Raw genomic sequence first — 126589 nt, forward strand, 5'->3', positions numbered from 1 at the left:
GAAAATGTGAATGCAACAACAGACCTGCACACAGCCCAGGCACTCCACTGAACACAGCCCCAGCCTCAGCCACTCACCCTGGGAATGTGATGTGCTCAGGTGGGAGGAGAAGGAGAGCAATGGGGAGAAATGAAGCAGACCAAAAGCACCATTTTAGTAGGAGAAACAAGTGGGGTGTTGCCTTTGGCTTTCTCCCCAGCGTGGCAGACTCCAAGGGAAGCAGGGCTGGGTTCCTCTGCAGTAACCCTGCTTGGCTGCTGAAGGATTCTGGGCTTTGCTGCTGCCCCTGGGCACAGTTCCTGGGGCAGAGGGAGGCAGGGAGCTGGTGGCTCTGCTGGCAGAAGGGCTGGATGGCAAACTGAAGGGAGATTGCACCCCTGGGATGTTGGGAAGGATGAAAGTTTGGCAATAAAGTCTCACAGATATGTGTGCTTGGCAGAAAGATTTTTAAATATAGAGTCTGATGAAGGAATAGAGATGGAAGCAGGTTTTGATATAGAAGAAAAGAATTGCTGAGCCAGTCTGACTGGATAACCAAGGAGGCAAAGGGTGTGTTAGTTAGAAGGGTTTTTTATGGCTTAGAGCAAAGGATAAACCCACCCCAAACAAGAAGATGTTTTTCCAAGCAGAAAGATAGCACAGGCAAACAAGTCAGCAAAGCTGCAAGCAGAAAAAAGGTCTCAGAATTTTCCACTGCAAGAAAACTGAAAAACAACTTCTAGCTTAAACTGTAATGTACTGACTTGTAGTGATTGGAGAACAGTAACATGAATATGGTAATTACAGTAGCTATGGTAGGCTATAGATAAAAGTTAAGGTATAGATTGGTTCTGCTGTATGAAGATGCTCAGCAAAGAAAAGTAAATAATGCATTGTAACCAAAACCAAAGGGTCTCCAGGCCTGCCTGCAGCTGGAGCTGACAGCTGTGGGCACAGCTCTGTCACCCACCACCCTGGGCTGCTGTAACCTCTTGGATGGAATAAACTGCATTTTGGAGAGTGCCTGGAGTCCTGCATCCCTCATTATGGCTCTTACACTGGGATGAAGAGGGGCAGGGGAAGAGTGTGGAGCCCCTTGAGCCAGGCAGGGAGTGGGGAGCAGAGCACTGGCCAGAGGAGATGATGATGATGAAACAGCAGCAGGGAAAAACAAATGAGTAAAAGTGCAGGAAAAAAGGTGTGGGGCTGGAGAAAAGAGCAGGCACAACGTTGTGCCCTGTTTAGTGGAGGGCTCCTGGGTTTTCAGCTTATTTCTGTGTGTTTATTTCTGTACGTCATTGATCTCAGTTCCTTGATCTCAGTTTCTGGTTCCTGATCTCAGTTTCTTGTCTGGAAACTTCCTTCCTGTCTATTAGAATCTTTTAGGCAGGGGCTGAGATCCAAGCAGAGGAAAGCCTTCACATCCAGTGTCCAGCTTGTCTGCGTGAAACTGAAGGTGAGAGGATAACATTTAGGGGGGAAAAAATGATTTTGTGTGAATCCAGTGAAATCCACTCCAAGACGAAGGAAAAGGAGAAAGAGGAGGATGAAGGAGCAGGAAGGAGTCATGGCTTCAGCTGTGTTGTGACTGGAGAGGGTCCAGCCTCTGACAAAGCCCCTCTGGAAGAAGCTTCTCACTAAAAGGTTTGCCTGGGGCCACCTCTAAGAAAAGGAGGTGCAGGAGGGAAGGGGAGGCATGGGCTGAAACCCAGCACTGGGGTGAAAACCTGGGCTGTGTCCAGTGAAATGGAAGCTGCAGAAAGCAGAGTGAAAAGTAATCCAAAAATTACACAAAATTCAAGTTCTATATGAGGCACTCCCTCCCCCCATAAGCTACTTCCCTTTCATTTTCTGCATTACTTCAGCACTGCCCTCTCTCCTGACCACACCATTAATCTATGATGTTTGCTGTTTCCTCAGGAAATTGGATTGTCTTATTGCATGAAAGTCTCAGTTCAATTTTCCTCAGTGAGAGTTTCTGGCTCTCAAAGTTCCAGAGGGAATCTGATGTACCTGACATGGATGAACAGTCAGGTTCAGTGAAGAGGAGCCAACCAAAAGGAAGAGCCACAAATATGTTATTTGAAGGCAGACAGTAATGATTTGTCATCCAATCTTTTGAGTTCCTTTGGTGGTAACCTGTGATTTTTGGAGGTGGTAGAAATGCTCTGGAGAGTTGTGAGACTCCCAGGAAAAGTCACACTCAAGTGCTCATAATTTTGGGAATTAGTTAAAAATGTCCCCATTTCATGTTGGCTTCAAATGTTCTGGCACGGCAGATCAGACAGTTTCAGTGCTGCTGGAGGCTTTTGTCATCTTTTTCACATGGATTCTGTGACGGTTTTTTGGCCTCCCTCCCTAAAAGCTGAGAGACTCTTTCATCTCTTCTACTGAGAAAATGTTCTGGCCCTTAATGGAAACAGCCCTGCACAAAGGAACAAAAATGAGAAAACACCTACATCACAGAAAAAAAAAAATCTCATATATCAGAGAGATTATCTTAGCTATTTATGAAGACTGGTACTTTGAAAATGTTAACATGAAAAGTCTAATTTTCAATGCACTGCAAAGAATTGTGCAAAGTCTGCTTGACCCTGCAGGAATTCCACATGGCTGGCTCTGAAGTGGTGCAGCTGAGGGACAATCTCCCACCCAGCAGCCCTGTCTTGGTTTGGAAGACAGAAGTCTGCTAAGGAAGGCAGGAGCCTCCCCTGAAATGGAGAATGTAAACCCTCCCCACCCCTCCCAACTGCTGTAAATTTTAAATTAAGGAGCTCTCAGGCAAAAATATGGAAGCAGGAAATAACAGTTCTTTAATAGGGAAAGGAAAAAAATAAAAGGATAAAATAAACAATGCAGTACACTAGAACAACACTGACAGAGTCAGAACACAACCTGACACCCTGTGGGTCAGGGTGTTGGTGGCAGTCCCGTTGGAATTGTGGCTCAGCCCTCCTGCAGTGTCAGGGGTGGCTCTGTTGGAGCAAGGGGATCCTATAGAGAAGGATGTATTCTTCCTCTGAAGATCCAGTGGGAAAGAGGCAGCTGCTGTTCCTGTGGGGAATCCAGTGGAGAAAGCCGTGCTGGTGTCTCAAAACCTCTGGATTATATCTGGGTAGGAATGCTTGGCTCCTCCCTCTGGGCTCACATCTCCCAATGGGATGCTGTAGTTCCTATCAGCCATGCAGTGACATTCAATAGCTGTTATCAGCAATGTCCCCTCCCAAGGGAAGAGTGAATGTGGTCACTCAAAGAGAGAGATAAGGCAAACTGCCCACTTGACAAAGGTAATCTGCCATATAGATGGTTATGGAAAACATCTTGCTTTGCAATCTTCAACACAGCCCCAAGGAGTGAAACCCTTTGCAGACATTGCTGCTGCTGTGCTGATGTTGCAGGGGGTGATCAGCAGAGCAGGAGGCTCCAGGGATGAGCCACGAATGATCCCCTCATGCTCTGCCCGTGCCAGGTCTGTGTCACTGTCACTGTCACCACTGTCACCCTGTCCCCAGCTCTGTGACCTGAGGGACAGATGGCACCAGGCTGGCAGCAGGATCAGCAGCCCTCAGCCTCTGGGTTAATCTTTGCCTTGCCAGGATTTGGGGATGTCTGAGTTCTGCTTGTCAGGGAGATGGAGGAGCTGATTTGCAGTGAGTCACTGCACAGCTCCGAGCTGCTCACATGGCAGCCTCCCAAACCAGGCATCTGAGGGAACTTCACTCTCCTGCACCACAGAAAATGCCAGGCAGCTTCCTTCAAGTGGAGCCATCTATCCCTTCTGTCACAGACATCTTTTATGAAAAATCCTTTCCTTGGGATTTTTCCTCCTGAGAAGCTGAGAAGCCTCAGGAACAAAATGTAAACAATGATTATCTGCTGCTGTGGAATGCAACAGGTGCATCTGGGATTGGTCTGATGTGGTTGTTTCTAATTAATGGCCAATCACAGTCAGCTGGCTTGGACAGAGAGTCCGAGCCACAAAAATTTTGTAATCATTTTTTGCTATTCTATTCTTAGCTAGCCTTCTGATGAAATCCTTCCTTCTATTCTTTTAGTATAGTTTTAATACAATATATGTAATAAAATAACAAATCAAGCCTTCTGAAACATGGAGTCAAATCCTCATCTCTTCTCTCAACCTCAGACCCCTGTGAACACCATCACACCCTTCCCTCCAGTCTGGGACCATGGGCTGCAGGCCCTGCTCAGACCTTGCTGCCAGGAGCATGAGCCAGCCTTGCCCAGTGGAGGGAATCGATTTTTCCACTTCTTGGCCATCACCCCTCTAAATGATCTACTGGGTGACTCCAGGCACACTTCATTTCAGTTCTTTTTTTTTCTCATCAGCTCTTGAAAGTTCCAGTTGGGTCTCTTTAATTTCTTCCATAACCTTGCGAAAACACAGCTCTGGGAGCTGGGCTTTCCCAGCAGCTCTGCTCCAGGGATGCAGCAGGGCCATTCCAGCCAGCTGTGTGTGTGTTTGTGTGCCCTGCGAGCTCCACGTCCTGCAGAGGTGCTGGGACAGGATTCCTGGCTCTCTAATACCTGAAATGAAAGCCCAGGAGCAGAGAGCTGGATTGAGGAGATGGCAGTGGGACACCGAGGCAGGAAATGGAAAGCAGAGAGGAAATGGAGAAAATCAGGCAGGGAGGCTGCAATGGAAAGGAGGGCAGCCAAGGCTCTCTGCATGGCACAGGGGTGGAGATTCCTGGGGTCCTGTGGCTTCTGGAGGTGAAATTGGAATTGAATTCCACTGGAAAGGAATCAGGATGGAGGGTGGGCTGTGCCATGTTTCAATAGTGAAAGGAAATGCTTGTGGGGAATGTGACAGTGCTTACAGGGGTCTGAGGATGAGGGAAGAGACGAGGATCTGACTCCATGTTTCAGAAGGCTGATTTATTATTTTATGATATACATTACATTAAAACTATACTAAAAGAATAGAAGAAAGGATTTCATCAGAAGGCTAGCTAAGAATAGAAAAAGAAGGAATGATAACAAAGACTTGTGGCTTGGACAGGACTGTGATTGGCCATTAATTAGAAACAACCAACATGGGCCAATCACAGATGCACCTGTTGCATTCCACAGCAGCAGATAATCATTGTTTACATTTTGTTCCTGAGGCTTCTCAGCTTCTCAGGAGGAAAAATCCTAAGAAAAGGATGTTTCATGAAAGATGTCTGCGACAGGAGAGTGAGCTCCTTCCACAGCCAACAGGGAAAGGCAGTGGGTCTGTCCCACTGGGAAACCTTCAGGAAACCAGCCTAGCACCTGCCAGGCACTGCAAGTGCTGTAGAAAACAGATCACTGAAAAAATGCTAACATAGAGCAGAAGAAAAAAGGTTTATTCCCTCAATAGATAAAAGAGGAAAGCCAAAAAATGCCAGATGTTATCTGGACAAGTGCTTTAAATGTGCTTTATGGCTTGGGTCTGCTCTTCTCCAAGCCAGCACTGCATATAGGGATATTTGTGAGGTACCAGGGATGGCTGCTCTCACTTCCACAAGACCTGAGCCTATTAACTGGCTCTGAGTGTTGAGACACAGCAAGAATTCCTGGTAAGCACCAGAATTTTCCCTACAGCTGTAAAGAGCAAGAAGGCAGCGTTGTCACCAGGGTGGCCAGGGCTGCTGCAGTGAGGAGCAGAGCCGGTTCCTGGGTGAGTAATCCCACATCTCCCACATCTCCCACCCACAGAGCCCTGCTGCTGCACCCAGTGCCCCAGAGCAGCCACGTCAGATGCCACAGCTCCCCTCCAGCCCACGCTCCTGGGGCTTTGCCATGGAAACCAGGCTGGAGGACAGCGAGGGCGGCTGCACTGCATGGGCTGGGCATGGGCATGGGGATGGGGAGGGCAACAGGACCCAAAAACGGGGCTGGAGCCAGGAGTGAGGTGCAGAGCTGTGCTGCTCACTGGGCAGGGGCCAAACATCACTTTCAGGGTGCTCAGGGCCTGTGTGGACACATCTGTAAAGGTTCTTGTGACGGTGTTCACAGGGGTCTTATGCTGAGGGAGGAGATGAGGATTTGACTCCATGTTTCAGAAGGCTGATTTATTATTTTATGATATATATTACATTAAAACTATACTAAAAGAATAGAAGAAAAAGTGTCATCAGAAGGCTGGCTAAGCTAAGAATAGAATAGAAAGAATGATAACAAAGGCTCTGTCTCAGACCCTCTGTCCGAGCCAGCTGACTGTGATTGGCCATTAATTAGAAACAACCACACGAGACCAATCACAGATGCACCTGTTGCATTCCACAGCAGCAGATAATCAATGTTTACATTTTGTTCCTGAGGCTTCTCAGATTCTCAGGAGGAAAAATCCCAAGGAAAGGATTTTTTCATGGAAAGATGTCTGCGACAGGTTCTAATATTAACAATCAGTCATTCTCTAATTAACATTCAGTATGATCACTTCCAGGACTGGGCCTGTGGAAATCTGGCCCAGAGTGTAAAAGAAAAGTGCAAAGAAATGAGGTGAAATTTCCATGTGCAGCACATCGTGATCTTTCTGTGGGTTTAGGGAGAGGAGGGAGAGCTGGGCTGGAAAGGTCATTGGGGCTCCCATTGCCACAGCCACCATTTGGCTGTTAAATCAGGAAGTTTTTTCCAATCAGAAAGTTAATTCCTGCATCAATCAGAAAGTTAATTCCTGCAGAAAGCCTGCATGACTTCAGGTCTGTGGGGGAAAAAATAAAAAACCTAGAAGCAAAAATGGCAAAACACCAAAGAGGGTGAAAAGAGGGAGGGACGACTGAGTGAAGTAGGGAGAAGAGGAGCTGTGGGAGGGAAAGGAAAACCTCCCCAGCTCCAGGGGCAATCTGGCATTTTGGCAGGTTGGAGCATGGAGAGGTAAAGCAGCAGGTCAGGGCCCTGTGGGGACATGGAGACAGACACAAGGGACCTGCAGCAGGAGGGATGAATGGGCAGAGAAAGCACTCGAAGATATGGAACTGGTAAGGAAGAAAGTTGATTTCATGTTTTTAATTCTGTTTTCTTGTCGCAGACATCTTTCATGAAAAATCCTTTCCTTAGGATTTTTTCCCCTGAGAAGCTGTGAGGCCTCAGGAACAAAATGTAAACATTGATTATCTGCTGCTATGGAATGCAACAGGTGCATCTGTGATTTGGCTCATGTGGTTGTTTCTAATTAATGGCCAATCACAGCCCAGCTGTCCAGACTGTCTCAGTCAGTCACAAACCTTTGTTATCATTCCTTTTCTATTCTTAGCTGGCCTTCTGATGAAATCCTTTCTTCTATTCTTTTAGTATAGTTTTAATGTAATATATATCATAAAATAATAAATCCTTCTGACACATGGAGTCAGATCTCCATCTCTTCCCCAATCCGAAAACCCCTGTGAACACTGTCACATTTTCTATTCCCTGTTTTTAATTCTAGGCAAACTTCTTTCAAAGTACAAAATCTTTCACTGTAAGTTTTGCATTTTCTGGCTCTTTTCCCCTCATTTCAGTCCCTCTGAAGACCCTTGATGTGCAGTGCCCAGGTCTGGATGGGCACACAGTGGGTTGCAAGGGGCACTGAATTTGTTGACTGTAGCAAGAAAATCAGGTTTGAGAGAGGCTGAGGGCTGTGTCAGTGACCCCAGGGCTGGGGAAAGACTCAGATGGGAGTGGACAGGAGTGGTGCCACCCCAGGCCTGCATGGAGAGTGACTTGCGCAGCCCCTTCATCCTTACAGCTTCTCCCTCTCCCTCTGAGCAGGGTTTGCAGCAGGGGGAGATCTCAGCCCATGCAAACCAGCCTGGCTGAGCTGTGCCTCAATCAGCACAATCCCAGGGCAATGTGGGATCTGAGCACCCCTAAAAATCTGCCTCTACACCACCCACAGGGAGCTGACACCAAGGCTGGGAGACGGAATTGCTTTTGTCACCCCTTGGGAGCACCCCTGGGGTAAGGGACACCTGGCTGGGGCACTGCCACATCCCTGGGATTGACCCTGAGCTCTCCAAAAGGAACATTCCAGGCTTGGAGTGTACAGAGGGAAGAGTGTTGGCCTCAGTAAAAATCCCAGGGGAGGCAAAGCAGAGCTGTGAAACACCTGATGGGGTCAGGGGCACAGGAGCCTGGCACTGCCCTGAGCTGGGCAGAACATTCCTTTAAGGCAGACGATGGAAAATCACTGTCTGGCACTCTACTGCTTGGATTTGGTCTTGGATTGGAAGGATTTGATGAGACAGGATAATGCTTCCCAATAATTTTTTGCCCCACATTGCCCAGTGTATACTGAAATAAGGAGACTTTGGAAGGTTAAAGCAGCTGAAGGCAGTGATCTGCTGGAGCTGCACACTCTCTTTTATTAATATTATCTTTTGTCTTCTTTCAGGCTTGGTCTTAAACTGGGCCTTTGATTGCATCAGGCTTTTGTCATCGTTTCTGAGTGCTCAGCTTTTGAAGATTCACTTCTGCATGAAGTTCTTGAAAAGAGCAATAGTCAGCAGCTGTACAGAAAAGCAGTTTTTCCAACAAGCATTACTGTAATTAGGGAGAGGGGGATGGAGCTTAAGAAACACAATTTTAAATACACAGGGAGAGTAGACAGGACAAGGACAGTGGAGAGGCAGACTGGGATCATCATCTGGATTTCAGAGCTTGTCCTTTTGCTCTTGGTCACATTTAAAAAAAAATTAAAAATAATCAAAAAGTAGGTTCTCATCAGTGTGAGACTGATCATTAGATATCTCAGTGATGTGTGATCAAATCCTGAAATGCCCCAGTGATGTCTGACCACTCCTGGAGTGGGTGATGACAGTGGGAGAGCTCAGCATCCTCCTCTCCCGCCCCAAATGCCCCATGTGCATCCCCAGAGGGAGTGCAGGGAGTGCTCTTGCTGTCTCCTTCCCAATGGCTGCATTTTTGTCATCGTGGTCACCTTCCCCAGGAGCCTGCTGGGTCAGTCAGGTCACTGAGGGCTGAGCCACGGCAAAGCAGGGTTAAGGCAGTGCTCAGCAGAGCAGGGTGTGGAGTGGGGGGGTCCCAGGGGTCCTGACTGGGGTGCAGAGCAGTGGGGCTGGTGTGGAAGGGCTGTGGAAGTGGGAGAAGCTCAGAACAGCCACAGGGATCACCTGTGGGGCAATGTGAGGGATCAGCCTCTGGGAGAGTTTCCAGGATAATCTGTGGGATGGACAGAGTGCAATGCAGCCCAGAGGAGAATCGAGTGGGTAGTGGGGTGTGGGACAGGCTGTGGCACAGCTGAGGGGACAGGACAAGCCACAGGACACCCCTGCAGTGCCCAGGGCTCTCTCCTGAGACACTCCCAGAGCCTGCTCCAGGCTGCCAGAGGAACGATGTGAAGCAAAACTCGCACTTCCAATAAAACCACCTTGCTGCTGCCTCTGAGAGCTTTGGAAGCACCACTGCCTTCACCCTGAAGGGCCAGCCCAGCTCTGACTGCCAGGCAGCTCTGGGACCCAGGCAGCCCTCCAGCCCTACAAATGCCCTTTGTGGAGCAGCAGAGCCCTGCCTGCCTGCTGCCTTCCCTGGGGCAGCAACCCACAGCCAAGGAGAGGGCACAGCCAAGGACAAAACAGAGCCAAGGAGAAGGCACAGCCAAGGAGAAGGCACAGCCAAGCCCCTTGGCCTCTGCTGGGGTCAGTTTTGTCTCTCTCTGGCTGCACAGACGGCTCAGGGTGGGCAGGGTGATCATCCCCGACTGCGCTGCCCCAGCCAGCACAGCACAGAAGAGGCCAGGAAATGCTTTTGCAGCCCCTCCATGAAAATCCCCATAAAACCCAGAGTTCATGCTGTCAGGACAGGCTGTGTGCTGCCTGAGCAGCCTCCCTGCTGCCTGTACATCCTCTCTGCTGCCTCCCAGCTCCATGCCCGAGCCGTGCCCGGCTCCGCTGCCCCGGGCACAGCAGAGGGCACCCGGCATCTCCGGGAGCATCGCTGGGGCTGCGCTCCCTCCTGCCCTCCTCGGGGGTGATGCCTCTGCCAGGAGGCTCCACATTCCCCTAAATAACAAATCCCTTCGCTCCGGGGGTGGCACGGATGGCGGTGGGCGAGAGGATGGGGTTTGTGGTCTCTTCGTGCTGCTGGAGCTTACAGAGGGGGAAAAAAGCTCCTTCTGTCCTGGCGATGGTAACGGGAGAGATGTGGAGATGGAGCTGCTGAGTTTGGAGTGAGACGGTGCAAGCCTCGGCTGGGTGTCTGAAAGGACACTTCCAACACAGGGCACGTCCAGACGGGAGCGTGTCACTGTGCAAGCAGCTCAGGAGGGGCACTAACTAATAATTGCGGTCCTATTTCAGCGTAAAATTAAATTATATCTCTCAGCACCCCGATGAAGGGGTGTTTCCTCCTCTGCGGCCCCCTTGGGGGATAAATGCCGCTTGATCTCGAGCTGGCGAGTCCCGGGGTCAGAGCCCGAACGCGGATGCCCAGGCTCAGAGCCACGAGGGGCTGTTGCTATGGGGATGCAGAGGGGGCTCGCCGGCAGCATCTGGAGCCTGTGCCTCTCCCCGTCCGAGGCAGCTGGAGCCGGAGCGAGGCAAAACTAAAAGGAGGTGGCAGGGAGAGACGGAGGCACAGCAAAATGCATGCACGTTAGAGGAGGGACCTTCCCAGAATGAGAGTACGGCGGGATACAGCGGAGCGGGGACACCGAACTGTCGGGCAGCGCTGGCTCGGCCGGCTGGGACAGAGCTGATTTTCTGCTCTGATTGACGCCGGGAACGAGCCCAGCCGCGGCAAGATGGGATCGGCCTCCTCCACTTACCGGCCCAAATGCATTTATTTGGACATTGACGGAAGGATCCAAAAGGTACTTTCGCTGTTTTTGCGGCCGCTCCCGGACGGGCTCCGCATCCCTTTTCCATGGGAAGGGGGGGATCCTGCCAGCCCGCTGCATCGTGCACGGGTGTTTATTTAAAGGGGAAGGGGAGGCTGGCACAGGGGAGGGCTGGGCGCTGCCAACACCGAATCGCTGCCAGCTCTCCCTGCCGCCGTGGGGATGCTCGCTTTCGGTTTCCCCTCCCGGAGCAGCATCGCGCTGTGTTTACAAAGTTCAGCCCGGGGCGAGGTGTCCCCCCCAGGCAGTGGGAGCAGGGATTGAGCCTTTCGAGCTCCTGGAGGTTGGTTCTGCCCCCGGGCACCTCTCTCGGCCCGGCAGTGCCGGGGGTGCGAGACCCTCTGCCGCCCCTGCCCAAGTTAATGCTCGGTAACGCCGATAATTCAAACTTTCCCTGCCTTGCTTGGTTCAGCACGGGTCACAGCGCAGGGAGAAACGTGTCCTGGCTCTCTCTAAATGTGTCCTGGCTAAAAGGGAGGGCTCGCACGCTGTCGGGCTGACAGCCCGCTGCTTTTAAACGCAAACAATGCCGGCGCCTTTCTGCAAGGCTTTTTTATTTCCCCCCTTCTCTTTGTCAGCGGTTCTTTGGCCGCAAACCAAGCGCCTTTTCTGTAACAGAGAGCTCCGGAGCAAGTAAACTCTGATTTGCAAAATTCACATCACTCTCGCCTCCCTGCTCTAAATTTTCTGTTCACCCAATGTCGCCTTTTGTTTTTGATTTTGTAAAGAAGCAGCAGCGATGCCGCGTCCCTTTCTGTCCCCTGTGGTGTGTGAGTGAATGGAGAGCTGCTGCTCACAGTCCCATCCCACCACACGCCTCCACACTGCCCTGGAAATTCACTACCACGGCTCAAAGTCACATCCTTTGTGACTTTGGAGAGCAAGAGAGAGAACAAGACCTTGGAGAATCCAGATCCGTGCCGGGTTCCCCAGAGAAAGCTGCTCCCCTTGATCCATCTCAGACGTAGCTTAGTGGTGATGCTGGTCCCTGTGCTGCCGTGAGATCGTCCCTGCCGGCTCTGCTGAGATGAGTGAGGGCTCTGATTCTCTTTTTTCCAGCGTTTAATAAATTGGTTGTTTAATAAGTTGTGGGCCCCCAGAAACACGGATTGAATGGAGGCTACTGGTACCTGTACAGTGCAGTACAAAAATTGTACTGAAATAATTTTTGTACTGAAATAATTTTTCTACTGAAATTTCGGAAGGGTGGTGAGTGTCTCCATCTCATAGATGTCGGTAACGCACAGTGTTTGTCATCTATGCTGGATTAAAAAAAAAAAAATAATACAGCATTTCTCCAACCAGCCTCTGGAGAGTACTTTTAGCACTAAAGGAAGGCACGGGAGAGGCGCAGTCACATGAGCAAGGAAATGCAAACCCAGGCAGCATTAAAGGGGGTTTAATCTCGGTCAATGTTAACTGTTTCTTTTGTCAGATGTGAAATCCCGCCCGTGTAATGTTTGGAAGGATTCCTGAAGTAAAAAAGCCGTGTAAATGGGGTTCACCCAGCGGTAAGCAGGGCACAGCTCAGATTCTCCTGCCTGCTCAGTAACATCATTAGAACGAAGCAGAAGGGAGGGGGGATAAAAAGCAGCAGCCCTTAATCTTCCAAGGAATGCAGCAGTGGAGGCTTCTGAAGGGAACTCATTAAATCAATGCTAAGCTTCTTGTCCACCAATAACGAGGAACAGCTTCATTACAGCAGCACTTGTTGAGTTTGGAAGGGCTCATGAGGCTCCAGCCCCAGCTGGCATTGGGGACCGAGCATCCTTCCCCAGCTCTGCTTGTGGCTGCAGCTGCTCAGCGCCAATTTTTGCGTTTCCATGGCCTCATCCTGAGTTTCCAGCCGTGCTGCCGCAGGGCGTGCTGCTGTCTTTGGGAGGAGGAGGAGGAGCTGTTTCACCTCGGTGCGGGGTAAAGGAAGGGACAAACCCGGCTGCCTCCCCCGGGACCCTGTGCCCTGCACCAGGAGAGTGCAGCTAAACTAAGTAGGTTTGTGTGCTGGCAGCTCCAGAGGGGCTCAGCAGCGAGGGCAGAAGGACCTGGTTACAAAAGAAGAGCTGGCTGGCTTTGAAATCCTTCCCAGGAGTTATTAAAATAAAGGAGGCACCATCAGCCTGCTCTAAAGCAGGACGGTGCCAGCATGTCCCAGAGGAAGGGCTGAAGGCCACGTCTGTCTGTCACAATGTCCTTCTGGGCAAAATGTGCAGCCCAAAATGTCCAGCCCACAGCTGGATAACTCTGTGGAATGGTGGGTGAGCAGCTGGCTCACAGGTCAGGCACAAAGGGTTGGAGTGAAGGGGTGACATCAGGCTGGTGTCCCATCACTGGTGGGGTCCTGGAGGGCTCCTGGGCCTTTCAGCACCCTCATCAACAACCTAGGCACAGGACTGTAATGAATACTAAATAAATGTGCTGATCACACTGAACTGGGAGGAGCTGTTGGCTCCCTCAAGGCCAGGGAGGCCCTGCAGAGAGACCTTGACAAGTTTGAGGGCTGGGCAATCACCAGCTGGATGAAGTTCAACAAGGGAAAATGAAAATGCACCTGGGATGGGATAACCCTGGCTGTGTGCATCAACTGGAGAGTGAGATGATGAGGACCAGCACAAGGAAAGGGACCTGGGAGTCCTGGTTGAGAGAAATTGAATGTGAATCAGCAGTGCCCTGGCCAGGAGGGACATCCCAGTCCCAGGGCCACCAGGCCCAGCATGGCCAGCCAGGCAAGGGAAGGGATTTTCCTGCTCTGCTCCGCTCTGGGGCAGCCTCACATCGACTGATGGGGGCAGTTTTGGGCACCATAATATAAAAAAGTCATTGGACAATTAGAGAGTGTCCCAAGGAGGGCCATGAGATGGTGAAGGCCTTGAGGGGAAGCTGTATGAGGAGCTGCTGATGTCACTTGGTCTATTCACCCTGGAGAAGAGGGCACTGAGCTAAACTGACCTTCAGAGGCACAGCCAGGCACAAAAATTGCCTTCACCAAAGCTGACCACAGCCTTAGGCTCTCCTCCAGAGCTGGCTGAACACCTCTCCAAGCTGGAGCAGCTTTAGGAGGGACCTGAGGTGGCCCAGCCCAGCAGATTCCACCCGTGAGACCCCAAGCTGGCAGAGGTATGGACATGCAGGAGAGGAAGATGAAAGGCTGTGGGTTTACAGCCATGCTCCAGATCCAGGGCTCTGCACAAAACAGCTTCAAAGAGGTCACTTGTTCTGGAGCTGGGTGAAAAATGAAACTCCAGTGTAACCCTTTTCCTATCCAGCACCCACGTCAAGGGATGCACACCCAGGGGAAACAAGGGATGCACACCCAGGGGAAACAAGTGCTGCTCAGTTTATTTATTTGTAAAGTATCTCTCGGGATCTCTAACTGCTCAGAATGACTCCAAGATGCATTATGAAGTCTCTTTTCCCAGCCCAGTGGTCAAAGAAGGAGTCAGGGCTCTTCATTTCTCAGTCTCAAGGTTGTTTGTTGTATCTTATCTATAAAATTCTTTCTCCTGACCTGCCGAGGTCAGCTCAGCAAGACAGTCCAGGCACTCTGCCTGCCCCTGGGGCAGTGTTATTTCTTTATACTAAAAACTACATGTACAATGTTTACAATTACTTTCCAATACCTATCACCTATGTTAGACAGTGAGCTTCTACTCTAAACCAATCTGAAAGTGCCAACATCACAGCAGAAGATGGAGGCCAAGAAGAAGAAGGAGAAAGGCTGGACATGCCCAGATCCCTCCATCTTGCCCCCTGAACTCCCATTCTAAAAACCCCAAAAATCTATTTTTCACCCCGTGATAAATTCACTATTATTCTACTTAAACTGTTGTGGCTTGCAATTCTTCATCTAAGGTTGGTAATTGTCTCCATGGGTTGCAATCAAACCCACAGGCACCTTGGGCTCTGTGCCAGGGTGTCTGAGCCCCTGGCAGGGGTCCTGGCAGTCCAGGACAGCCAGAGGGATGTCCTGAATTCCAGCAAGGATCTTCTCAGCCAGCAGTCCATCACCCACTTGCTTGGACACACAGCTCCCTCTGCACTTCTCAGTTGCACCTGGGGCTGAGCACACAGGGAATCAATGACCTCCATGTGCCAGCCCAGCCTTGCTCTGCTGCCAGGCCCAGGAGAGCACAGCAGGGCAAGGGGAAGAAGCCCTGGCTATGTCCCATGTGGGATAAGGTGATCTCAGCAAACCCCCATGGACTGGGGTTTCTCCCAGTTCCTGGAGTGCCACTAGATGGGGTCAAGCACCCAAACCCCCAATATCAGTGGAGAAGTGCCAAATTTAAGCCAGATATTTAAGGCAGATCTGGAGTCTTATTTTCCTTCATACTGTTATTAACCCTTTGGCTGCGTTTTGAAGAAAAACTCCTATTGAGTCTGTTTTGAATTAAAAAATCCACCAGGAAAAAAAAAAAAACAAAAAAAAGAACATTCCCCAGCTCATGCCCAATCGTTTTTTCCATGGAGAAACTACTGGGAACATTTTCTTTTGACCTTTGAGATTTAAATGGTAGCAGAGCAGAACCAGCCAGTGGCCTTATTCCCAGCAGGATGGCTCCATGGCTCTCCTTTTTAAATGTCACAGGCTAGTGGCTTTGCTTGAAGAGTTTTAAGGAGTTCATCTGAGAAAAATGCTTCTTTCAAGAGGATTTCTGTTTCCAGTGTCTTAATCAACATCACATTTGCAACAAATATGGAAAATCAGAGAGCTACAGAGCCTGAAGTAACTGGAAAAAAAGAAGATGACTGTTGTCTTTGTCTATGAAATCACTCAATGGTATTTTCCTCAGAAAGCAAGTAAAGAATTTTGGAGTCATTTTGCTGGTTTATTGAGTCATTCTGGATATTAAGCAGAAAATTTGCTTCTTCTTTTTTTTTCTTTTCCTCAAAGAAATGCATTGAGTTCAAGATTTCTGGGTATCTACTGACCTGACTTGTGTTGCAGGACACTGAGCCATCCACAGCCATTGTCCCTCTTGGCCTGAGGTCCCCAAAGAAGAGGACAAGGCTCAGGCTGAGCTTTGGTGCCAGAGTGTGATGGTGTTCACAGGAGTCTTATGCTGAGGGAAGAGACGAGGATCTGACTCCATGCTTCAGAAGGCTGATTCATTATTTTATTATATATATTACATTAAAACTATACTGAAAGAATAGAATAAAGGATTTCATCAGAAGGCTGGCTAAGAATAGAATAGCAAAGAATGATAACAAAGGCTTGTGTCTCAGACTCTCTGTCCAAGCCAGCTGACTGTGATTGGCCATTAATTAGAAACAACCACATGGGCCAATCACAGATGCACCTGTTGCATTTCACAGCAGCAGATAATCAATGTTTACATTTTGTTCCTGAGGCTTCTCAGCTTCTCAGGAGGAAAAATCCTAAGGAAAGGATTTTCCATAAAAGATGTCAGCAACACCAGGGTTGTTGCATCGAAACATCAGCGCGCAGGAACCGCTTCTGTCACGTGAGATTTTCCTTTCAATTACAGCAGCAGCATCTGTGCTATGAATGCCCAGATTCTAGCAAAGCCAACAGATTTTTCCAAGGCTCACCAGGCTATTTTTAACCTGCAAAACTGGATTCAGATGAAAAACAAAACACGGCAGAAGAAATAATGGCGCGATGATCCCTTCGAGGCGATGAAGCGTTTTTGCATCCCCACAAATCCTTCAGCACAGCAAGGCGAGCCCATGGAGCCCATGCTGTGTCTGTTTGCTCTGAGGGTTTAGGGGAACACTATTTCAGCTGCCAAATACCAAAGGGGTGCACAGGGCGGGTGTTGGTGGCACTCAGGACATGGGCACCTCTGGGGGATGCTCCGTGCTACATCCTGCCTGAGCACGGTGAGCCATAGGAATGTTTGTGTGGGATCAAGGCCACTTTCCTAATGCTGGCAGAGCTCTGTGGGTGTGGGAGGGAAAGGTGGAACAGCCTGAGTCTGGCCAGGTCTTGGCTGGCCTTGGCATCCTCACTGCAGCTGGCCCTGGTGAGCTCCAACTTTACTTGGTGTAGAGCAGCACGAAATGAGCAGCAGGTTCCTTGAACTCTGTCACATTGCAGCACATAAACATTTTAAGGAGTAAAAATGGCTTCAGCTCATGCTTTTAAAAACATGAAAGATAATGTCACACATGGGCCTCTCCCTCCTCTACTCTCCCTTCTCCTTCCTCCCCAGTGAGGGCTCCCCAGAGCATTTAGGGGAGCAAACCATAATCCCAGCACAGCTCCAAAATTCTTCCACACCCATCACCCAGCAAGGCTTGTTTACTGCTGTTTATCTTTGTGAAGTCACACTCAGTATATTGTATTTATTGCAGTTTATGTTCACACTAGTCCAGACAAAGTGTAAGTTTAACACTCTCAGTCTAACACTTTTCTCATAGGTAACTCTGGTGTTACCTATGGGTTCAGAGCAGCCAAATATAGCTCATTCTCCTCATAAACAACTCTTCTGGCTCCTCACAAACAGGACAAAATCATTCTGTTTCTAGAACTGATGCCTTAAGTTTTAGCTTTCATATTTTCCAGATTCTGTAGTGCATTAGCACAGAGCTCTGAACTTCATATAAAGTGTTAGCAAGTTCTCTTTGCAGTTTAATTAGATAAAACAATCCTTTTACAGCTGGAGAACCAAGGACACCATTGCAGCCTCAGGCTCAAAAGGTGCAAACAACAAAAAGGCCCAAAAAGTGCAAACAGCAGGGAATTGAGGAGAGTAATCTGGGAGGATGGGACTGCATAACCTGAAGCTGTAATTGGACAATTAACCCCAATATGGAAATGGACCAAAACTTATAAAAGTGTGAAAACTCGTGACCATCTTGGGAGTAGCCTTAGCCAGGCTCTTGTGCTGCCCAAGGTGCATCCTTTGAAGGCTTTTTAATAAATCCCTACTTTATTCCTTTAACACTGTCCAGCCTCTGTTCCAGGCAGCCTCTCAAAGCATCAGAACCTTACTCAAGAACTTGCTTATACAGATTCCAGCCAGCCTTTTGCTGGTCTCTCCTCAAACCTGCTTTTCCTCACTCCATTAATTACCATTTTCCTTCTAACAGTCCCCTATTACCAAGCCAGTGCCAATGTCAGGCTTTAATTGTGTGAGCAGCTTGGAAACAAGAACTTTCACTCACAGCCACTGAGAACATTTGGTGCTGAAGCATCCCTATTATCCAGTTTACAAAACATTTCAAGCCTCGTGTCTTCGTGTGCTGCAGGGTTAATTGCACTTAGAGAACTCCATTAGCAGCAAATGTGTGCCCTTCTTGTGTTAAGAAAAGCCAGAATATAGACATTTGTTAAAGGTTGAAAGAAATAATTGTATGAAATGTTTTTATTTTTGGTGCAGAAGATAGGAAACTTTCAGCCTGACCCCTCACAATCAGCCTTGCTGGTTCCTGCTTGTGTTCTGCCATTAATAATTAGCACTGACAGATGCAATAATTGCAATATGTCCCTTATTATAGTCAGTAGGTTGCACAAGTCTCTCCTGAATGTAATCTCCCTTTTTCTATGAGCCCTGATTACTCTAAAAATCACAGAGAGCCTTCTTTGCTCACAGTGGAAGAGCCAACCTCTGCCATGCTGTCCCTCTCAGTGACAGTCTGCAGGGCTGTCCTGGGAGTGCATCACGAACATTTTTCTTTCCTAAAAAGAGGAAAATCCCTTTTCCCACAGTTCTCTTTTCAGGGATGTTAAGGGGTTGGGATTGTGCCTTACCACATGCCTTGGGATCCTGGTACATCAGCTCTGTCTGGCAGCTGCTGTTCCCTAATTTAGGGCAATGCATAGGGGAAGGGATGGGATTGACCCCAGTTAAGCACAAGGGAGGGATGGCTGCTCCAGGAGAGCCCTGCAGCCATTGAGGGGCCAGGTGGCATCTCCAGGGATGATTCATCCCACCCCAGAGGGGCTTTTGGAGATTTGGGCTGATTTGGAATTGTCCTCCTTTCCTGCTGGCACCAGAGGGCACCTGGCAGAGGGGCACTCTGAGTCTGGGGAGGGTTAAAATCACATCAAACAAACATTTAGTGGTGAAATGAACATTCTAAGCCATGTCCCTGCCCAAAACTGTGTGAATCAGCAGCATTACAGAGCTGTGGCTTTTTGGGATAAAATATCTGCCACACTTCTCATTTTTTATCAGAGTCAGTGTTTGAAGAGCTCGGGGGAGTTTTCATTTCTGCTCAGACCCTCAGCTGAGGCTCTCGTGTTCTCTCCCCCACACATGGACATGCACACATGCTCTGGTTTTCTGCTCTTCTCCCAGAGCAGCTCCCACTGCATCAAACAGATGGCAAATCTGGCAGCCTATTTTTAATGCTCCTAACACTCCAAGCTCAGATAAATGAGTGGTTTTCTGAATATCAGCTGTTAATTAGTGCCAGAAATAAAAAAAAAAGGAGACTGAGAGTTTGGGTATAGTTGGGCTGATGCTGTGTTTGTATCTGAGTTTAAAGAATGAGAAAGCTGGAATGTTTTTAAATATGGGATTTTAGGTAAAGCTTCTTTTGGATATTGGGGACTATGACAGAGAGGACATTTATGGGTATTTTTTAAAGAAGATCTATTTGCTTATGGGTTGAGAAATATGAATTCCTTCCAGTGATTCCTACAGAGGGATACCTGGATTGTTCTGGATTGTTTTTCATTTTATTATGGATGACAAACAACTCTGAAAAGACAGGGAAAATCACAATGAAAAATTTCACATGAACCTTCTGCCTTAATAGTTCAGAAATCCTCCACGAAAGCTGCTCGTGCAGAAACAGCAGCAATTTTCACAGTCCATGCAAGATACATCACTGAGTTTTACTAGAATCTTTTCTGACACAGTATCCTCCATTCTCATTAGTGAAAGACTGCAATTTAGATTGTTTAAAGCCTGCAATTTCAGCTCTGACTCTGAACATTGCTCACTGAGCTGAATGAAAGACATGACCAAGTGCTAAAGTATTGAAGACAGCAGGTTGACCAGGAGAAATGAAGTAGAACTGGAAACTGAGGGTACCTTGGCTTAAAAATATTTTTACATTATCTATTTAGGAATTTTACTAGGGTAAAATAAAAATAATCAAACAGAAATTAAATTCTTGAAAGAATACCCAATTACAGAGAGCAGATCAGAACATGATAATGTTCTGGACAGAGTTTACTGTTTACAGAGAGGATTAGCTGTTCTGAGGATCAAATATAGAACAGAAACTGGATTTGTAAGCTGTGGTTTTACCTATCCTATCTGAAAGCAAAGTATAATGTGATTATTTGTAAACTTGTAGGCTGCAGAGCCTGTGCACAATGGTCCTTTAGCAAAATCTCCATCACAGTCCTTAATCTGAGCTCCTCTCCAAGTGGGGAAGCCAGCCCAGAGCACCAGGGCTCTTATCCCTGCTCTTCCCAAGAGAAGTTTTTAAATCCTTGTCCTAGACCAGAGGTGGATGCTGTGCATTAAGAGACAATGGCTCCTTATTTCAGAAAAAATGTTTAAAAAAAAAAAAGCAGAATTGTTTCCAGGAAAGAAACCAGTCCCACAGAACTGAGGGCCAGGCTAGGAACCAGGCATCCCATCAAACTGTGCTGTCCTACTTTGCAGTCCCTGCATGCCTCATCAAAATGTTATTTCCACTCCAAAAAGCCTCAGCCATTATTCATTCTGCTTTTCCCCCAGTTGCATCACGTTGCTTTCCAAGGCACACAGAATATTGCCCTCCTAAATGGAATGGCTGCTCCTTGATCTTGATGGAATCTCCTTGGCACAAACAGGTTAAACATTCAGAGAAGGCAGCTTTTCCTGTCTTTTTGTTTTTTATACACGGGGTAGAATCATAGAATTGGGTTGGAAGGGACACTTAAGGGTCTAGTTCAACCCCCTGCAATGAGCAGGGACATTTTCAAATTGATCAGGTTCCTCAGAGACCCTCCCAACCTGGCCTTGAATGTTCCCAGGGATGGGATATCCACATCTCAGAGGTTTGGATAACAGCAGCAAGGACAGAAATATGAAATCATGTTAACTCTCAGGGGGAAATAAAAAACCCTGTTTGCAGATGCCGCATGACTTTCCAGGAATCCAGCCTTTTCCTCCTGGCACAAACCCAAGGGAAATGCAGTTAGCAGGGCTTATGTGTGGCTGATTTTCTTCTTGGCAATTAGCCATCAATCTGCAAGCTGAAGCAGAGGCCTCTGTTTCCCTTCCCCACGTGGTTTGTCACTGCTCAGACCTGATTTCAGTTCTGCCTTTGCTTTCAGCAGCTGAGTGTCTTGTGTGTTGACTTGCAGGAAACCTTTGTGCCACCAGGCAATATCGGAGTCCCTGTATCTTCTTTTTCTTCATTCCTGGATTTTTTTGGCTGACTTGCATGACTATGCACTTTTAAAATGTGTACTATGAGGAAACCTGGAATTTCATTGCAGGAAACCCTACACATGCATGATCTTAGCCCATTACCAGAGCTGGAGGAGCTGCTGTGCTCTCCCAATTTTGGCCTCTGCTAAGCAAGATCTCAAACTTCTCCTGAGCAAGGAGATCTTCCAGCACCAGGCATTAATGCAGGGAATGAGGTCCTGTGACATATCCCAGAAGTTCCTGTCACCCACAGGGACCTGAGCAAGATGTGGGTCAGAGAGAGCTGAGACAGGTCTGAAGGGAGATGAAATTTGGGGATCAGACCCTCAGACAGTGCCAGAAATGTATGATCATGGAGACTCAGGCTGAGCAGCAAGGTTTGGGGACACCTGCCCAAGCAGGGACATGTCTGTGGTGGTGTTTTCAGGGTTCTCAGGATGAGGGAAGAGATGAGAATGTTGACTCCATGTTTCCGAAGGCTGGTTTATTATTTTATTATATATATTATATTAAAATAAAATGATATATTAAAACTGCTAAAAGAATAGAAGAAAGGATTTCATCAGAAGGCTTGAAAGGAAAGGAATGGAAAGATAATAAAATCTTGTGACTGAACAGAGAGCCTGAGCCAGCTGACTGTGATTGGCCATTAATTAGAAACAACCACATGAGACCAATCACAAATGCACCTGTTGCATCCCACAGCAGCAGATAATCATTGTTTGCATTTCGTTCCTGAGACTTCTCAGATTCTCAGGAGAAAACATCCTAGCAAAAGGATTTTCGATGAAACATGTCTGTGACACATCTGCACAGGGCTGGGTGAGTGTTCTCTCTGTCCCCCAGTGCCAGGGCTGCTGTCCTCAGAGCTGCAGGTCACAGGACAGCCCACGTGTCACACACGGGTGCCACCAAAGTGTGGCCACCAGCCAAGTGTCCCCACATTGCCTTCCTGCCGCTGATGTCCCCCCAGGGATAATGGACTGCAGGCACACAGGAGTCCTGTTCTGTGCTGGAGCCATCAATAGCACCCAGGGCTGGCCTCCCATCCTCCAAACCGCATTATTCCAATTGTGTTCCATCAGCACAACTGGCATCGACTCTGCTGGGAGCACAGACCGGGGGACAATCACGGGAACAATTGCACATTCCCACAGAACATCTGAGGCTGGCTGCTGTGCTTCAGAGCACAAGGGAGGTGCTCAGAACAGCTCAGCAGGCTGCAAAAGAAGGAAGTTTTAATAGCATGTGCTTTTTGATTAAAAAAACCCAACCAGCTGAGAACAAGCATCCTGAGATGAGTATGAAACTGCAATGGGTGATTCACAAATCCAGTTTTAGCAAACCTAAGTAAAAATGCCAAGTATGGAAAACTGAAAAGCATGTATGGAGATGGCTCATGATCTAGTATCACAGGCTTTGTTTCCTTCCCACTCTTTCACTATTGCATGGAGTAAAAGGAAACATTAAAACTCATCCTCAGTGTGTTGAAAGCTCCTACTGCTTTCTATGAGTCAGGCCAACTTTCTCACCTTTAATGTTCCCTAATAATTTTTTTATCTTTTCCTCTCTTGTCTGTCCTGGTCAATAATAATTGATTTCCAGAATAAGAAACCTCAATACCTGAAATAGCACTCCTGGCACATCACAAGCCTTTGGCCTCTGTTCAGCCACAATTAACATCATCTGCCCAGTTACTGCATGTACCAGTTGTACTCCAATATTCTGCCAGTCAATTTCAGCAGCTATCACTCTGTCAGGATGCTGGGTTCTGCTAGGAGCAGGATTTCAGCCCTATGTGAACTCCACTGGCTATGTTTTATTGCTTTGATTGCTTCTCTGCTTTAACAACCAAGGGTCAGTCTTGACTTTTGAGACACACCCATTTCCCCAGCAGCAGTCACTCCCTGCCTCAGCAATCAGGTGCCTGAAGGTGTTGTGTTTGCATGGAGTGTCCCAATGAAGCCAGGAATGATGCATCTGGCTCCATGTTCAGAAGGCTAATTTAATACTATATATTATATTACATTACATTACATTACATTATATTGTAGAATACTATACTAAACTATACTAAAGAACACAGAAAGGATACTTACTGAATGCTAAAAAGATAATAATGAAAACTCGTGACTCTCCAGAGTCCTGACACAGCTTGGCCCTGATTGGCCAATGAGTCAAAACAACTCACACCAGAATCCAATGAAGCAATCACCTGTGGGTAAACATTCCACATGAGCAAGACACAGGAGAAGCAAATGAGATAAGAATTGCTTTCCTTTTCTCTGAGGCATCTCAGCTTCCCAGGAGAAAAATCCTGGGCAAAGGGATTTTTTCAGAGAATGTGAATGCCACATGAAGGCTTTGTGAAGACATTGCCTGGAGTAATTTCACCTGGGGCAGAACACAGGGAAGGTGGGTGTGAGTGTAGGTGTGGGTCACACCCACCCCTAGAAGTGACCACCATCATCCTCCTTTGTGCCACAAAACCCTGATGCTTTGCTCAGGAGTGAGAATACTCCTCACCACCAGTGAAAACTGAAAGCTGGAGCTTTGCTGAAGTCTCTGTGCACCACCAGGGCAAGCCAGGCCTGTTATGCTGTCCAGGCTGTCCTGGTACTTCAGGCTCGCATGCCCTGAGCCCTGAGCAGGCATTAGCTGCACAGCACACCCTGGATCTCCCAAAATTTTCCCATTTCCAGTGGAAGAGCTCTGATTGTCACCCTGTGACACCTCCAGGTGAGGGATTTCCCCTGCAGCCTGAAGGGCATCTTGGAGGAGCAGGGGAACCATGTCACACCAGTGCTGTGACAATTTAGGAATTAAAGCACCTGAAAATCAAGGCTGACAAAGTGAAGCTGCGGGCTTAATTACCTCCTGGCACCCACACCTTTCAGAGGAGGTTTTAATTAGATGATGACTTGTTATTTTTTAGTGTGGTCCTCACCTCACTGAACACACAGGGCCTGCTCAATCTGAGAGGGCAGCTGCAGCCCCCCTGTCTCCTCCCAGCTGTCATCCCAGGTGACACATTCCTTATTTCCTGTGTCACCAGCCTCCAGGCTGCTCTGTGGACATGCACACCCCTCATGCCTGTGGTGGGTGGCACCAGAAGCTGTGCATGAGAATGTGGGGTGGTTATAGGGGGCGGAAAAATCACATTTCCAACACTCACAAGGAGAGAACTTTGATCTTGACGTCCCTGTTCATCTGCAAAATGCAAATTTCTTGTTCCTCCTGAGATTTGCCATTTTGTCAATCTCCACAAGTGCCTTTGAGCTGCTGCATCCTGAGCCCAGAGGCTCTGGGGCTTTTTCCTGTGGGATGTGAGAGGAGAGGGCTGCAGTGCTGGGCAGGGAAGCTGCCCCTCTCCACACCCCTGCTCCCCCCTGCCAGCCCCTGCAGCTATCCCATCAACACCAGCAGCCTCTGGACAAACTATTCCCACTGGATAAACCATCCCCACTGAATAAACCATCCCCATTGGATAAACCTCACCCACTGGATAAACCATCCTCACTGGACAAACCACCCCCTACTGGATAAACCATCCCAATGGGATAAACCACCTCCACTGAATAAACCATCCCAATGGGATAAACCACCTCCACTGGATAAACCATCCCCACGGGGTAAACCACCCCTACTGGACAAACCATCCCCACTGGATAAACCATCCCCACGGGATAAACCACCCCTACTGGACAAACCATCCCCACTGGACAAACCATCCCCACTGGATAAACCACCCCCACTGCTTGTTGCTGTTCCTGGCTTTAAGGAGAGTCTGGCTACAATGAGATATTTAATTTCTGCCTCCACCAGTCACTCAGAGGAGCTCAGAGTTGCTCTGAGGAAAGGGGCACAACACTGGCAGAAGCATTCAAGCCCCATCCTTCATTCCCATGTCTGCAATTTCTTTTTATTCCACCCACACTTGGCTGTTTTCACTGTCAGCAGAGATCCTTTTCAATGGCTGTTTTCCTCAATAAGTCCACTAGGAACAAGATTTTGATTTAGAGCAATGGAAGATTCAATAGTGCAACGTGCAGCCAACAGAGAAGTGAGTTTGGATTGGGAGCAACCTCAGGGACCTCAGTCACAAGGACAGACATCCTATAAACACACAATTATTGAAATGGGACACTCCTCATGCAGAGTGCTGCTGTTGAATTCCTGAGTATTTTTCTTTCAGAGGCAGTGTGCTGTCTCTTAATCCAACAAGACATCAAATTAGGACTCCTGGGTTCTGTTTCTGGCCTGCCACTCACCCATGATAAGATCCAGGGCAAGTAATTTAACAAGCTTTAGATTACAGAGTTTAAATATTGCACTGGGGCGTAGTGAGACTGATGGGAAGTGCTGTAATGGTATCATTAAAGTGTTTTCTGACTGCAGGAAAAGCTGGGAGGACCATGACCTGCAAGTCCTGACGGACACAGGAGTCTTGGGGAAAATTGTGGCTGGGATTGTGTCACTGAATGGAAAAATGGGACTGGGGATGTGCTGCTCAGTCTTTGCACTGGGTCTGCCTGGTGTGTGTGGAAGGGTGGGAGGATGAAGAGGTGTTTGGGGACATGGGAAGGTAACAGTGGCAAATTTTGTGATTCCAGGTCTGGCTTCTGACCTAGCAACAGGAACATCTGACAGTCAGTAGGAATTTTGGCACAAGCTCAGCTCACTTTCAACCTAGTATAAGCTGGTGTGGTCCAAAAAGCAGTGCCCTTTTATACCATCCCATGACCTGCTCAAATCTGGGCAGTTTTCTTCCTAAATCTAGGCTCTTACACTCTTTAATTTACAGCTGTTTTCATCCCACAGCTGCACTGCATTTTAAGGAAGCCCCCTGCTCTCAGCTCACACAGGTTATTGCTCCACTTCTGAACAGCACTTGGGTCTCCAGAGCTTGTTTGTTTTATTGTAACACACAGGGATTACACAGGAGCAGAGAAATATTCCAGCTCACAAACCAAACCAGATAACTGAAATCACAGACTGTGCCTTGAAATTAGCCCAGTGCATGCCTGAACAGGATTCATATCTCTGTGGGAACTAACCATCCTTTCTCTTTTTCTTCTTTTTTATCCCCCTCTGCTGCTGTTTCCTCTGGAAGGTGATCTTCAGTAAATACTGCAATTCCAAAGATATTATGGACCTTTGCTGCATTGCAACAGGGCTACCAAGGTGGGTCTGTCATTTGTGACATTCATTTCACTTTTATTTCTTTCCTTTGGGAACAATTTAAAGACAGGCCCCAAATTATTTATTTAGCTGCTATTCAGACTTGTCTCTTGTTTCTGGAAGAAGAAACTGGGGCAATCAAGAGCTGGAAAATGTGGAGGTAGGGAATTGAGCCACCTCAGTGTTGGCTGCACACGAGGAACAGAGTAGAACAGAGGAGAAATAATCTAAAATAAAAGCAAGGGAAGAAGCCCAGCTCTGAGTACACACAGGCTGGGCACACCTACCACTTATATCTCAGTGCTACATTTTTGCCCATATTGTGTGAAATGCAGGAACATTTTTAGAACCTGTTTTTTAGGGGGAAAAATGGGGCTAACAAGAAGTATTGCCACCAGGTAATAAGCTTTCTCTTTAGGGGTTTTAAAATCTAATCCCATGTATGGGATAGTCAAACACAAAGCACCTCAGCTGAACCATTTTATAGAGCATAAATATCTCCAAATCCATTACCCAGGCCATGTATTTCCTAATTTATGTTGTCTCACAAAGTCTCTGTATCTCTCCTGTTGTAATTTTCCATTTGGGGAAAATCCAAATAGGATTTGTTCCCTTCAACCTCAAGAGCAGTATCCAGCTGAAACCTCAGTGCTGAGAGGGGTCCAGGGTCATGGGAGGGTATCTGGGAAGGGCTGGGATGTGGTGGATGGTGTAACATCCATCCATCCATCCATCCATCCATCCATCCATCCATCCATCCATCCATCCATCCATCCATCCATCCATCCTCATCCATCCGTCCATCCATCCATCCATCCATCCATCCATCCTCATCCATCCATCCATCCATCCATCCATCCATCCATCCATCCTGATCCATCCATCCACCATCCATCCATCCATCCATCCATCCATCCATCCTGATCCATCCATCCACCATCCATCCATCCATCCATCCATCCATCCTGATCCATCCATCCATCCATCCATCCATCCATCCATCCATCCATCCATCCATCCATCCATCCATCCATCCATCCATCATCTCTGGAAACCCAGGGCACTGGGAATATTTCTCTGTCTGCTCTGGGGTGCCCTGACCCCCAGGGCAGCGCTGACTCTGACCCTCATTCATGGAGAAAGTCTCCCAGACTTCAAGATACACTAGAATCCACAAAAGTGTGAAATAGATTATAGAGAGCAGTGTAGGTGTATCACTTGGTGAGAAATTGAGGTTTCGGGATTTTTAGTGTGTTGTGGATGGAAGCAAGGTGGAGGGCACAGGGTGTTGTCCTGGGTTTCTTCCTCATGCTTCTTCTTCCTTCTTTTCCATGGGTTTGGGTGGCATTTTGTAATTGGGCAGAAAAGTCCCCATTGCAGCTCTGTGGGATCAGTTATTGGGGTAAAAGGGAAAATAATCCAGGTGTCAGTTCTTAACTGGATAGTTTAGTCTTAAAAGACCTTGAACAAGAGATTGTTGGCCATTTTGTGCCTTCTAATGAAAAGCTGCAGAACTCACAGTAGTGAGACTGTTTTACTGATAAGAAATAATAAACACCTGAGTGTGAACATGAAACACCATCTCACGTGCCTTCAATCCTGACCCAGAGAAACCCACAACTGGTACTACCACAATCATCCATCCATCCATCCATCCATCCATCCATCCATCCATCCATCCGTCCATCCATCCATCCATCCATCCATCCATCCATCATCCATCCATCCATCCATCCATCCATCCATCCATCCATCCATCCATCCATCCATCCATCCATCCATCCATCACCTCCAGTCAATGGAGCAGGGGAGGGAAGCCCCTCAGTCATTTCCAGAACCCTTAATCACCTCCAGAAGGGGGAATCTGCTGTTTCAATAAGGGCCTGGAGCAGCCCAGGCAGGATGCAACAAGGCAAAGTCTTTATCTCTGGACACACAACTTTACAGTACAGGAAAAGTGCAGGAGAAAAATAAGCCAGTCTTCTAATCATGGTTTTACTGCATGATTCCAGCTCTGAGGATTGAAAGATAAAATTGAATTTGCATAAGCTGCTGGACAGAATTAATGCCCTTTGCTGTTTGTTCTATTTCCTCCTATTTGACATTAGAGAGGTTAATAACTCTCATTTTCCTGTGATGTCAAAGACTTCCACTCCATCACCCAGGAAACTTTGTTCAGCAGTTTTAATCACTCACAGTCAGGGTGTTCATATTTGGCATTTTATTTTCATCAGAAGATTTTGAAAGGAAAATTGCATTTCAACCAGGATCCCGGAGCCAAAGTAAACCTCCAAGGTTTACATCTGAGCCTATGAGATCACCCTTAGCACAGTAATTAAAAAAGAGAAAGACCCTATATTCAGCAAGATATTTGTTTTGTTTGTTTTGGTAAATGAATAACTAAATAACTTCAAGATATTCATAGCACCAAAAGTCATTTGTATGGGATGAGTCAATACGTAACTGCTGAGTCAATCTATCACAAAATACAGCTTTTTAACAGAAATTATTATTCAGTGAGTCAAGAGAATAAATGAATTAGCAGGGAGCAAGGTCTGCTCTGAGATCAAAAATGATCACACTTCACATTTTTCATGGGTGAAGCACTGAGCCTTCCCTGCCCTGGGCTTTGACTCTTTCTGCTCTGAGGTAACAGAGGTTACCTTCCAGGCCAGAAGCAAGGAGAAAAGAAGCATCTGCAGGAGGGAGGATGGCTCTGCATCCCATGCAGCAGCAGCACAGAATTCCAGCTGGCATTTCCAGGTCACATAACCCTCTTTGGAACTTGCTTTTCAGGAACACCACCATCTCCCTGCTGACAGCGGACAACTGCATGGTGTCCATTGACCCCACGATGCCTGCCAACACTGAGAGGTGAGCCCTGCTGCCACCTGCTCCCCCAGGACAGGCTCAGCCCCAAGGCAAGGCAGGGGCAGCCTGCAGAAGGTTTTTGTGTGCAGTGGGAGGGGATGGAAGAAGAAATGTGTGCTGGCCTGTAGCACGAGTGATGGTTGGGAAGATTTTTTGGTTTATTACAAAACTTTTACTTGTTAAAGCAAGAGTAATTGTCTTAGGGGAAAAAAAAATCCTGCTTTTAGGTGTTTAATGTAAAATATCTATTCCCATCTCTCCCTGTTTGCTGTCAAAGGTCTGTTGTTCCCCCACTCCTGATTGCTCTGCAGGGCACAACCAGCAGATTACTTAAAAAGCAAACTCAAAATCTGTGATCAGTGATGAGTTCAGGTCTCTTCATTGCTGGCTTTGGCCCATATTTCATGATGACTCTTCAATGCCTTTATTGCACTGTGTGGTGCAGCCCCAGCAGCTGGGAGGGAGCTCCTGCACAGGACAGGGCACAAACACAGAGCAGAGGTTGTGGCTGCCCCATCCCTGGGAGTGTCCAAGGGCAGGCTGGACAGGGCTCTGAGCAGCCTGGGATGCTGAAGGGTGTCCCTGTCCATGGCAAGGGGCTGGGACTGGATGATTTTTAAAGTCCCTTCCAACCCAAATTCTATGGTTCTATGATTCTGTTTCTAAATCAGAGAATGTAATAATTCTGTTTCTAAATTCTCTGTAAATCAGAGGGTTGTGTGTTCAGAAAAAGTGCCCATTGCTTACTCAAACTCACAGGTTGCAAGAGAGCTTGGGATATCTTCAGATACTTCTTTGTACTTCTCAGGGAGCACAGATGTGAAATACAAACTGCATTTTGAGTGTTGCTAACATCAACCCTCTGTGGCTCTTCCAGGTCTCCATACAAAGTGATCCCAGTTATGACTGAGCAGCTCTCAGGTAAAATGACCCTTTGGAGCTGAATCTACTAAAGCTGAATTAAGTAAAGCTGAATTTTCAAACATTTGCATGTGGAAATTATGTGGCCATGAGGCAAAAACCCAAAGATGTCAGTGTCATGGTTGTAGCTGCAGCAGAATAAGAAGTGTTTGATCACAGTGTTCTGCAGGAAAGCTTAAAAAATGTGCCTGGATTTCAATGAATGTGAGGATCAGGTGAATGGTCGAGTTCAGGGAACTTGCTCTGGTCTGACTCAGCACTCCTGATGCCCTGGGGGAATCCTTGCATGGACCAGTGGGGGTTTTTCAGGCAAGAAAAATGAAAGTCTGTTCTACAATGTTTTGTTAAACCTGCCCATTCCTCTGCTGGAAAGCTGAGCACAACATTTGAGGCTCGTGTTATTTCCAAACGGCTGAGGAGAGAACATAATTTCTGCTGTGGGCATGGTAGCTGTAAGTGTGATAAATATTTAAATTCACCTGACAAGATTAAAGAGGGCCTGGGTGAAAGAAAACATTTGGAGCACATTCCCCAGCCCCAGGCAGGGCTGGAATGCCTCTTCTCCCACTCCTCTTTGCTGTCAGTACCATGCTCTCAGACTCTGGAGCAGAACTTTGGCTTGGGGCAATCCCTGTGAGCATCTGGCTCGTGGTTTCTCTCATCTGTGCAGCTGCACAGTCTCCTGCCACTCTCACCAGGACACTCTGGAGCCACAGGGAGAGGCTGGCAGGGCTGCAGCAGGACAGGGGACATCAGCTGGGGACACTCCTTGGAGCAGTCAAGTGGGAAGATAAGAGAGACAAAGGGCACGAGGTTGTGATTGTCCTGGAAACACAGAACAGCAGTGAGACAAAGCCTGGGGCTGGAAAAAGTGGTGTGCAGGAGTGGGTGAGCTTGTTGGGGTGGGAGAGGTGATGTTTTGGTGGTCCCACCTCATCTTCTGGCTTAGGGTTCTGTATTATGGATGGAAACTGACACTCTGACACTCTGAAAATATTCATTTCATTAAAATCACTGTGTCTTCTTCAAGGACAGGCACAGGGAACTGAGGCTGCTCCCTGAGGCATCTGCCTTGGCAGAAATATCTGGAAAGGAGGATGTGGGGAGGACACAGAGGCAGCAGCAGGGAGATTGTGCAGGGAGCAAAGGTGAGCAGAGAGCACAGAGGGTAGGGAACAGGGAAGAGCCACCGTGAGATTTGTGAGAAGCCATAAACAAATCCCATGTCAGTGATTGCCAGTCACACGTGTGACTGCAAAGGGGAAGGAGCTGTCTGCCAAAGTGTTTCCTTATTGTGACAAGCCCTGCAGCAGCAGCAGCATCACTCTGCTGCTCTGGGAGCACAGTCTGCTTTATCACAGGAGAAAAGGTGGGGTGAGCACGTGGCTCTGTGTCCCAGCTGCTGTGAGTAACCCCATGGCAGAGAAAAGGAGACAGCATGGCTCCAGCAGGGAATGCCACTGAGTTACACCAGCTGGGAAGCTGATTGAGGGGATTTCTAGCAAACACACTCCTTTTTGAATGTATTTTTGTTATTCCCCTAACATGGAGCTAGCAGTGTATTTTTATAGGACCGTGGATGACTTTTCACACTGTCCCAAGGCCCTCATTTTTCATCCCCAGCTGACAGCACACGGCTCTGCTTTGTGCAGAGCACAGCTCACTGTGTCAGCAAGACCTCTCTTCACTCCCTGCATTTCATAAAAAAAGGATTTCCAAAGATCTTGAGCTGAAAAGGGCAAGAAAAATCCTGGCCATAGATTGTCAAAACATAAGACAGAGTCTGCTGTGGAAAGAGGGAGAAAGTTGAGCTGAGTGTGATGGAACTAATGTTCCTTGGTGCCTTTTTTTTTCTTTCACATGGCTTGTCATTAATCTTAAGCATTCCTGACATTTTGCTGACAGTAGGAAGAATAAACAGAGTGGGAAATTGTTCCTTTTCATTAAAAGAAAAAAAAAAAATGAAACAACCCAGCTCTGTTCTGTTCTTCACTTCTCACACAACTCTGCCTGATTCCCAAAGCAGCTGATCCAAACGGGTGCCAAAAAGGGGGTCACCCCAATTTTCACAGCGGTGGGAGGTAATGCACCTCTCCCAGCAGACTCCCAAGCAGCTGCAGGAGAATGGCACAGGGAACAGAGGCTGTAAAAGGTGGGATTGGGAAATATAATCCTTGGGGAAGAAAAACATGAGCAGTGGCTGCTGTCCAGCAGAGGAGATCTCCACTGGAGTCCTGCTAAGGAACAGTTCTTCATTTCCTGGCCATGGTCATGGGACAGGGTTGGAAATAAAAGCATCATTATTATTCCAGAGAGTGTGGGATGCAGCAGCCATGGATGTGGCAGGGGTCAGCTGTCTGCAAGTGTTGGGATCAGAGTCAGGATTAGAGTTAGGGTCAGGGTTAGGGTTAGGATTAGGGTTAGGGTTAGGGTTTGGATTAGGGTTACGATTAGGGTTAGGGTTAGGGTCAGGATTAGGGTTAGGGTTAAGTTTAGGGTTAGGGTTAGGATTGGGGTTAGGGTTAGGGTTTGGATTAGGGTTAGGATTAGGGTTAGGGTTACCGTTAGGATTAGGGTTAGGATTAGGGTTAGGGTTAGGGTCAGGATTACGGTTAGGGTTAATTTTACAGTTAGGATTAGGGTCAGGATTAGGGTTAGGGTCAGGTTTAGGTTTAGGTTTAGTGTTAGGGTCAGGATTATGGTTAGGGTTAGGGTTAGGGTTAGGGTCCGGGTTAATGTTAGGGTTAGGGTTAGGGTTATGATTAGACTTCGGTTTAGGTTTAGGCTTAGGTTTAGGTTTAGGCTTAGGATCCGGGTTAGGGTTACGGTTATGTTTATGGTCAGGGTCTAGGTTAGGAACAGGTTTAGGTTTAGGGTTGGGATCAGGATTAGGCTTAGAGGACAGTTACGGTTAGGTTTAGGTTTTGTGTCAGGATTAGTGTCAGGAACAGGGTCAGGATCAGGTTTAATGTCAGGATTCCGGTCAGGTTCAGGGTTAGGGTTAGAGCGGCCTGAGCTGGCTGGCTCTGAGCCCATGAAGCTCCTGGATCTCACCCTGTCCCTCCTCCTATGGCCCTGGAGCAGAAGATTCTTGGCTATCCAAGCAGAGCATCAAAACCCCTGTGGCAAAACCTTTTCTCTGTGGTATTTTAATTTCCAAGCCCATTGAATGAGCATCCTGTCCCTCCCCCCAGCAGAAGGGCTCTGGTCTGTGTCCTCCTGGTGGAACTGGCTCACAGCTCACAAATTGATGGCTGTGTTGTTGCTTCAATTAGTAAGATTCATGCACTTCTAGATTTGACAGGGGTGACAATTAAATGAACAAACCCTATTAGCAGCACCCTCTTGAGGGATAAAATTGAAATCTGTTTAATTTCTGATTGTGCAGAAGAAGGAGCTGTTATGGAGTCAAAAGTGCTCCTGACAGGACAGGAAAACATTCTCAGGGAATTTCTGACTGCTCCAAAGTTAGGGCAGCAAAGCCCAGCATTGCTGCACTGGGATGATTTTCCCCATGGATGATTCAATACCTGAGATCTTGTGTGGTTTGGTGTTGGTAAAACGACAGAAATTTGTCACTGGGTCTAAATCTTATTCTGGCACCTCTCCCTTCTCCTTTTGGAGTCTTGTTCATGCTCTCAGCTCAGGCAAGACTGAGGAGGCAGAGACTGGGAGAGAAAAATCCTCCTCCCACTGCTGCTCCGTGCACTGGGATGTGGCCAACTCCTTTGGGATTGCTCACCTGATGGGGAATTTGCATGCAACAGCCCGAATTAACCTGAGCTGTGAATTACATCCATCTGGGGCTCCATGTGACAGATTCATGGATGTGGGCTCGGGCTTAAAATTCACCCCTTCCTGAGGCTTTTGTCCACCTGGCTCCTTGTGGGTTTTTTTAATTCCTCTGACTGCCCTGATCCAAGCAAACCACAGAAAGTGAAATGCAGAGAGCAGCCTGAGCCAGATGATACAGGGCAGGGATTCACCAGCCTGACGCTGGCAAGGAAAGGGAGATGCCCGTGCCCTCCCAGCCTTGCTTGGCCAAAGCAGAAGAACCAGGGGGAATCCAAGCCATTCCCCCAGCCCCAGGGACTCCCTGCCCACAGCCTGTGTGGCTGGCAGGGTGGCAGGGTGGCAGGGGCTGGCAGGGTGGCAGGGGCTGGTTTGCAGGGTGGCAGGGGCTGGCAGGGGCTGGCAGGGGCTGGCAGGGGCTGGCAGGGGCTGGCAGGGTGGCAGGGGCTGGCAAGGGCTGGCAGGGGCTGGCAGGGTGGCAGAAGCTGGCAGGGTGGCAGGGTGGCAGAAGCTGGCAGGGGCTGGTTTGCAGGGTGGCAGGGGCTGGCAGGGTGGCAGGGGCTGGTTTGCAGGGTGGCAGGGGCTGGCAGGGTGGCAGGATGGCAGGGTGGCAGGGTGGCAGGGGCTGGTTTGCAGGGTGGCAGAGGCTGGCAGGGTGGCAGAGGCTTGCAGGGTGGCAGGGGCTGGCAGGGTGACAAAGGGAGTCACGAGAGGATGGAGGCATCTCCCTGGCCGCGATCCCAGAGGGTGAGAGGCTGCAGGAAGAGGCTCTGTGAGCAGGGTGGTGGAGGCAGAGCGTGCCTGCCAGTGGGTAATAACCCATCTGTGCCAGGGCAGCTCAGCTGAGCTGCTCAGAGTGCCCCTGGTGCCAGGCTGGCAGGGAATTTGGGCTCTCCCTGCCAGCCTCCCACCCAGCCACGGCAGGGGCACAGGAACAAACGCTGCTGCCAAATCCCCCACACCTGCTCCGCTCCCAGGACCTGCTGGGGACGAGGCAGAACAGCTCCTTTCTCCACCGTGTCCTGGCCAAGCTCCCTGCTGAGCTTGGCACAGGCCATAGGGCAAAGAGCAGGAGTGGCACAGAGCCCTGGGCAGCCTGAGCTCTGCCCAGCATTAACCATTGCAGCATCTTCTGGGGGGTTCTGGTTGTCTTTTGTCAGCTGCAAAACACCCAGGGTGTTGTGCAAAAAGCTGGCTTGCTGAACACCTGCATCTGTAAATATTGCTGGTTTGAAGTGAGGGGGGAAGAAAGGGGATGTTTTGGGGGGGATGCTGCAACAGGACCCTCAGTAAAGCACCCAGGGCTGCTGCCAGGGCTGCTTGCAGCAGGATTTCCTTTTCAGAGAGGGAATTGCAGCAAAACAAAGGAAGCAATCTGAGGGAAAAGGTATCTGTGTGAATCTGGGGCTTTAGCCCTGCCCAGGGGTATAAAAAAATGAGACAGACGGTAATGAAGGGAGCAAAAGCACCCTTAGCCCTCCTGTTTTACAAAGGAGGGGACAAACAAGAGTAAATTATGTCAGATCAATGTCTCATTTTCTTCAGAACCCGGGGTTACCAGAGGTCTTCCCTTTGGAAAGGAACAGGGCAGAGAAATGGATCTTTGTCTCTTTAAGATGAGGCGAGCTGCCACTCTTAGTCATATATCTTTACTGCACCCTAGGGTTATAAAAACATACATCTTCATTTTGAAAGTCTTTTATTACATCCATAAACATCAGATTGCAGCTGACTGTTCCCTGGATGGGAATTTCTTAGTCCTCTGAGTTTTGACAGGGGGAGGGAGTGAAAGTAAGATTGTTGGGGTTTGGTTTTTATTTTTTTTTTTTGCTGGAACAGTGTTTATAGGGAACTTGTCAGTCTCTGGCACGCTCCAGCCACTGTCAGAGGGCTGAGCAGCCTCGAAGGGAGAGGACAGGGGTTGGTTTCTCTGCTTTCCCTGCTTGTTTCCCCTGTTGGACTCTGTGCCATCCCAGGTGCTGCCCACGGTAAGTTTTCCTCCTCTCTTAAATAGGCGTTTGCTTTGTTTCAGCGCTTGGGTTTTGTGAGAAAAAATGGAAAATGGGTCTTTGTGAGAAGAAGCAATTTCTGTTTTCTCTGCTGGGAGCTGGGGGGGGGGGGCGGGGGGGGCAAAAGGGAAAAAAAAAAAGAGGGAATTAGATCTGAGACCTTCAGAGCGCAGAATGCTTGCTCCAGTTTCCAGGCACAGGGGTAACAGGCAAATTGTTTTGACCTGTGATGTGAATGCTCCTGACAAGTATTGCTGATGTCTCTAATACCCGAGGAATTGCAAATCCTTTCAACAGGTACAAGAGCTGTTATTTGGAAATAAATGGTAAATGCTGGGCTGTATTTCTGTCTCATGTGTTTTGCCTGGGTGATTGCACTTGTGAGGTGCTGTGTTCCCTCGGGGAAGGACAAAAAGTATCTGCAGAAATGCCATGGAGTGTTTCTGTGTGGGGTATAAATAAATAGGTGTTCTGAGATCTGCAGTGTGTTTCTGAGTGCACTCAGTGCTTCCTTCCCTTGAGCACACCCCCAGTGCAGGAATCTCTGCAGCACTTTGGGGCAGTTTGCTTTAGCTGCTGGGGGAAAGAGGGAACAATCCCAAAACAGCATCTCAGGGCTCAGCAAAGGTGATTTGGGCTTCCCCTTTTTGTGTGGACATGCTAAAAGATGGGAAAACATTGCTGTCATACTTCTTCCTTCCTAAAGTGTGCTGTCCCTTGAAATCTAGGGTCCTGCTCTGAGGGGTTGTTTGCTTTTCCTTGTGCTGGGAATTACAATCCTGTGATTTTCTTGGGAAGAAGCTGGGGCTTCATCAGCCTGACTTTCCTGAGGCAGCAGGAGATCCTGAGAGCCCACAGGGCTCCCAGTGTGGAGGAACTCAGGGAACAATGGGATCTTGACAGGATCCCTGTGGCAGCTCCGTCCAGGCTGTGCTCTCAAGGGAAAAGGTGCTGGAAAGTTGTACCCTGCTGTGTCCATCCCACAAACCGGGAAGGGCAGAGCTCATTCTGCAGGGAGAGCACTTTGTCATCTCGTGTTTGCCTGGAGTTTGTGCAAGGCAGCACAATCCTCAGGCACTTGCACCAGGAAAATAAATAAATGGTTCTCCAGGATAAGACTGAAAGGCAGGCTGGGTTTTATTTAGTGTTTATGGGCTATGGGGCTGTTCATGGGCTATGGGGTTGTTCATGAGCTGTGGGGCTGTTCGTGGGCTGTGGGATTGTTCATGTGGGGTTGTTAATGAGCTCTGAGGTTCTTCATGGGCAGTGGTGCTGTTCATGAGCTGTGGGGCTGTTCATGGGCTGTGGGGTTGTTCATGGGCTGTGGGGTTGTTCATGTGGGGTTGTACATGGGCTGTGGGGTTGTTCATGAGCTGTAGGGTTGTTCATGGGCTGTGGGGTTGTTCATGAGCTGTGGGGCTGTTCATGGACTGTGGGATTGTTCATGGGCTGTGGGGTCGTTCATGGGCTGTGGGGCTGTTCATGGGCTGTGGGGTTGTTCATGAGCTGTGGGGTTGTTTATGGGCTGTGGGGTTGTTCATAGCTGTGGGGCTGTTCATGGGCTGTGGGGTTGTTCATGTGGGGTTGTTCATGGGCTGTGGGGTTGTTCATGGGCTGTGGTGCTGTTCATGAGCTGTGGGGCTGTTCATGGGCTGTGGGATTGTTCATGTGGGGTTGTACATGGGCTGTGGGGTTGTTCATGGGCTGTGGGATTGTTCATGTGGGATTGTTCATGTGGGGTTGTTCATGGGCTGTGGGGTTGCTCATGGGCTGTGGTGCTGTTCATGAGCTGTGGGGCTGTTCATGGGCTGTGGGATTGTTCATGTGGGGTTGTACATGGGCTGTGGGGTTGTTCATGGGCTGTGGGATTGTTCATGTGGGATTGTTCATGTGGGGTTGTTCATGGGCTGTGGGGTTGCTCATGGGCTGTGGTGCTGTTCCTGAGCTGTGGGGCTGTTCATGGGCTGTGGGATTGTTCATGTGGGATTGTTCATGTGGGGTTGTTCCTGAGCTGTGGGGTTGTTCATGGGCTGTGGGATTGTTCATGTGGGATTGTTCATGTGGGGTTGTTCATGAGCTGTGGGGCTGTTCATGGGCTGTGGGATTGTTCATGTGGGATTGTTCATGTGGGGTTGTTCATGGGCTGTGGGGTTGCTCATGGGCACTCTGTCACAGAGTGCTGGTGGTGTAGAGACACCGACTGTGAGCAGGAAATTTCAAAAGCCAGGTGGGGTTCTTAGTGTCCCACCCAAGGTCTGTGAAAGGGTCTGTTCTCCAGAAAGTGCTGCCTTAAAACAAGCCACCTCTCAGACACTCAGCCTCCCAAAAATAAAACTTCTGGGAAACCTGTCTGTAATCTGCAGGAAAAGAAAGGCAGGTGAGACAAGGAGCCATTTCCAAACCCTGTCACTCTTCAAAGCACCTAAACAATTTTTTGGCCTCCCCATCAGAACTGGAAGCCCACTTTGCAGAAGGGCTGAGGGTATCTTTCCTTTCTTTTTTTTTTTTTTTTTTCTATCATGTCTTCTTTCTATTTTTTTTTCAGAGAAAGAAGAATTGTTCCAGAATTTATTGGGACAGATTGCTGAGCAGTTCTCGAGGTAAGAAACTGAACGTCATTATTAATTTAAAATGCTGTTTCTTCTATCTACCTGAAGTGAAATTTTCACAGGAGGCAGAGGGGCATTTAAGACATCTTTCAAATCCCACTCTGCCTGCCAAATTTAGGTCTGGGACACATTATTTCCTGCTGACAGCAATACAGTAGCTCAAACCAAAAGCAATTTCAGTGATTATCTTTGATCTAAAAAGGAGATCAAGTAGTAAATGCTCCTTCCCTCTTAGGAAGCAAAAGAAACACTGGTTTGTTGAGCAGTCAAATCATCAGATTTGTTTCGTTTTTCCCTTTATCACCCAAAAATGTCTCTCCTCAGAGAGGATTTCTCCACATCTGTGTAGCTGCTTATTTAATCCCAGCTGGTTTCAATAAGGCAGATCAGTCCCAGAAATCAGCAGCGTAACTTGGCAGGAGGGGAGGAGGTTTCAGAGCCTGCAGACACCAAGACGCTGCTCTTGGACAATCATGAATTACCAATTGAACAATCATGAATTACCAATTGAACAATTAGGAATTACCAATTTAACTTTGCTTCCCTGGGGGGGTACAGTAGCAAGGCACTGCTGAGAGAGGGGCAGATGAAGTGTTGTAGAGCCACAGGACATTCCCAGGGCCATAAAAAAAAATATCTCCTGTTAATTTTTCTGAAAATTAAACCCAGGTGTATTTTCTGCCCCAGTGTTAGCATTTCCATGGAAAATTTGCTTTTCCTTATGGCAAATGTGAGCTGGGCAGATCAATCACAGAGATACAAATATGGACATTTCTAGCAGAAGTCCATAGCATCTAGGGTAGGTAGAGCATGAAATGGATGCCATTAATAAATGAGGGTTTTCTTTCCAGGGTTTTTAAAATCAATGAACTGAAAACGGAAGTAGCTAATCACTTGGCAATGCTGGAGAAAAAGGTTGAATGTGAGTGTCCCTTTATTCCTATCACAGTGGGAACTGGTGCCTTGTGACCTCTGACCTGTCCTGCTCCTCCACTTTCTCTAACCCCTTGTAATTTGGCCAACTCTGAGCCCCCAAGGCCACAGGTCAGCCCGTGGGGATGGTGGCGATGTGGGGACCAGGGTGGGCTGGCTGGTGCTGCCAGCATCCAGAGCTCTTCCTGTCCCCCCTCTGAGGGGCTGCTGAGCCCTCCACTGAGCTTTGGGGCTGGGGCCACGTCCTGCTGTTCCCATGTCCCTGTGGCACAGGGTCTCCACCAACCCCTGTCCATCTCCACCTCCCAGCCCCTGGCCAGCCCTCCCATGTCCCCCATGGCCCAGTGGTCTGTCACCTCCTGCACCCAGCAGTGACCTCCCCATCCCTCTGCACCCCCTGATCCTCTGACTCTGAGGAGCTGATCCCACCCTCACTGGGGCTGTTTGGTCTGTAACACCCTCCTGCTGCTCTCAGTCCCATCCCTCACAGAATTCACAGAATCACTGGGTTGGAAGAGACCTTCAAGACCATCGAGTCCAGCTCAGCCCCAACAGCTCAACTGAACCCTGGCCCCCAGTGCCACATCCAGGCTTTGTTAAACACACCCAGGGATGGGGACTCCACCACCTCCCCGGGCAGCCATTCCAGAACTTTCTCGCTCTTTCCATAAAAACCTTTTCCCTGCTCTCCAACCTGTATTTCCCTTGGTGCAGCTCGAGGCTCTGTGCTCTGGGTGTGTCAGTGCTGCTGGAGCAAGAGCCCAGCCCCAGGTGAGCACAGGCACCTTTCAGGAGCTGTGCAGAGTGATGGGGGCACCCCTGAGTCTCCTTTTCTCCAGGCTGAGCACCCCCTGTTCCCTCAGTAATTCCTTGCACTGTAACACAACCATATTTTTACAGTGCAACAGCCAAATTCAATTCACCCGCTCAATGAGCTCCTTTCCTGGGTTTTTTGGTGGTTTTGTTTCCCCTTGTGCAGTTTCTGAGTTGTTTCAGTACATCAGGCAGAACACAGGTCCCAGAGAGGCAGGGGAAGGGTGTGAATAAAGTGCTGCCATCCAATTTTGACTTCAAACCCCCTGTGTCCTTGAGGATGCTCAGGGGCATGGGAGAGCCTTTCCCAGCACTACAGCTGCAGAAACAACTTTCCCACTAGGGTTGTCTGGGAAAAAAAAGAGTTTCTGGTTCTTGAAACTTCCCCTGACCAGAAGCTACCTTGACCCTGCAGCTGCTCAGGGAGACTGATCCCCCTGTCAGCAGAGGGAGGAAGAAATGTCCTGATTTGAGGAGCAGCTGCAGGGAAGGCTCTCCCTGTGGCCACCCCATCCCTCAGGCTCCTGGTGCTGCGGGATGTCCATGGAGGGGGCAGCCTGCAGCTTTCCTACCCCCAGAAATGAACCCAGGTATGGATTCCTCCCTGTTTGGCTGCTGCTCCTCCCAAGGCTCTGCTGGTTTATTCTTTGACACCCCCCCAACAAAAGAGAAAAGAAAAATGAGCTCAGCCTCTCTGCATTTTCAAACTTCTGCCCAGCTCCATTCCTCAGGGCTAAATGCCATGGGTTAGAGCACATGAGGTAAACTGTGGGTCTCTGTGTCCCCTTGGCAGCCCAAGAAAGGAACAATCCCAGCCAGCCAGGGGCTGCTTTGGGGATTCCTGGCACAGCTCTGCCTCTCAGCACTGGCACAGGGGGGAGATAACCATGGCATCCATGCCATTCCTGGCAGGAAAAACTGAGCACCTGCCCAGTGCAGCACTTTATTCAGTGCTGGTTTAGGGAAGGCAGCATGCCCAGAGCCATGCAGGTGGATGAATTCCCTGCTCCCCAAAGGAGGATTCTCTCCCTGGGTGGGTCCCACTGCTGATGGAACCAGCAGCTGATGGAGCAATCCATGGGAAGGAACTCCCTGGGCTGCCCCTCTGCTCCACACCAGACTTCCAGAGTTTGCAACAGAGCCCATTCTGCAGCATTCTGAAATAACTCCCTGGGCTGTCATGTGTGAGAAGCAAAACCGTGGGAGAGAGGGAGTGTCCAACCTCCCTGCCTGAGCTGGGCTCCCAGAGGCTGCTCTGAGCCATGTTTCACTGCTGGATTCAGCCCAAGGATCTCTTTAGACAGCACAGGGTCTTTTCAGAAGGTATGTCTCACTGCAGAATAATGTATTGAGCCCTTAATCAGTGCACATGACATGGCCATTTATCATTTGCAAGCCAAATGTGGAAAGAATTGTGCTTTTTATTTTGCCTTTTCTCCTGCCTCCTTCAGAGATCCCTTTTCCACCACTTCCACATGTGCTCTCCAGGATTTCTTCCCCAGAGGGGACGTGTGTGTGTGTGTGTGTGTGTGTGTGTGTGGATAAGTGCTCATGACAGCACCACATCTGCACCTCCCATGAAATGTTCTCAGCTTCCTTCCCATTCCTAGAGGCCTCACCAGAGATGTGTTTTCAGGGAGCCAAATCTTTTAGTTGATTTTTAAATCCCAGCTAAAGCTTGTCAGTTCCCCTTGGAAAATGAGCCCATGCAGAGCAAGCACTGGGAAAGTTTTGTCCCATGGCTTGACTTTGCACAGCAGCCCACACAAGAACAAGGAAGCTGCCAAAAAACCCTTTGCAATTTGTCAGCACTTCACATCTACCTTAAGAAAATAATTATGTAAAATTCTCTGCTTCCCCAGAGAGATTTGGGATGAAAACCAATGAGAAAAATGCTCAGGGCTGCCCATTTTGCACCAGAACTCCTCTTCTCCCAGCACTTGCCTGCCCCATTTCCCTGTCACTGATAACTCTGCTTGGCTCCTACTGCTTCAAATAAGCACTGGCCACCAATTAGACACCTTGGAAAATGGAATTTCTCCCAGGTGAATGCGCCGGTGTGGTACAGAGCAGCACAGGGCCTGCAGGTCAGCTAGAGATGACTATCAGCAGTTGAACAAAGCACCCAAAAAATGCAGGTATCCAGAACTAAGATATCCAATGAGCAGCTTGTCTGCATCACCACGTTGTGATCACCCAAAGAAATTGACTGTAACAATGACAGATGAAAAAATATAAATGCCTAAATGGGATTTTTAGGAGAGCATCCCTGTAAACAAAAATAAACTAACACCCTTTTCCCTTTCCTCTCCTAATATAATAATTTATATCAGGATAATAATATAAAATATTATCATATTATAATATATATAACAATATATAATATATAATATATAATATATAATACATAATATATAATATATAATATATAATATATAATATATTATATTATATATTATATATTATATATGTTATATGTTATATGTTATATGTTATATGTTATATGTTATATGTTATATGTTATATATAATATATATTATAATATATTGTATATTGTATATTATATATTATATATAATATTATATATTATATAATATATAGTGTATATATATATATAATAATATATATAATAATCAGACACATCTCTTTCCCTTTTCCCAGCTGCAATCTTTGTTGTTACTCTCCTAAAGGTAAACAAAACTGAGGTCTCTGCTTATCTCCAGAGCTGTGCCCTTCAAGGCAGGGCTTTATCACTTGCTCTCCAGATAAGTGAGATCCAGACTGTGATTTTCTAAGAAAGTTGCTGAATACTGATTTTCCTCCATGCAAACAAGGAGTTCAGTAAACAAATGAGCTGTGAAATGATTGCATGTGAATGACATGCAGTGATAAATGGAGCTGTGTCCTTGATCACACTGACAGTGCAACGAGGGGGAAAGAAAAGGGAGAATTATTCTCACACCCTCATTGGGCTCTCTCAGCTATGGGGAATAAAGTGCCCTACTGCATAAAAAGGCAATCAAACTTTTTGCCTCATGGCTCTCACAATTACATGCAGAAGGGAAATATAGGATTTTCTGTGCTTCATGTAGAAATAACCTTTGATTACAGAATTGATTGGCAAAAAGAAGTGACAGGATTTCAATAGCTTAAAAAAAAATCTATCATTAGAGCCAAATTTTCAACATTTTTCTCTCCCCTCTGCATTCTCACTTCGGTTTTTCTGTATCCAGCAATGCCTCCCAGAGCTCCTTAATGCTCTGCATGAACTTCCGAATTAAAACCTTTTATCTTAATGGGAATTCTAATCCTGTCGGGACGTGTTTGCATAGCCCTGCTTATCATCCCATCAGGGGAGTGGGGCTTTTTCCTGCTCAGGATTTCCTCTGATTCCTGCTCTGCAGCCCAGGAGTGAAGGCACCAGAGGAGCAGCCTGCTGCTGCGCAGAAGCTGAGATGTTTTAGCCATCGAGTGAATCCAAGCTCTGTGGGTGTTATCTGCGTTGGCAGCAGAGAATCCCTGTGGGTTTCCAGGGTCTCCTCTTGCTTTGGCAGTACCTCTCACCTGTGGGAGAGCCCAGGCAGCCTGTGGGAGCTGGATAACTCCACTGGCAGAGCTCCCTGAAGTTTTGCACCATTGTGAAACCAGACCCTGCGACTTCTGGCCATGGTGACAGCCCTGTTGTTTCCCTTTGTTGGCAGTGGAAGGCCTGAAGGTGGTGGAGATTGAGAAATGCAAGCGTGACATTAAAAAGATGAGGGAGGAAATGGCAGCAAGGAGCAGCAGGTAAGTTCTGCTTGGCACCCAACCACAGGAGTGTCTGGTTTCAAACCCTCATGCAACATTTCCACTCAGAATTATCTCCTGGGCTTAGAAGTAAAAGAGCAGGGAAACCAATAACCATCAATGACAGAGGTTTTAATTTACTATTTGAAGATTTATAGCCATTCACCAGTTAATTTAGCTTGGGCCATGGGAATAGAGAAAAAGGTCCTGGGAGTTATTTGTCACCATACAGAATGGGAATTCTTCATCCAGATTTACTGGGGGAGAGAGAGAGAGAATGGGAAAAGAACTTCTGCACACTGCAGCTTTTGGTTGGGAACCAGTTAGCACTCGAATCAGCTCCAATATATTCTGGGAGATTACCAAATAAATATGTAGCAGCTCCTCTAATTATGATCTCATGCTATTATAAATCACCCGTTTCAAATTCAACGAGAAATTGGGAATTTGCATTCTAATGCAAGGGCTCATTGTGATGGTGGAGCTGGGTTTTGCTGTAATTAAAACAGCAGCAGAAAAAATTGCATTTCCTACGGTGCGTGGTCTCAGCTGGAAAACAGCCCCTGTGTCACTGAAGTGCCCCACTAGGACAAACAAATCACTCTGAGATTGGGAATACTCCTGGGAAAGATGCTGGAGAGGAATGTACCCTGCTGCTCAAAATGGGGGTGAAGGGGATTTTTCAAATGTAACTTTGCTGTCTTGACAGCCTCGGGGTCAAATTGTCTGACCCTTAATCAAAACTGTTTCCTGCTGAGGGCAGTGGAAATGTGCTAAAAGATTCAGGCTTTATAATCACTCGTTTTTGTAAATGTTGCCATGCAGATATGTCAGGAGGCACAATGATAATTCATTGCCATGAAGTCCAAGGCCAAACTCAGCTGTCATATTAGCATAAAAGCAGAGTAACATTATTAACCTCAGATTTGTGTGCCTCAGCAGGGTGGAATGCAGTCTGCCCTGTGACTTGCATCATTTCTTTTTGGGGTGTGTGGAGAAATCTCATTAGAAAAATCCAAGCCCAGGCTGGCAGCCAATGCAGGAGCATGTGTGCTGGTTTGTGCTGGGTGTGATGTGAGGAACGTGTGTGCCCATGTGTCTCTGCCTCAGCTGTGGCAGGGAGCTGGCAGAGCTGAACTGTGATGCGCAGTGATGATGATGAGCAGTGATGCACAGGTGGACAGGGAATTAGCTCCAAAAAAAGAAGTTATGGCAAGTTCACGTTCACTCAGTCACCACCACAGCACATCAGGGAGTATGAGACTGTCCCAGCAGCCATGACTAATTCCCATCCCAGATCCTGTCCCCTTCCAATCTATATTTTGTGGTCTAAACAGCAACCTGTTAACAGGAAAAGCTGGAATGGGGGGTGTTCCATCTGCTCAGTGCCAGCTGGGGTGTCACCTTCACAGAGGGCTGGTGGTGAGATGTGACAGGCTCCAAAAGGAGGGACCAGCACAGGGTGTGAGGCTGGAAAGCTGTGCTAAAGATGGGAGTGGGCTCAGCTGGGCACAGACACCCACCCTGGCTTGCTCTGGGCTCACACCCACAGCTGCTGTCTCTGGAGCAGGAGCAGGGCTTGCTCTGCTCAGCATCACCTTGGTGCTGTGTCCACATGGTTCTGTCACAGCATCCCTTTGGTGCTGTGTCCATATGGCTCTGTCACAGCTCCTCCTGGTTACCCTGAGCTGCCTCTCCCTCCTCCCAGCTGCTCAAAGGCTCTTCCTGCTCATGCAGAACTCTGCCCATGATTATCTTCACCCTGTGAGTGTGGGAGCCAAAGCAGCTGGACGTGGATACCAGTCTGAGGAGATGATGATGCTCCTTGGTGGCTCCCATCAGGAGCTGAAGTTCCTTATTCCCAAGCCCCAGAGCAGCCAGGTCACCAGCCTGTGGTGACCCCAGCCTAGGGATGCTTCACCCACCTCAGGAAGCTGAAGTCTGAAACCTTCTCCTGCTGGCATGGGATGTATGTGGGAACGGAGGCATCCCAGAGAAGGGGAAATGTTATTTGCTCTCATTTGGACCTGTCATCCCTTGTGCAGTGTCATTTGCTAGATAATGCATTGTGGTTGCAATTAGGGATCCCGTGTAAATTTAATTGATGTACATAAATATTTGTGAGTGCCTGTATTCCTTCAATAAGATCTCAGTGTACACAGCTGTATGGGTGTTTACCTTTTCTTATATTTGCTGTTACATTATCAAATGAGAGAGTAAGGCAGGGCAGCCAGGTTTATAAAAGCTCAGTGAATTGTGCAGCTCTCTGCTCAGAAGAGCAAAGCAGCTCCATTTGCATCCTCCTCAAATTGCTTTATTTTTTTGCTTGTCTGCTTTTTGCACTCACCACTGGCAGATGCTAATAGCATTATGGTGTCATTTAAAATCATGATCATTTGCAGATCCAGTTTTGCATTTGTGAAGGTCTGATGCATCCTGGCTCTGGTGTGTTCCCCAGTGTGCTGGGATGAAGGCTTCAATATCCTGCTACAGCTGGGAATTAGAGATAGCTGGCTGACCCTCAGCTAACCCTGGCAGTCAGCTCCAATTAGGGCAAGGAATGCCCCAATCTCACTATTTTTATCCTACTAATACCCCACACAGTGGAGTTTTGAGGAAAGGGCTTTAGGAATGATTAAGACAGCTTTTCATCAAGTGAGAACCTCCTTAAACAGGGCAGGAAAAGGCAGCTGGCTGATGTCAGCTGACCACCATGAGCTGTGAAATGACATAACTTTCACAGGATTCTGACACTGCCACCAGAAATGACAGCAGACATCAATGTTAAGAGGAGAAAAGAGACCTGGACTAATTCCCAACAGAGAAGAGAATCACTCAGAAGAAATACAATGCAAAATGTAATAATCAAAAATGCCCAAACCGAGTTAATGGAATTCTTTGCTTGGCTTCTTTTGGGAGGTTTATTTCTGCTTCCTTTGGCAGGAGGCTTGAAAACTGAGAGAGGATAATCCAAATGTTAGGACTCCAGGGATAAATCCCTGGAAGTGCTCAAGGCCAGATTGGATGGGGCCCTGAGCAACCTGACCCAGTGAGCAGCATCCCTGCCCACAGCAGGGTGGGTGCAGCTGGATTTTTCCAACCCAAACCATTCCATGGCTCTACAAATGCAAAATGCAAGAAGATCAGCCTCACACAAGAGTTAACAAAGTCCATGTGGACAGCTAGCTGGGAAAAGCCCTGCAAGGCCGTCTTGGCCAAGCTGGGCCTGGTCCCCACCTTGTCCCCAGCCCAGAGCTCTGAGTGCCACGTCCAGGCCTTCATTGGACATCTCCGTGGATGGGGACTCCAAACCTCCCTGGGCAGCCCCTTCCAGTGCTTGACCAGCTTTTCAATGAAGGAATTCTCCCTGATGTCCAGTCTGTCCCTGCCCTGGCACAGTTTGAGGCCATTTGGGAGAAGAGCCCAACCCTCCCCTGGCTGCAGCCTCACCAGGGAATGGCAGAGTGATGAGGTCCCTCCTGGGCCTCTGCTCAGATGGGAAAGCATCAGCTTGGCTTTTCCATGTGCAGAGGAAAGAAGAGTAGATAACTGGCAGTGTTAATAACCAGGCAAGTGTTAATTACCCATAATTACTGGCAGTGGCTCCCTTTCTCCAGGATCAGGGAGCCAGGCAGAGGCGTCTGCCAAATCTGTGCCTCTCTGCTGTTGTCCCACACAAGGGGCAGCAGCCAAGGAGGTCACAGCATCAAAGTGGAAGTTCTCATGGGCTGCAGCAAGGCTCAGTGGGTGCCCTCAGCAGTGAATGAGCATAGATTTATAGAATAAAATCACCATAGCCAATGTGGTGCCGCCCTGGAGAAGGATGCCTGCCATGGACATCAAGCTGCTCACTGGAAGTCTAAGGAGAAGTGGTTGGGTATTGTCTTGGTTTGGAAAGCCAGGTGTCTGCTAAGGAAGGCAGGAGCCTCCCCTGAAACGGAAAATGTAAACCCTCCCTCAGAATTGCTATAAATTTAAAATTAAGGGGCTCTCAGGCAACAAATATGGCAGCAGGAAATAACAGTTCTTTAATAGGGAAGAAAATAAAAGGATAAAATAAACAGTGCGGTAAACTAAACCAACACTGACAGTCAGAACACAACCTGACATCCTGTGGGTCAGGGTGTTGGCAGCAGTCCCATTGGAATTGTGGCTGCAGCCCTCCTGGAGTGTCAGGGGTGGTTCTGCTGGAGCAGGGATCCTGTAGAGAAGGATGTATTCTTCCTCTGAAGATCCAGTGGAAAAAGAGGCAGCTGTTGTTCCTCTGGGAATCCAGTGGAGAAGCTGTGCTGGTGTTCCAGAATCTCCAGATTATATCCAGTTAGGAGTGCTTGGCTCCTCCCTCTGGGCTCACATCTCCCAGTGGGATGCTGTAGTTCTTATCAGTCATGCAGGGACATTCAATAGTCTCTTATCAGCATGTGTCTCCTCCCGAGGGAGGATTGGGTGTGGAAGAGATAAGGCATAGTGCCCACTTGACCAAAGACAACTGCCATACAGATGGCAAATAGAATATGTCTTGCCTTGCAATCTGGGACAGGTATCCATGGATACATGCCTGAACTTGGATCCGGATCCTTCTCTCTTGAATGCAAACAGACCAAGAAAGGGCAACAGGGGTGTTGCACAAGGGGAGAAAATCCTGAGGAGGATCACACTTCCAAAGCATTTTGGACAACACTGCATTAGAAAGGAAGAGGTGTCGGAGCAGGATGGTTCTCTGAGGGGTGGCCACTGAGGCACTGTGCTTGTGTTCCCTCGATGTTAAGAGATGAATATTTCATTTCAGGACTAACTGTCCCTGCAAGTACAGCTTTTTGGAGGAAAACAAGAGGCCAGCTCCACGGAGGGATGTACCATCCTACCCAAAGGTACCACACAATTTTCTCTTCCCATATTCCTGCCATCCTGACGAGTGCTGCCTTACAACGTGTGACTCCTTAGCCATTAATTCCCTGTTATTCTAAATCCAAGATCTGATCCAAAATGCCAATGGAAAAAGCCATCAGTTGCCCATGGTGACTTAAAGTTTAATTCTCAGTAGTCTTTAATACTTGCAAGCTCGTTAGTGCTTGAAATGTTAATGAACATTGTGCATTCATCAACATTTAACACTCTTTTGTCTAGTTATATTTGTTTATTCTCCACGCTCATAGCAACAATCAAAAACACCCTGTTATGCTGTGTTCTGATTGAAAGTAGTGCTGCTGCCTGTTTTCTCCTAATAGATTATTTTTTAATTTAAAAAGTAATTTATGGGGATGCTTCACCTAGGGAAACAAAGAGAAAATGCGACATTGGATTCTCTCCAAAATGATTCATTGTCCCTGTGAAAATGAGTTAGTGTATTTGCTAGAGAAAACAGTAATGCTGGAAGAAAAATGTCTTCTGGGCAAGCACAACTACAGATCCACAGTGATGAATGAGGCTGAAACCATGAAGAGCACAGGGTCTTGAATGCCAGAACCTGCAGTCTTTGCCCACAAGAATTATTTAAAGCTGCCTGGTTATGCCTGCCCAGTGACCAGCCCAGACTTTGACAAAACACCAGCTCACCCATTTGCAAATGATGGTTTAACCATGAGCATCACCTCACACACACCAAAGCTGAATCCTCACAGTCCTGTGTGATGCAGATCCATGACATGGACATGGGTCTGTGCACATTTTTCCTCAGAGCCCAGCAGAGCAATAAATTCTGCTCTTTGTTCTGCTCTGCCTCGCTGAAGTGACCTCCACTGAAGCACAGACTCTGGCACTTCTATTTCTTTTGGTTAACTTTTGCCCAGGAGGCTTGTGCTCCTGACACTAACACATGATTTCAGAGAACACATCATTTCTAAGCCAGTTTTTTTTTCCCTTGATAATATATATGTCAGATTAAACTTTGATGGACTGCTGCATTAGGATCTTGAATTAAGAATAAGGAGTTGCACTGAACCACTGCAGAGTAAACTTTTGTATTTCTGCATTATTCCTAGAGCAAAACTCATGGGAGTTTGGGGTTTTGGAGATTTGCAAAATTTGTTATCAGTTGTCAGGTGCTGGATTTGTCCAATGTCAGTGAGGCTGAAGGAAGATGTCATTGCAACACCAAATCTGTACTGCTAAATTGCAGTTTTCTTGCAGAAAGTCACACTAAATGTGCATTGTGTGGGCAAATGCAAAACTCCTTGCCTTCTGAAGAAGAAAAATTAATCTTCTGTGTTGTTCCTCCTTGGATTAAATATCAATTTGATGGCTCAGAAATTGTCATTCACTTGCTCAGGAGAGTAAACCCAAACTAGAGACAGCCATGGTAAATGGGCCAATTGAAGCCACAAAGGTTTTGAGTCCCAAAACCACTGATGAATAGGATCCTGAAAAGATGAATCTGTAGAGTCCTGATATCCCCATGTCTTTTAACCCTGCACATTCCTTTTCTTTTCATTTTCTATACAGCCATAACTGGTGAATGAGCTTGATTTTGTTTTAGGCTTTGAGCGTAATGATAAAAAATCACTTGAATCTTGCAGGCTGACAACCAATTTGAAACTGTGGGCTCTCTTGAAAAAACACTCAAAATGAGAGCATAAATCATCTGAAAATAAACATATCATCCCCACCAGCTAATTTAGCACTGTAAGCAGAGACACTTCACACCACCCTCCCCAACTGGCAGCTTCGAGTGCTGCTGATGCTCTGCAGGCAGCAGAACCAGTGCAAGGATGGGTCTGTGCCCTGTGCCTTTGATTTTCTGTGCTGGATTTAGCCATGACCCTCTCCTAAACACCTCCACTCTCCCTTTTCTCCCAAGTTCTGCCCCACAAGGATCTGCCCCAATGAGCAGCTGCCAGCTGGTGAGAAGGGTGAGGAGGGTTGGGTGGCCAGAGGGAGAGATCATTTGCTCTCTCCTTGGGAAATGTGGCTAAATCCCTCATGAATGGAGCCCTGGGAGCCCCAAGGACGTGCCAGCAGCATTCCCATGGCAGGGACACCCTTGTTTAATTACCCTCCTGCCTTTCTGTTTGCAGTACATGCTGTCCCAGGAGACCATCGAGGCTCTGCGGAAACCGACTTTTGACGTGTGGCTGTGGGAGCCCAACGAGGTGAGGATGCCAGGTTGGCAGGGTTGGCACATTCTGAGAGCCAAAAAGGTCAGAAGAACCCTTTGAGACAGACTGCAGGGTTTTCCCCCCTTTCCTGCCCCTTACTCTCAATATTTTTCCATTTCTATGCCACACCAGAAATGCAGTGCTTCTTCGTAGCAGATGGCAGGTAGATGATGCTGCTTATCATTTCCTGGCTTCTCTTTATTTGCTCTTTAATCTCTTCCTAGTAAAGTCCCTCAACTGGTGCACTGTCATTACTGCCACATGAGTTCTCCCATGCCATTTTATCTGAACAAATCAATCCCCAGTGAAGTGTGTGCTTAAGCACATCATCAATAACTCCACTCAGATCAATAAAGCAGCAGGCAGAGGTGCAGGCATTGATTCACACCCCTTCAGCTGAGGGTTTTTTCTGCAGCTTGTTCTGAAGAGGTTGCAGGGCTGCATTCAAAGCCAATTAATATCTCCTTATTGCTTCATTTTCTTCCTTTTTTTTACTGCTATTAGTGTTACTCGTGGTTGACCATTTGTACTGCAGAAGGTTCTGGAAGGTTCTTTGTGTAAACCTCCAGAACCGTGAAGGAGAAGAATTTTAAGAGTGGACAGCTTATAATATAAAGTAAAACCAGATATATATAATATAAAGTGTAAAATCAGCTTATAATAGAATATAAAACCACGTATATATTATATAATGTATAGAACCAGTTTATAATATAATGTAAACTCAGACATATATAATATAATGTATAAAACCAGCTTATAATATAATGTAAAACCAGATTTAGTAAGGACTAGCAAATCTCACTCAATAAAAACATCATGGAGGACAGGACTAAATTTTTTAAACCAGGGAAAGGCTTGGGTAGCTCTGGAAGCATGCCCAGCAGCAATCATACAAATTACTCAATTTTCTTCTTTTTTTAACTGCTATTAGTGTTATTCATGGTTCATCATTTGTACTGCAGAAGATTCTGGAAGGTTCTATGTGTAAACCTGCAGAAGCCTGAAAGAGAAGGATGTTAAGAGTGGACAGCTTATAATATAATGTAAAACCAGATATATATAATATCATGTACAAAACCAGTTTATCATATAATGTAAAACCAGATTTAGCAAGTAGTAGCAAATCTCACTCAAGACAAACATCTCAGCAAACACAGCCTTGCAGCAAGCCTGGCTCCTCCTTCTCAAATGCCTTCTCACTTTTCAAGCCTTACAAGAGTCCCATTTTCACCCTTTTGCTGCTGACCAAGAAAGCTGCACATGAAAACTGAGATTCCCCTGTGTTCAGGGGAGTTTTGGGACTGAGAGTCTCCTCCTCACTCACCCAAAGCTCTCTTGGCAACAGCTGCATTTCTAATTCAGCACTTCTGGGTAAAGTTTCTTGTCTTGGAAAGTCTTTTATTGCAAAACATATATTCTACCAGGACAAGGGGATTTTCAGCAAAATGCTGTCCCTGTGATCTGAGCAGCATTCAGCTCATGGCATTGTCCCTCAGGTCTTGCAGGAAAGTCTCCTCCTGTTTGGATTACTCAAAATCAGCCCTGTTGTTACTCCATGACTTACATTTGTATTTCCCTGGATAAATATAAAGTTTCATTAGATTAAATAATTTTTTCTGGTGAGTTTCTAAGAGCCTAAATAACAGAAAACTAACTCAAAATGCCTTCAAGGCTGTATTTGTGATATTTTACCTCTCATGCTGAAACCCCTGGATTAATTTAGAGTCTAAAAACTACATTTTCTAAAACAATGGTCACATTCCATCCCCTGCAGATTGGGCCTTCAGAAATGGGAATGCATTTACACATAAACTCCTGAACTCCAGGAAACCTGTTCATGTCTGACTGGTGGAAGCTGTTAGATTGAGACTATCAATATATTTTGCTTCAATTCTTTGAGATTATCAATATATTTTGTTTTTAATTCTTTGAGATTATCAATATCTTTTGTTTTCAATTCTTTGAGATTATAATTATTTTTTTCAATTCTTTCAGATTATCAATATCCTTTGTTTTCAGTTCTTTGAGATTATCAATATCTTTTGTTTTCAATTCTTTCAGATTATCAATATCCTTTGTTTTCAATTCTTTGAGATTATCAATATCTAGAGATTATCAATATCTTTTGTTTTCAATTCTTTAAGATTATCAGTATTTTTTGTTTTCAATTCTTTGAGATTATCAATATTTTTTGCCTTCAATTCTTTGAGATTATCAATATTTTGAGATTATCAATATTGTTTCAATTATTTGAGATTATCAATATATTCTGTTTTCAATTCTTTCAAGCCCAGATGATTAAACGTGAGGGGTGGTGCTAAATTACCTGAATCCCCCTTGCTGCTGCAGAGCAGATGTTGTCTCAGAAGAGCTGCCTGTGCCTGCATTTCAGCTGTAGGGATTCATAGTTACAGTCTCCATGAGGGGATAATCACAAAACTGCTGCAATTTTGTGGGGTTATAATGGGAAATCTTTTAAACAAGAAATGTGAGGTAAGATAGTGGAGTTAGGAACTCACAAGAAGTCATAAAGAAAGAAGGTATTGACAAATGTCTGAATTAAATGTTTCTTCAGGGATCTCTTATTTTCTGCTGTCGTTTTCTGTTCTGCTGAAGCCTGATCCATTTCTGCGCAGCCAGGGAGAAGCTCCCACTGGTTTCACTGAGCAATAGCTCACATCCCAGCTGAACTGGGAAAATGGCAATGCTTTATTTGTGAACAGGAATTGCTGTGATACACACAAATCACAGTCTCTGAAGAGGGCTGGTGTGACATTCAAAGCCCTGCACAAAACCTGTGAAGTCAACAGCAGCCTGTCTGCTTCAAAAAGCTTCCATCCCTCTCTGCCTCCCCTCTTGCACTTTAATCATGCAGCCTTTGAACATCTTTCTTTCATCTAAAGAGGGCTCTGCAATTATTTGATGCTGGCAAGGGGGAATTCACTTCACAGGGTGTCCTCCAGGGGTGTTTACAGAGCCAACCATAACCTGCCTGTTCCTGGCTGCAGATGCTGAGCTGCTTGGAGCACATGTACCACGACCTTGGGCTGGTGAAAGACTTCAACATCAATCCCATCACCCTGAAGAGGTGGCTGGTGAGTATTTCTAGTTACTGGTGTTTGCAGTTTTTCACATTCAAGAATCAATAAACAAGGCATTGAGTCATGGAATTAACATGCCTGGGACGAGCAATCCCAATGAAAGCAGTCTATACAAATTCTTAAAATTTAAGTACTTCAGAAAATATTTGCATTCTTCTGGTCACAAATGAGTCTTTTTTTAACTCATTGCATTTTTGCATGCATTTGCTGAGGTTTCTGTTACTGAAAGCAGTACATTTCTGCTGAATGGTCTCGATACCTACTGTAAATGGAGGCAAGACAAGTGCCTTCAGATATAGCTAGAAAGTGCAATAATCATTCAAAGGACTAAATCACAGGGAGCAGAGGAAAGAGCAAGTCAGGAAGGAAAAGGAATTGCTGAGAAGGTAACTTTCTGTGCTTCAGTCTTTGATGTGAGAATGTTGCAGAGATGCAAAATGTGAGAAAGATGAGATCATACCAAAAGTGAGATGGCTGAGGGAGAAACACTGGAATATTTAAAAAGCAATGAGTTTTCAGGTCCAAGGGAGAGCAAAAGAAAGTGTTTGCTGAAAAGCTGAAGAATATATTTGCTTTCTTAGGAAAAAACCCATCATGTTCCCAGAGAACTGCAAACCAGTAAATATTTTAACCATTGTTTAAAAAGCATCCAGGGATAGCCTGAGGAATTATAACTAGTAAAAACTTTCCTCTGTGTCTCACAAACGGATTGAGACAATAATTAAAAACATCATGGTGTGAATTCATCATACAGATGTTTTATAAAATAAAGACTTACACCTCATTAATCTCATCTAATTCCCTGAGCAGCTTGCAGAGAGCAGAGGGCACTGTTTCAGATGGATGTAGACTCCTAAAAAATTCACAAAATCAGGATGTAGACTCCTAAAAAATTCACAAAATCATCCTTTCCAATTTGGAAAGGACAAAGAAAAGGCTGGGTCTGGGTGTTACAGCACAACAGGAGGCACATGGGGCTGTCACTGCTGGGTGTCCTGCTGCAGGAGGGACACAACCAGGCACGAGGCTGAACAGAGCCTGGAATAAAGGATAAAATGTCACCACACAAGGCAGGAGGCTCACCTGAAATTAATTCCCAGCACTGGTGAAGGCTTTTTAGATAAACAATATTGACTACATTAAAGGAGACACCAAAAATTATCAAAATCTGGTAAATCTCTCCCTCTGAAGAAGGCAAAGGAAAAGCTGGGTGGTGTTGACCCTATAAAACAGCTGAAGACAAGGGGTGGGATGAATCCCAACACAAACAAGGGTAACATAGAGTAGATAAAGCAGAAGATCTCCTCCTCCTCCTGTTTCACAGCCCAAAAACATGGGAAGCAAGGTGATATGTCAACACACACCAACAGCCCACCCACACCCTGCTGCAGGCAGCTTCCCCAGCTCTGTCTCCAGGCAATTTGTCACCACTAACATTTCAGACAGCCTCACTCTGAGCAACAAAAAGGGAATTTGTTGTGTTTTTTCTACAATGGTAAGGCATGGTAAGGTCTCCCATCTTCTTGAAGAAGGAAAACTTATTTTTAAAAGCCTCAAGGGCTCTGCTCCAAAGTGGCCCAGTGTGGGCATCACTTTGTGTCACCACATTTCTCTTCACAGAAAAAAGCAAAGCACAGCTTCCCAAAAAAATTCTAAAATTCATATTGTCTAAACCTCAAAAAAAAATTCTTATCTCACTTGCTGCACCTGTGTTTGTTCACAAGTAAAATACATTATAAAAATTATTTCGTTAAAAAAATTAATAATTAAATTAATTAGTAATTAAATTCTAGTGTATTTTACTTCACTAACCAATTAAATACATATATATGTATATCAAAACTGTCAACAATCACATAATAATATACAATAAAATACAATTAAATATTTAACAAATTCAATTAATAGAATAGAATAGAATAGAATATATAATATCACATATAGTAATTAACCTTGTAATAAAATAAAATCCTCTTCATCATTCCTCCCAAACATCAAACAAAAATAACTTTGAACTCGAGTGGGAGAGAAAAAGCCATCTCATGCTTCTCCCACATCCACTGGCTACAGAAGTCTTCCAGAAAGAGGAGGAAGGAGTGATTAATGCAACCCAGTCACTCCATCCCTCCTGAGTCAGGAGTCCCTTGGGATGCTCTGGGCTCCAGAGCTGGGTGTGCACATTACACCCATGCAGCTTTGGGCAGTGCCATGTGTAGGCTGTGGGATAGCTGACAACCATTTCATGCCATTCTTAAGTCACTTTAAAAAAATGAAATGTGTTTCTAAAATCCTTGCTGCAGAATGATCTGTGCAGCTTTTGCAATGGAACACACAAATATTGAATAAGCACTGAAACACCGCACTTCTCTTGACCTCATCCAGAGCTTTGAGGTCTTCTGGAAGTCAGGTGATGGGTTGAGGTGTTTGATCCTGATGGGGTGTGAGGACTCCTGAAGTAAATTCCTGATTTAGCTGGAGAAGGAGGCAGGAATTCTGTCCATGTCATGAATTCAGGCTCAGTAACTGAAGCATGAGGGCTCTCCAGGCTTTGGAGGAGGATTCAGCAGAGGGGTCCAGCAGTGCTGCTTTGTGAGGGACAGAAAAGCAGAGCAGCATTGGAATAATGACCATGGCACGTGTCAATGACCAGCTGTGCCAGCCTCCCTCTGCCAGCCTGGCACCAGCCAGGACGCAGGGACAGACAGGCTTTATCCTGCTGAGGAATGAGGGCAACTGAGCCAGGACCTGTAGAAAGTCAAACCACACTAGAATGGCTCCTGTGAGCCCGTGACAGCTCAATCCCTCCCAGGCTGACAGAAAAGAAAACTCACCATAGAAACATAGAAACCCAACATAGAAAACCCACCCAGGTGTGCTCCAGCCTGCTGTGCACTCACATCCTCCCTGTGCCAAGCAACACGTCCCAAAGTGCCACCTCTGAGCACTGGGAAATGACGTGACAGCCACATTTCAGCCCTCAAGGTATCAGAGCTGCAGTTTGTATTCAGCAGGAGAGGGGGACAGGGGTGGGCTCTGACCACTTTACAGTCCCCCTTTAGCCACTGCAAGGTTTGAAATACAAATTCAGGGTGAGAGCAGAGGACAGAGATGCAGCTGTGCTGGGATGTTTGCCCATTGCTGGCTGGCATGAGAGGGGATTTTCTGTGAGCTGTACCTGCTGGTGAATTCTTGGAACACACAAATGTGAAAAACACCTTCGCTCTCCTGTGAAAATAAAGAATTTAATAAAGAACAATAGGAGACAAAGACCACAGACCAAAGTTTATTATGGGTGCATTTTGGCACTCAGCTAAGAGCACATTGTTATCTTGGGGATACCCCTTAAATACCTTTTAATTACATCAGCTATTTGCATATTCATGAATCCTTATGCATAGTAAACATTCTCCCAAACTAGTTTACATGTTCCAAGAATTGTTTAGCACATCTCCTCCTTGGGATCCACCTTTTGTGAGCATGCACATTCCTTGGCTGTGGTTTTAGTCCTTTTTTATCACCTCCAGTTTTGGGCCTTGGTCCACACTGTCTTCAGACAGTGAGTGCTGATAATTGGAATATCTGTACAGGTGTCCTCATCCTGTGTTCATTGGGTGTTATCCCATCCAAGCAGGCATTTTAACACAAGCATACTTACATCTCTATTTCACTATTTCATCACTATTTCATACTTACATCAGCTATTTCACTACTATGTCTAATCTTAATTGACAACAGAAATAAAAGATATATTTTTATAACTAAGTTACTTTAACACCACACATATAGAATCTATTTTAATATTTTCAAAAAGCCAATATAATAGTATGTATTATAACACAAATGGCACCCAGGAAGGCAGAAAGTGTCAGAGGCCCTGTGCTGTTACTCTGTCCTAGCAGAGAATAATCCTGGGCCCCATAGTATAGGAATGTGCCCCTTCTTGATGAGTGACAAAACTATCCTTTGTCTCCTCAGAAAGGAAAAGAGCCCAGAAGTTTCTTTCCTCAATTAGATAAAAAGACACCTCATAGGACTTGGGGGACTTCACCTCAAACTTAAGGAGAGCCAATTGGACAGGAGCCAAAAAGTCTGACCCTAGCAATTTACTAGAAAAAGAAGAGAACAAAGAAACTGATGGCTTTTGTGAGGTGTTTTACCAGGAGCAAGAGCTTCTTCCACCTGGCTCGGTTTTACTCTGTAAAGAGCTTTGCTATTTTGCCTTTTATTAAAACTTTTCTGTTTCCAACACTGCCACAGAAGCCATCCTGCTGATTTTATGCCATCTGAGGTAGCTGAGCTATCTCGGGTGTGATATAGATCTCCAAGAGCTCATAAGACCTGGCTTGAGGAGACCCCTATTTCACTATAGGACTCCTTTAAGGATTTCCCATGCTTGGCAAAGAGCTCTGCCACCTCTGACAGCTCCATTCCCTCTCTCTGCAGCTGTGCATCCACGACAATTACAGGAACAACCCCTTCCACAATTTCCGGCACTGCTTCTGCGTCACCCAGATGATGTACAGCATGATCTCGCTCTGCAGCCTCCAGGTACAGCCCCTCCGTGGCTTTATGAGGGCTCTGGTGTTGAGATGACCCCGAGGTGTTAGAAAGTCTCTTTTTCCCAGCCCTGAGATCAAAGAAGGCAGAATTCCTTGGCTCTGGTTCTCAAGGTTGTTTATTTTTTGTTGTCTATCACATTCTTTCTCCAACCTGCTGAGATCTGTCCAGCAGGTTGGTTCATGGCACACTGACTGCCTTGGGGTGATGTTGTCTTTTTATACTAAGAACTACATGTACTTTATTTACAATAGCTTCCCAGTACCTATCACCTATGTTAGACAGTGAGCTTCTACCTGAAACCAATCCAAAAGTGCCAACATCACAGTAGATGATGGAGGCCAAGAAAAAGGAGGAGGACAGGACATGCCCAGATTCCTCCATCTTGCCTCCTGAACCCCTATTCTAAAAACCTCAAAAAAAAAATATTTTTCATCCCGTGACAAACTATTATTTGACTTAGACTTTAATGGCTTGCAGATCCTCATATAAGGTTGGTAATTTTTTCCATGGGTTGTAATCACAGTTACAGGTGTCTTGAGCTCTGTGCCAAGGTCTCTGAGCCCCCTGGCAGGGGTTCAAGCAATTCAGGACAGCCAGAGGGATGTCCTGAATCCCGACATCTTTTTATACTAAAAACTACATGTACTTTATTTACAATAACTTTACAATACCTGTCACCTATGTTAGACAGTCTGTCTCTACTCTAAACCAATCCAACAGTGTCACCATCACAGCAGAAGATGGAGGACAAGATGGTGATGGTGATGCTGTGAATTATAACATCTGTATTGTTTCACTCATATGAGACTGAAGAGAGAATAAAAGTTTTTAAACACTTCTCAGGTACCCCAACTCTAGGGGTAACCTTTACTTAATCTGACACCCAGGCACACAAGGAGAGGTGTTGCATTTCCATTCCTGACCCGCAGCACCTGCACAGCTTTCTGAGGTTGCTGGGGAGGTAACTTCACCTCCTGGATGTCCACAGTTTGTACTCAGATGGAGTGAAACATTTAGGAATGACAGACAAACCCTTACTGAGTTATGGTCTGTGGGTTTGTTCTTTGGGGCACAAAATGTTCCCACAAAAGGTTTCCTCCAAATGTGTGATTTTATCTGTGCTTGTCCTGCAGCCTGGCACGTATTATATGCAGGATGCACATTTGACCTTTATTTTGTCCAAAACTATATGAATCAATTAATTTCACTGTCTGGATAACCTGCACTTATATATTCATTTCATTTCTTTACAAAACTGGTTTTTTTCACTTAAAAAACCTCCTTTTTCTCTATAGTTACACAAATCAGTTACTGGCCTCATTCTGTTTTCTTGCCATTAGCAGTGTGAAGCAAAATGTGCTTTAACGTAAGTCCATGCTGTTCAAAAGCTGTGGGAACACACTATTTAATTTTTCTTGCTCTTTTCCTAACTTTATTTAATGCAGAATGCAGTGGCAACAGAGCCATCTTCCAGCCCTCCCTTTACCTAATCAGGGTGCTCAAATGACTTCTAAGAGACTGTACTGATGTCTCAGAGCTTTTATATCATCTCTGCAGTAATAGCAAGTTTCAAGGAAATTGCCTCCTCTGAGCTGCTGTTATTTCATGCAACAAAGGCAAATCTGAGTCACTTTTACTGGAAGGGAAGGCAGATTTCTCTCTCTTGACTGAAGTAAACTCATCTAAGGAAAAATGCTTCGTTTTGCTCAGATTTGCATTTCTCTAAAAAGTAAACATGTCTGGTTTCTTTATTTCTTTTGATTTACAGAGATAGGGGAAGTAGAAATCATAATACTACATTCATGTTTTGTATTTTACAGGAGAAATTTTCCCAAATTGACATTTTGATTCTCATGACTGCAGCAGTGTGCCATGATTTGGACCATCCAGGCTATAACAACACGTGAGTCTGGTCTCTTGCTTTATCTTCAATTAAAATCCCTTGGAAGGTAACAATTTTTGGTAGATCACCTTTTCATTCTCACAGCCTGACCTTTTTCCCAAGACCCTGCCGGTCACTCACATGAGCCAAAACAGAGCTCAGGTCTGTTTGGGATTTGCCAGCTGGTTCTGGAAGAAAAATGTTTCTTTTTTCAGATTTCTATTCAAGTACTTTCCCCCCTAACTCCTGAGAAAACAAGATGAAATATTTTACAGCTCGTAACAGAGCTATAAATTATAATGGAATAATTACACTAAAATTCAAAGGGGGATTTAGCTTACACTTTATTTCATCATTATAAATCACAAAGTGTACTTTACTCTGTTTATTTTCATGTGAGGAAATTATTGCTATTGACCCACAGACACTTCTGTGTGCATGTGAAAGAGAGAGAATCTGATTTATTTGTAACCACTCAATAAATAAAGGCAGAACCCAGTTCTGATTGGGATCAGTGAGAATCTCTTCATCTGCCATTAGTAGGGGTTGAATTAAACAGCTCAATTCTGGTTTTGTTCTACGTCAAAACAAAAAAAAACAGTTTAGATGGTTTTTTAGAGGGGGAAAAATGTCAAAACAGTTTTTGATTTGTTCAAAATCAAAAAAACCAAAACCAGTTCCTTCTGGATTTGTTCTACATCATTTTAAACCAGAAATGTGGCAAAATATTAAACTAGAAATTTAAACTAGACATTTAAAACTAGAAATGTGGCAAAATTTTAAAAAGGAATAAAAACTTTTTGGTTTTTTTTTTAATTGGTATTTTGGCATTTTATATATTATTTTATATATTATATTTATATTATATATATTTTAAATATAATATAATATATAATATATAATATATAATATATAATATATAATATATAATATATAATATATAATATATAATATATAATATATTACATATTATATATTATACATTATACATTACATATTATATACTACATATTACATATTACATATAATATATTATATATTATATATTATATATCATATATTATATTATATTATATATATTATATATTATACATTATACATTACATATTATATACTACATATTACATATTACATATAATATATTATATATTATATATTATATATCATATATTATATTATATTATATATATTATATATTATATTATATATATTATATAATATATATTATATATTATATATATAATATTATATATTATATATTTATAATTTTGTTTTATAATATATTTTATATATTGTAATCTTTATTGGTATTCACCCACTGAAGCGAATCAATGCCTGAGATTATATTAAATATCTATTTTCTGTGAAAATCTGACTTCATACTAACAACCCAAAAACCCCCAAATCTGCAGCTCATTGAATAAGCACAGAAAAGAGTGCAAGCAGGTGGTTTGGAGCAGCTGGGGGTGTCTGGGAGGTTTTGCTCAGGGTGTCCCTGCCCTCAGCTACCAGATCAACGCGCGGACGGAGCTGGCCGTGCGCTACAACGACATCTCCCCTCTGGAGAACCACCACTGCGCCGTGGCCTTCCAGATCATCTCCCAGCCCGAGTTCAACATCTTCTCCAACGTGGACCAGGACCAGTTCAAGCAGATAAGACAGGTAGGAATGCTGGACACGCCTTTCCTGAGGTTATAAACACGCACAGAATTCCCTGCTCTGCAATGGGAGGGATTTGTCCTCCCTGGAGGGCAGGGCTGAAAAAGCCCCTCACACCTGGGAGGTTCTTGTTGTGGGGTTTTGAGGGTCCCCAGGATGAGGTGAGAAGTAAGAATCTGAGTCCAAGTTCTTAGATGGTTGATATATTATATTATATTATATTATATTATATTATATTATATTATATTATATTATATTATATTATATTATATTATATTATATTATATTATATTATATTATATTATATTATATTATATTATATTATATTATATTATATTATATTATATTATATTATATTATATTATATTATATTACATTTACATTACATTACATTTACATTACATTACATTATATATATTACATTATATTGATATTATATTATATTTATATAATATTTTATAATATTAATAATATTTATATTTTTATATAATTTTTACTATTTATATATTATTTATTTATATATTATATAACTATTATTTTTCTATTAATTTCTAATTTTATATATTTATATTATATGATTATTTATTATTATATTATATTATATTATATTATATTATATTATATTATATTATATCATTTATATATTATCTTATTATATTCTATTATGTATACTATCTTTATAATATTTTTATTTTATTATTTATATATTATTTATTTATATCTATTTATATAATATTATTTATTTATATTATATATTATATACGTATAGTATTTTTATATTATTTTATATATTTTTATATATTTATATTTTACAAATTTATATTTATATTTATTATATATTATATTATATTATATTATATTATATTATATTATATTATATTATATTATATTATATTATATTATATTATATTATATTATTTTTATATATTATCTATATTTATTTATATAATGTTATTTCTTTCTATTTATTTATATAATACTATTTATTTATATTGCATATTGTATGATTATATTATTTTAGATATATTTATATTATTTTATATATATTAATATTTTATAAATTTCTATTCTATTCTATTCTATGAAAATTATATACTAAAACTATTCTAAAGAAAGAGAAAGGATACATCAGAAGGCTAGCAAAGTATGAATAACAGAAACTCGTGACAGACTCAGAGTCTGACACAGTTGGCTGTGATTGGCCATTAATTAAAAACAATTCACATGGTGGGTAAACAATTTTCCAAAACACATTCCAGAGGAGCAAAACTTGGAGAAGCTGAGGCTTCTTATCTTGTCAGGAGAAGAAATCCTGGTGGAGGGATTTTTCATAAAACATCACAGTGACAGGATCCGAGAGGGATTTTTGGAAAATTTCCACAGCAGCACTCCCTGGAATGAGTTGCTGAGGAATAATGAGTGCATCCTGACTATTAAAGCCTAAGACATTTTGAGGGTAGATGTTTAGATTGTTGGAGGAGCCAATTAGCTCTGACTGGGGAAGGATTAAGCTCTCAGGGCAGAAGTTTGTGCTTTACAGGCACACTGTATTAATTTTAAGAGGGGCTTCAAAAGGGGAAAAGATTTGCAGCAGCAGAGCACTTGTACTGTTGGAAGAGGCCCTGGTGCACTGAGAGTCATCACAGTTATCTCTGAGGCACTGAACAATGTTACAATTCCCATCAGGGCTCTAAGGGCCAAAATTCAGTCTTAATTTCCACACCTTCCTTACACCCCCAGTGAAGAAGCAGAATAAAGGCTGGTTGGACTTCCTGATTCTGCCAGTGTGTGGGAAACTGGCACGGGCCCAAAATGGACTGTTCTGTATGAAAACCCACAACTTTAAATTAACCACATGTTTTCCCTTCATAAACTGCACAGAAGGAGGATACAGAGCTCCTTGTCCTCATCCAAATGTTTCAAAGCCCTTAATCCAAAGAGAATGGGCACAGCTGGCATCCACATCCTGATTTCTGTCTCAGGGCCTCGACGAGTCAGCAGCAAAACCCACAGTGCCTTCCAAGGAGAGGAAAGTGGATCCTGGCAGCCACAGTGTGGCTTTCAACATCCTGCTGTACAGTTTACTTTTCTACAATTAGTCAATGAGAAAGGAAAAACCTCAGTGTCTCTGGAATATCCCATAAAACCATGATCCTCATGTACCACGAGCTCCTTATAACCCTCTTCCTATTTCCTTGGCAGTTCCAAGTCAGAAACTTCCCCTTCCAGCATGAGCAATTCAGTGCATCTGAGGCATTTTGTGTGCAAGACAGGCCCTGCTTGGCTTTAGCAGACCTTGTAAGGAATGTCAAGTTAATATGTGACCATGTTTTCTTTGCTAGGGGATAATTACGTTAATCCTGGCTACAGACATGGCGAGACATGCAGAAATACTGGACTCTTTCAAGGAAAAAATGGAAAACTTTGATTACACAAATGAAGAACACATGACCTGTGTAAGGAGGTTTTGTGGATTGTTATTTTTCTGTGCATGGAGTGAAAGCTCGTAGATTAACTTTTGTCTGTTGAAAAACTGATATTCAATATGTATTATAAAAAAAAAATCCATCCCACACCAAAAAATAATTACAATTTGGAAGTGCTCTATATTAAATAGATTTTTCCAGCTTTAGGAATCCTGGAGTCTCATCAGGAAAATAAAAAAAAATTTACTCTATTAGGCCACAAATTTTTACCATCCTTTACAAAAAAATCCATGAGTAAAACCTTTAGTCTCCTCTATTCCCCAGTGCAGCTGTGTTTGATTTCCAGAGAAATCTTTTCCCAGCTGCCTCTGAGTCTTCCACAAAAACCTTAATGGTCACTTGTGACTGAATCTCTTCCTGCAGCAGATAAATGCACATCCCACTGTGACACATCCCAGAGAGGGGATAAAATATTTACACAGAGCAGCTGAGAGAGGGAAAATGGATCCAGATCATTTAAGACCTCTGGTTAAGTCCTGAAATTGTCCTTTCTGGTTGAAAGCTTTGGCTCCCAGTGCATTGCAAGGACAGGGGTTGTGGAAAGGGGGGAAAGGGCTGGCTTTAGGAGTGCAGCATTGAATTGTTTTCCTCTTTCAGCTGAAGATGGTGCTGATAAAATGCTGTGACATCTCCAACGAAGTCCGCCCAATGGAGGTGGCAGAGCCCTGGGTAGATTGCTTGCTGGAGGAGTATTTTATGCAGGTAAGAGAGAGGGAGAGATGCAACTGCAAAATTTCACAATTTTCTGCTATTTCCAAACCCCACAGGTGCTTCACTGTTTGACAGCCCAGTCTGGCTCTACCTCTGAACTCTCTGGTTTAGTGGAAGTTTCCCTGCCCATGGCAGGGGGTTAGAACTGGATGATCTTTAAGATTTTTCCAATCCAAACCATTCTGTGATTCCATGCGAAGCTTCTATTACACAAAGTCAGAGAAGGATGCCAGCAAAAGAACCTGCTCAGTAAGCAAGTGAATGCAACTGATTTTCTCTTTTAATCATTAGTAAAGAATGAGATATAATTTCTCTTTGAATACCTGAAAATAATCACTCTCTGGAGAACAATGAGGAAATCACAGAACTATTCCATCTCTTTCAGAGCAGCAAGGGCCATTACCAGCTTTCTGAATGCTCTGAAATATTTTACCTCACAAGTCCAGTGGGTTTGCAAAAGGAGCCAGCCACCCTGCAAGCCTGGAGGTGAACACTTTGATGCTGGTGCTGAGCAGAAATAACTGAACAGAGTTCATTCAGATGCTGCTCCACACAAAGCAGAGACATTGCCCTGAGGGCAGCACATCCCTGTTCTGTGCTGCCTACACCTCTGTGATCAGCATCTGAGGGCTGCTCATCTGCTTGCTGCATTGCTCTCCTCACAGCCTGCTAGGCAGGATTAATATTTGTTATCTCTGGGTTTTTTATCTCTGGGTTTGTTATCTCTGGGTTGTTTCTCTGATTGCTCCAGAGCGACCGAGAAAAGTCCGAGGGGCTCCCGGTGGCGCCGTTCATGGACCGCGACAAAGTGACCAAACCCACAGCACAGATCGGATTCCTCAAGTTTGTCCTCATCCCCATGTTCGAGACAGTGACCAAGGTAAAGTCACCCAGGGCCAGAAACCAGACAGGGGGAGAGCAGAGCTGCAGTGTTTGCCCCACCAGGGGTTTGGTTACCCAGGGAAGTGGGGATGTACCTTCCACACCCCGTTTCCAACATGTACGGTTAAATGATGCTGCAGCAAGTTGAGGAATGCAAAAGGAAATGCTGATACAAGTCTTTCTCTTGTTCCCACCTAGCTGTTCCCAGAAGTGGAGGAGGTGATGCTCCAGCCTCTGTGGGAATCCAGGGACCACTATGAGGGGTTAAAACAGATAGATGATGCTATGAAAGAGGTAATCTCCAATTAGGTCCTTGATACTGCAAACATTATGATTGAATAAACCAAACATTATAATTAAGCTGCAGCTCAATTCTGAAACAGTGGGATTGCTCATGGCATAATCATTATCCTGAGAAACACATTCACTACACCTGCCTGGAGAGAGGTGTGTGCCACAAGTCCTTGCAGAGTTCACCAGGAACCACACAAGTATGGACACAGGACAAGAGCTGCTTGCAAAGCACAGAACCCAGGGATAACCCCTGAAGGGAGCACAGATCTCCCTGGAGGGATCTGCCCTCCCTTGGGAAGGAGTTTGCTTGGGTTACACTGCAGTAAAATGCTCTAGGATTGGGCAGCTCAAGTTTGCAGCACCAGTGCATGAGTTTATTTTCTGGGAAGGAACTTCCAGTCACCTGTATGTCATCAAGGATGTGCTTGGTGTTTTATGAGGAATCACTCAGTCATGCAAAGCCAGGAGGATTAAACACACAACCAGGGAAGCCCTTTAATCACCCATTGGGGACTTCAATGTACAGAGCATCTCTCATTTTGTAGGGCTCAGGGGAGGTGGGAATTCCAGGTAACCACATTTGCTGCCTCTCAGCAGGTCTGCATTGCCTCAGGAGCCTGGCAGGGCAGAGAGCAGTGCCCAGGGCAGCAGCCAGAGTGCTGGTCCAGCTCCCTGCAGCCTGTGACAATGGCCCTGCACTCCTTCCTTGCACACTTCTTCCAGTGCCTCTTTTCCCTGCCAACATCCACTATAAAACCTGCCCTAATGGCATTACAGAGTAGCGAGTTTCTGACATGAAAAAATTCACCATGTAGGCAGGCTACTCTCAGCCACTCCATCATTAAAATAAGGTGGGAAGTGCCCTGGAGCAGCAGTTGTGCTGATTGTTTGATATGTGGGTAATGAAGGTTCCTCCACTTGATCATCCATGAGTGGAACTGAGGCTTTGCTGTAGCTCCCATCTCCTCCCAAGTGCTCTGGTGAAAAAGCCCCTCAGCACTTCAAGTACTGAGGCTGGTTGATCAAAGAGCACAGGCTCTGAGGGCACTAAATTTTAAAGGAGAACAAAGCCTTTTGGGCACTTTTCCATTTAGACAGGAGCATTTGTCAAACTAGGGCAAAAGAACTCAAATACAACTGCCAGACTTTCTGAGTTTTATTCATCTTTCAAGTTGAGCTGAGATTTTACTTCTGGTTTACAGAATCTGTCAAAACAGCATTTTTATACAAACTGATGGAGCTTTTATTGCAGTGTATTGGCACTGTAAGAGGCCTTAAAAAATAGGAGCTGCTTGAATCCAGAAATATTCTGAAACAAGAGGACCTAATTAATAATCTGAGAGCCTGGTACAATAGCTGATGAGAAAGACTGAGTTCTGCTTGCCCAGGACATTCATCCAGAGCTGTTTGCATAAAACTCCAATATTCCAAGCTGCTGCCTATTATTTCCCGGGAAATGTTGCAGATGCCTTGTGGGAAGCTCAGTGTGGGACTCACAGCAGCACTGTGAGTGTGAGTCAGGGGGATTAATCCTGCTCTGCTCTTCATTCCAGCTGCAGAAACAGAAAAGTGAAGGTTTGACCACGGGCAGTACCGAAAAGTGAGAGGAAACAGCCTTTGAACAAATAAACCACGAGCCGTGAGGCTGCCCTGCTTTGAGAAATGCTCCATTAGCCAAGCAGAGGTGGTGGCTACATCAAAATCCAAGTGGGACCATGCAGGGAGAGATGGACCCACAGCCTGCAGCCTCCTCACAGAGATGCTGCTGCCGTCGGACACCGCGGGCTCCCAGACTCCTGAATTCCCTCTACAGGCTCTGAATTCCCACCACAACCTCCTGGCAGGATTCCCCAGGCTCTGAATTCCCACCACAGCCTCCTGGCAGGATTCTCCTCGTGGACACTGCTCAGGCTGCAGCACAGCTCCATCCTTCAGCAGATCTGTCTTCCTGGTGACCCAGCTGCCCACAGTCTGTAGAGACAAATCAGAGTTTAGCCAAGGAGCCTTTTCTGGGACATGGTCCCCTGGCACCAGGGGTTGTTTTAGTCAAGATACTCTCTGTATGTGTACAGCAGGATGCTAATTACAGCATAGCTCACCAGATGCTTATACACTGACAAGGGTCCAGGCATGCATTTTTGTTTGCTTGGTAGGCCCTGATGACACATTTCTCCTCATTATTCTCTGAATTTTATAGTGTTCACAGTACATTCAGAAGCCCAACATAGTGGATGCAATTTTCTTTTTGGTTTTTTTTCTACATTAGAAGAAATCAGAAGAAACCTTAGTGAGTTTGCAGGGTGGCTTTGTGGCCTGGTACAGCTGGACACCATGGGATCCTTCAGCATGGGCAAAGAAGGGAGCACAAAGCTGAAAAAACCTCGGTGCAAACACATTTTTATCCTTGTTGATGCAAAAAAAAAACCAACAAGAGACACCTTCAAAGATGTACAGATTTTTTTTTTTTAACTTTTAAACCGATCTGCTAAATAATATATTCTTCTACAGAAATGGGTGTTATTGTTTCATTTTGTGTATGTGTTCACATGAGAAGAGTCCATGAGAGACCACCAATAATGAGTACAAGGGAAGGGGCTTGGGGAGGGGAGGGATGGTTTTCCTTGGAGGAGAAGCCTTGCGATTATTCCTGTGCTACATTATGGAAAGCTGCAGTTCCATGGATGGTTTAGTGCTGGTTGGGAGCCAAGCTGTGCCCAGGTGTTGCGGCAGTGAGAGCAGACAGTGCTGGGATTGATTCCTGGGCACCACCTCACCAAAGGGAAGGCTGGAATAAATCCCACAGGAATCAAGCCACAGCCATGCTGCTCACCTGGTCTCTCCTAGCTGGAAAAAGTGGTTTTTTCTGAGGGTTTCAGGCCCTAAAATGGTGTGGGAGCAGGGATCTCCCACACTGGCAGTCTGTCCTGGTTCAGAGCAAATTTGGGAGAGAACCCCCAAAGGGGCTCTTTTATTAAAGTAGATTCAATCGGCTCCTCCCCCAACTGGTCCGGGAGAAAATACCGCCTTGGAGAAAAGTGGAAAAAACCTGTTTATTAAACAATAAAACCTAAACAATATTAAACAATAAAACCCCTTGCTGCTCCAAAAGAGATGACAAACTCAGAAAGTCCCTCCATGGGCTGTAGCTCAGCTCACTCAGTCTCTGATCAGTGCTGGAAATGTCGCAGGCCCGGCCCGGCCTGGTGGCCTCAGGTGCAGCTGCCGGTGCTCCCCTGGGTGTTCAGGCCAGAGCAGGTTTAAACAACACAAAGAAAAGGGAAAAAACCCCACAGTCCAGGGAACTTCTTTGCCTCAGCTAGCTAAACTAACTAAAAGCAAAGGGGAGCTCTGTCCTGCTGTCTGTCCATCTGCAGACAGCACAGTCAGGAGCAGGAATGTGGAGGAGTAAGAGCAGTGTCTGAAAACAAACTGCTGCTTCTTCTCTCCCCCCACTTCACTCTCTGGAACACATCTTAAAGGTGCAAAACTTATTATTCAGCATAACAGAGCGAGACAATTGGAGATAAAAGCATCATGTAGTCAACCCAGGACACAGTCACAGGCATGGACATTGCTCAGGTTCCCCTTGTTCCCCCAGCTCTGTAAATCCCAAAGCTGCAGCTGGTTTGTCAGGGGGATGAGCAGAAAGGGGAAAATCCTTCCCCCCCATGGCCCAGGAAACACTTCAGGCAGCTCAGCCTCTCTGGCAGGTCTCTGGTACCAGCCCTGAACAGCAAATCCTGACTCCTGCTCTGGAAATTAAAATTGTTCTCCTTTTGTTCCTGCACATTAATCCTGAGTTTAACTCTCCCAGTGCCATTTCCTGTGTTTGGTCTCTTTCATTAGCACACAAACTGTTATTGCAGTTACTCTCCAATCTCTCAGGGAGATCCAAATTACCCCAAAACTTCCATACCTCTCCTCTGTTCCTACCTGGAGGTTTCCAGAGACCCAGGACAGACTCACAGCTGGTTCTGTCTGCTGCTGCCTCCTTCTTTAAACAGCTTTTTGTGTGTGATTTTGGCCTTTCTGCTGAAAACTGGAAAGGGCTCTGATCCCTGGATTTGAACAGATCCCAAGGGAAATGGAAAGATCCAAGCCAAGGGTCAGCTCCAACTCACACAGAATCTTCATGAATGGATGAACTACACCCTAGGTTTGATTAACCTCAAACTTGTGATGCTTGAAGGTCAAATCTGAATTATGTGGTGTGAGAGACAACTTGAAAATTTAAAAAGGTTTATTAAACCTTGACAAAAATACAAGAAAGGGACCACATAAGGAAAAATTCACAGGGCTGGGAACTGCCCCTCATGGATACCTCATGGCCAGTTCATCTTCCAGATGGATGCTCAGTCTTTTATACCCCTGGGGGCTGCATCAGCCAGCCCTGGCCCCTCCCAAAGTCTGTCACTCAGCTCTTCTGTGCCATTTATCAGTGCAAACTGCTTTCTTGTCACTGGATTGGAGCTCAGCTGTTGCCATGCTCACCCCCTGAGCACCCCCAAGCTTTTCCATTCCCAGCTGCCCCATGCAAGGGACACCTGTGCAGCTTCTTTGTACCTGTCCTGGAGAGCCCAGGCTGTGTGATGGCAACAATACAGGGGGAAAGGGAACTGTGGGGAGAACAGAGGGCATCTAAACCACAATAACATAACTGTACATCACTAAAGCTTTCATTAATATTCACACAATAGTTATCCCTGAATTGCCAGAACCAATCATCTCATGATCCATCTATAACAAGTGGTTTGTGCCCTTTTTCTTTCCTCAATCTTATAATCCAAAGGACGTTCCCAGATTGTTCCTCTATTGAATTCTTCACCACTTTTGCACAAGTAAATGGAATTTGCCATCTCCATTCAGGCGGATTTCTGTCCCAAATCAGCTTCCAGGGCAGATGAGCTGTGCAGGAGCCATCAACAATTGCTCAGGCCTTGCCAGAGCTGCTCACCCCAGATGAGAAAAGCTGCTGTGCAAACTTCACTGCCCCCTCCTCCCACCAAAACTTCCTAAGAGTTAGATCCTTACAGGAAGTTTTGTTTCAGCTGGAAGGGTTTTCTCTAACCACAAACCCTAATCCAGCAATTATTTATGCATCTGCTTTGCTCCCTACAGTCCTGGCACAAAGGAACTTCTTCCTTGGCTTTCTCTGACTGAAGGATTTTTGGGAATTGATAGTTTGTTTTGGCCTGCAACATTTTTAGGAGCCACCAAAAAAAAAAAAAAACTGTTTACTGGAGAGAGAAGAACAAAAGATGTTGATGAAATCCTGCTGAATATTTTGGAGCTGCATCAGAAATGTGGGAAAAGGGAATGCAGCCCATCCTCAGGGCTGCAGCAGTGGCTGTGGTGATGCTGTCATGGGCTGTGAGGGTTATTGAAAGAACAGGCAACACCCAGGCTGCTTTCACAGGCAGCTGTAAAATAAATGCAATCACAACCAGCTGATGGTATAAATGGGAATACCACAGTTTTGGGTTTTTTTTAATCTCATTTGTCTTTGTAATATTAGATTTCTATGAGACAGTCCTTCCGAGATATGTTTAACCAAGGGAAATGCAAGGCATTCTTTCATAATTCTAGTTTCTTATGCTTTTCCCACAATATTTAACATTGTGATTCATATGCTAATTAAAGGATTTGAGAATCTCAGGCAATCAGCCCATTAAAATGTCACACATTTTCAAGGTGACATTTTAAAACCAGACTCAGCATGAGAATGAAGTTTTTTTGAGGCAGGGAGACAGATGTCTGAGTGTGATTTAATCTTTTCTCCCCCTGTTCCAATGACTTAAGAGTGGGTTTTGTGTCTCAGTGTTGTTTCTGCTTACTGTGGGTGTCTTACAGAGAATTTTCTATGACCTGTTGCAGCTTTCAGCAAACAGAGAGTGCCAGGTGCACCCCAACCTTGCACTGCTGTCCTAGACTTGTGATCAAAGCTGAACATGAAATGGGTTATAACAATCCCACACCATTTAGCCTGGGAAACTAATGATGAGCTCTGGGATTTTACTTCTTTCTCTTTTTTTAAGCTGTGAGATCGCACAGCTCATTACTCTGTGTTTTATTATGGTTTGATAATCAGATCAAACTGATGCTGCATGTCTTGGGAAGGGAACAGCTTTTTTAAAATGCTAGTGCCCCCACAGCAGCCAATTTACAAGGGAGGTTTAGTGTCTGTAAATACAGGAGCCATTAATGCCACAGGAGTGTCTGTACATGGAAATTGTTCATCTCAGAGCTGCTCTGAGCAGCAATAACAGCATCTGCCCCATGTGGGAGTTTGAGCCTGTCAGGAGAAGCACTGCCATGCACTGTTCAATTTTCCCATTTTAACAGCAAGTTTTTGCTGCAAACTTCTCTCTAAAAACGTCTGAAGAGCAAGTTTACCTTCATGCCTGGTTGTCAGGATCTCTCGCTGGTCAGAGGGACCCCAAGAAAAGTTGGAAAGTCTCTTTTCCCAGCCTGGTAGTCAAAGAAGGAGTCAGAGCTCTTCATTCCTCAGTCTTAGGGTTGTTTATTGTACCTTATCTATAAAATTCTTTCTCCTGTCCAGCTGAGGTCCACTCAGCACAACAGTCCCAGGCACTCTGCCTGCCCCCAGGGCAGTGTTATGTCTTTATACTAAAAACTACGTGTACAATGTTTACAATTACTTTCCAATACCTGTCACCTATGTTAGACAGTGAGCTCCTACTCTAAACCAATCCAAAAGTGCCAACATCACAGCAGAAGATGGAGGCCAAGAAGAAGAAGGAGAAAGGCTGGACACGCCCAGATCCCTCCATCTTGCCCCCTGAACCCCCATACCAGAAACCCCAAAATCTACTTTTCCACCCTGGGATAAATTCACTGTCATTCTACTTAATTTGTCATGGCTTGCAGGTGTTCATATGAGGTTGGTAATTTGCTCCATGGGTCATAATCAAATCCACAGGCACCTTGGGCTCTGTGCCAGGGTCTCTGAGCCCCCTGTCAGGGGTCTTGGCTGCTCAGCACAGCCAGAGGGATGTCCTGAGTTCTGACTCCTGATCTGTGGGAATAAGAGCCACACTCTGCTTTTATTCTTCTGTCATGCTGTAAAAATTTCTGGGAGAGAGCAAACAGAGTGGGCAAATCTTCTGCCCCACTGACACAAAACCCCCCCTGTTTGCCTGTTTCCCATCTCTTTGGCTTACCTGTGGCTATAAAGCACAGGAACAAGCCTGTCAGGGATGAGGAGCACTCAACCCCCAGCCCACAGGAAGAGTTTATAGGACTCTTTCACTTACTTCATAATCATTCCAGTTTTATTCCCCCTTGCAGCCACCCTAGAAAATAAACTACTCAAACTCTAAAGGTGCCTCATGGAGAATCATCCAGCTGCTGCTCTGACTCCCAACCCAAAGAAATTACTGTTCAGGAGGTGTTTCTGGGGCCTCCTGAGCCCCCCTTGTGCATGCACCACTCTCTTCCACACAGTGCCCTTGTCAATAGGATTGTTTTGTACCAGAAAAATACAGCAAAAACTTTCTGAGGTGTGTTTAAAATAAAAGAGCTTGGATGCTCCTTCTCTAGGCAAGATGGGAGAGCAGCCGGGGATCTCTCCTTTCTGTCAGCTCTCCAGGGCAGTGCCTAGGCAGAGATGTTGTTTGGACTCTGAAAAAGTGGGACATTGGAGGTCTGTGTGTGAATGCTGTGATGGCATAAAACCCCAGTGTTAGGAAAATTAATCCACAAATGCCAGAGGTTTATGTCCAAAAAGGAGACAGAGGAGTCCTTTTTACTTTATTGGAATAAGGGAAGAGGCCATGGGGCATTCCTCTGGGATCTCTCAAATTTTTGAAGGATGCAGACTCCTTTTTATCCCAGTTTCCTGGGCGCATTTCCCTTCTCTCTTTCCCCATTGGGTGAGGTACTTGAGAGGCACAGACTGCCCAGAATGCCTGATGCCAGAGATTGCCCTCTAATGTATAACCCTCCTTTTTCATTTTTAATTCTTACGGAATTTAGGCCTTTTTCTTCCCCATTGTTTCTGTCATCTTTCAATGTCTAATTTCATTTATCAGCAAACCTAAAGTTTATTTGTAAAAACGAAATATCTTTTTCCATTCATCAATCAGTGGAATCCTTCCCATTGTTTATCTCCCAGTGCTGGTTTTATCTACCAGCTTGTTTGTAATGACAAATCTGCTATTCCTCTCACCATTAAATCATAATAATAAATTTAATAATCTGCCACTGGCTTCAAATCCCTTCTAGAGTGAGTCAGCAAGCCAGGGCTTCCTTCTCCTTTCAAACAATCCACATTTGTAAAGCACCTTGTGGTTTTTTGGATGCAAAAACCAACAATTCCCATTACCAGAAAATAAAAACTTGTGCCCAAACCCATTTTTGGATGTCCCCATCAAGGAAGGAGCTGTAACCAACAGGTCAGACACTGAGGTGCAGCAAATCTGGCTCCTGCCTGGTGAGAAATCAAACTCACAGACACAAAAAAAGCTTTCTGGCTATTTTGGCAGGCAGTCAGGAATCACAGGTGCACTCAGGCACAAGCACACACAGAAAGCAGCTATCTGCAGACAATTTTGTAGCACCACTCTTGGCTCTGTTGCAAGACAAACTTAGAACCAGGAGGGTTTGGAAAGTGCAGACCGGCGCTGTCGCAGCCAACGTTTGCTGTAAAGTCTCTGAGGAAAAATCTGCTTTCCAAACTGTGTGGAAGCACAGTCACAGCCTGGCTGGCAGACCCAGCAGATCCTCTGCCCTCAAGCTCCAAACTGACAGGGACTTGGAGCAGCTCTGTCATTTTATACAAAATAAAACCAAAAAAAACCTACTTGTTCTCTTGTTCTCAGCCCACTGATGGTACTCTGGGCTCAGGACAGCTGGGACACACTCCAGGCTGGAAAATGGCATGAGAAAATCAACACAAAACCACATAAATCTTGCTCAAATTTGTGTGCCCAAGCCATGCCTTCTGAAATGCCCAGCTAGCAGCTGCCCTGGGTAAGCCCTGGGAGCCAATTTGTGCCTCAGTGCTGCTGCTGCCACTTCAGGGCTGGCCAAAATTACAGCTTGTTATGCAGGGCATTGCCAAAACACACCTGAAGCACCAGCAGGCTTGGGGCACTAACCACCTCTCTAGGAAGGTGGAAATATTTCCCTTTTGATGAGCAAATTTCCCACCAAACAATCCCAAAAACCAATACAAACTTGAAAGTCCGAAATTTCATTTTCTTTACTGAGCAACAGCCAGCTAAATGAAATGAGCATTCAGAACACTGCTTATATGTTTGAGTTATTATTTCCCTTCAAAAAAAAATTCATTTCAGGCAGAGTTATATTAAAAAACAAACTCCTAACATGCCTGTTAGAAGTGTTTTCCACCATTTTTCCTTGCCAGGCTTTGAAGCAGCCATGGAAATTCATGGTTGGGGCTGGGGAGGGTGCTGGGCAGCAAAGACATGGATAGAGCACAGGGAGCTGTGCAGGCAGCAGGTTAAACACCCACCAAACCCTTCCCACACTGGGAATTTGGTGTTTCCCCAGGGGCAGCTGCCCTCCCACCACTCTCCAGGGCTGCCCAGGGCAACTGGACCCACTGGTGCCTCCAGGACTGGCTGCAGGGAGGGGATTTCTTATTGGGGAGAAGAGCTGAAGAAAGGTGTTCCTAAAGGTTATGGGGTCACAGGTCTAAAAGATCTATTCTAAAGGTTATAGGGTCACAGGTCTAAAATAATATGTTCATAAATGTTCTGGGGTCATAGGTGTAAAAGATATATTCCTAAAGGTTTTGGGGTCACCAGTCTAAAAGATATATTCCTAAATGGTATGGGATCATAGGTCTAAAAGATATATTCCTAAATGTTCTGGGGTCACAAGTCTAAAAGATGTATTCCTAAGTGTTATGGGGTCTAAACCACCATGTCCTGCTGACAGTTCACTGGGGCGGCGAGTGTGTTATAAAGGAAAATTTCATTTCTTCATTCATTCTCTTCATTTTTCTCCCCCTCACCCAAGATTTGATCCTCCTCCTCCTGCCTGCTGTGTGTTGCCAAGGGTAAATCTCCAGGGCAGTGACTCTTCCCAGCTCCTTTCCCTCCAGAGGACACTTCACCCATTTTAGGGTTGTTGAGCCAAGGCTGTGTCATCCAGAGCCAAGGAGATCCTGGCTTGTAATGGACAAAAAGTACAGGAATGTCCCCTTTATTTACAGTCTTTCATTTTATCCTCCCAGCTGTGTCATTTCTCCACCCTGCAGGTGATTTACTCCTTGACCTGTGCTCCAAGCTGCCTTTTCCACCCATGCAGGAAGCATCAGGTGCTGCCTGATGGCTGCAACACCATGGAACAGAGCTAGGACAGCTCATCCAGCTTCATCCACTGGCAACTGCATGCAAAAGGCAAGAAAAAATTGCATTTCTAAGCCTACATTTTTATTTATCTACTTATCTAACTGTTTCTACTGAAGAGAAAATTGTGAGCACTCAGCAGCTCCCACAGCTTTGAACTGCACTGAATTACAGACATTCACATGGCTTCACGTAGGTGTTCCACAAATCCAGGCATCTTTTGCATGAAAATACCTAAAATTAAATTGAAAAGGTTACAAGCTGATTAGTATTAAAAGCTTGCACCAGTTAGCATGGTACAGCTCTTTCTTTCAAACATGAACTGTGCAGGCTAACTCAGAGTGTTTACTCCTTTCAATGTTGAGATTAAGTCCATTATTTCCAGCGCAACAACCTTGTGACACCTCTGAATTTATCTCCGGGACAAAGGTCTTTTCTCATCCCAGGAGAGACAATGATCACTCATTAACCAGGGAGACAATAATCACTCTGAGAGTCATATTGTACATGCAGAGGGGTTCCATGGCGTGACTTGCAGGAGGAACTCGGAGTTTGCAGAGTGAGAATGGTGTTTGCAGACTGTAAAAGTGAATTACAACCTTTATTCACATTGACATTCTTTCAATAAAAGAACTCAGTCCTGTGCTTTGCTTCACGGATGGATTTATTACTCCATAGCGTGGGGTCAAAATCAAAGCCTGTTTGCCAGATGGGGTTTGCCTGAGGTTTTTAAATTTTATTTTTTGAGCCCTGTCTTTTTCAGAGCCCAGCAAAAAGTTAATTTCACCACCCTGAGTCCTATCAAAATGTGCCCTCTGAATGTGCATTTACCCAGGGCAGTCTTCCTGAAGCTGCAGGCTGGTGCCTGCAAGAATTGCCTGGAAATTGAGCTTGGCTGTGAGCACAGCAGGGCAGATGGAAGTGCCTGGATCAGCTCTGGGTGTGTGGCACTCGCTGCCCTTGCTGCCTGGGACACAGCCATGGACGCTCTCTGCTCTGGGGCTCCCTCTTCCTTCCTCCCTTGCCCAGAGGAGGAGGAGGAATCACTGTCTTGGGATTTCTGCTGCTCAGAGTGACCCCAAGATGTGTTAGAAAGTCTCTTTTCCCAGCCTGGCGGTCAAAGAAGGAGTCAGGGCTCTTCATTTCTTGGTCTCAAGGTTGTTTATTGTATCTTATCTATGAAATATTTTCTCCTATCCAGCTGAGGTCTGTTCAGTCCAGCAGGACAGTCCAGGCACTCTGCCTGCCCCCGGGGTGGTGTTATCTTTTTATACTAAAAACTACATGTACAATGTTTACAATTACTTTCCAATACCTATCACCTATGTTAGACAGTGAGCTTCTACTCCAAACCAATCCAAAAGTGCCAACATCACCCAGAAGATGGAGGCCAAGAAGAAGAAGGAGAAAGGCTGGACATGCTCAGATTCCTCCATCTTGCCCCCTGAATCCCCGTTCTAAAAACCCCAAAATCTATTTTTCACTCTGTGATAAATTCACTATCATTCTACTTAAACTGTCGTGGCTTGTAGTTCTTCATACAAGGTTGGTAATTGTTTGTCCCAAGGGCTAAATCAAAGACACAAGGGTGCCTTGGGGCTGCTGCCAAGCACCTGGATGAGGTCACCTGAACACCAGCTAAATGTCTCCATGCTGCTGGTGTGTTTCTCAAGATGCAGCACCACCTTTAACAAAGGTTGCACACTGATTTGCAGACCAGGCTCATTGGACAAAATCCCAGTTAGAGATTCCTGGGTGCAGGAGGCCCAGCAGGTGGATTCCTGCCACGCGATGGCTGCAGGAAGGACATCAGGCATGGTTTTACCTCCTCCTGCCCAAACACAGGTTGGTTCATCAGCTGGCATCAGCCCCAGCCATGTCCCACGCTGCCCAAAGCTGAAACCTTTCATCTTCTCCACCATCTCATTTTTTCAGCATTACAGTATCAGCTACTCCACTCCATTAAGAGCCTCTTTTGAGCCCATCTAAATGTATTCTCATGTAAGGAAAAGCAGCATAATAACAAGGACATGTATAAGAGCCTGACATTTCTTTTCATGCTGGTACATGCTGTTCACAAAGTCCCAGAAGAATATTAATGTCTGTCTTTACACAGGTGAAGGGGACTAATCATTTGAAAGGACTCCCCATCTTTGAGAGCTGTTTCATTTCATTATCCCTTCACAGAACACATTGAAATCCTTCACATGACACCCACATCAGTCTCCCCACTCCCAGCTGCACAACCACTGCTCTAAAGAATTGCCAAGGGAGGATCAAAGAAGAAAATTACACAAAATTTTCAGATTATTTTTATCCTCGAGGAGTTAGTGGGGTGGAGAGGATAATAACCACTTTTCTCTGTGATTACATGGTGCTGGCAGTAAATTTTGCAACTATCAAAAGCTACTGATCACTTCCAACACCTCTGCCAGGAATATGAATCCATAAATCCATAAGAAATGTACATCAACCACCCAGCCCTGAGTGGTTCCACAGGCAGAGCCACCAGAAAGACAAAACATCCCCTAAAACCACAGCAGCTGAAATGGAGCCACAGCTCACCCTCTCAATGTGACAGTGTTCACAGGGGTTTTTGGATGAGGGAAGAGATGAGGATCTGACTCCATGTTTCAGAAGGCTTATTATCTTATGATATATATTATATTAAAACTATACTAAAAGAATAGAAGAAAGGCTTTCATCAGAAGGCTGGCTAAGAATAGAATTAGAAGGAATGATAACAAAGGTTTGTGGCTCAGACAGAGTCTGAGCCAGCTGACTGTGATTGGCCATTAATTAGAAAAATCCTACATGAGACCAATCACAGATGCACCTTTTGCATTCCACAGCAGCAGATAATCATTGTTTACATTTTGTTCCTGAGGCCTCCCAGCTTCTCAGGAGGAAAAATCCTAAGAAAAGGATTTTTCACAAAAGATGTCTGTGACACTCTCAACACTGAGTCCACCATGAAGTTTTTCCAGTGATTTCTCCCTCCATATCAGGCAGAGATTTACCAGTTGGCCATTTTACAATAATCACAGATGTGATTATTATTATTCATAGTGAAGGTCTCTGGTGTGAATCATCCCAAATGGGTTTGGCCCAAGCTGCAACTTTGACCTTAAATCTGAGACTAAATCTCTCAAATCTAAACCCTGCTCCTTCAGTCTGGCTCTAGCAGCACTTCCACAGTGCTGATCCACATGGCTCCACAAAGCTGTCACATTGCTCTGGGAGCCTCTCAGTTTAAAATTCTTCCATCTTTCTCCAGGAGACAGATCCCTGCCAGGATAAGATGGGAATGGCTGTCTCCTTTTCCTAGGAGAAACAGATGACATTAATTTTATTTCCATTTCTAATCCTGCATGTTGCTTTCTCTGCAAGAAGGCCTCAAACCATGGTAGCCCCAAAGTGCTGAGCAGGCTGCAGGTGGGAAGTGAAGCACAGTTCCTGCCTCAGGGAACCACATAACCCAAAAAGGGACATTCATGAATTTCAGGGCTGCACTGCATGCTGTTATAAATAAGAAGCTTGACTAGGCCAATATTGAAGCAGCAATGAATTTATTAATTAATATGGTAAAGTATGAGCAATACAGCGCTGGTACAGTGGGGGAAGTTTTCCCTCCAACTGCACACCAATAGTTGAGGCTTACAGGCATTTATAGGGGTACTCATCAGCTTTCTCAGCAGTTTATTCCCAATATTTACTCATCAGCTGTTTCTCTTCCCAATTTTTACGTCACAATTCTATACGCTATTGTGATTTAGTTTTTCTCAGGATGTATCCCAAAACACAAACTCGTCCTCCCACCTCAGTCCTTGTGCAGGTCCTGCTCTGCACCTGTGTGAACACAGTGCTGATCATCTGGGAGAGAAGTCAGGAAAGTCACCAGCATGCAGAACCCAATCAGTAAAACACTAATTACACTCCTCCAGAAAGAAGTTGCCAGTGCAAAGCCATTTGCACTTTTTTTTGTTTGGGTGGGGTTTTTTGGGGTTTTGTTTTGGTTTGTTGGGTTTTTTTGGCTGAAGATTCTTGCTTGGTTTTTTGGTGTTTTTTTTGGGGGTTTTTTATTTGTTTTTTGTTTTGGTTTTTGTTTTTTGGTTGGGCTTTTTTTGGTGTTTTGGTTTTTTGGGGGTTTTTGTTTTGTTTTTGTTTGGTTGGTTCAGTTTTTTTGGCTGAAGTTTCTTGCTTCGTTTTTGTGGGATTTTGGGGGGTTTTTTGGGGGATTTTTGGCGTTTTGTTTGTTTTAGTTTGGTTTTTGTTTTTGGGGTTTTTTTGGATTTTGTTTTGGTTGGTTGGTTGTTGGTTTTTTTTTTTTGGCTGAAGTTTCTTGCCTGGCCTGTGGCAGGGGCGGTGATGGCCGCAGTTTGTTTCTCCTGTTGTAGCTCAGGAATGATTTGCTGATTGCACAACTCCTACCCCTGGCAGGGTGTGCAGGGACTGATGCAGCTCCTCTACAGACAGACAGACAGACAGACTCCTGCTTGGAAACTCTACAACTCTACAGAGGGGCTCTGCTCACTTCCCAGAGGCTGAAACCTCAGCTCCAGGAAGACTTTCCCTTCCTGCCCTAGATCCCTGTGTTCCCCTGAGCATTCATCTCCTCTGGTGAATTTAAACCAGCATAATTTAGACATGATTTCCTCATGAATTAGTCATTTTATTGTAAGTGGATGAGCTGAGTTGGGAACACCATGCTCAGCCCAGCTGAGTGCCCATTGAACTCACAAAGCAAAGAACCCTGGGGTGAGGCCAGGCATCCTCTGCCATCCCAGGAAAGGCTTTTCCTTTCCATGGGGTGTGCTTTACTCACCACACACGATTTCCCTGGAAATCGGTGCCCAGTGCTGCCTGGGAGAAGGGCAGTGTCACCACAGGTCACTGTCACTCCCAGGTGAGTCAGGGCTGGGTAATTCAGCGCCCATCACAGGGTGGTGCAGCCTGTCTGCTCCAAGAGGAGCTGGCTTTGCTCTGTCAAGGCTAAAAAGGAGCAGTTGGTGCTCAATAGATCTAAATTCCCTTTTTTTTAGGTTTAGAAGGGCTGACTCTGGCAGAGCAGAGGGGCTGGGTGGGTGTGTGTATTGTCATCTTATTACAAAAGTCCCATACCTTCTCAGTGATTTCTCATGGGCATCTCCTCACAGCAATGATGACTTCTTCACAGCACAGCCAAGAAACCCCATCTCTCTCTCTCCTCACCCAGCTACCCCACTCTTTTTTAGCACTCATCCTCACAGGACACAGCTGTGGCCTGTTAAGGGCAGGCCTGTTCCTGATCTTTGGTGATTAATACAGCTGCAACTCCTCAGGGGTGAGATTACCTTCTGCACTATCTTTATTTTCTCACATTCTGTCCCTCCACATGTGTGATGGGCTGCAGGTGGACAGGAGCTCTCTCTGGGCAGGGTTTGGCAGCTCAGTGCTGCAAACTGGGGGGTCCCCCAGCTCTGGAGCAAAGCCTGAGAGCAGCTGGGCTTCTCTCTCATCAATGTCCCCCATGGCTGAGAGCTGGCCAGGGTGGGATCAGCTCACAGTGACACCCCCTGTTCCCCTGCCATCACAAAACCACAGAACAGTCTGAGAGAAACAGTGGATTTGTCTTTACAAACAAGCTGTGGGTCTGCCGGTAGATAAAACCAGCACTGGGAGATACAAGAAACAATGGGAAGGATTCCACTGATTGATGAATGGAAAAAGACCTTTGCTTTTACAAATAAACTTTAGGTTTCCTGATAAATGAAGTTAGATATTGAGAGATGAAAGAAACAATGGGGAAGAAAAACCCCTAAATTCTATAAGAATTAAAAATGAAAAAGGAGGGTTTTACATTAGAGGGAAATCTGTGGTATCAGGCATTCTGGGCAGTGTGTGTGTGTCAGGACTGTTGGGTGACAGCCATGAGATTCTGTGCAGTTGAGTGCTTGGCAGATTCAGTTTAGATGTTATGTAATATAATGAAATATAATATAATATAATATAATATAATATAATATAATATAATATAATATAATATAATATAATATAATATAATATAATATAATATAATATAATATAATATAATATAGTAATTAATTAGCCTTCTGATAAGATGGAGTTCTCCTCATCATTCCTCCTTCATCGGGGGCGAAAATATCCACTGTAGCTGTGATTAATTCACACATGGATTTATTTCCCTTCTGCTGCCTCCACAACACTGCTGGGTTTCCCAGCAAGCACAACAAAATCTGAGAGTGAAAAAACCTCCTGCTTTTTGATTTAATCAACTTGTTTCCAGTGCCTTCCTGAATATACCTGTGGTGGTGTTTGCAGGGTCCCCAGGATGAGGGAAGAGATGAGGATCTTGATTCCATGTTTCAGAAGGCTGATTTATATTATATTATATTATATTATATTATATTATATTATATTATATTATATTATATTATATTATATTATATTATATTATATTATATTATATTATATAACTATACTAAAAGAAAAAAGAAAGAAGACATCAGAAAGCTAGCAAAGAAAAAAATGAATAATAAAATCCTGTAACTGACCAGAGTCTCAACACACCTAGACCTGTGATTGGTCATCAAGTAGAAACAATTCACGTGAGACCAATCAAAGATGCACCTGTTGGTAAACCATCTCCAGACTACATTCCACAGCCATCAAATAGTTATTATTTACATTTCTTTCTGAAGCCTCTCAGCTTCTCAGGAGAAAAATCTTAGCAAAAAGATTTTTCAAAAAATTTGTCTGTTACATATACCCACTGCTTATTTACAGAAATGGAAATGGAGCAGCAGCTTCTCCATGCCTGACACATCCAAACAGAGCTGCTACACCTGAGTGCTCTGAGTGTTCAGGGGTCTCTGCAGCTGCAAAGGTGAAACAGGAGGATTTCCCTTTATTTTATTTTTTATTTTTATTGTAGATTGTACCTGTGCTGAAACTTCCTCCTGGCTGCACCATGGAGAGGAGAGAAGGGACAGAGCTTGATTTGATAGGACTACTTTTGACCAAAAATTTGAAATCTTATTTAGGTGGCTTTACACTGAGCAGAGGGATCACTGGGATCTTTTGTTTTAATTTGCCATGTGTTGGGGTTTTTTTGTCACTTTGGGGTTTTGGAGACCTTTTTTGGCTTTTAATGAAGGTGGTGGCAATAGAGGGAAAAGGCTTAAATCCAATTTTAAGGCTTAAATCCAATTTTAAGGCTTAAATTCAATTTTATGATGTAATGACCAAAGTCCCTGTGCCTCTCTATTAAAACAAGCAGGTAAAAGTTTCTCTTCCCCCTAAAGAAACTCCCATAGATTTCAGGGAAGCTGAGAAGCACCTGCTGATTTATATTGCTCTTACTAGAAGTTGCATGCCACAGAACAGTTCTGCCTTGTTTACAAAACAGAATTTCCCAGTAAAGCATTCCACAAGTGCAGTACATGCAAATCTTAGAGACAGTGACTAAATATTACAATCATTATTTCCTTGAAGATAAGAAGCTTTCACTTTTAAATTGCTGGTTTATTTCCTGAATACTGTTGGCTTTAGAGGCAATGATGAGTTATTAATTCAGGTAGAACTAAATGCGTGTAGATAATAATATGAATTCTTCCACAGGCCAGGAAACAGGAAAAAAAAAAAAAAGTAATATTGCTTTTAATTTGATATAGCTGGTGTGTCACATTCTGCCCTTCTTGAGCTTTGAAATATTAGAAAGCAAATGAAGCACTGCTATGTGAAATATTGCAGTGATAAAGGGGAAATGTCAGTGGAGACGTCCAAGACATCCAGAACTGCAAAAAACTTACCAGAATTTATATGGGATGCTGCCATCTTGACAAGATGCTGATGAGAAAATACAGTAACACAGCTCTTATTTAAAAGCACAAAACGCTGGTGGGCTGCAGCACAGCTGTAAAGGCAGTGGATCAAGCAGCAAGCCTGAAAACCTGCACAGATGGAATGCCAAAAATGGATGCTTTAATTGTGTTTTCACGTTGAATATTGTGTTTCATAACTGCCTCCCTCCTGTAGTCACTTCAGAAAGGATTAACAGCACAGCTACTTGTTTATACTGTGTTTTCTTTAACACAAGGCATGGAAAGCTCCAAAGTGCCAACCTGTGCTGTTCCTGGACATTTCACAGGATTGAGGTTGTCTCTTTCTCCCGTGGAGATTGAGGAGGTGAGGGCCATGTGCAGAATGCAGAATAATTCCTTTCCCAAGTAAAAATGCAGCTTAGGCCAAAGGGTGATATAACAGCAATATTCAACACATGGTGAGGATCTCCCTATTCTGTGTTAGAAAGAAGTTTGGGTCCATGAATAGTTGGGGGCTTTTTTGTTTGGTGGGGGGTTTCTTACATATATACAAACACATATATATATACACACACATATTTATATGATTATATTTTTATTTATTTTATACATATATCCATATATATCCAAATGTTTTTTTCCATATATCCATATAGATATGCATATTTACCCCTATATATATGTGTGTATATTTATCCATATACATTTTATGCATTTTTATTTTTATATATGTGTATACATGTATATACTTCTATCTGTATGTATATATGTATACATATACACACATATATACATGTATTATATATATCTTAATATATTTATATGTATGTATCTTTTGTATATATATACACAAATATATGTGTATTATTTATATATATATTATATATATATATTTTTTTTGTATATATATATGTGTGTGTGTGTGTGTGTGTGTGTGTGCATAGATGTATGTATATGTATGAGTAGGTGTGGGTCCAAAATCAGAATTTCCATGCCAGATAAGACTATTAAATTCTGATTATCCCTATGGCAACATGCAGAAACACTGCATCCTGCCTGCAGGTGTAAATGTGATAAATCTCAGACAGGTGAGGAACTGTACAAAGCTTTCCATGGGGATCTGGAGCCTGGCTGTTGACAGAAGCAGGGGAGGCTCCATGGCTCAGTTCAATTTGCTCCTACCTGTATTTGTTTCATGCTGATTCTCTGGAGTTACTGCCTCCACCCAGCTATAAAGAGTTGTTTGAACTCAATGTTGAATTAAGCAACAACAGCACCCAACTCCCATTGCCAATGCCCTGACTCTAATAAATTTTCCAGAAGCTGTTCACAGTCAGGGCTATACTGGAACTGGTTAGGAAATGAGGGGCAGCCACTCCCCTGGATGTCCAGGTCATGCCCATGGGCACATCTACCTGTGCAAACACACCCATTACCTCTATTACAGAAAAGGAGAGGGGAAATAGAATATTGAAAGCAGTATTGTGTGCAGTAGTGGGGGATAACCTGTGCAAATACATTTAAAATCAGTATTTAATTCTCTTTCCAGCCTCTGCATCCACAGCTATTGACAAATCACATTGTGCTTTCCCTCACCACACTCCAAGTCACCCTGGTCTGCTTTCTCACCAGGACTGATGGCAGCAGGGACAAGAAGAGTTAAACCCACAGGATGTTTCCTCCTCAGATCAAAGCACTCCACACAAAATAGTTCAGCAAAGAAAGCTGAGGCAGATTTTGGAGTGCACTGAAATTGGCAGCAACTTTTTATTAGCCTGGAGATAAAGCAACTGCATTGTATTGGGGTTTTTCTTTTTAAAGAAAGGAACATCTTTGTTTACAGTCATATTTGTTTACAGAACAAGCTTGTTTTCAAAGTTTTCTTAAAAATGTAAGGACTGTTCCAAAGCATAGTTCTGGGCTGCATTTGATTAGGGCTCCTTCCTGCTTTGACAGATAAAAGGGCACTCTGCTCAACTATGCGCTGCTCCAGGGGGTCTTGGTGAAATCCCAGCAAGAGGAGTGGGAAGAATCTGTTTTGGTTTGAAATACTGAGGAAAAGCAACACCTTTTCCCCTACCTGCATTTTTAAAAGCTCCTTGGATTGTCAGTGCTCTGGAGAGAGGCAGGGGAGTTGCACAATCACCACAAAAATCTCCAGTGCAGCACAGGGTGAACTTCTGTGGCCTACAAATATTCTTGGAATGGTTTGAGGGTTTCCAGTCCTGCTATAAAACTACACCCTCACTGACCTATTCCCTTCTGCCAGGCACACAGACAGGCTTTGGTTCAAGTTCACAAAATAAACACAAGCAAGTGACTTCAGGTTTAACCACTAGAAATAAATAGTTCAAATTCCAGGGAAAGGAGTGTTGTCTTCCTCTCTGTAACAGTGGTATCCACTCCCTTTTAATGATTTGTGTTTTCCAGTTGGACAAGGCAGATTGGAAAACATCTAAAAGAAGGATTTAGACCTTCCTTTCTCTGATCACTTGGCACAGAGCCCTTCAAAGCAATGCCCAGGCACACGGGGTCTCACAACTGAAGCTCAGGAGCTGCTGTGTGCAGAAAAGGAAACATGAAATGGAATAGGGAAGGAGAACTTGCAGGAAGAAGAACAAAAAGGCTTGAGCCATGTGCCAGATATCACATCTCATGTCACTCCCACACACCACAATCTGTCATGAGTTCAAGTGTTGGAAGAAAACTTGGGTTTCTTCCAGGAGAGCAGCAGGGTGAGGATCACAGGAGTGCCTGCAGCCAGAGGAGATCACTGTCAAGGTCTATTCTGTGCTGGGGAAAAATATCCCTCACAGGAATAGGAATTGCCATGGCAGCCTCTGATCCTTCAGAAGTTTACTACTGACATACAGGATCTGAAACCAACCACTGAAGGCAGTTACCTGTGTCCTCCTCAGATTTTCCTCCAGTGAGAAAATGGGTTGGAAGTGACCCAATACAGGCTCCTGCTGCAGATTCAAATTTGTTAAGAAATGTTGGAGTTTGCATGGTGTCTGCAAGCTTCATCATGAGATAATTTTTTTTTCACAGCTAGTAAAAGATCTAGTCAGAACCTTTCCCTGCTGTCCTGTCTGGTTCACAGGCAGTGTGAATAGAAGCCCATTTCTGGTGGTATTTTACAGAATCTGCACACCAGCAAATCTACTCCTAAATAAAAGCTACACTCTGAGGCTGAGCTTCCTTAAGTGCTTCCCCAACTGCTTTCCCTAGAGCCTCTCTTTAATTAAATAACACAAGAACCACCAAGTTTTAAAAGCCAAGCCACCACTCCTACCAAATATCAAAGCACTTCAGATGGCAGCTTCTCACCCTTTCCTGAGACCCAAGAAAAATCCTCATCACCAGAGCTGCACCACTGGACTGAAATTACAGAGTTTTTTGTCCCAGCATGGCATTGAGGTGAACTACCAAGAAATCTGCCTACTTGTTGCTGAGCTCTATTATTGACATTCAGCATCTTCCACAGGAGCAAGGGAGAAGCTGTCAGCAAACCAAGCAGCTGGGCCCCACATCTGCATTTGAATGCAAAAATTCTCTGTGTCCAGACACTCCAGAGAGAATCATTCACAGTGCACAGGTTAATTCTGAGTACTTTTAATGGACTGTACAGATTTCCACAGCTGGTTTTGTGAAGGACATGATATTCCACATGAACATGACACCATCTGGCAGATGAACACATCTTCTGCCCCCCTGATGGGCCCATAAGGCTCTCACTGATAACTTCTCAAGAAGATGTATCTCTTGGATAATTAAAATGGAAAAGTTCTCCATGAAAAAAGCAGGATGCACTCCAAATTTTGCTCCCAGGCCTCTGGAATGATTTTCACAGACACCAGTAGGATCATATTGCAATGGAAGGAGCTTCCAATAGCACAATGTTGACTGACACGTTTTACTTTTACTTTGCAGAATACAAAATTAACTTTTGCACTTCTTCCTACAGAGATATTCCACAAGTAGGAAGTAATGGATTAGAAGCTAGGCAAAATCCCAACCATATGAACCAAAGTTAAAGGATAAAAACAGAGAAGGCAAAGTCTCAGCTAAAACCTCTCATACCCAGCAAGAGTTTTTTCTATACTCCCTTTCCCATACCCAGGCACACTAAGTTAGTTACATTAACTAACAGACTTTTAAAAAAAGTTTTTAAAAAAAGCCCTAAAATAACCCAAACCAAAAGTAATAAAAATAAAGTTGTATCCACTTTAATCAGCATGTTTCCACCTGAAAAAAAAAGCCTGAACACAGTAGGCAAAAAGAGCATCCTGTTTCAAGGAAAAGACCATCTCCAATGTTCATACAACATGCATCAGAGATTCACAGGACTGAGCCACTGACACTGTATTCTGCTAGACAGTTTAGCTATGTTGTAAATGCATTACTTGCTGCAAACAGGATATTGCCATATCAGCCTGCCTGAAAACCTGAATCAAATTTTAAACCAGTCCTTTTGCATAATTCATTTTTCATATAAAAACAGTCCACAGCTGGATCATTTCCTTTCCTCAAGGCAAAGATCACAAGCTCACAGCAGTCATAGTGATGGCTCTTCAGTCTTCATCTTTTTTTTGGCCTGTTCACTGGAACCATGCTGCAGATCCTGCTGCTTCTTCCTCTGCTGCTGTAACTTTTTCTCCTTCCTCTGCAGGTACTCATCCATGTTATCAAAGGAGGCCTTGTACAGGTGGCTGTAGCAGCTCCCTGCACCAACAAAACCTGGAGTTGGGCAAAGCAAGGTGTTTAATTAACACAGCTGTTAATTCCCTCAGAGGTCTCATCAATGACTTCCTGGACTGTAGTTTTAGATAATGGCATTCCAGTTCATTTACTGTAGTCCTATCCACTATATCAGTACCTTCCAATACCCCAAGGGGCTCCAGGAGAGCTGGAGAAGGATTTTCACAAAGGCATGAAGTCACATTGCCTTAAACTGAAGGTGGGCAGATTTAGATTAAATATTGGGAAGAAATTCTTGACTGTGAGGGTGGTGAGGCCCTGGCACAGGGTGCCCAGAGCAGCTGTGGCTGCCCCTGGATCCCTGGCAGTGCCCAAGGCCAGGCTGGACAGGGCTTGGAGCAATCTGGGACAGTGAAAGTTATCCCTGCCCATGGCAGGGGGATGGAATGAGATCATCTTTAATGTCCCTTCCAACCCAAACCACTCTGTGATTAAATATCAACATTTACACTGTGTAAGCCTGGTTTGTGTTGGCAAGCACCTGTTCAGCATTCACCAGCCAGGCACAGCCTCCACATTAGGCTAAAAAATTCACACAGAGTCAAGCAGCTCACAGTGAAGCAAAGAGAGGCCTCAGCTCTCCTCACACACTGGACACTTGCAAATCTCAGGGCTTCTGTTTTCCAACTGCTGATGTTGCTCCCTGAGACCCAAGCACTCCAAAGGGAGTTGCCACTGAACTGCACTTAGCTGGATTTTCTCCTGGAGTATTAACTTCAAAGAAGGACAAAGGAGCAGATTTCAAGTAGTCATGTTCTATTGCACATAGACTCCCAAGCCTTTGTTCCAATGTTCCACCTTCTGTGAATTCAGGGTAATATTCCTCACAGCATCCCCAAGACTGCAGGTTTAGATGAGTTTAGCAGGGAATTAACTGCTAAATCCCTCCTCAGATTGTTTCTGTAGAGAACACAGAATGAGAGCAGATGGCTCAGTCCATATTTCTGAAAAATTGTTGGAGTGGCACTTGACAAAGCCAATTATCTCCAGTTCTCCTCTTTTCCCAAAAAAAATCACAATTTTTAAAGGAGAAATAAAGAGAAATGCAGTACCTGCTAAGGTCTGGTCCTGAAGCTAAGTGTGATACTCCACAGAAACCCACATGCAGCATCCCCCTGTTTCTTGGTAGACCAACAAAATCAAGTTTCCCTCTGTGGTCCTCAGCAATGCTCAAGCTTTCACTGTCAGGGGGGCTGCACTCAGAGGCTTTACTGGCCTTTGGCTCTGGGAGAAATTGCATGCTGCCAGTTTGAACAGCCATGCTGCTCTCCACTTGATCAATCTGCACTAAATCCTCTCCTGGGATCAGTTACAGCACAGTGCCAAACTGGTTCATGTGTACAAGGGGCAATGGCTTCAAACTGAGAGTGGGTTTAGATTCAACAATAGGAAGAAATTCTCCCTGTGAGGGTGCTGAGGCACTTTGAACAGACTGCCCAGAGAAGCTGTGGATGTCCCATCCTTGAAGTGTTGAAGGCCAGGCTGGATGAGGCTCTGACCAGCCTGGACTAGTGGAAGGTGTCCCTGTCAAGGAGTTGAACTGGGCTGTCTTTAAGGTTCCTTTCAACCCAAACCATCCTGGGATTCTGTGATACTTCCAGACTGACCATTACATGCCAAATCCTACAGAATAAAACATCCCCCAGCTCTTGTACATCCCCAGACCGGTGAGAAAAGCTTATAAAAGGACAATATGCAAGGATTGGGACTGAATACAATGTAATGATCACTTGTTTCAGAAGACATAAAGACATAACTCCCTTTAAAGCACTAATTATGCACTGGAATAAGTGCTCATCAAGTGAGCCTCCCCTTACTAATTAACACTAATGAACCCTGTCATGTGAGCTGTGCTCCTTTCCCAGCTGCACATGAGCTGGTGACTGAATTTCCACGTGCTAATTATGCCCAGAACCTCTCCCCCTGCCTGCTCTCTGCTCCTCTGTGCTCACTTCCACTCAGCCCTCATTCTCCTAATTATCTGCCTGCCTGTAACTATCAAGTCTGCACCATCTCCATGCAAACATCTCCTTTCCAAAGGAACACCTGACTTACACAGACTGCACCACCTTAATTACAATTTAATAACCAACTTAATGACAGCTACATGCTACACCATCCAGTACCAGATATTAAGGAGACTTTACACCAGACTGAACATTTCTGCAGCTCTTCCATCTTTACCTATGAACAGACCATAAGACTGGTGGAATCTGTACCATGTTTTTAAGGAAGATTCCAGTCTCCCAGCAAAGTGCAGGATAGAAATTTCTACGACTGAAGTTTCAATACATAATTGAGATTTTAGCACATGCCACAGCCCTTCTCTACCCTGCAGCCACAACCTCTGCTATAGTTTCAGTATATATAATATATACAGTTTCATATTATTTTTGTTTATAATACAAAAAATGCTGGAAACACAGGGTGAGTCTGAATGAGGAAATTATTTTTCTGACAGAGACTTGGGGGTGGGGCAGGAAGCAAGAACAAAATGAGCCAGCCAGACACTAAGCAATGTCATCTGTTGTCCCATCCAGGGTCACACCTTCCAGTCACATCAGGCTCCACGTCCTGCCCTGCCAAGGTGAGCCCATCTTTACAGCAGAGCTGCTCCATCCTGTCTCCACTGTACCTGTGATAAAGCCTCACACCCAGGCAGGAGAAAAGACAACACACAGCAGTTTTTGATACCACAGCAGTAAGACAGACTCCAGCAGCTCTGCCAGAGGCTGTTTGATGCATCCCTGTGATAAGGTGTCTGTGGAAAAGTTATAAGGCTGCAATTCAGCTCTAAATTCCTCCATGGTTCTGTGATAACACAGCCCTCAACACACCTCATTATCTGCACTGACTTCCACACCAGACAGAGTGATGAAACTGAGAAAAGACTGAGTGGCTTCAAGAGCCAGCTGAACTGACCTGAACTCCAATCTTGTTCTAAATTTTATGCTTCAGCTGTAAAAACTGCATTCCCTAAACCTTTAAGCCAAATTTCTCACCTTCAAACACTGTCCAGTTGTCTTGAATGTATTTTGACATCTTCTGTAATCCCTTGTCATCAGTTACAGCCTGGGAAAAGAAGGAAGGCTGCATGTTATTTTGAGATTAATAGACAATTTCATGTTCCACAGCATGCTGAAAATGCACCAGCTCTCAGAAGTGTGTAGTGAAACAGAGTAGGTGTAAAACCTCCATGATCTCTTCCAGGCTCCTTTTTCTAGGACTGTTATTGAAACCTGGCCTGAGATCTCAAGTTCTGCTAGGAAAGCTTTGCCATTTGAACAAAGACATTGATTCCCACTTGCTAATCTGTGAGGAAAAGAAATATCCCAGGGAACACATTAGGGTCAAAGAACACACTCAGGAGTTTCATTAAAACCTCTTCACAACCAGACCATAATTAGCTGGGGACTTACAAGGATAACAAATGAGTTTCCAGTTTTTAATAGGCAATAAAAGAGAACTAGATAGCACATACCCCAAATCTGATTCCCTGTTCTCATTGAAAATAAAAGTAATTCCCTTACTGCTCCCAGGGTGCCTTGTCCTGGAAAAGATCCCTCAGAGGCAGGCACAAGGAAAGCTGTGTGAGAATTGCTGAGCAAATCCAAAGGGATTTTGTAGGTTTTGGGTTTTTTTTTTTAAATCATCAGGTGTAGCCCACAGAAAGCTCAGGCAATGGTTTAAAGCAGTGAGTGCTGACAAGCACTCTGATCCTGCTGGGGCAGATGGCAGCTTTAGCTCAGAACAGACACACTGGGCTTCACAACAAGCTCCTGACACCTCTGCATCACACACAGGTGGGAAGAATGAGATGTGCACCTATGGCTTTTACTCCATCTCAAGACAGAGAGAAAGGTGCTTTTTTAGCTTTCATGGAACAGCAAACTCCACTTCTGTTGTGGCCTCAAGACATCACCAAACACAGGATTTCCAGCATTAAAAAAGTACCTTCCACTGTCCATCACATGCTCTGTACAGAAGGAGAGGAGTTTCCTTGTCTTCCTGCAAAATCCACAGGTCTCCCATTTCCTGGAATGCAATGTCCCAGCCTTTGTGCTTCAGGGAGATTTGCTGTTTGTAAAGCAGCTGCTGGGCAGTGGCATCGAGCTGAAAGATGTAGACTGTGGGAATACTTTTGAAAGGAAAAACTTAATTACCATTATTACCAAATCCACCTACAGCCATCACTTGTACAGCAAACTACAGACACCCACTCCAATTCCAAACAGAGCCAAAGCCAAGTGGTTACAATGAGCACTTCAAATGCTGTTTGCTTACATGATCTGAGTCAGAAGCTGTAAATACCCACAGTACCAAACAGCTTTTCAAGTGTTACGTGAAAGAAAAAGCAGCCAGTGCTGCCTCCTCTTTAAAACAAAGGGTAGTAAAGGGAATTTCAGAAGGATTACTAAGGACTTTTATGAGTGTTGCACTGTGACACACTGGCCTACAGGGCTGCAATGAAGGTAAATACACAGCTGAGCACCAGCCAAAATAAAACATCCCCAGCTCTTGTTCATCCCATCCTTGTGCTTCCTCCACTGAGGGAAAGGCATCACAAACTGAATCATTTGTTTGAATCATGTTTGAATCACAAAAATTAACTGAGCCAGGTAACCCTTGCACTCTCCTCTGCACTCAGAGCAAGTGCAGGACCCAGAGGCTCCCTGGGAGGCCACAGGCATTCCTGGACATCTGGAGATGCACAGTACCAAGAACTCCAGGCTCAGGGAAAGCTGCTCATGCCTTTGCAGTAGCTGGGATGATTTTAGGCATTATTCCATGTGCTCTTACCTGTCACACAGAATGGCAACATAACCACCTTGACAGCAGTAGGTTATCCTTGACACAGTGTATTTCTATTAGGAACAGATAAAAAAACATCCTTGTAAGTTAAGGCCATTTATGGGCAAAAAATTCATATTCCATTTCACTAGGAGCCTTTAAAATTTAGCAGATGTCTTAATTTACAGCAAGTTAAGCAACTTAATTACCTTCTAACTGCAGTCAAGGCTATTTTTGTACCGTGTTTGCTGTTTTTATAAAGTTTTCCACACTTCTCCCTTCCACACTGTCCCAAAATCAAATGTAAAGGTGTGAGTGAACTATTCTTAGCAGACAAAGCAGCAGATGAAGGAAAATACAGCACCTCCAAACATTCTCTCCTGCAATGCTAATGGCAAAAACATTGACATTAAACCTGCTCAGGCAGAGTATCACTCCAGCAGCTCAGACATTACAAACACAAGCTATTAGCTGCTGTTGTGTTGGTTAAAAAACGAAGATAGTGATGCATGGCTAATACCCCCAATATCCCTGCTGTGCTGCCTGTTCCAACCTGAGTCTGGGTGAAGCCATCCTGCTCCACAGAAAATGTGTTCTGAGCAACAAGGAAGGCCTGCCTGAGGCCATTTCCCTCATTAAAACAAAAAATCCCCAATAAAACCAACACAACAACAAAAAAACCCCCACATCACACTCCTGTTTTATCTGAGAGAAGCAGCACCTCTGCTGCACAAACCACTCTACTTGAAATATAAAACAACTCATTTGAGGCTCCTGGAGTGGGAAGAACTTGAGAGGAGTAGAAAAACTGCAAAATGATGTCCTGGGGTGCTTTTTCCAAAGTATCTATTATATAATGTGAACAGCAAAACTGCAGCAGCAAAAGGCTGGCTCTCAAGTGGATTTTATAAGCAGTGACAACACCAACACTGCTGATGACTAAAACCTTCCAAGTAGAGAAGCAGAGATTTATTTCCTTTAGGGCAGGGAAAATACATCTTTTTGACACTCTGCTGGCTGAATTCTGATGTATCCTCAAATATTCATTTTTTTTTAACTTCCACCTTCTTCCCTAACACAACACTGTGACTGGACAGAAGCTCTGGTTCACAAAGTTAGGGTCAATTTGGGAGTTACCACAGGATTTTACCCTTGCAGCTACCAGCTGATGTATAGATATTGTCAGGGTGCTTGTTTCACAGTTTTGCAATCCCTGTAGGAAAGCAAAACAAGCTGCACAGCTTCCAAAAACTCAAGTCAGCAAGCTTACCACCAGAAGCTAACCATTTTGTCAACAGCACATGATGCAACCACTAAGAGATAAACCAACTGTGGGAAAGAGAATTAATTCATGGTATAACAGAGCTGAAAACAATTCTTTTTCTTCTTCAGCACATGAGAAAAATTGTGTGACACAATTTCATAGGGGGAAGGAAGAACAGCATGCACACACTTCTCACTCATCTCAACCCCCTGTCTGGACAGAAGAGGAGCATTTAATAAAAAATATTATCAAAAGGATTGATATGGTTCAGAGCTCCTGGGAACAGATGGGACTGATCTCCTGCTACTCTGCAGAAATATGAAGTTATTAACCCATATTTAGCACCAGGACCCCTGTTACACACAGACACAAAACAAGTACCAGGTAGGATGAGTGGGCTGAACCAGAAAGGTTCTGTGTGGCTGATGTGGCTAAATGCTGTTTCTGCAGGATGGAGCCACTTAGAACACAGCTTTGGAGTAGAACTGACAGCTCCCATTTACTGTAAGCCATGAGTGGGTTCTTCAGACACTTAAAGGAACAAGCCAAAATAGATTTTATATCTGTATGTATATAAAAGCTGAAACCTGTGCCATTTATTTCTAATAACAAAGCTCTGCCTCTCTGCCTGTTGCCTGACAAACATGCAGGGAAGTGCCCACCTACACAGCCAAGAGCTTTGTGAGAGAGACAAAGGGCTCTGTGAACTTGAATTAGGCAGCAGCTCTCTCCCAACCCCACTGGAGGAGGGAGGAGGAGGCTGTTTTGATTTAAACCAGGTTTTATTCACAGCTGGAAAGAGACAGGAAAATGCATCTTCTTTCCAAGTTCTTTCCATGTGTGGGTAAGTTAAAAAATCAGCAAAATGAATGCAAGACCCACAGCAGTATCATGGTCAAGGACAGGGCTATGAAATCAGTTAAGGAAGGGCTACAAGAACATTCTGTGACAAACAGATGTTCACTTGATACTCTCTGAACTCAAGACAGCATTTATATGGCACTGTTATCAGCCTGCCAACACCTTAAAATTAACTTTTGATGTCATCTGCGAGAAGAGTGACCCTATAAAAAATTAATGTACTGGTGCATTGGGGTAGAATTGTGCAATTCATGTTCTGGACTTTAAACAAGCTTCTGCTGTCAAGAGGATCAGATGAGGTGAAAGCTCTGAAGCAGGAAAATATTTATATAGCACTATGGAATTAAGAGAATTACTCCCATTCTAGTGGGAAAATGAACTGAGGATCTGCAAGGCATCAGCTGAAACCAATGCTACACTGCTCCAAACACTCCCACATTCCCCAAACAGACTCATATTCATCATCTGCCAAGCAAAACAAGCCCACAGTTCTGTGCTCACATGTCCCACCATTAGTGATGATTCCATCCCCATTGAGCTTCAAGCTGTGTTTAAGGCTCCACTGCATTCACACTGGCTATCAATGGTAAAAATAAAATGTAACAATACACAAAAAAAAAAAAAAAAAAAAAAAAAAACAACCAAAAAGAAAAGAAAAGCACTTCTATCCCCATCTGATCCCTGGCTGCAGAGTTCTTTGCACACACTGTGTTGTTACAAGCTGGCTCAAGAGATTGTGACCTTAAATTCAGACCATGAATGTCCCTCTGGGTTGTGGAGATGCCCTGTGACACACCTGGATGCCCAGATGACTGAACACTGCCACCAGATGCCACCTCTGGCACTTCCAGCACTGTGATGCCAGCAGAACAGGAGTTTTTTCACTGCAGAACACCTGTGAGACTGAGCAGTGTCCAGGATTTCACAGAGTGAAGTCACAGGCCACCATGTGCCTTCCAACAGCACCACCACACGTGGCAGTGGATGGAAAAACTGCAAAGCACTGCAGGAATGATGTTTATTACTTAATTACTGTGTTCTAATTATTAACCCACAGTTTATGGGCTTTCCCTTTCTTCTCAGCTTACTCACACTGGGGTAAAGAAGCTAAATGGAAACTCCTCAAGCAAAGGGCACCTCCAGTTTCTCCTGAGGCTGTATCAACACGTGGAATATCTTATGGAAGGGATTTTATGAAGGGAGAAAAGGCAAATATTACTAAACTCCATTTAAAAACATTCTAAGAGAGCTGGAGAAGTTTTCTTAGATCAGCTCCTACCTGCAGCAACAACCTGACATTTGTTATTTTATCCAATGCTACATTCAAGGTTTATTACATAGTTCAGTATTCTTTTTTTATTAACTTGTTTGGAATCAGTGGAATTAGGGTTCAGTGTCAGATTAAGCACTGTGAATTTACTCATGAGCCATCTTAATAATGCTAAGCCAGTCTAAGGAACAAAATAGCATTTTTAATATTAGTCACAGAATTCCCCACTTCAGTTAGTTGCTTACTTGTCCTCAGTGATCCTACAAATCTAGAAAGCAAACTGTTTTAAAATAAACCCATTATTTCCTCTAAAACAAATGCTGCACCCAGAGTATCAGTGGATACCAGTTAGATGGGCTTGTCACCCAATCCTGTACCTTTGTCACTTGCCTAAAACCCCAAGAACAGCTTTTTCAGAGATTTCAAGCACTGCCATTGAGCTGAAAAGAGGCAGAGACCTTGTGAATGTGTGTGAGAGGTGTGTGCCTCAGGTGTGCTTTCCAGAAGACTCCAGGGTCCAAGGAGCAGCTTGAATTGTCCATATGGACACCACCCAAATCTCTGCTAGCAGGAACCCAGGGGCCCAACCCTTGGCCAAAGCCAGGATTCCCAGTATGTAAATGGGACAGCTGTGACCCAAGTGGCTCCCAGCTGCTGGGAGGTGAAGCACAACACATTCCCACCAGCAAAACCACAGCACAAAGGAGGGAAGGCAGAACTGAAATCCAGTTTCTGCCTGGATATGGATTCCACACTGGATTTCCCTTCCAGTTGTCACCTGAAAACTGGGAGGCAGCTGTGGTGTGCAGGGAAAGAAGTGTTTTTAGAGATTCACATGAAAAATCACCCACAGCAGGATGGGTGGTGAGGAGAACTCAAATAACCCAGCAGATGAGCAGGTGGTTTAGTTCCATGCATGCAGCAGGGACAAGGACAGTGCTATTGCACTGCTAATTGGTCTTATGGCACATTAAATGACAAAAAAATCCCCAAAACTACATTTCAAGCACTACCAAAACAACTGCTCACATCAGGTGAGCATCTCAAATCACAGCAGCACCCCAAACTTCTATGAGACTGCTGATGTAGAGGCTGGAAGCTCAGGAGAGCTCCAGTTTTTGTAGGACTCACACATTTAAATTCTGGACACTGTCCAGCTGTGAGAGAACCTAAAATAACAAGCCCAGAGTTTTGACTCCACAGGGCACTACTGCAGATCACTGGTTAAAAATATTACTAAGCTTCTTTTTGCTCAGGAAAATTGCAACTTGAACACTTGAAATTCTAAGCACTAAAAAAATGGGTGAATGTTTAGATCTTCCCAGTGTCACAGGATGTTTTCTGCCTAGAAGAATACAACACCTGTGGTTTTGATGGAAAAAACATTTCAAGTGAAGGCTTTGCCCACTGTGCAGAACTTGAATTTGGGAAGAATTAGAATCAGCTTCTTTTGATCACTGCTTGGCAGAGTTTAGAAATTCACACAAAACACAGGAATGGATTTCAGGGACTGTCCTCCCAAAACCCCAGACTGTTGTAACAGCTTTTGTAAGTTCTAAACCCAGTGAGAGAAGGGAAAATGCAACCAAGACATCTGGCAGTGCCAAGGATCAGGAGCACAGCAAAAGCACTGGCACTCATGGACACACCTGGTCTGGTTTGGTTGCCTGGGGCCCACAGATGGCACTCAGCTCACAGCAGTGCACTTCTTCTCCACTTTTATACTGCCAAAGTCTCAGAGTGGAGTCCTGGACAGATGGAAGTGGACACAAGTCTGTTACTATCAGCACTCAGGCAAAGAGAGGCCACTCCTGGCCTTCAGCTAAACCCTGTTTCCCTGAAGAGCTCCCCACAGAAGCTGCTAAATAGTCACTTAGTTAAGACCTCAAATTGCAGATAAAGCATTTTAATTAACATAATTTCCCCCTGCATTCTAAATTATTCAATCATGCTAATTTTAATTCTCCTTTTGAAGTGGAAATTGGGGAGCTGGAGGAGGGCATTTCAAGCCTGTTTTAAGCAGCACAGTCATGCATGTGCTCAGCATTTTAATGGCAATTCTTTCAGGCTGCCCTTCTCTGCCCCATGCTCTTGTTATCAACCAAATTGTCATTTGATTTAGCAACTTCCTGAAGAGAGACTAAACACCCCTCTGGAAGAACAAAGCCAAGAGCATTTGCTAGGAGTGAAATACAGCCACGTGCAGCACTAGCACTGGAGCTGCTTCAATAATTAAGAGGGACAAGAGCCTTAGGGAAGCAAGAACAGCAGCTGAAACCAAATGGCAGGAGTTACTGTGATCTTCACAGGAAATATTATTTGTTTCCTGTGCAGTTTTGGTAGTACAGTATTTGGGGAACAAATATTGTTTCCCTTCTTTTAGGCCAGCTCCATCCCTGTACATGTGTGGCATGGCAGCAGGATGCCATCAGTTCAGGAAAAGGGCAGGGAAGGGAGGAACATTCATTTCTACAGCTCTCAGCCAAGAAGGCAATGTCTGTGCTCCAGAGCAAGAGTTAATGGTAATTTCACCAGCCCAAAGATGCTTTTACTATAAGCACAGTAAAAGGTTCTTGGTGATCCAGCAACAGAATGGCTGAACACTGAGCAGAACCAAGAAAAAGGAGGAGGAGGGAGGCCATGCTGCAAACAATGAGAGATTATTCCAAGTATCCCAAGGAATTTGGCCTGAACACAAGTATAAATAATAATTTAAAAACCCAAACATACAAAAACCCAACATTTTTTGGAAGAAATTGCAATACATACCCCAGAAGCTGACAAGAGCAGGTCAGGACAGTTGGGTATTACAAGTATTTTGCTTACAAACCTAAAGGAAAAACAGTCAAAAGTTGAACTCTCTTGCTTGACACCCTGGTCTTTAAACACACACAGTAAGAGAAAACAGCAGTTTTAAAGAGAACCTTACAATAAACAAACAGATTTTCCACATCAAGATAATTAGGAGGAAGAAGAAAATGTCACCAGTACTTAGTAAACATGCACTACACAAACTACTGACTTTCTACTTAATAAAGAATTTCATTTCCCCATTTGCACTCAGGGAATACTACTGACTTCCTCCCAGCTGAGAACATTGTCATTTAGATCCAAAAGTGCCAGTGGAGACAGATTTACTCAGGTAGCAAATTCCCCTTTCTCAGTCCATGATGCACATTAAAAACATGAATCAACAGATCCTTTAAAGCACAGCAGTGATGGCTCAGCCTCCAGAGTGCCACATCTCCCCAGACACAGTTGGGAGATGATTTAAAAGGAATCTTCAGAGAATTTTAATGTGGCAGTTTACCAGCCCACATTCAGCAAGAAGTTCTGTTCTCCAGAAGTTGGTGATCCTGTTTTGTCTTTGGTGAGCAGTGGTGTCGCAGACATCTTTTCATAAAAACCCTTTATTTAGGATTTTCCCTTCTGGGAAGCTGAGGCCCCAGAAAAAGAATGTAAACAATGGTTATGTGCTGCTGTGGAATGGAACAGGTGCATCTGGGATTGGCCCATGTTGGGTGTGTGTAATTAATGGCCAGCCAAGGACTGAGCTCTCTCTAGGACAGAGTTGGAGAGAGCTCCTTTGTTATTCATTCTTTTCTATTCTCAGCCTTCTGAGAACCTTTTCTCTCTATTTCCTTTTAGTATAGTCATAATGTAATATATATATATCATAAAATAATAAATCAAGCCTTCTGATTATGGAATCAACATTCTCGTCTCTCTCTTCATCCTGAAAACCCCTGTGACCACCGTCACACAGTGGTGACCTCAACTTCTGGGGATCATTATTATCTCAGAGCTCAAACACAGTGAGCTGAGCAGAACATGACCTGAATGGGACAGTCTTGCCTTTGAAAACAGGCACAGCTTTAAAGCCATAGAGTGAAAAAATAAAAGGAAGAGATTTGGTCACTGTAACACAAACTTCCAGGACAAAGCAGGCACAACAGGTCCAGCAAGAATCACCATGAGCCCCACTGACAGAAAAAAATCCAGGACTGTGAAACAAGACAATTATTGCTTTATGTAACCCTTTTTTAAAATTTCTTATTTAAATATTTAATTTTGGGATACATTTCAATTAATTTACACTGCTTTTCCCTCTGCAACCACTAATGAACATCTTGGACACTTCCAGGGTTGGGGCATCCACAACTTCCCTGGCTAATCTGTGTCAGTGCCTCACCACCCTCACAGCTAAGAATTTTTTCTTAATATCTAATTTAAATCTACTCTCTGTCAGCTCAAAGGCATTCCCCCTTGTCCTGTCACTCCAAGCTCTTATAGACTCTCTCCATCTTCTTGAATTTATTTCACAGTGCATTCTCCAGCCCACTGCAGTCTGGTGCCCAGGCTCTATCCACCCTGGTGACACAGCCAGGTTTATCTGTATTACCACACAACCTAACGAGCCTGAATTCTGCTCTGAGATGCCATTAATTTAATTAGCATATGTTCAAACCTCCAAAGACAGTTCCTAGGGACTTCCTAAGACTAAGACAGGCTCCATCCTGAGCTAACCATTTCTGGAGCCTCTTGTGAGCAGCATGTGGAGGGAGATGATTCTGCTCCTCTGCTCTGCGCAGGCCCCAGAGGTTGTGTCTGCAGCCCTGGCTACAAGAAGGACATGGACATGTTGGAGCAGGGCCAGAGAAGGCCACAAAAACAAGCAGAGGGCAGGGAAAGAAGTGTTTGTAGAGATTCACATGAAAAAAATCACCCACAGCAGGATGGGTGGTGAGGAGAACTCAAATAACCCAGCAGATGAGCAGGTGGTTTAACTCCATGCATGCAGCAGGGACAAGGACAGTGCTATTGCACTGCTAATTTGTCTTATGGCACATTAAATGACAAGAAAAAAAAAAACAAAACTACATTTCAAGCACTACCAAAACAACTGCTCACATCAGATGAGCATCTCAAATCACAGCAGCACCCCAAACTTGTGTGTGTGAGACTGCTGATGTTCAGGCTGGAAGCTCAGGAGAGCAGCTCTGCTGTGAGGAAAGGCTGAGAGAACTGGGGGCTGTCCAGCCTGGAGAAGAGAAGGCTCTGGGCAGACCTTGCTGCAGCCTTCATAAAGGGGGCTTTTAAAGACTTCTTTAGAAGGACCTGTTGCAATAGAAGGGATAACAGGTTTAAACTCACTGTAGACTCAGACTAGATGTAAGGAAGAAATGTTTTACAATGAGCCTGGTGAAACACAGGTTGTCCAGAGAGGTGGTGGAGCCCAATCCCTGCAAACATTCAAGGCCAGCTGGGACAGGGCTCTGAGCAACCTGATCTTGCTGAATGTGTCCCTGCTCATGGCAGGGGGTTGGACTGGGTGACTTTTAAAGGTCTCTTTCCACCCAGGCCATTCCATGACTCCACCACAGACCAAGCTGCTGTTCAGTGTGATTTGAGGAGAAGATTTCACCCACTGGGAGTGGGTGGAGGTGGCTGTGCAGGGCATGGCTGCACACAAGGCACTCACTCTCTGTGGCCCATGCAGTAGGACACAATGCTGTAGGGAGCCTTGGTCAAGCTGACTCTGATCTTCTCATCTCTGTCTGCAGTCAGGATATACTGGTCATCAGCACTCAGGGCCTGTTGGCAGAGGGAGAGCTTTAGTGCCCAGCAGTTCAAGGCTTGAAATTCTCCTTAGCTAAGAAAAAAAAAAATCTCCTGTCCCCAAAAGGTAGGTATAGACACAAAGTCACTTTTTTCCACCAACAATGGAATCCTAAATCTTTGTGACAGTAATGTTTTCACTCACTAAGACAAGCAACACTGACTTCCAGGTCCACTGAAAGCCACTGAGCCCAACAGCAGAGCTGCAAGACCCTTTCCATCTCAAAAAGAAACTCATCACACCAAAGAGCTCAGCTGGCATGGCAGAGAGGATGAACTCCCAAAGACACTCTGTCACCAAGACTTCTGTCACTGTAACACGAAGACTTTTTCAACACTCAAAAGCTTTTTTCCTTACCAAACTCTGCCAACACAAACTCAGTAGGAAGAAATCTGGACCACATTTCATTTATATAATTTAAAAAAATATAAAAAGCAAACCACAAATCTGGGACAAGAGCAACAATGAGAGACCCAATGCAGGTTTGCAAATACACACACTTACCACATCCATGAGCAGAGAGACATGACCCAGCTCAAGTTTTCCATCAGCTTTAGGTTCTGTTATTGAGTAAGAATAGACATCACCAGACTTATCTGCAACAAAAATCTTATCCTCTGCAGCTGTGATAACCAGGGATGTGCATCTCCTGCTCACAAACCTGAAAGACAAAAGGCACAGCTTGAACAGCTCTGCATGGCAGCTTCAGCAAGCCTGGAGTTAAACAGACCAAGAGGCTGAGCAGAAAGTTCTCAGATGCAACATTACTGAAATGGCAGCAGTGAGAGCACCACTGAGGGGCTGAAATGGCACCTTTGAGTCTGTAAATGAGTGACTGATGTAACAGCAAACACCTGGGCTGGGGACAGGCACAGGGGACCATTAAAAGCTGCATGACTGCATTTTGCTTTGGTATTTTCTCAACTGAGCACCTCAGCCAGGCAGCATGCCAGGGCTCTAATGAAGGCTGGGAGACTTCCTTGCACTCTACATCATAAAAACATGAGTTAAACACCTAGAAAAGACAAGGTAGGATTTGTCCTGTTAGGAGCCCTTTGCAGCAACACTTTTAGAAACTGTGTAGGAGCTACTCCAGTTACCACTCTGTACTGCAAAGGGAAGCCCTTGATGGAGAGCCTTGGAACTCTTTTTTTTCTCCTCATATCCCAAGTCACAGAGCCACAAGCTCTGTGCTCCTTGTCCAGACAAAGCTCTGAAGTTGAACTCTGAGTTTCCCTCATCATTTGCCACCATCTCATAGTTCCAGCTGCCAGTGCAGCAGGTATCAGCTTTCTTTCATCTATCCAGATAAATATAAGAACCACAGATGCCAGAAAACACATCCTGTGTGCTACCACAGGACTGTGGGCACCAAGGATCATAGAAATGGATATTTTATTCACCTACTCTGAAATTCTGTGGCCATGTGGAGGCAAGAGGACAATACACTATGCTCCAGGTAGGAAGAGAGAAATTCCCAGACTTTTTAGTGGCTGTTTAAAGGAACACCACTGTGACAGTGTTCACAGGGGTCTTAGGGTGAGGGAAGAGATGAGGATCTGACTCCATGTTTCAGAAGGCTGATTTATTATTTTATGATATATATTACATTAAAACTATACTAAAAGAATAGAAGAAAGGATTTCATCAGAAGGCTAGCTAAGAATAGAATAGCAAAGAATGATAACAAAGGCTTGTGTCTGGGACAGAGAGTCTGAGCCAGCTGACTGTGATTGGCCATTAATTAGAAATAACCACATGAGACCAATCACAGATGCACCTGTTGCATTCCACAGCAGCAGAAAATCAATGTTTACATTTTGTTCCTGAGGCCTCCCAGCTTCTCAGGAGGAAAAATCCTAAGGAAAGGATTTTTCATAAAAGATGTCTGTGACACACTACAACAGGATCACAGGCAACCCAGTTCCAAAAAGGTGACTCTGCCAACCAGAAAGTCTCACTCCCAGTTCACTGTACCACCTGTGATCTTGAGCAGAAAGATTCCAAAGTTCCTCTTTGTCTGACACAAGCTGACTACAAAGGCCAGCACTGTGTGAGACCTTTATAGAGCTTGCTACAAAACACCAACACAAGTCACACAGCTCAAACTTTGGCATTGTTATCCATGCAGAAAGCCTTCTGCCTGTATTCCCATTTTCCCAATATGAGGTAATGACATTCTAAAAAAAAAAAAATCAGTGGTCCCAGTTAAACTTTCAGCAGAAATTAAACACCAAACCATTATCCAGTGGCACGTTACAGGCAAGACACACAAGGCAGGGCAGCAGGGAAGGCAGGACACAGAATGAACAGAATTGGGCATTTCTGGTTTTATCACAGAACATCCTGAGCTGGAAGTGACACTTAAGATCACTGAGTCCAACTCCTGGCCCTGCAAAGGACACCCCAACAATCCCACCACGTGCCTGAGAGCATTGTCCAAACCCTTCCTGAGCTGTGACCACTTCCCTGGGGAGCTGTTCCAGGGCTCACCACTCTGGGTGAAAAACCTTTTCCTAAAATCCAACCTGAATGTCCCCTGGCACAGCTTCATGCCATGACCATTCCTCACCACAACCCTGTTTAACCCCAAGGGTTCATCCTATATCCTGCACACAGAGCCAAGCTACAGACATTTGAATTTATTTTTGTTTGCAACCAGGGTCTCACATTTGTCAGAGACCAACAGAAAGCAGAGATGCCTCTTGCTCAGGTACTTTCTCAGAATCCCTTCACAATCCTGGTTTTTCTACAGAGAATTGTCACAAGCAGCAGCAGCAGCAGGAGAAAACTTGGAACTGGAGGACCTCTGGTGGACAGCTACAGGCTGTTTCCTCAAGAGGAATGTACTGAAGAAAAGCAGCTGCAGCATCTCTAAAGGTGGGCTTTTTGAAAAGATGACAGCTTTTTCAAAAGTTCACAAAGTCCCCAAAACTTCTCATAATCAGAAGGAACAGAGGGAATCAGAAGGAACACACTCACTGAACTGCTGGGCATCAGTCTCACAGGCCCAACCCCAGTGTAGCAAGAGTGGGCAGAGTTTTGGTTCTTAAAGATAAAAAACACTGGGTTTGGGGTAAGGAAAGAGATTATCCTTCCTTGGACAGTGATATTAAACATCTGCACTCCCATTCTTGGTGAGGGGAAGACCACACATCAATCCTTGACAAATACTCTGAATACCCAAAACCATTAAATTTGTTTGTGTGAAGGAATTAAAAAAAAAAAAAATAAAGGAAGCTAAGTAATAACAAATATCAACATCCCAAATATTCCCATTTTAGAACTCTGAATCCACCAGCCATAACTGCAGCTCCTTACCTGACACTGAGACATTCCCAGGAAGGTTTTGTTTGGAACAGAATCAGGCGTTTGCTGTCATCTGTCAAGGCAAAATAACCTCCTGATGGGGAGAAGGCAAAAGCCAGGATGTCATCACTTCCTTTATCTGGCCCTTTTCCATCCTGCCTAAGAGAAAGAAGGGACCAACAGTTCACAACCTGGCAGCCACTAAATTCCCTCAGGAGTGTGAGGAACAAAGTAAAACTGTAAATGCTTTTATTTCTGCTTGAAATGTTGAGCCAACGTGGACATTAATGCAAAGAAATAAACCAAGACATAGGAAACTGAAAGGTCTAAGCCTGGATCAAAGCCTATTTAGAAAACAAAAATTTTCTAAGAAGTTTTCAAGAACTTTTCTAAAAATATGAGATGTGCCCAGCAGATGGGCACATTTAAAACATAAGATGCTGGCACATCTTGATATAAATTATGAGGAAAACAGTAAAATGTTTCTTGTTTGGCTACAAGTAAAACAATGTCCAGTGGTTGAATCTAAACTAAGAAAAATACTTTTTTGTCTGTGTGTGTTTTGAATTCTTGTAACTTACAGAACAGATCTGGAGGAGAACTTATGTAAGTGCTTTGTGGGTTTTTTTTTTGTTTTTGATGTCTAACAAAAAAAATGCAGGACTTTTCCACAGATGTCTTGATTGACAAGAGACAGAATTATTGAATTTGATTTTGCCACTGCTAGTAAAGAGAAAAAAGGTGCACAGTGGAATGAAACTCTGGATGAAACAGAAACAAAAACCAGATTCATACATATCCATCAGGGTTAGCAAAAAAAACCCTTCAGTTGTTCAAAGAGTTATCCTGTGGCTTCCTTCTAGTGCCTTCACAGCCACACAAGCTCAGGGATGCACCCTCCAGAAAAGAGCAGATTTTCTCACCCTTTCTCTCCTAAGGGCTGCTTCTCAGCACTGCTGCAATCGTACACGAAGAGATTCTCATCACTGCAAGGAAAAACAAACCCAAAATTACTGCCACTAGAACAACCATGCTTAACTATGGAGAGTGGCAACTCTTTTGTAAAACTCTCTTATTTTAGTTACTGGGCACAACTGCCCCCCATCTTAAAACCACCTCTGCCCAAGTGGGTTCCCAGAGTGCTACAGCTGTGGCAAAATAAAATTTTGGATGGTATGCACGTGTCAAAAGGAAATCCTCCCCTGCTGGTGAAGTAACTCTGCATTTTGCATGAATTGTATTTCTGTCAGACTCAGCACATCTGCCAGCAGCATTCACCCAGTCACAGGATCACAGGATGGTCAGGCTGGAAGGGAGCACAGTGGGTCACCAGGTCCAACCCCCTGCTCCAGCAGGATCCCACAGCACACAGCACAGGACTGTGTGCAGATGGTTCTGGAATAGCTCCAGAGGGAGACTCCACAGCCTCTCTGGACAATCTGATCCAGTGTTTGGTCACTGCATAATAAAAAAGTTCTTCCTCATGTTCAGCTGGAACTTCCTGTGCATCAGTTTCTGCCCCTTGCCTCTTGTGCCACCGCTGGGCACCAGAGAGCAGAGCCTGGCCCATCCTCTGACACCTCCTTTCAGACACCACACAGAACCTCAGAATCATCTGGGCTGGAAAGCACCTCTGGAGACCACTCAGTGACTTCTGGAGATCACCCAGTCTGACCCAGTGCCCAGGCAAGGCCCCCTGGAACAGTGACACAGGGATGGCTCTGGATTGTCACCAGAGAGGGAGACTCCACACCCTCCCTGGGCAGCTGTTCCAGAGCACTGCCACCCCCATGGAAAGAAATTCTTCCTTGGGCTGAGGTGGAACTTGTTGTGTTTTATGGCCATTGCTCCTCACCCTGTCACTGGGCAACAGATGGAAAGAGTCTGACACCATCCTTTTGGCACTGACCTCGAAGACATTTACATGCACCTTCCTTATGGACATAAAATACACCATTATTATGCATGCATATAAATGTGTGTGTATATATATATAAAATAATATTGCATACATTCTAGGCATTTATAGTTTTAGATAGAATGCACATTTTATGTACAATATTGTGGTTTTATGTATAATAACATATGCTTTCTATAAGTTATGTACACGTATGCACTATGTTATATATATAATATATACTGTGTATGTACATATCTATATATAGGGTGTGTGTATATCTATATATAAAATAATATTGTACACCTTCTAGGCATTTATAGTTTTAAGTATAATGGGTGTTTTATGCATAAAAGCGTGGTTTTATGTATAATAACATATGCTTTCTATAAGTTATGTACACATATAGACTATGTTATATATGTAATATATATGTATGTGTGCATACATATATATATAAAAAATAATATTGTATACATTCTAGGCATTTATAGTTTTAGGTGTAATGCATGTTTTATGTATAATAATACAGTTTTATGCATAATAATGTGGTTTTATGTATAAAACTATATGCTTTCTCTAAGTTATGGACACATATACACTATGGTATATATATGCATATATATGTGTGGGTGTACATATATATATAAAATAATATTGTATACATTCTAGGCATGAATAGTTTTAGCTATAATGCATGTTTTATGTATAATAATATATTATATGCATAATAATGTGGTTTTATGTATAATAAGATATGCTTTCTATAAGTTATGTACACATATACACTATGCTATATATATAAATGTATATATATGTAGTGTACATATATATATGTGTATATATATGTGTGTGTACACATATATAGGGTGTGTGAATATCTATATATAAAATAATATTGCATACATTCTAGGCATTTATAGTTTTAGATAGAATGCACATTTTATGTATAATAATGTGGTTTTATGTATAATAACATATGCTTTCTGTAAGTTATGTACACGTATGCACTATGTTATATATATAATATATACATATATATAGATGTGTATGTACATATCTATATATAGGGTGTGTGTATAACTATATATAAAATAATATTGTACACCTTCTAGGCATTTATAGTTTTAAGTATAATGGGTGTTTTATGCATAAAAATGTGGTTTTATGTAGAATAAGATATGCTTTCTATAAGTTATGTACACATATAGACTATGTTATATATATAATAACATGTATGTGTGCATACATATATATACATAAAATAATATTGTATACATTCTAGGCATTTATAGTTTTCCATAGAATGCATGTTTCATGTATAACAATATAGTTTTATGCATAATAATGTGGTTTTATGTATAAAACTATATGCTTTCTATAAGTTATGTACACATATACACTATGCTATACATATAAATGTATATATATGTAATGTACATATATATATAATATATGTGTATATATATGTGTGTGTACACATATATATAGGGTGTGTGAATATCTATATATAAAATAATATTGTATACATTCTAGGCATTTATAGTTTTAGGTATAATGCATGTTTTATGTATAATAATATAGTTTTATGCATAACAATGTAGTTTTATGTACATTATATGCTTTCTAAAAGTTATGTACACATATACACTATGCTATATATAATATATATGCATATATGTGTGTGTACATACATATATATAGGGGTGTGTATATCTATATATAAAATAATATTGTGTACATTCTAGGCATTTATAGTTTTAGATATAATGCATGTTTTATGCATAATAATGTGGTTTTATGCATAATAATATATGCTTTCTATAAGTTATGTACACATATACACTATGTCACATATATGTATATATATGTGTGGGTGTACATATATATATAAAATAATATTGTATACATTCTAGGCATGAATAGTTTTAGGTATAATGCATGTTTTATGTATAATAATATAGTTATATGCATACTAATGTCGTTTTATGTACACCAATATATGCTTTCTATAAGTTATGCACACATATACACTATGGTATATATAATATAATATATATGTGCGTGTATACATATATATAGGGTATAGATATATAAAAAGTAATATTGTATACATTCTAGGCATTATTATTATACATAAAACGTATGCGTGTTTTATGTATAATAATATGGTTTTATGCATAAAAATGTGGGTTTATGTATAATAATGTAGTTTTATGTATACTTATACATGCTTTCTATAAGCTATATATACATATTCACTATGTTATATACCTATAACATACATGTATATATATGTATGTGTCTATGTGTCTGTATATATATATCTATATATATATATATATATATATAGTGTGTGTATATCTATATATTCTCTATGCTATAGTTTAAATGGGGGAGCAAACCATGGCAGAAAACCGCCGAGGCTAGAAAGTTTAACGCGCTGTTTCTGTAGCAGAACACGCTGCCGAGAAGCCGCAAAGGCACGAACCGCAGCAGGGCCAGCGGCTCCCGCACGGCCCCAGCACCTCCCTCAGCCCACACGGGCCCTGCGAGCCCCCTCAGAGGGCACGGGCGGCCTCGGCCGCTCGGACCCGCCCTGCCCCCCCGCCTCCCGCGCTGTGCCGGCCCCGCACGCCCCGCACTGACCCGCCGTGGCCGGGCCGCGCCGCCAGCAGCCGCCCCCCGCCGCTCGCCGCCGCCAGGGCCCCGCGCAGCGCCAGCGCCGGCCGGGCCCCGGGGCTGCGCCCGCCGCCATCGCCGCCCGCCATGCGCCCGCGCCGCCACGCGCGCGATCGCGTCACCGCGCACCGCCGTGACGTCACCCAGCGCCGGCCCCGCCCACCCGGAGGCCGCGGGGGCGCCGTGAGGGCTCCGGGCAAGATGGCGGCGGCCGCGGCGCTGAGGGGCGGCGGGAGGGCGGTGATCCGCGAGGTAAAGGGGCTCCTCCCGGAGAGTTCCTGCCCCCGCACCCCCTCAGCTGTCGGGATTTCCTCCCGCTTTGTTAACTCTTGTTGTGTTGTACCGTGCAGGTGCTGCAGCTGGAGGCGCGGGGGCTTTGCACGAAGCCGGTGGGCACCGGGATGGCGCCGCCGCCGCCGCCGCCGCCAAAGAGTAAGAGAGGGGGGTTTGGGTGTGAGAGGTATCGGGGTGTCAGTAAAAGGAAAGGGTGAGGAGAGCTGGGCAAGGTCAGGCCTCGGAAGAGGCCCTGGGAAGAACAAGGGCTGAAAGGTCACCGCCATGTAAACGAGGGCGTCTGATAAATGTACCGTGTAGTAATAAAGGTAAAAGCAAAGGTCTGGCTGTGTGGAGTATATTTATAAGCCATATATATATACATATTTTATATACATATATATATACACACATATATACGTATATAGTTTTATAGTTATGAGTTTTATATTTATGAGTTTGTCACTTCTTTCCTGTTTACCTTCACCTTAATATCCTAGGCCAGGCTGGATAGGGCAGTGTCAGACTGTTCAATGTGTACGTCAAACTGAAAGAAATTAGGGTTAAATCAGATATCAAGAAAAAATTCTTCACTGTGAGAGTAAAATGAGGCCCTAGCACAGGTTGGCCAGAGAAGCTGTGGATGCCCCATCCCTGGAAGTGTTTTTAATGAGGTGTAAAATCTAGTTTTTAACTTTAGATGTTCGCCCTTGTCCTTTGAAGTGTTTGTGTTGTCAGGGTTAAAAAATAGAAGGACTTAGAGAAGGAGTTCCAAAATCCACATATCCCAAATAGCAGCTCCAGGCAGCAGTGCAAGAAGCTGCCATGGCCCTGTGTGTTAAATTTGGTTATAATGCTTCTTGCCCCGTGGATCTGCAAGGCTGAACCTTGGTTTGGATGCTGCCCTGCATCCTGCATTGAGGAGTATTTGAGCCCCTTTTATCCCTGAGTCAGAGCAGGAATACAAATTTCAGAGGCTGATGTTTTGTTTATATGAAGGAGGCTCAGTGGTTCAGGGAGGTTTCCTGTCCCAGATTAGAGATCCAGGTGCTGAAACAGGAAAGCTCCATGAACCACATGTAGGAGTGATCAGACTTGTTGCCTGCTGTTGAAAAGATCACTGAAAGAGCAGCTGAAGGCAGACTTCTGCCACCTCCTTAAATGCCAAAGCAAATAAAAGCCTGGCTGTTCCATTAAGAGAGCCTTCAGTGCATAGACTGATTGAACAGCAAATTGCTTTTTATTATGATTTATTTTTTTGCATTAAGTGTGTTTGAGATGCACTTTGGTATCAGTTTCTGGATTCACAGCCCTGCAGCTCTGATTGGTGTCAGGAGCCCTCTCAGGCCAGCAGCTCCCCCTGCAAACACTCCAGGTTAATTAGGATGTGTGGAATGAAGATGTAAAGGATGCAGCTGCCTTTGCCAGACTCTGGCTGGAACAGGATGTGCAGATTTTCCTTGCTGTGATAAGATGGATGTGTTTACACACAGAGTCAGAGCTGTGATTTCTGCCTGTCACCTCTCTGAGTGTGAGCAGCCTGCAGGTACCTGCTGGGGATGGTGCAGGAGGAGCACATGGGAATGCTTTTGTGACTGATCTGGGGCTGTTGTTCTTTTGGCATGGTGGTGCAGGTACAGGTTAGCTGGTGCAAAGTTTGAAATACCCTAATTAAAGTGCATCAGTTGTGTTGGATCTTTCAGCTTTTAGTCATCAAATCTTTTTCACTTATCCAAACTTAACTGTTTAAAGTATTATCTCAGTAACTAATGGTCAAGTTGAATTTTCCTTGCTTACTTGGTTTCTTAGGATGTTTTAACATTAATTCTTCTTCAGGTGTTGCTCGGCTTTCCCTTTTCTATCCTTCCTTTGCCATCCTTGTGTTAGTTTAACCTCTTCAGTGCCTCTCTGAGGAGCTCTTCCATCCTGAGTGACTCTTCCTCCTCACGTGTTAGTTTCTCCAGGCTGCTGTTTGGCTGGGTCAGGGAGTCAGACCTGTTCCAAAGGTGGCTGCCCATCCTCCTGCCTCCCCCTGCCCTTCCTTCCCATCCTGCACCTTCCATCTGGCAGAGAGAAGTATGTGCTTGAAATTATTCCAAATACTACCTACCTTCTTTTACTGTGTTTTGTTATGATAAATCTTTGCATTTCTTTCTTAAATACTTTGCTTTTGTTTTCATGTGCTTGTCTCTTCTGTGATGTTTTCATTTAGACATTGCTATACTTGCTTCTGTTCAGAACTAATGGTAATAACTCCTTGAATCATACAAGGTGTTACCACACAATACCAGTGAGGGGAAAGCTGTGTTTAGTTTATGGGCATATAAAGTAGATCTGGATTTCCAAACTCTGCAGAAAAATCTGCACAATGGGCTGGAATCTGTTGAATTTTGCTGCTGGTTGGAAGGGGTGCAGCTTGTAATGGAGTTGGCTCTGCTGTGGCCAATTTCAGTCGTGGAGAATCTTCTCAGTGTGCTCCCAGCCCTCCTTCACCTCCTGCTTTCTGTAACCACAACAGTATTTGCTGTTGCTCAGCCTCCTGAGGATGATGATAAGCATCCAAGGGATATTATGTATTCCCTGAAAGGACATGAAAGTTGCTGCCTTCTCCTTCAAGTGTTGCTTCCTTGTCTGGAGAGTTCAGCTTAGTGCAGGTATCCATGAGGGAGAAGAATCTAAGGCAGAAACAAACGTGGAGCATCAGGAGATCTTCAGTGAGCCCTTTAACAAAGGTCTCAGAGCAGCAATAGGGAGTGAAGCCTGGAGGAGATGAGGGCTTGGGGAGATGCTGTTGCACTGTGGGGGCAGCTCACGGGGCAGTGAGCAAGGAACATTTTCATGGATGGCCTCAGTGTCTCTCACTCTGCTGCTTTTCCTTTTGGGACTCATCCCTGCCCCTGCTCCCAGGGTAACTCCTGCAAGCAGCTCTGGCTGTGTGTCCTCACTGTGTCTCTGCTTTGCTGGCTTGTTCACAGACCAGGCTGTCTCTGCTGAGCTTGGCTGAGCCATCCTAATGCTCACCTGGGATAGGGAAGTGTCTGCAGGCTTTTTCCAGTGCTGCAGAGTTGAGGCACAGGGAAAACCAGCTCTTGGTAAGGCCTGGCTCTGCTCTGGCAGAGAGAGGAACACAAGGGTTTGTCTCTTGAGTTTTGGCATTGCAGCAGCAAAAACTGTTCTGTGCTAGTAGAACTCCAGTTCCCTTAGCTTAAAAAGTCTAAAAACTTTCTGCTTTGCAATGCCTGTATTTAGCATTATAATTACTTTCAGTTTATTTTAGTAGCAGATTATGTCTGAAAGTTAAAACTGTGACTAAGATCAGTGCCAGTGATGTCAGATCCAATGATGATAATCCTCTTTATGCCGTTTCCTAGATGTAGCGGCACCACAGGGGAGCACCAAGCTGCTTGCCATGAAGGCACCAGTTGAATTTCGTAAAATGTTGTCTTCCAGCTCTCTCCTGCTGTCTGCAGACAAAGGTGAGAGCAGTTCTAGTACCACCCTCAAGGAAGCTGCAGAATCTGCTGAAGACACGAGGATGCCCAAGCCAAGAAAAACTCAGGTTGCGTTTCCGCAGCGAGGAGTTGTTTCCTCCCGTGAGGGGGAAAAGCTCAGCACACCTGCAAGAGGAGGAGGCCTGAGGAAAAAGTTCGCTGAGAAACAGTCTTCATCTTCATCCAGCTCAGATTCTAGCTCAGATTCTGAGGATGAAAGTGTTGGTGATTCAAAAGTTGCCACTAAAACTAAAGTTGAGTTTCCCAGACGAGATCCCATCTTTTCTGAGAATGTAGCAGTAAAGGCATCCATGCTGGCAAAAGAGAAATTGTCCCAGAAATCCCTCAAAGAATATGGAATTAAGAAGCTGCCACGCAAACCAGAAATTGATGTGTCTCCTGTAAAGCAGGTCAACTTTTCTAAAACATCAGTCGGCCAGGAAACATCAAAACCCAAAGCAAGAGACCCCAAAGCAAAATCCCCTCCAAAAGAACAGAAGCCGGGCTTAGAACCACACATGCTGAAAGGTCTGGGCCTCAGCCATGTCACTGCTAAATCTGATCACGTGGAGGAAAAGTCCACTGGGCTGAAAGCCTCAGCAGTGACTCAGGAAGACAAAAAGCAAGAGCTGCTATCCAGAGGAGAGAAGGAAAAGATGAAGGAGGCACAGAAGTTGGAAGCAAAAGACGTGACTGCTCCTAAAGTGGAAGAGACTTCTAGAAGCAGAACGTTGGTGATGGAGACCACGCAGGAAGGAGCCCAGGCTGGAGAAGGCAGCACAACAGAGGGTACAGCTTTCAATTGTTTGAACTCTATTGGTTCATCTGGGCTAGGGTTTGACATTTTTAAAGGGTTTCTACATCTTCTCTGATCTTTCTACTGAAGCTGGCAGAGTGGCAGTGACTCTCTGGAAGATAAATTGTTCACTGCTAATTGTTATAAGCTGTCAGTAATACTCAGTCTCCAGCTATGCTGGGAAAGGAAGTGGTTTCATTTCTCTGTATTTATAGTTTCATAAAACAGTTACTTATAAAATGGAAACAAGATTGTTTCCACTGTGAGCAAAATCATGGGTTTTATATGACAACACTTGTTTTCATTCTTCTCTTTTCTTGGAAGGCTTTGGTGGCTGCCATTCTCATGAGTCAAATTTGGTGCCATCTCATTGTTGCTTAAACCCTGCCATCTTTCTGGTTTTGTTTTGGGTTTTTTGGAGGTTTTGTTTTGATGGGTTTTTTCCCAAGCTGTCAATGTTTCAGATTTCAGAAGACTTCGAGAAATCATAGTGTAATGCCAGAAACAGGCACTGCTGATTGTGAGCCTGGAAGGTTGCAAAAGCAACTCGTGTGGAAGTAGTGAGTCAGTGTTGTAGAGAGCTGGGGAGGAGCCAGGGCTGTGTTTTCAGGAAAGACCATCACACAATCCTCTCCTCAGCTGTGCTTCCCTGTCTGACCTACCCTTCTTATTCACTGCCCTCCTGTTCATTGATGCTCCTGCTGATCTCATTTATGTATCTCAGTAGCTGATGTCTCTCTGTCCTGATCTGTTGAAATTCTGCTTTTCATCCTAGGCAATATAAATCTGCCATTCTTGAGACCCCTCTTCTCATTGAATTAAATTTAATTCTTTGAATTAAAGAATTTGCCTGCTGGAAGTAAAAGCAGCATTAATTTAAGGTTGCTTGGGTATCATCCTTCAGGAAATGATGGGGGGCCAGGGGAACAGCAGTGGGCCAGGAATGTGCCCTTGCAGCCAAGGCCACCAGGGGTGAGCTGGGAGGAGGCTGAGGGAGCTACAGCTCCTGCCCTGCTGAGGTGCACTGGGGTGCAGTGTTCACTCTGGGGCTCCCCAGGGCAAGGAAGATGTGGGGCTGTGGACAGAGACCAGCAAAGTGCCACTGAGTGAGGGAGGGACTGGAGAATCTCTCCTGAGAGAGCTGGGACTGTCCTGCCCAGCAAAGAGAAGGTTTAGACAGATGGAAATAACATATATATGGAAATAACAGAAGGGGAGTGCAGAGATGACAGAGCTGAGGCTTTTCAGTGGTGCACAGTGATGGGACAAGAAGCAGTGGGTACAAACTGAAACACAGGGTTTTGCCTGAACATCAGTAAATACTTATTTTCCTGTGAGTGAGTGAGTGAGTGATGGAGCACTGCCCAGGTTGCACAGAGAGGTGCTGGGGTCTCCATCCTTTGAGACACTCCAAATCTCTCTGGGCAGGGCCCTGGGCTCCTGCTGTAGCTGACCCTGCCTGAGCATTTGGGGTTGGCCCAGCTGATCTGCAGAGGTGTCTCCCAACCTCAGCCATTCTGTGACTCTGAAGTGCCTGACCAGGTTAAGGGACAATGCAATTGCATTTCTATGCCAGCTTCCAGGAGATGGTGCTGAGTAAAAGGCCTGCCTTCTGTTTCAGGGGTCGGTTTGCTCATCATTTCATCTGTTTCCTTTCCTCCTTCCTTGATGGCAGCTCAGATGGCTGAAACTGGCACTCTGTGCTGGACTCAATCTTGGAGGTCTTTTCCAACCTAAATAATTCTGCAGTTTAAAAACCAAAATGCAGCACTGTTAGCAAATGATATTTTGATTTGCTTGTTCCTTCTCGTAGTCAACAGCATAAGCTTTCTTTTAAAAATAACAAACATTTGGGGAGGGCTCTTTGTTTTTATCTACAGATGATGCATTTCTCACCATTCATCCACAGTGGAGTTCTAGATGCTCAAACATTTTTTTCTCCAGATGTATCTTGTTCTCTCTTCCTTCTTTGAGAGCAGCCACTGCTTTTCCTTGTTGAACATTCACAGCTGACTGTCCCACTGTAACTCCTACTTCTGTCCTGCCCCTGTGTCCTTAACTCTGCAAACTCTGCAGCAGCCACACAAAAGATGTAAAAAGGATTTTTCTCAGTGCAAACCTGGATGTTGAGGTGATGTCATCCCTTTGAGAGCAGTCAGCAAAAACTGCTGCCTTGAACTGCTGAGTGGGGAGCAAAGCTGTAGCTGGAGCTCAGGAATAGGCCTGGGATTCATTTCAGAAGAGCACCCCAAGAAGTGCTTGCTCCTTAGGAGACAAAGCAGTGAGGGGAGGATGAACTCAGGAATAAATTTTTCCTTGAGAAGCCAAGTGCAGTGTGTTTGGGCAGGAAGAATGAGGCTCCATCTGCCTCCCTTCCTGCACATCTGTCTGAATTTGGATCTGGCTCTTGCAGGTTGAGCTGCTCTTGCCTCCCCCTGCCTGTTGCTGGGGCTCTCTGCAGCACAGAGCATCATCTGCCTTTTCTCCCTGATCTCCTGTGAGCTGTGTCAGGGAGCTGAGCAGCAGCACAGGGATATTTCCTGTCATGGTTTGCTGAAACCATCACTTACTAGTTTTATAGGCAAGCCTTGCTAAATGCTGCAGATAAATCTTTTAATCTGCTAGCTTCACACTGCAGTAATTGTGTCATGAGTAAAGGGAAATCCTGGTGTTCAAGTTCTTGTGTTTTTATTGTAGATGGACCTCTTAAAATAAGGGCTTAATACAATCTAACCTGAGCCACCACACACAAATCTATACAACAAAGCTTTTCACTGCACTGTGTGTCTTCTTCTGTTGTTAAAACTCTGGGTATACAAGAGTAAATTAATACTGGGAGTAAAGTTTTATTTCTTGCAATTTGCTTGGTTGTAAAATCAGACTGTGTAAGAACCTTTTATGTAAATGATACTGCCTAGATCTGCATAATATTCTAAAAGCACAATAATTAATGTTGGCTTTAGAGGAAGTAATGAGTTCTAAGTAACTATTGGGTTATTCCTTTTTGAAGGAGAGTTAATACAAAGGTTAGAAGATTATATTTACAAGAAAAGAAATTTACATCAAAGGCTCTTGATAGATTACTGTTTGGTTTGATCACATTTGAAATTAAATGGTGGAGATCTTGCTAATTCCATTGCTTCTCCCCATGGCAAAAATTCAATCTGCAAAGCAGCTCTGAGAACTGTATCTCGTGGTCTGAGAGTATGATACATCATTTGTACTGCTCCTTTGCCCCTCCTGGTTTGCTAAGAATGGCACCTACTGTTCTGGCTGGACTGAAAACCAAGGCATAGATGAGAAAGCCAGGAAATGCAGCCATATGTCTGCCAGAGATAAAGGGAATGTCCTGCCCTCTGCACCCCCAGCATTGGGTGGTGGTTTGGGTTTAAAACCTGTCTGAGATGCCTTGTGCTGATCCCTGGTGAGGCCTCACCTGGAGTATTGCATCCAGTTCTGGGCCCCTCACTTCAGGAGGGACTTTGAGATGCTTGAGAGTGTCCAGAGGAGAGCAGCGAGGCTGGTGAGGGGCTTGGAGCACAAGCCGTGTGAAGAGCGACTGAGGGAGCTGGGGTTGTTCAGCCTGGAGAAAAGGAGACTCAGGGGCGACCTCATCACTCTCTACAGCTTCCTGAAGGGTGGCCATGCTGAGCTGGGGTCGGTCTGTCCTGAAGGGTGGCCATGCTGAGCTGGGGTCGGTCTGTCCTGAAGGGTGGCCATGGTGAGCTGGGGTCAGTCTCTCCTGAAGGGTGGCCATGGTGAGCTGGGGTCAGTCTCTCCTGAAGGGTGCCTGTGCTCAGCTGGGGTCAGTCTCTCCTGAAGGGTGGCCATGCTGAGCTGGGGTCGGTCTCTCCTGAAGGGTGGCCATGCTGAGCTGGGGTCAGTCTCTCCTGAAGGGTGGCCATGCTGAGCTGGGGTCAGTCTCTCCTGAAGGGTGGCCATGCTGAGCTGGGGTCAGTCTCTCCTGAAGGGTGCCTGTGCTGAGCTGGGGTCTCTTTCTCCGGGCAACAACAGACAGAACAAGAGGACACATCTCAAGCTGCGTCAAGGGAGATGCAAGTTAGAATTAAGGAGGAAGTATTTTACAGAAAGAGTGGTCAGATACTGGAATCATCTACCCAGTGAGGTGGTGGAGTCACCATCCCTCGAAGAGTTTAAAAAAAGACTGGATGTGGCACTTGCTGCCATGATCTAGTTGAGGTGTTAGAACATGGGTTGGACTCGATGATCTTAAAGGTCTCTTCCAACCTAGAATTTCTGTGATTCTGTTCCCCACTGCATGTGCTGCTTTAGGCACCAGCTGGACTTAGTAAACTTCTCCTTTTCTTCAACTTGCTGACTTCTTTTTCTTTCAAATACTGACTGGATGAGGGATCTGACAATTTATGAAGGCTGACTCAGGGCTTAAAAACATTGTCCTCTGGTGTGACACCCTCATAGTCACCAGCTGCTGTTTGTTTTCACAGAGCCAGCTCAGCCTGCTCCAGAGGAGGAGTGGGATAATTCCACCTACAAGAACCTGCAGCACCACGACTACCACACGTTCACCTTCCACGATTATGTTGCCATCCTTGCAAAGTACAGGCAGCCTCAGCCATCCTCTGGAAGACCATCCCCAAGGCACTGAGACAGCCACAGCTACAGCAAGCACCCAGGCAGGATGGGGAATTGTTCTGTTTAGCACTGTTGCTTCATCTGTATCATTGAAATCAGATAATCAATAATAAAGGCTTAATAACTTGGGCTTTTGAACAGTTCTTCCTGGCTGTTGGAGTCCCTCACTTCTTGACTTTTATGAGTGAACTGCAAATGAATCGTAACTGAATAAAAATATCTTTTCTACCTCTCCATATATATTATTTGGTGATAGTGTAAAAAAGTCTTTTTGACTTTTCAGTGTCTCCAAACTTTGGATACTGACAATTCTTACAGGACCACATTAAAGATTGCTGTGGGGTTCAACTCCTGTTTCATTTGGTGTCCCTGTACTGCAGTGGGCTGTGCTCCCTGCACACAAATGTGCTCCCAGCTCTGAAGGGGTAATGTTTACTCTGGATTTGGGAGTTAAAATCATTGGCTGGGAGCAGCACAAGAAGTGTTTGTCTCCTGTGGCAAGAGTGAATGTTTTGTGTTAGTGGAGGAATGCGAGTTTATGTGATGTGATTGAAACATCTCAAAACCTCTGCTCTTGTAAAGGGAGAACAGAACATACAACTTTATTTAATCATCTGTTGGGGGCTCCAGCAGTACTTGAAATAATTTTAAATGTATGAGAATCTCAGTGGGCAGTTCCTAATAGACTTTTACTGTGTTGATTAAATTTGGAGGAAAAAACCTATTTCTATGGATAGAAACACTTAAACTGTTATTTTTAAATGTCATGAAAACACCATGAGGGTGAAAACAGCTCCTGGTACTAATTGTTGGGAGTATGTTTAATTTCCCACTTCTTTTTTTCCCCGCACTAAAAGTTCAAATTGCTGTCCAGCCTCAGTCTTGCTCTGCAGCAAATGTGAGCCATGAGGCCCTTCTCAGTGCACATTATCAGCAGTCACAGTTGGTCTCAGTAAATTCTGTATTTCCATCCTATTAGTAACACTCTTCTGCCTTCTGGGAAAATCGCTTGATGGCCGCCAGCTGTTGTGGGTTTAGTTCCATTTTGGCATCTTGTTCATTTTGGGCTTTTTTTTGGAGTTAATTGGCCTTTAAGCAGTTCTTGCAATAACTCCAGCATTTTCCATCACCTGTCTGTATTCTTTCAAGCAACAGACCAGGCAAGATCAAAGGGAAAACAGAGTCAGCTTTAGGAGTCTATCTGGATATTGGATGTGAATCCCTGGGTGCAATTAGTAGAGCAGATATTTTATACTGTAACTTGGCAAAAATGTGGTAAGAAGGATCAAGAGGCCTACATCAATTTGCTGTGCAGAATTTTAAGTCAGAAACCCCTGGCAAGCAATTTTATTGTCCTGTAAAAAATAAAGAGCATGTTAGTGACTCCAACTGAAATTTAGAAATCTGTTAATGTATAAATCCACGTGCTGAGGAATAAAGAGCAGAAAGTCACTTGGAGACACCAATGGTCCCATGTAGTCTGTACTTGTAAAAGGGAGAGAAATTTGCTGCTAGCATTAAAAACATGAAAGAATTGGGGTCTTCCTTTGTGAAGGGCCCACAGGAGGCCCCAGTAATGCTGCTGTGATTTGTTATTACCTGAGACTCCACTAGGAAACCTGAGCCCCAGAGCTGCACTGGTGCTGAACTGTGCTCTGAGCTGCTCTGGGACTGCAGAAGGAGGCTGCAGATTGTCAGACTGTGCAGTAAAAGTGAAATGTGTATTTACTCTGCCTGCCCACAGTAGCTGTCACTGCTGGCTGCTGGGAGTCAGACTTGCTCACCTCGTGCCCTTTTTATTTCTCAGGAGGGTTGGTGTTCTAAACAGGGACTGCATCAGCCCAGGAGGAGTGGGTTGAGGTAGAAATGTATCTTTCAGTCAACTCCCACCCTCTGCTCAGCTCCATTTCTAACTAAGAAGATTCTGTCTGGTTTTGGGACGGTCATTTTGCTACACTTGTTTCAAGATCACAGCAAAAATTAATGGTGGATGCCTTTTCTATCTATGTAACCCTGCCTTGGTGTCTTCTGGTGAGCTTTCTGCATCTCTAAAATGAAGCTGGAAGTCAAACAACCTCATAACTCTTGTGCTGCATGTCTTAGGTTTGCCCTGCTCAGTGAACCAATCTGCTCTGGGAAGGCAGATTGTGCAAGGAAGGCACCAAGAATTTTTTCCCACTGTTGTGTTTTCCTAGATTTCAATGAAAAAGGCTTAATGTTTTTGTCCTTGGCTATTATCAGATGTTGCTGTGCTTGAGTCATATGCTAACATTTAAATTTCAAGCAGGATGTGACACAATATGCTCAAATTCTGTAACGTTAGGAACTTTGTCTTGCTGTGCTAGGCACTTGTCAGATAAGTCAGGGATCTTGTTTGGAAGAATGTATAATCCAGGATGCTAACATAATTCCTGGAAAACCTCAGATGTGAAAGAAATTCAGTCTCAGCTTAGTTACTGTGAAAACCAGCTGTTCAGGCCCAGCACAGACTTCAGAAGTGAGGTTTTCAATGTAAATTGCATTACTGGGGGAGTACAAGAAAATCTGGAAATTGGAATTCACTTTCCTCTCATTGAAAAGATGAAGCAAGCACTTTTCTTGTCAAAGGGGATGTTTAAAGTTTTTAAACTTTATGTATTTTTTTTAAAGTGCAGTTTTGCACAAAATTGTTTTTCATCATTTTCTCACATTTAGATCTTTCAAAGTAGCTTGGAACCCATCAGGTTCTGGACAGCCATTGGAAAGCCCTGATCCAAGGTCCAGAAGCTGGAAACACAGCCTGTGCTATTACAGCTTTAAGTATTACAAGTTCAAGACTTTTCTGCTCCTTCTGGGGCTTCATGTGGCCTCCAGTCATGATGAGAACTGAAATCTGTAAGGATCTCTTCAAGTTTTCTTTCAAATTGGGAAATGAGACTTTTCATTGAGTGCACTGACAGATCTTCCACAGAATGTCCCCAGTGTTCAACAACCAGAACAAATCCACTGAGCCCTAAAAACCTGCCCCAGTCTTTTCTCTTACCACAAGAAATGCCATTGCTTGTCTGTTCCAAACAATTGGAATTCCTGATGGAATTTAAAAACAAAAACAACTCAGTGGCTGATGTGCAGTGAGTGAGCAGAAAACACACTCCCAGCACCCAGTGTAGCATCAAAACATCAGAATTGTGCAGACTGAGCTTGGAAATCCTGAGATGATCAATTCTCTGCCCTGCAGCAGCTGCAATCAGATCAGCTTGTCCTGGACCTTGTCCAGTTGAGGTCCAAATACACTCAAGGATGGAGATCCTGCAGGCTCTCTGGTCACCTTCTCCAGCATTTGGACACTTGTGATTTAAAATACAAACAAAAAGCCTTTACCTGTTGGAATTTTTTTAGAATTAGAATTCTAGAATTTTTTTAGAATTAGAATTTTTTTTGTCTCCTGATGCTGCTCCTTACTCCACATTTCTGACAAGCCTGGCTTTGTCCTTTCTGCCCCCTCCAAGGAGGTGATTAAAGGCAGGAATCCCCCTTATTGTCCCCTTCAGACCAGGTTACTTCTGTAACACCCGAGTGATTGACTCCATAACCAGAGATCCTCTCAACTCTGAGTAACATTAAACTCTTAGGACTTTAAACAAAATATCCCACCAAGTTTCCAGCTCATCCTTCTCCTCTCAAGTGTCTCTTTTTAGTGGAATTTTAAATATTTTTTTCTATGATTCTATGATTTCAATGCTTAGATATTATCCTCAGTGTTCAGCTCAGGATCACTCCTAATACACTTTACAAATATTTTTGAGCTCCTCCTTTTTTTATTTTTGCCTACACACATTCAATTACACTTAGAAATTCATACCCACCTCTGGAAGTCGTGGATATGTGGCAGTTTTGGGGTAGAATGTATCAATGCATAGTTAAAGACATAAGTTTAAGTACATGTATTTATCATTAAATATCCCAAAAACTTTGGCTGAGTGTGTGGAGTCAGTCTCAAAATTTGTTTTGGTGTCTCCTGGCCTCTTTAAAAACTTTTAACTGCAAAACAGATTGACAGGAACAAGTTTCTGTAAATCCATAGCAGCACAGAATACAGCCTATATGCATTTTAACTTCTAACACTCACAGAGCCAAGGCTGCATGTCTTAGTTAAAATCAACACCTAAAATTCTTAATGGGCTTGTTTTTGTTACTCCAGTCTGAAATGGTTCAAATGGCAGTGCCCCTTCCCAAACAGACATTTCCTAAAGCAGTAATGTAAAAAATTAGCTAATGTAGATTATTTATGCTTGCTGGTTTTGGTTGTGATTTTGCTTCATTTTCTGTTTCTGGTCTGTCCATGAGAGTGAGGTGTTCTTGCTATTCCATTTGCCCGTGGGGGTACAACTGGTTTCTAAAATGTGTGACAGCCTCTCTCTGGCAGGGGAGAGGGAATGTGCAAGCCATGGCACACCTTGTGCTACACAAATGTTGTGCCTCAAAGAAGGGAGCAAGAGTTTCCCTTCCCTGGAGGCTTGGAAAGGGACTTGACACCACCACCCCTCCACACTTCCATTGCTCATTTCCACGTGCTCCTTTTCCAAAAGGCAGCTCCCGTGCTTTTTTTAATTTAGCTTAAAATCATGCCAGACAAGGCCGCTCTGAACTGCATGGATGTTTCCCAAACTCTCCTGGGGTATTCCTAAAAGTGAGCTGCTTTGAGGACTGGGAGAAAAGGGAAAGGAGCTGGAAAGAAACTCAGAGAACAGAAGGAAAATGCAGGAACTGAGAGCAAGGATGGTCCTAATGAGTCCTTATGAGTCCTTATGACTCAGGTGTTGGACTGGATCATTTGTGAGACCTCTGGCTGCCTGGCAAATTGCATAATTCCTTAGGTTCTCATCCTTACTTTATAGATGAGGAGTTAGTGGTCCCAACTTTCTCTTTGTACATCACATCTATTTAGCAAGCAACCCAGAATAAAAACGAGTAAAACATGGGAAACATTTTTTCCTTACAACTTCTGTCTTGGGGGCACACATTGTTTAAGAGCTCTGAGCCTGCTGAGGTTCTCCCAGGAGATGCAGTGCTTATTAACAGCGTGACAAAAATACACTTCAGATAGACTGGGCAGAAATGCCAGAGATTTTGAAACTGCATTCAGGCAATGGCAAGGCCGTTGAGATACAAAAAAAGCTTTACAAGTGTTCCAAATACTTACTAGTGGAAGACTGTTAACAGACAGGAAAAAATGGGGAGGTGTCCAAAACCAGCAATCCACCCTGGTGAGAAATCCAGCTGCTGGGAAGTGGAGTGGTGCTGGAATTCATACCAGGTTGTTGTCTCTGGACACCAGTCAATGGACTCCATCTTTTATATCACCCTCCCGTTAGCCATAAGAAATGGGTGTTTTTCAACTCCTTTTCTCTTGGCAGCTGGATGTGGAGAAGGAGCTTTTTCTCTCAAGTCCTTGCTGAAGAACCATTTCAAAGCTGTTGAATTTTGGAGTTCAGGGAGGGAACTTCACTACTCTGCCCCACTCCTGCCTCTTGAAGGTCACCATTGGACTGAGAAAAATCGGCCAGTCTACCCTTCCTGCAGCTGCTCAGCTCCTGCTGTTTGGGTTTTACTGCTGGGCCCAGAGCTGCTTATCTTCAGTCTTCCTCCCCTCTGAATAACTCCAGTATTTATCTCTAGAATCAATGGCTGCTTTCTTCTTGGAAAACCAGCATCTTTAAAGATCTCCAAAAGGACACCCCGTTCCTCCCCCCTCTGCTTCCATCGCTGCAAATTTGAGATGACTATAAAAAAAGAGAACCAAAGAAAGAAATAATTGGGGGTTTCTTTTCCTTGGTGTTGGCTGCACTTTTACGATTGTGTTTTCTGAGCTTTTCCACGTAGCCCCAAGGAATGGGGAAGCTGTTTCAGGATTCCAGGTATCAGCTACAAGATTCCAGCTGCTGCTCGGGCCTCGGGCTCCGTGATCCTCACCGATTTATGCGCGCCGATGTTTAGAGATTTGGCAGCACTTCAAGCGAGCGGGTGAAAACAACGTGTTTATTCTAAGCTTTGCTCTTGCCCTTTGACTTGACAGCGGCTGTGCAAGTGGCC

The 126589-nt window shown here is 44.6% G+C and overlaps 3 protein-coding genes and 1 long non-coding RNA gene across 8 annotated transcripts; 3 read left to right on the forward strand and 1 right to left on the reverse strand.

Annotated features, from left to right (window-relative positions):
* Positions 1-1390: 1390 nt before the first annotated feature.
* Positions 1391-8656, forward strand: LOC134432536 (uncharacterized). Its single transcript, XR_010031363.1, has 3 exons — positions 1391-1435; positions 5566-5641; positions 8336-8656. It is a non-coding gene; the product is annotated as an uncharacterized LOC134432536 (long non-coding RNA).
* Positions 8657-10421: 1765 nt separating this feature from the next.
* PDE9A (phosphodiesterase 9A) lies at positions 10422-69239 on the forward strand. 5 transcript variants are annotated; one of them, XM_063181360.1, is made up of 18 exons: positions 10422-10771; positions 26255-26325; positions 29119-29196; positions 30071-30114; positions 38461-38515; positions 39376-39446; positions 43972-44056; positions 48846-48927; positions 51070-51144; positions 54162-54248; positions 58698-58802; positions 60635-60717; positions 62109-62358; positions 64698-64811; positions 65439-65543; positions 66304-66432; positions 66633-66728; positions 68282-69239. In XM_063181360.1, exons 1-18 carry the CDS (start codon positions 10703-10705, stop codon positions 68330-68332), a joined length of 1650 nt encoding a protein of 549 aa, XP_063037430.1. In that variant the 5' UTR covers positions 10422-10702; the 3' UTR covers positions 68333-69239. The 5 variants fall into 5 exon arrangements, with proteins under 5 accessions (XP_063037430.1, XP_063037436.1, XP_063037443.1 ...); XM_063181366.1 differs by having other exon boundaries at positions 10425-10771; positions 62202-62358; XM_063181379.1 differs by lacking the exons at positions 10422-10771; positions 26255-26325; positions 29119-29196; positions 30071-30114 and adding exons at positions 35622-35672; positions 35746-35894.
* Positions 69240-88487: 19248 nt separating this feature from the next.
* Positions 88488-111432, reverse strand: WDR4 (WD repeat domain 4). The gene is made up of 11 exons (XM_063181393.1): positions 111311-111432; positions 107688-107750; positions 106777-106923; positions 103960-104116; positions 103318-103430; positions 100605-100665; positions 99485-99583; positions 94450-94514; positions 93604-93787; positions 92652-92721; positions 88488-89628 (listed from the first exon to the last, which is right to left on the reverse strand). The coding sequence occupies exons 1-11, from the start codon at positions 111430-111432 to the stop codon at positions 89447-89449; spliced, it is 1263 nt and encodes a 420-aa protein (XP_063037463.1). The 3' UTR covers positions 88488-89446.
* Positions 111433-111513: 81 nt separating this feature from the next.
* On the forward strand, positions 111514-120660 carry NDUFV3 (NADH:ubiquinone oxidoreductase subunit V3). Its single transcript, XM_063181402.1, has 4 exons — positions 111514-111595; positions 111694-111775; positions 114988-115896; positions 120370-120660. Exons 1-4 carry the CDS (start codon positions 111545-111547, stop codon positions 120528-120530), a joined length of 1203 nt encoding a protein of 400 aa, XP_063037472.1. The 5' UTR covers positions 111514-111544; the 3' UTR covers positions 120531-120660.
* Positions 120661-126589: the final 5929 nt, after the last annotated feature.

The sequence above is a fragment of the Melospiza melodia genome, chromosome 2 (genome assembly GCF_035770615.1).
Source record: "Melospiza melodia melodia isolate bMelMel2 chromosome 2, bMelMel2.pri, whole genome shotgun sequence".
Classification (NCBI taxonomy): Eukaryota; Metazoa; Chordata; class Aves; order Passeriformes; family Passerellidae; genus Melospiza; species Melospiza melodia.

Excerpts from the sequence above, each read along its gene's own strand:
- PDE9A (XM_063181360.1), top strand. The coding sequence starts at position 10,703 with ATGGGATCGGCCTCCTCCACTTACCGGCCCAAATGCATTTATTTGGAC. Across the intron at positions 26,326-29,118 it reads ATTGCAACAGGGCTACCAAG|GAACACCACCATCTCCCTGC; the intron begins GTGGGTCTGTCA and ends CTTGCTTTTCAG. Across the intron at positions 30,115-38,460 it reads TATGACTGAGCAGCTCTCAG|AGAAAGAAGAATTGTTCCAG; the intron begins GTAAAATGACCC and ends TTTTTTTTTCAG.
- WDR4 (XM_063181393.1), bottom strand. The coding sequence starts at position 111,432 with ATGGCGGGCGGCGATGGCGGCGGGCGCAGCCCCGGGGCCCGGCCGGCG. Across the intron at positions 106,924-107,687 it reads CAGCCCTTAGGAGAGAAAGG|GCAGGATGGAAAAGGGCCAG; the intron begins GTGAGAAAATCT and ends TCTTTCTCTTAG. Across the intron at positions 104,117-106,776 it reads TGGGAATGTCTCAGTGTCAG|GTTTGTGAGCAGGAGATGCA; the intron begins GTAAGGAGCTGC and ends TTTGTCTTTCAG.
- NDUFV3 (XM_063181402.1), top strand. The coding sequence starts at position 111,545 with ATGGCGGCGGCCGCGGCGCTGAGGGGCGGCGGGAGGGCGGTGATCCGC. Across the intron at positions 111,596-111,693 it reads GGAGGGCGGTGATCCGCGAG|GTGCTGCAGCTGGAGGCGCG; the intron begins GTAAAGGGGCTC and ends TGTACCGTGCAG. Across the intron at positions 111,776-114,987 it reads GCCGCCGCCGCCGCCAAAGA|ATGTAGCGGCACCACAGGGG; the intron begins GTAAGAGAGGGG and ends GCCGTTTCCTAG.